The sequence below is a fragment of the Salvelinus namaycush genome, chromosome 19 (assembly GCF_016432855.1).
Source record: "Salvelinus namaycush isolate Seneca chromosome 19, SaNama_1.0, whole genome shotgun sequence".
Lineage (NCBI taxonomy): Eukaryota > Metazoa > Chordata > Actinopteri > Salmoniformes > Salmonidae > Salvelinus > Salvelinus namaycush.
The window spans coordinates 11,391,614-11,535,792 of record NC_052325.1 but is presented as its reverse complement, the minus strand read 5'-3'; the positions used below and the strand labels follow the sequence as shown (position 1 = coordinate 11,535,792).

Below are 144,179 nucleotides of genomic sequence, written 5' to 3'. Positions count from 1 at the left end.
TTTGGGCAGACTTGATGCAACATTTTGAACAGAAATGCAATGGTTCATTGGATCAGTCTAAAACGTTGCACATACACTGCTGCCATCTAGTGGCCAAAATCTAAATTGCGCCTTAACTGGAATAATACATTGTGGCCTTTCTCTTGCATTTCAAAGATGATTTAAAAAATAAAAAATAAAAATGTTTTTTTCTTTGTAATATCTTTTACCAGATCTAATGTGTTATATTCTCCTACATTAATTTCACACTTCCAAAAACGTCAAGTACATTTTCTCAGTGAATATAACAGATTAGAGGACTATTATTATGAACAAATTTCCTTGTAAAACGTAATGTAAAATTGCTTATAAAACTAATACTTTTTTATTTTAATGCTCAGAACAGTGGTTCGCGGACCATAGGTTGAAAACTACTTGGTGTGGACAGTACGGCTAACAACCCTAAGAATGTTTCTACAGCCCAGGAGAAGGCAGAGAGAGTGAGAGAGAGGGAGCAGCACTAACGAGAGCCTAATCTTCTGAATCCTGTGAAATCCAGCCTCTCTCAGACAATTACCCCATATTCACAGAAAATGACACAGTGAGAAAAACCTCCCTCCCCTCTCTGCTCAGCCTAATCATCAGATGTTTTTTCCATTGTTACTTTATTCTGTCCTATGCCCCTTATATCCCTTTTTTAATCCGTCTTTAATGAAACATAAATGCTTAAGAGTTTTACTTGAATCTAACGGATTGAGGTAAAGGGTGTTGGAATTGAAAGTATCAAATGGGCATTGATTCAAGCATCGAGGACGTGATAATGAGGATCCTAGACATTTAAGAAGCATTCCTATTCGGCAATTGCACTTCAAGTTTATCTGACCACTGTGTATAGGGTAGAATAGGTTCAGGAGCATCTCTCACATGCTCTTACTGCTTTTTCTCCCTGTAGCAAATTACATTGGAGCGGTTTCCTTGGAGACAAACAGTTCAACCCTGCATCCTAATATGCCATTGATGTCCTCCACAGGAGGACTGAAAAATGGCCATTTGACTGGCCTTCGGGGAGAGAGAGGAGTCTGACAGTGACACACGTTGCCGCAATAGGATTTGAAGAAATACAAAGCCAAAGTCTTTTAGCATGTCTATCACCTCTAAACCTATCTATTTTAAAGTGTGAAACACAAACCCTGTTCACTGGAACCTGTTGCACATTGTAAGGTTAGATGTCGTTTCCATTAGAAGTATTGTTCATGGTCCCCCCCATATCTCTCCCTCTCTTTCTCTCTCGCTCTCTCTTTCGCTCTCTCTGATAGACCATAGAAAGGGTTGAGCAGGTCCATTGCCATCACACCAGAGGAGGCTGCTGCGGGAAGGACGGCTCATAATAATGGCTGTAATGGCGCTAATGGAATGGCATCAAACACATGGAAACCATGTATTTGATGTCCACTGATTCCGCTCCAGCATTACCACGAGTCAGTCCTCCCCAATTAAGGTGCCGCCTCCTCTGCTTCACACTAATGAGATGTCAGAATGGGGGGGGCTACATGTCAGCGGACATCATATACATTCTTCAGGCGAAACCTGTCTGTGAAAATGTCTGTAAAATGTCATCAACTGACCCGCAGTGAGTCTATATTGCTCTGTCTCAATCAACAGCCATCTTAATTAAACATCTGTGAGAAAAAGAAAATATCCTCACACTCACCGCAGACAAGTTCTACTTGATATCGCTGACTCAAATCCAGCCAGGCATACCCACCTAGACACATTAGAAGAACAGGTGTTATTACAATGAGCTCAGATCTATATGCTAGCTGACAGTAGGTGTGGTTTCAATGCCTAAGTAGATGTGTGCCATTATTGATCAGTGACAGGGTGTTGTTCACACTGTGAAACTAAGAACAAGCTACTTCTTGTTAGTCTGAGTGAATGATGACCAGGATTGATTGATGGTTCATTACACAACAGGTGGGTCCAATCCTGAATCTTGATTGGTTAAAACTGCATTCCAACTGGTGTCTATTCCACAAGTTACCACTGGCTAAATCTATGTTGATAAAATGCCTATTTACTCTGTCCCCTCTGACTGCGCAATCCACTGTCTCATCAGCCCAGCCAGGCAATTTATTAACTTGATCTCCACTATAGAGGGCTAGCAGCTGGCGGTCATGTTGGAAGACCACCGCATTAATTCTTCTGACAACAACAGCCGAGTGGCTACCCCAAACTGCATGATAACAGTGCCTAAAACTATTTGATTCATCACCTCAGTCATTTTCTGTAGAGTATTTGGCTGCTCTAATAAGACAGGAAAGACAACGGGGAAAAAATATGTTTACAGATTCCCTGCAGTCATGAAACAACATCGATGACACCAAGATAAGACTCAAGAACATTCAGAAAAGCGAAGAAACTTTTGTTGCCCGTCAAGACCTGAACCCAGACAGTAACGGGTCTGCTATGATCATTTCATCACTTGTAAGTCAAGTCTGATCGATCTCGAGCTTAGTTTAGCTGTTATGCTATCCAAAATTAGCTAGCTAGATAGCTTGTAGTCTAGCAATTAGCATGTGTCGCATGAGTGTTGGTATTTGGTATTTTATTAGGATCCCCATTAGCTGCTACAAAAGCAGCAGCTACTCTTCCTGGGGTCCACACAAAACATGAAACATAATACAGAATTACATAATACAGAACATCATTAGACAAGAACAGCTCAAGGACTGAACTACATACATAAAAATAAAAAAAGGTGCATGTAGCCTACATATCAATGAGTTTAAAGGATTGCATGCCTCTATCATCACATTTGCAGACCAACTATTCGTAATGTGATGAGTAGATTAGATAGTGATAATTTAGGCTTTTAATAAGCACGTAGTGGCATAGGCTATATCAGAGACATTTCCTTTGCATGGGAAAAATGTAGCCTTTGATAAACATTTCATGCAATTCTACTACACTCTATATGACAGGAGAAATTACCAACATATTTTTTAATACGATGGTAGCCTAGGCCTGCTCTACTGACACTGACAACAGATCAATAAAAATAACCTTGTCTTGAATGCAACCATGTAATCTAGGCCTATGAAAAAGGGGTCCTGGCTAAAAGGGATCCAGCTATTGTCAAAGGTAATTTTTGTGCATTTTAGCTTGTTTGTCTGGGGCTACAACAAAAGTGTGCTGTTGGGGGTACTCAAGGACCGGATTTGGGAACCACTGCTTTAGGCCTATGGCTGCATTGATGTTGCATGCCACTATCAGCTGCAAAATGGGTTCACATGGCTGATATTCTGGAAAGAATAGTGACAATCAAATAAAACTAATTGGAGCACTTATGACTGAACAATTTGGTAATGTTCATTTGAGAATACAACACAGAAACAGACAAATTAGAGACAGATTCTCTTCCCCTCTTTATTGCAGGATTGTGAGCTGTGATTAATCACCATCAACACTAGTAAATATTGAATAATAGTTAAGTTAACAATTAAAACAAGTTTAAACACAACTTCAAATAATCAACACTGTAATATAAGTGTACAAGTATGCTAACTCAGATGTAAATTTAGACATTCTAGTAACAAGTAGGCTATTATTACTTAAACATAATTTCAGGTGAATAAATAAAAAAGTCAATACAGAAAGTGGCCAACCTCGCTCCACTGTTCCCTGATCTACTGGGTTAGCAGACTTATGTTTCAGCCTAGCAATAGCTTACTTTATTAACTAATTAGGTTTGATACATTGAATCAGATGTGTTAGTACTGGGCTGGAACAGAAGCCTGCACACCCAGCGGGGTTGGTCTGCTCCAGTAGTAATACGTTTATACATTGTGTGACTTTTAAACTGTATTTTTTGTTGACAAAATGTGCCAACATATAATCCATGGTATACAAGGATGTATTCTTATTCTCTTGGGACCTCTTCATCTGCAGACAGGGTTTAACGGCTCTCAGTATCTGAGGACAGAAAACATCACATAGAAATAGGCTGCATTATACATACTCAAGTTAGACAGCCCTGAATATTATGTTGCTATATCTCTCTGTACACAGTTTTTCTCACTAGGGACTAGTTTCATAAGAGAGTAGTTTCATAATGTCCTCCCACAAAGTTACCTGCCCTATCCAGAGTAGCCTACTCTCGCTTCTCTGACAGCTGGAACTGCTAGCTTATTATTTCACCCTCTTCCATGGCTGTTTGCTAGCTACCTATCGACCTAGCTAGCTAGTTACAAATGCATTTGGAGCTACTACGATAAATGCATCAACATAGTTAACTAGTTAATATGAAATGAGCATGCTGATGATATTAAATTATCGTAGCTAGCTAGGTACACAGTATGTAAAGTTAGCTAATAGGGCTAGGCGTCCCGCCAGCGGGACACCTATCGACAACTTCCGGTGAAATTGGAGGGCGCGCAATTCAAATAAATAATCATAAACGTTATGGATATTAAACATCTAGGTACACACAAGTGTCTTATATCACTTAAAAGCTTAAATTCTTGTAAATCCAACTGCATTGTCCGATTCACAATAGGCTTTACGGCAAAAGCATGCCATGCGATTATTTGAGGACGGCGACCCCACATCAAAATATTTCTCAACCAGCACAGGTTTCATAAATTCACAAATAGCGACTAAATATTTACTTACTCTTTGAAAATCTTCCTCTGATTTGCAATCCAAAGGGTCCCAGCTACAACATGTTGTCACGACCTGACCTTAGAGATCCTTTTTATGTCTCTATTTCGGTTTGGTCAGGGCGTGAGTTGGGGTGGGCATTCTATGTTTGTGTTTCTATGATTTTCTATTTCTATGTTTTGGCCGGGTATGGTTCTCAATCAGGGACAGCTGTCTATCATTGTCTCTGATTGGGAACCATACTTAGGTAGCTCTTTTTTCCACCTGTGTTTGTGGGAAGTTAACTTTTGTTTAAGGCACATAACCTGTAGCTTCACGGTTTGTTTTTGTAGTGTTTGTTTTGTTCGGCGTCATTTTTATCAAATAAAGAGAAAATGTACGCTGAGCACACTGCACCTTGGTCATCTTTCAACAGCCGTGACACATGTAGTGTTGTTTTGTTAGATACAATCCTTCTTTATATCCCAAAAAGTCAATTTAGTTGGCACCATCGATTTGCGTAATCCACTCTTTCAACATGCGGAGAAAGGAATCCGAAAAACTACACCTAAACTTTGTTTCAACAAGTCAAAATACATTTGTCACGCCCTGACCTGAGATATCTCTGTTTTCTTTATATTTTGGTTATGTCAGGGTGTGACTAGGGTGGATTACGCTAGTTTTTGTATTGTCTAGGGTTTTTGTATGTTTATGGTGGCCTGATATGGTTCCCAATCAGAGGCAGCTGTTTATCGTTGTCTCTGATTGGGGATCATGTTTCTGTAGCCATTTTCCCTTTGGTGTCTGTCGGTTCTTATTCTATGTTTAGTTGCCTGTCTGCACTATTCATATAGCTTCGTTTCGTTCGTTTAGTTGTTTTGTTTTGTTAGTTTGTTCAGTGTGCTTTCTTTAATAAAAGAAGAATACCACGCTGCACCTTGGTCCGATCTTTATGACGAACGTGACAACATTTCTATTTATTCCTCAGGTACCCTAAAATGTAATTAAACTATAATATTTCATACGGAAAGAATTGGAAAGCAAAATTAGCAGATGCGTGTCCTCTTCGTTGCGCACTCAAACACGGATTTCCAAACTGGTGTCGTACTAAAACACATATTTCTTCTTCATTATTCAAGTTACAAGCCTGAAACCTTGAACAAAGATTGTTGACATCTAGTGGAAGCCATAGGTATTGCAATCTTGGAGCTGGAATTGCATATGCCCCATAGCTTTCCATTGTAAGAGCATGGGCTCTCAAAAACAAAAGAATTCTGACTGGCTTTTCTTTGGATTGTCTCATACCATATCAATTGTGTTATAGTCTCATACATTACTTTAACATTTCCACAAACTTCAAAGTGGTTTCTATCCAATGGTACCAATTATATGCATATCCTGGCTTCTGGGCCTGAGTAACAGGCAGTCTACTTTGGGCACGTCAGTCAGGAGGAAATTGAGAAAAAAGGACCCTAGTCTGAAGAAGATCTAACTAGCGAACATTACGTTAGCAGCTCATTTGAGTTAGCCTGCACACTAAGTTTCTGTAGCAAGCTAGCTAATAATAGATCATTTTTCATCACTTTCATCATATACAGTACCAGTCAAAAGTTTGAACATACCTACTCACTCAAGGGCTTTTCTTTATTTTTACTATTTTCTACATTGTAGAATAAAATGATGAAATAACACATTTGGAATGATGTAGTATCCAAAAAAGTGTTAAACAAATCTAAATATATTTTATATTTGAGATTCTTCAAAGTAGCCACCCTTTGCCTTGATGACAGCTTTGCACACTCTTGGCATTCTCTCAACCAACTTCACCTGGAATGCTTTACCAACAGTCTTGAAGAACTTCCCACATATGCTGAGTACTTGTTAGCTGCTTTTCCTTGACTCTGCGGTCTAACTCATCCCAAACCATCTCAATTGGGTTGAGGTTGGGTGATTGTGGAGGCCAGGTCATCTGATGCAGCACTCCATCACTCTCCTTAGTCAAATCGCCCTTACACAGCCTAGAGGTGTGTTGGGTTATTGTCCTGTAAAAAACAAATGATAGTCCCACTAAGCGCAAATCACGGTGGGAACCACACATGCAGAGATCATCCTTTCTCAAATTTGGACTCATCAGACCAAAGGACAGATTTCCATCGGTCTAATGTCCATTGCTCGTGTTTCTTGGCCCAAGCAAGTCTCTTCTTCTTATTGGTGTCCTTTAGTAGTGGTTTCTTTGCAGGAATTCGACCATGAAGGCCTGATTCACACAGTCTCTGAACAGTTGATGTTGTGATGTGTCTGTTACTTGAACTCTGTGAAGCATTTATTTGGGCTGCAATTTCTGAGGCTGGTAACTCTAATGAACGTATCCTCTGTAGCAGAGGTAACTCTGGGTCTTTCTTTCCTGTGGCGGTCCTCATGAGAGCTAGTTTCATCATAGCGCTTGATGGTTTCTGCAACTGCACTTGAAGAAACTTTCAAAGTTCTTGAACTGTTGAAATGTTCCCGGATTGACTGAACTTCTTGTCTTAAAGTAATGATGGATTGTCGTTTTTCTTTGCTAATTTGAGTGGTTCTTGCCATAATATGTACTTGGTCTTTTACCAAATAGGGCTATCTTCTGTATACCACCCCTACAACAAAACTGATTGGCTCAAACGCATTAAGAAGGAAATAAATTGCACAAATTAACTTTTAACAAGGCACACCTGTCAATTAAAATGCATTCCAGGTGATTACCTCATGAAGATGGTTGAGAGTGTGCAAAGAGTATGCAAAGCTTTCTTCAAGCAAAAGGGTGGCTACTTTGAAGATGTCAAATATAAAATATACAGTATATAAGTAACCAACACTTTTTGATTACTACATGATTCCATATGTGTTATATTATAGTTGTGATGTGTTCACTTTGATTTTACAATGTAAAAAATAGTAAAAATAAAGAAAAACCCTTGAATTAGTAGGTGTGTCCAAACTTTTGACCGGTACTGTATGTACTTACTTGAATAGGTTCTCCCACTGCCTCTGTTTTCTGGGTCCTTAGAAAAACAAAATAATTGGAAATCTTCCTGAAATTTCAGGTTGTAGCAAAACGCAGCCAGCCAATCTGGAAGATTGGAGGACTTTCAACAGACTGAGTTTGTCTTCCAACATGGCGCTTGGTGCAGCTGCTAGGTGATTTGTGATGCAACTTCAAGCCCTCTTTAAAATCATCTAGATGTTATATCCCATTTCTTTTAGACTAGCATTTAACAGTGAAGATTTGTTTAAACCTTGCTGTCTGTCTCTCCAACATCTGCAACATTTGTTTCAATATTGAAATTCAGCTGTACCATAGTAATGAACTTGTCAGGAGTTATTTAGAATAAACGACTGGGTCATGTCCACAGATACAGAACAAAAATACTTAACTACTGGCAACCGCACCGTCAGTAACAAGTGAGTGTCCACTGGGCACACACTGGTTGAGTCAGCGTTGTTTCCACGTCATTTCAATGAGATTACGTTGTACCAATGTGGAATAGACATTGAATTGACATCTGTGTGTGGCTAGTTTGGCCTGCGCCAGTCAAAACTTTAATCTGTCATTTCTTTGCAAAGACGATGGAAAGGATAAGGTGCACAAGCAATGATTTTAGGGGATGTGAAAACCTTTTCCCGTCCAATTTTAAAAGCGTAATAGGAAACAGGCCCATTACCTGTCTGAGATGCCCAGAGTGTGTTCAGTTTGAGAGGATCATCCAGAGTCTGACCTTTATTTGGCTCTCCTGATAGCTACTACAATAGAAAGACAGAATAAAACATTTTAAAAACTCTGAAGAATTATACTGAACTTTTCATTTTATGAAGTAGACCAGTTTATAGATGAGACAAATGCGTTTTCTGTCAATGGCAGCTGCCTGTTCCTCCTCGTTTCAAATCATTCATGATTTAGTTAAAAGATAAACAACTTTAGTAATAATGTTTTACTTTTTCATCTATGCTATTATTCTGTGTGCAGATAGAGCCATTAGTTTCTGTGGAACATTATACGTTTTTGAACACAGTGTGAGTAAGGAATAGCGATGGAGAGTGAATGTCACTAGCAGTCTAGACTGTTTGTCAGAGCCAGCTACACTTTGTATTATCAAAGGTGGATCTTTCTAAGCTTTATTTCCGTAAACCAACTATTTTCTCTGTTTTTTTCCACTCATAAAATGTGATAAAAAAATGTATGTGAAATACAACTCACTAAAGCTGTGTTAAAGATTAAAACCGTCTATAGAGATCAGATGTATTTCTCTGCTTCTGTTTAAAATCTGCACTTTGATTTGATGTGTTTTCTGTCTGGTCACCACAAAGGGCCCAATGCTATGGAAATAATCCTCATTCATCCTCTCAGAGAAAGTGAGTGAGTGAGTGAGTGAGAGAGAGAGAGAGAGAGATCGCATTAATGAGAGCTCCTTTATAAAAAAAGATTACAGTTTTGAAACTACAGTAGAAGTGCTGTAACTGCAGTCGACTGTGGTATTTTGGACGCAGTAATTGCAGATTAACTGCAGTTATACTGCACTCTGTCTGCAATCTTTTTTAGTAAGGGATCACAGATATCCCTCCTCTCAAACGAGAAGACAGTGTATGGAGATGTGTAGATGACAGTGTATGGAGATGTTTAGAAGACAGTGTATGGAGATGTGTAGAAGACAGTGTATGGAGATGTGTAGAAGACCGTGTATGGCGATGTGTAGAAGACAGTGTAGAAGAGAGTGTATGGCGATGTGTAGAAGACAGTGTAGAAGACAGTGTATGGAGATGTTTAGAAGACAGTGTCTGGAGTTGTGTAGAAGACAGTGTATGGAGATGTTTAGAAGACAGTGTATGGAGATGTGTAGAAGACAGTGTATGGAGATGTGTAGAAGACCGTGTATGGCGATGTGTAGAAGACAGTGTAGAAGAGAGTGTATGGCGATGTGTAGAAGACAGTGTAGAAGACAGTGTATGGAGATGTTTAGAAGACAGTGTCTGGAGTTGTGTAGAAGACAGTGTATGGAGATGTGTAGAAGACCGTGTATGGCGATGTGTAGAAGAGAGTGTATGGAGATGTGTAGAAGACAGTGTATGGAGATGTTTAGAAGACAGTGTCTGGAGTTGTGTATGGAGATGTTTAGAAGACAGTGTCTGGAGTTGTGTAGAAGACAGTGTATGGAGATGTGTAGAAGACTGTGTATGGAGATGTGTAGAAGACAGTGTAGAAGACAGTGTCTGGAGTTGTGTAGAAGACAGTGTCTGGAGTTGTGTAGAAGACAGTGTATGGAGATGTTTAGAAGACAGTGTCTGGAGTTGTTTAGAAGACAGTGTATGGAGATGTGTAGAAGACAGTGTATGGAGATCTTTAGAAGACAGTGTATGGAGATCTTTAGAAGACAGTGTATGGAGATGTGTAGAAGACCGTGTATGGCGATGTGTAGAAGACAGTATAGAAGAGAGTGTATGGAGATGTGTAGAAGACAGTGTATGGAGATGTGTAGAAGAGAGTGTATGGCGATGTGTAGAAGACAGTGTATGGAGATGTGTAGAAGACAGTGTATGGAGATGTGTAGAAGACAGTGTATGGCAGTGGAGTCTCCTCAGATGAGGAAGGGGAGGACCATCCTCCTCAGTGAATTTCATAAAAATAAAAATAATGAAACATTTAAAAAGTAGATCAAACTTTTATTAAATATATTCACGTCACCAAATAAATGAATAAAACGCACTGCTTTGCAATGAAGGTATATTGTAGCCTCAATAGCACTCGGTAGGGTAGCACCATGGTGTAGCCGGAGGATAGCTAGTTTCTGTCCTGCTTTGGGTATATTGACTTCAATACAAACTTACAAAGTAATTATGACAACTTCTGGAGGACATCCTCCAACCTATTAGAGCTTTTGCAGCATTAAATTACTTTATCCACCCAAACAAAGGATCAGAGAATGAATCTAGTACTGAAAGCAAAATATACTGCTAGCTAGCACTGCAATTGATTTTATTTAACCTTTATTTAACTAGGCAAGTCAGTTCAGAACAAATTCATATTTACAATGATGGCAAACCCCGGCCAAACCGTAACCCGGACGATGCTGGGCCAATTGTGTGCCACCCTATGGGACTCCCAATCACGTCTGGTTGTGATACTGTCAGGGTTGTGTGCAGAGAAGTAGCGGAGTCAAGCGCAGGACACAGGTGTTGAGCGAAACCACAGCGTTTACTCAAAAATAAGCAAAAATTCCTCAATGGGAATATAACAAACACACAAGTACTAACAACCACTAACGAAACAATCACGGACAGAACAGAAATGAATGCCAGAGGGTTAAATGGGAACATGATAGGGGAATTGAAACCAGGTGTGTGTAATACAGACAAAACAAAACGAAACTGAAAAATGGATCGGTGGTGACTAGAAAGCCGGTGACGTCGACCGCCGAACACCACCCGAATAAGGGCCGACTTCGGCGGAAGTCGTGACAGATACAGCCTGGAATTGAGGGTCTGTAGTGATGCCTCTAGCACTGAGATGCAGTGCCTTAGACCACTGCGCCACTTGGGAACCACCCAAAAATGGGGTGAATAGTCGACTCAAAGAGAAAGACGGTAGTTGAACAGTTTTGAACAAATGAATTTCTTCATAAATGAAAGAGAAGCAAGACAGAGGGAGCTAGCTATATTTCTTTGTATTTTTTATTTTTTATTTCACTAGTTTAACTTACTCAAATACCCGGCTCAAACAGAGAGGGAAGCAATGTTAGTTAGCTGGCTATGGCTATCCAACACTGGAACTACTGTACTGTAGCGGGTTTACTAATGCGTTAGTTCTAGTAGGTATGTTGACTATGACATTAGCTAATATGGTGACAACGATGTAGACTTTGTGTAGAGGTTAGCGGTTATGATGTGAAGGTTTGGCTTGGAAAGGTTTTTTCACCTGGTCACAGACAGCTGATGTGTTGTGCAATGAAGAACACAAGCGAAGGGAAAGGGTGAGAGGAAGAGTGTGTAGATGCCAGAAGGAGTTAAACAACGGGGTGCAATCATTCCGCTGCTTCTGTTGAAAAACCTTTTGGTTTTCGTTTGTTCCGGAAGCAAACAGAACAAAACAGGGATAAACATACATGAATCTTGTCCAATAGAAATACTTGTTTGCAACTTTTGGACTAATGATTACACCCTAGATCAGCTAGATGCAGGCAAGAGTGTGCAAGGTGATACTGAATGTGTCAATGTCTGTCACCTTGATTACACAAATTTCTTTTCACCTGCGTTGTAAACTTTCATTCATAGGCTAGGTTGTCGCGACCTCCTGATGGGTATAAGAAACATTTGAGTATCATGTAGTAGCCTAAACCTATCGATGCTGCATCGAGCTGGGTGATTGAAATATGAATGACAATCCTCCAATATGCTGTAACAGAAATAAGGCCATGCTCATAAAAAAATGTAAAAATCGGCCTCCCTCATCTTAAACGGTGTATGGTGGTATATAAGAAGTAAGGAATTATGTTTTGCTCCCTCAGATCTTCAGCTCCCAAGACAGTAATGATCTGTGCATGTCCATTACCCCCATCAGCTCAGAGTAAAAGCTCAACGTGTCTGTCCAGAGTCACTGGTTAGACACAAGAGAACTCTGAAGCTGATCTCCCTACTACACAGAGAAATGCTATGCTAATCACAATACCCAGTTGGACAAGTGTAATTTCAGAACACCAACAAAATTTGACCCCCAATGACACACCATTGTATGGATTATGCACAATTGAAGACATATTTTAAAGGTGTATACAGACATTTCCTGTGCAGTGTGTAATGTGCCAAGCTGTTTTCCCTGCAGTTGCCCTAGGGGATCTCATAACCCACACTAAGCAGGGTTGTGATGCATGTTTGCCCATACTCTGTTGTAATTAATTCCAATCCTTTTGGCTTTCTTTCTCTTCCATTAATCTGCAAATTTAATTAAGGCCCCACGTGCTTTTGTGGTGCAGGGAGAGAGAGACCTACAGTATGGTGCAGGGAGAGAGAGCGAGAGACCTACAGTATGGTGCAGAGATACACCTACAGTATGGTGCAGGGAGAGAGATACACCTACAGTATGGTGCAGGGAGAGAGATACCTACAGTACGGTGCAGGGAGAGAGAGCGAGAGACCTACAGTATGGTGCAGGGAGAGAGAGAGAGACATACAGTATGGTGCAGGGAGAGAGAGACATACAGTATGGTGCAGGGAGAGAGAGACCTACAGTATGGTGCAAGGAGAGAGAGAGAGACATACAGTATGGTGCAGGGAGAGAGAGAGAGACATACAGTATGGTGCAGGTAGAGAGAGAGAGACATACAGTATGGTGCAGGGAGAGAGAGAGAGACATACAGTATGGTGCAGGGAGAGAGAGAGACATACAGTATGGTGCAAGGAGAGAGACATACAGTATGGTGCAAGGAGAGAGACCTACAGTATGGTGCAGGGAGAGAGAGAGAGAGACATACAGTATGGTGCAGGGAGAGAGACCTACAGTATGGTGCAAGGAAAGAGAGAGAGACATACAGTATGGTGCAGGGAGAGAGAGAGAGACATACAGTATTGTGCAGGGAGAGAGAGAGAGACATACAGTATGGTGCAAGGAGAGAGAGAGAGACATACAGTATGGTGCAGGGAGAGAGAGCGAGAGACCTACAGTATGGTGCAGGGAGAGAGAGACCTACAGTACGGTGCAGGGAGAGAGAGCTAGAGACCTACAGTATGGTGCAGGGAGAGAGAGACCTACAGTATGGTGCAGGGAGAGAGACCTACAGTATGGTGCAGGGAGAGAGAGCGAGAGACCTACAGTATGGTGCAGGGAGAGAGAGAGAGACATGCAGTATGGTGCAGGGAGAGAGAGCGAGAGACATGCAGTATGGTGCAGGGAGAGAGAGCGAGAGACATACAGTATGGTGCAGGGAGAGAGAGAGAGACATGCAGTATGGTGCAGGGAGAGAGAGACATACAGTATGGTGCAGGGAGAGAGAGAGAGACATACAGTATGGTGCAAGGAGAGAGAGAGAGACCTACAGTATGGTGCAGGGAGAGAGAGACCTACAGTATGGTGCAGGGAAAGAGAGAGACATACAGTATGGTGCAGGGAGAGAGAGAGACATACAGTATGGTGCAGGGAGAGAGAGAGAGACATACAGTATGGTGCAGGGAGAGAGAGAGAGACATACAGTATGGTGCAGGGAGAGAGAGAGAGACATACAGTATGGTGCAGGGAGAGAGAGGGAGACATACAGTATGGTGCAGGGAGAGAGAGGGAGACATACAGTATGGTGCAGGGAGAGAGAGAGAGACATACAGTATGGTGCAGGGAGAGAGAGAGAGACATACAGTATGGTGCAGGGAGAGAGAGAGACATACAGTATGGTGCAGGGAGAGAGAGAGAGACATACAGTATGGTGCAGGGAGAGAGAGAGAGACATACAGTATGGTGCAGGTAGAGAGAGAGAGACATACAGTATGGTGCAGGGAGAGAGAGAGAGACATACAGTATGGTGCAGGGAGAGAGAGAGACATACAGTATGGTGCAAGGAGAGAGACATACAGTATGGTGCAAGGAGAGAGACCTACAGTATGGTGCAGGGAGAGAGAGAGAGAGACATACAGTATGGTGCAGGGAGAGAGACCTACAGTATGGTGCAAGGAAAGAGAGAGAGACATACAGTATGGTGCAAGGAGAGAGACATACAGTATGGTGCAGGGATAGAGACAGTATGGTGCAAGGAGAGAGAGAGAGACATACAGTATGGTGCAGGGAGAGAGACCTACAGTATGGTGCAGGGAGAGAGAGAGAGACATACAGTATGGTGCAAGGAGAGAGAGAGACATACAGTATGGTGCAGGGAGAGAGAGAGAGACCTAAAGTATGGTGCAAGGAGAGAGAGAGAGACCTACATTATGGTGCAGGGAGAGAGAGAGACATACAGTATGGTGCAGGGAGAGAGAGAGAGACATACAGTATGGTGCAGGGAGAGAGAGAGAGACATACAGTATGGTGCAGGGAGAGAGAGAGAGACATACAGTATGGTGCAGGGAGAGAGAGGGAGACATACAGTATGGTGCAGGGAGAGAGAGAGAGACATACAGTATGGTGCAGGGAGAGAGAGAGAGACATACAGTATGGTGCAGGGAGAGAGAGAGAGACATACAGTATGGTGCAGGGGGAGAGAGAGAGACATACAGTATGGTGCAGGGAGAGAGAGAGAGAGACATACAGTATGGTGCAGGGAGAGAGAGAGAGAGACATACAGTATGGTGCAGGGAGAGAGAGAGAGACATACAGTATGGTGCAGGGAGAGAGAGACATACAGTATGGTGCAGGGAGAGAGAGAGAGACATACAGTATGGTGCAGGGAGAGAGAGAGACATACAGTATGGTGCAAGGAGAGAGACATACAGTATGGTGCAGGGAGAGAGAGAGAGACATACAGTATGGTGCAGGGAGAGAGAGAGACATACAGTATGGTGCAAGGAGAGAGACATACAGTATGGTGCAAGGAGAGAGAGAGAGACATACAGTATGGTGCAGGGAGAGAGACCTACAGTATGGTGCAGGGAGAGAGAGAGAGACATACAGTATGGTGCAGGGAGAGAGACCTACAGTATGGTGCAAGGAAAGAGAGAGAGACATACAGTATGGTGCAAGGAGAGAGAGAGAGACATACAGTATGGTGCAGGGATAGAGACAGTATGGTGCAAGGAGAGAGAGAGAGACATACAGTATGGTGCAGGGAGAGAGACCTACAGTATGGTGCAGGGAGAGAGAGAGAGAGACATACAGTATGGTGCAAGGAGAGAGAGAGACATACAGTATGGTGCAGGGAGAGAGAGAGAGACATACAGTATGGTGCAAGGAAAGAGAGAGAGACATACAGTATGGTGCAAGGAGAGAGAGAGACATACAGTATGGTGCAAGGAAAGAGAGAGAGACATACAGTATGGTGCAAGGAGAGAGAGAGAGACATACAGTATGGTGCAGGGATAGAGACATACAGTATGGTGCAGGGGGAGAGAGAGAGACATACAGTATGGTGCAAGGAGAGAGAGAGAGAGACATACAGTATGGTGCAAGGAAAGAGAGAGACATACAGTATGGTGCAAGGAGAGAGAGAGAGACATACAGTATGGTGCAGGGATAGACACAGTATGGTGCAAGGAGAGAGAGAGACATACAGTATGGTGCAAGGAAAGAGAGAGACATACAGTATGGTGCAAGGAGAGAGAGAGAGACATACAGTATGGTGCAGCGATAGACACAGTATGGTGCAAGGAGAGAGAGAGACATACAGTATGGTGCAGGGATAGAGACAGTATGGTGCAAGGAGAGAGAGAGAGAGACATACAGTATGGTGCAAGAAGAGAGAGAGAGACATACAGTATGGTGCAGGGATAGAGACATACAGTATGGTGCAGGGAGAGAGAGAGAGACATACAGTATGGTGCAAGGAGAGAGAGAGAGACATACAGTATGGTGCAAGGAGAGAGAGAGAGAGACATACAGTATGTTGCAGGGATAGACATACAGTATGGTGCAGTGAGAGAGAGAGAGACATACAGTATGGTGCAAGGAGAGAGAGAGACATACAGTATGGTGCAAGGAGAGAGAGAAAGACATACAGTATGGTGCAGGGAGAGAGAGAGAGAGAGACATACAGTATGGTGCAAGGAGAGAGAGAGACATACAGTATGGTGCAAGGAAAGAGAGAGAGACATACAGTATGGTGCAGGGAGAGAGAGATACATACAGTATGGTGCAGGGAGAGAGACCTACAGTATGGTGCAGGGAGAGAGAGAGACATACAGTATGGTGCAAGGAGAGAGAGAGAGACATACAGTATGGTGCAGGGAGAGAGAGAGACATACAGTATGGTGCAGGGAGAGAGAGAGAGAGAGAGACATACAGTATGGTGCAAGGAGAGAGACATACAGTATGGTGCAAGGAGAGAGAGAGAGACATACAGTATGGTGCAGGGAGAGAGACCTACAGTATGGTGCAGGGATAGAGACATACAGTATGGTGCAGGGAGAGAGAGACATACAGTATGGTGCAATGAGAGAGAGAGAGACATACAGTATGGTGCAGGGAGAGAGAGAGACATACAGTATGGTGCAAGGAGAGATAGAGAGACATACAGTATGGTGCAGGGAGAGAGACCTACAGTATGGTGCAGGGATAGAGACATACAGTATGGTGCAGGGAGAGAGAGAGAGACATACAGTATGGTGCAATGAGAGAGAGAGAGACATACAGTATGGTGCAGGGAGAGAGAGAGACATACAGTATGGTGCAAGGAGAGAGAGACATACAGTATGGTGCAGGGATAGAGAGAGAGACATACAGTATGGTGCAAGGAGAGAGAGAGAGACATACAGTATGGTGCAGGGATAGAGACATACAGTATGGTGCAGGGATAGAGACATACAGTATGGTGCAAGGAGAGGGAGATACATACAGTATGGTGCAGGGAGAGAGAGACCTACAGTACGGTGCAGGGAGAGAGAGACCTACAGTACGGTGCAGGGAGAGAGAGACATACAGTATGGTGCAGGGAGAGAGAGAGAGACATGCAGTATGGTGCAGGGAGAGAGAGAGAGACATACAGTATGGTGCAGGGAGAGAGAGAGAGAGACATACAGTATGGTGCAAGGAGAGAGAGAGAGAGACATACAGTATGGTGCAAGGAGAGAGAGAGACATACAGTATGGTGCAAGGAGAGAGAGAGAGACACAGTATGGTGCAAGGAAAGAGAGAGAGACATACAGTATGGTGCAGGGAGAGAGAGACCTACAGTAGGGTGCAAGGAGAGAGAGAGAGACATACAGTATGGTGCAGGGATAGAGACATACAGTATGGTGCAGGGAGAGAGAGAGAGACACAGTATGGTGCAAGGAGAGAGAGAGAGACATACAGTATGGTGCAAGGAGAGAGAGAGAGAGACATACAGTATGTTGCAGGGATAGACATACAGTATGGTGCAGAGAGAGAGAGAGAGACATACAGTATGGTGCAGGGAGAGAGAGAGAGACATACAGTATGGTGCAAGGAGAGAGAGAGACATACAGTATGGTGCAAGGAGAGAGAGAGACATACAGTATGGTGCAGTGAGAGAGAGAGAGAGAGACATACAGTATGGTGCAAGGAGAGAGAGAGACATACAGTATGGTGCAAGGAAAGAGAGAGAGACATACAGTATGGTGCAGGGAGAGAGAGATACATACAGTATGGTGCTGGGAGAGAGAGACCTACAGTATGGTGCAGGGAGAGAGAGAGACATACAGTATGGTGCAAGGAGAGAGAGAGAGACATACAGTATGGTGCAGGGAGAGAGAGAGACATACAGTATGGTGCAGGGAGAGAGAGAGAGACATACAGTATGGTGCAAGGAGAGAGACATACAGTATAGTGCAAGGAGAGAGAGAGAGACATACAGTATGGTGCAGGGAGAGAGACCTACAGTATGGTGCAGGGATAGAGACATACAGTATGGTGCAGGGAGAGAGAGAGAGACATACAGTATGGTGCAATGAGAGAGAGAGACATACAGTATGGTGCAGGGAGAGAGAGAGACATACAGTATGGTGCAAGGAGAGAGAGACATACAGTATGGTGCAGGGATAGAGAGAGACATACAGTATGGTGCAGGGATAGAGAGAGAGACATACAGTATGGTGCAAGGAGAGAGAGAGAGACATACAGTATGGTGCAGGGATAGAGACATACAGTATGGTGCAAGGAGAGGGAGATACATACAGTATGGTGCAGGGAGAGAGAGAGACCTACAGTACGGTGCAGGGAGAGAGAGAGGCATACAGTATGGTGCAGGGAGAGAGAGAGAGACATACAGTATGGTGCAGGGAGAGAGAGAGAGACATACAGTATGGTGCAGGGAGAGAGAGAGAGAGAGAGACATACAGTATGGTGCAAGGAGAGAGAGAGAGACATACAGTATGGTGCAGGGAGAGAGAGAGAGACATACAGTATGGTGCAAGGAGAGAGCGAGAGACACAGTATGGTGCAAGGAAAGAGAGAGAGACATACAGTATGGTGCAGGGAGAGAGAGACCTACAGTATGGTGCAAGGAGAGAGAGAGAGACATACAGTATGGTGCAGGGATAGAGACATACAGTATGGTGCAGGGAGAGAGAGAGACATACAGTATGGTGCAATGAGAGAGAGAGAGACATACAGTATGATGCAGGGAGAGAGAGAGACATACAGTATGGTGCAAGGAGAGAGAGACATACAGTATGGTGCAGGGATAGAGAGAGAGACATACAGTATGGTGCAAGGAGAGAGAGAGAGACATACAGTATGGTGCAGGGATAGAGACATACAGTATGGTGCAGGGATAGAGACATACAGTATGGTGCAAGGAGAGGGAGAGAGACATACAGTATGGTGCAAGGAGAGAGAGAGACATACAGTATGGTGCAGGGAGAGAGAGAGAGACATACAGTATGGTGCAAGGAAAGAGAGAGAGAGACATACAGTATGGTGCAAGGAAAGAGAGAGAGACATACAGTATGGTGCAAGGAGAGAGAGATACATACAGTATGGTGCAAGGAAAGAGAGAGAGAGACATACAGTATGGTGCAAGGAGAGAGAGAGAGACATACAGTATGGTGCAGGGGGAGAGAGAGAGACATACAGTATGGTGCAGGGGGAGAGAGAGAGACATACAGTATGGTGCAAGGAGAGAGAGAGAGAGACATACAGTATGGTGCAAGGAAAGAGAGAGACATACAGTATGGTGCAAGGAGAGAGAGAGAGACATACAGTATGGTGCAGGGATAGACACAGTATGGTGCAAGGAGAGAGAGAGACATACAGTATGGTGCAGGGATAGAGACAGTATGGTGCAAGGAGAGAGAGAGAGAGACATACAGTATGGTGCAAGAAGAGAGAGAGACATACAGTATGGTGCAGGGATAGAGACATACAGTATGGTGCAGGGAGAGAGAGAGAGACATACAGTATGGTGCAAGGAGAGAGAGAGAGACATACAGTATGGTGCAAGGAGAGAGAGAGAGAGACATACAGTATGTTGCAGGGATAGACATACAGTATGGTGCAGTGAGAGAGAGAGAGACATACAGTATGGTGCAAGGAGAGAGAGAGACATACAGTATGGTGCAAGGAGAGAGAGAAAGACATACAGTATGGTGCAGGGAGAGAGAGAGAGAGAGACATACAGTATGGTGCAAGGAGAGAGAGAGACATACAGTATGGTGCAAGGAAAGAGAGAGAGACATACAGTATGGTGCAGGGAGAGAGAGATACATACAGTATGGTGCAGGGAGAGAGACCTACAGTATGGTGCAGGGAGAGAGAGAGACATACAGTATGGTGCAAGGAGAGAGAGAGAGACATACAGTATGGTGCAGGGAGAGAGAGAGAGACATACAGTATGGTGCAGGGAGAGAGAGAGACATACAGTATGGTGCAGGGAGAGAGAGAGAGAGACATACAGTATGGTGCAAGGAGAGAGACATACAGTATGGTGCAAGGAGAGAGAGAGAGACATACAGTATGGTGCAGGGAGAGAGACCTACAGTATGGTGCAGGGATAGAGACATACAGTATGGTGCAGGGAGAGAGAGAGAGACATACAGTATGGTGCAATGAGAGAGAGAGAGACATACAGTATGGTGCAGGGAGAGAGAGAGACATACAGTATGGTGCAAGGAGAGATAGAGAGACATACAGTATGGTGCAGGGAGAGAGACCTACAGTATGGTGCAGGGATAGAGACATACAGTATGGTGCAGGGAGAGAGAGAGAGACATACAGTATGGTGCAATGAGAGAGAGAGAGACATACAGTATGGTGCAGGGAGAGAGAGAGACATACAGTATGGTGCAAGGAGAGAGAGACATACAGTATGGTGCAGGGATAGAGAGAGAGACATACAGTATGGTGCAAGGAGAGAGAGAGAGACATACAGTATGGTGCAGGGATAGAGACATACAGTATGGTGCAGGGATAGAGACATACAGTATGGTGCAAGGAGAGGGAGATACATACAGTATGGTGCAGGGAGAGAGAGACCTACAGTACGGTGCAGGGAGAGAGAGACCTACAGTACGGTGCAGGGAGAGAGAGACATACAGTATGGTGCAGGGAGAGAGAGAGAGACATGCAGTATGGTGCAGGGAGAGAGAGAGAGACATACAGTATGGTGCAGGGAGAGAGAGAGAGAGACATACAGTATGGTGCAGGGAGAGAGAGAGAGAGACATACAGTATGGTGCAAGGAGAGAGAGAGACATACAGTATGGTGCAAGGAGAGAGAGAGAGAGACACAGTATGGTGCAAGGAAAGAGAGAGAGACATACAGTATGGTGCAGGGAGAGAGAGACCTACAGTAGGGTGCAAGGAGAGAGAGAGAGACATACAGTATGGTGCAGGGAGAGAGAGAGAGACACAGTATGGTGCAAGGAGAGAGAGAGAGATACAGTATGGTGCAAGGAGAGAGAGAGAGAGACATACAGTATGTTGCAGGGATAGACATACAGTATGGTGCAGAGAGAGAGAGAGAGACATACAGTATGGTGCAGGGAGAGAGAGAGAGACATACAGTATGGTGCAAGGAGAGAGAGAGACATACAGTATGGTGCAAGGAGAGAGAGAGACATACAGTATGGTGCAGTGAGAGAGAGAGAGAGAGACATACAGTATGGTGCAAGGAGAGAGAGAGACATACAGTATGGTGCAAGGAAAGAGAGAGAGACATACAGTATGGTGCAGGGAGAGAGAGATACATACAGTATGGTGCTGGGAGAGAGAGACCTACAGTATGGTGCAGGGAGAGAGAGAGACATACAGTATGGTGCAAGGAGAGAGAGAGAGACATACAGTATGGTGCAGGGAGAGAGAGAGACATACAGTATGGTGCAGGGAGAGAGAGAGAGACATACAGTATGGTGCAAGGAGAGAGACATACAGTATAGTGCAAGGAGAGAGAGAGAGACATACAGTATGGTGCAGGGAGAGAGACCTACAGTATGGTGCAGGGATAGAGACATACAGTATGGTGCAGGGAGAGAGAGAGAGACATACAGTATGGTGCAATGAGAGAGAGAGAGACATACAGTATGGTGCAGGGAGAGAGAGAGACATACAGTATGGTGCAAGGAGAGAGAGACATACAGTATGGTGCAGGGATAGAGAGAGAGACATACAGTATGGTGCAAGGAGAGAGAGAGAGACATACAGTATGGTGCAGGGATAGAGACATACAGTATGGTGCAGGGATAGAGACATACAGTATGGTGCAAGGAGAGGGAGATACATACAGTATGGTGCAGGGAGAGAGAGACCTACAGTACGGTGCAGGGAGAGAGAGAGGCATACAGTATGGTGCAGGGAGAGAGAGAGAGACATACAGTATGGTGCAGGGAGAGAGAGAGAGACAGACAGTATGGTGCAGGGAGAGAGAGAGAGAGACATACAGTATGGTGCAAGGAGAGAGAGAGAGACATACAGTATGGTGCAAGGAGAGAGAGAGAGACATACAGTATGGTGCAGGGAGAGAGAGAGAGACATACAGTATGGTGCAAGGAGAGAGCGAGAGACACAGTATGGTGCAAGGAAAGAGAGAGAGACATACAGTATGGTGCAGGGAGAGAGAGACCTACAGTATGGTGCAAGGAGAGAGAGAGAGAGAGACATACAGTATGGTGCAGGGAGAGAGAGAGACATACAGTATGGTGCAATGAGAGAGAGAGAGACATACAGTATGGTGCAGGGAGAGAGAGAGACATACAGTGTGGTGCAAGGAGAGAGAGACATACAGTATGGTGCAGGGATAGAGAGAGAGACATACAGTATGGTGCAAGGAGAGAGAGAGAGACATACAGTATGGTGCAGGGATAGAGACATACAGTATGGTGCAGGGATAGAGACATACAGTATGGTGCAAGGAGAGGGAGAGAGACATACAGTATGGTGCAAGGAGAGAGAGAGAAACATACAGTATGTTGCAAGGAGAGATCGAGAGACCTACAGTATTGTGCAGGGATAGAGACATACAGTATGGTGCAAGGAGAGAGAGAGACATACAGTATGGTGCAGGGAGAGAGAGAGACATACAGTATGGTGCAATGAGAGAGAGAGAGACATACAGTATGGTGCAGGGAGAGAGAGAGACATACAGTATGGTGCAAGGAGAGAGAGACATACAGTATGGTGCAGGGATAGAGAGAGAGACATACAGTATGGTGCAAGGAGAGAGAGAGAGACATACAGTATGGTGCAGGGATAGAGACATACAGTATGGTGCAGGGATAGAGACATACAGTATGGTGCAAGGAGAGGGAGAGAGACATACAGTATGGTGCAAGGAGAGAGAGAGAAACATACAGTATGTTGCAAGGAGAGATCGAGAGACCTACAGTATTGTGCAGGGATAGAGACATACAGTATGGTGCAAGGAGAGAGAGAGACATACAGTATGGTGCAAGGAGAGAGAGAGAGACATACAGTATGGTGCAGGGAGAGAGAGAGACATACAGTATGGTGCAATGAGAGAGAGAGAGACATACAGTATGGTGCAGGGAGAGAGAGAGACATACAGTATGGTGCAAGGAGAGAGAGACATACAGTATGGTGCAGGGAGAGAGACCTACAGTATGGTGCAGGGATAGAGACATACAGTATGGTGCAGGGAGAGAGAGAGAGACATACAGTATGGTGCAATGAGAGAGAGAGAGACATACAGTATGGTGCAGGGAGAGAGAGAGACATACAGTATGGTGCAAGGAGAGAGAGACATACAGTATGGTGCAGGGATAGAGAGAGAGACATACAGTATGGTGCAAGGAGAGAGAGAGAGACATACAGTATGGTGCAGGGATAGAGACATACAGTATGGTGCAGGGATAGAGACATACAGTATGGTGCAAGGAGAGGGAGATACATACAGTATGGTGCAGGGAGAGAGAGACCTACAGTACGGTGCAGGGAGAGAGAGAGACATACAGTATGGTGCAGGGAGAGAGAGAGAGACATACAGTATGGTGCAGGGAGAGAGAGAGAGACATACAGTATGGTGCAGGGAGAGAGAGAGAGAGACATACAGTATGGTGCAGGGAGAGAGAGAGAGACATACAGTATGGTGCAAGGAGAGAGAGAGAGACATACAGTATGGTGCAGGGAGAGAGAGAGGGACATACAGTATGGTGCAAGGAGAGAGAGAGACATACAGTATGGTGCAGGGAGAGAGAGACCTACAGTATGGTGCAAGGAGAGAGAGAGAGACATAGTATGGTGCAGGGATAGAGACATACAGTATGGTGCAGGGAGAGAGAGAGAGACATACAGTATGGTGCAAGGAGAGAGAGAGAGACATACAGTATGGTGCAAGGAGAGAGAGAGAGAGACATACAGTATGTTGCAGGGATAGACATACAGTATGGTGCAGGGAGAGAGAGAGAGACATACAGTATGGTGGGCGGCCCAGATTGGGGACAGCTACCGGGACGTGATCCAGGAGCTCCACATGGGCCTGGACAAGATGAAGAGCCCCATCACCAAGCGTTGGAAACACCTGACGGGAACGCTCATCCTCGTCAACTGCCTGGATACGCTCCGGAGCTCAGCCTTCAGCCCCGCCTCTCAGGACGACTGTGCCATATAGACCAAACTGACCATAATCATCGTCATCATCACTCATAGGGTGCAGCTTGTCTCCTTCCCTTATATCTCCGCTAATTGGAAAGCAATTTATTTCCCACCCGTATAGATGCTAGATAGAAGAGGATGAACATTTGGACTGTTGATATAGACTCCGCCTCCTGCTGTCCTTCCTATGTCCATCACCATCCTATCCCCACCCCTGACCTGACCCCTAACCCCACCCCTGACCCTACCCTTGTGGATCATTTTTGCATATCTTCCTATGCTCCACAACCTTATTCCCTGTTTGTATTGAAGATTCTGAACAACAGCTGTCTGGTCCCTCTGAGTCCTGCTTCCTCCGAATCTGCCTTTAGTCCTCATGGGGGTGAGGGGCTGGACTGCTAGACTGGTCCCCCTCACCCCTAGGAGGACTAGACTCCCCCTCACCCCTAGGAGGACTAGACTCCCCCTCACCCCTAGGAGGACTAGACTCCCCCTCACCCCTAGGAGGACTAGACTCCCCCTCACCCCTAGGAGGACTAGACTCCCCCTCACCCCTAGGAGGACTAGACTCCCCCTCACCCCTAGGAGAACTAGACTCCCCCTCACCTCCAGGAGGACTAGACTCCCCCTCACCCCTAGGGGGACTAGACTCCCCCTCACCTCCAGGAGGATTAGACTCCCCCTCACCCCTAGGAGGACTAGACACTCCTCACCTCCAGGAGGACTAGACTCCCCCTCACCCCTAGGAGGACTAGACTCCCCCTCACCCCTAGGAGGACTAGACTCCCCCTCACCCCTAGGAGGACTAGACTCCCCCTCACCCCTAGGAGGACTAGACAGGGAGAGAGAGAGAGACATACAGTATGGTGCAAGGAGAGAGAGAGACATACAGTATGGTGAAAGGAGAGAAAGACATACAGTATGGTGCAGGGAGAGAGAGAGAGAGAGACATACAGTATGGTGCAAGGAGAGAGAGAGACATACAGTATGGTGCAAGGAAAGAGAGAGAGACATACAGTATGGTGCAGGGAGAGAGATACATACAGTATGGTGCAGGGAGAGAGAGACCTACAGTATGGTGCAGGGAGAGAGAGAGACATACAGTATGGTGCAAGGAGAGAGAGAGAGACATACAGTATGGTGCAGGGAGAGAGAGAGACATACAGTATGGTGCAGGGAGAGAGACATACAGTATGGTGCAAGGAGAGAGACATACAGTATGGTGCAAGGAGAGAGAGAGAGACATACAGTATGGTGCAGGGAGAGAGACCTACAGTATGGTGCAGGGATAGAGACATACAGTATGGTGCAGGGAGAGAGAGAGAGACATACAGTATGGTGCAATGAGAGAGAGAGAGACATACAGTATGGTGCAGGGAGAGAGAGAGACATACAGTATGGTGCAAGGAGAGAGAGACATACAGTATGGTGCAGGGATAGAGAGAGAGACATACAGTATGGTGCAAGGAGAGAGAGAGAGACATACAGTATGGTGCAGGGATAGAGACATACAGTATGGTGCAGGGATAGAGACATACAGTATGGTGCAAGGAGAGGGAGATACATACAGTATGGTGCAGGGAGAGAGAGACCTACAGTACGGTGCAGGGAGAGAGACATACAGTATGGTGCAGGGAGAGAGAGAGAGACATACAGTATGGTGCAGGGAGAGAGAGAGACATACAGTATGGTGCAGGGAGAGAGAGAGAGACATACAGTATGGTGCAGGGAGAGAGAGAGAGACATACAGTATGGTGCAGGGAGAGAGAGAGAGAGACATACAGTATGGTGCAAGGAGAGAGAGAGAGACATACAGTATGGTGCAAGGAGAGAGAGAGAGACATACAGTATGGTGCAGGGAGAGAGAGACCTACAGTACGGTGCAGGGAGAGAGACATACAGTATGGTGCAGGGAGAGAGAGAGAGACATACAGTATGGTGCAGGGAGAGAGAGAGAGACATACAGTATGGTGCAGGGAGAGAGAGAGAGAGACATACAGTATGGTGCAAGGAAAGAGAGAGAGACATACAGTATGGTGCAGGGAGAGAGACCTACAGTATGGTGCAAGGAGAGAGAGAGAGACATACAGTATGGTGCAGGGATAGAGACATACAGTATGGTGCAGGGAGAGAGAGAGAGACATACAGTATGGTGCAATGAGAGAGAGAGAGACATACAGTATGGTGCAGGGAGAGAGAGAGACATACAGTATGGTGCAGGGATAGAGACATACAGTATGGTGCAAGGAGAGAGAGAGAGACATACAGTATGGTGCAAGGAGAGATCGAGAGACATACAGTATGGTGCAAGGAGAGAGAGAGAGACATACAGTATGGTGCAAGGAGAGAGAGAGAGACATACAGTATGGTGCAAGGAGAGAGAGAGAGACATACAGTATGGTGCAAGGAGAGAGAGAGAGACATACAGTATGGTGCAAGGAGAGAGAGAGAGACATACAGTATGGTGCAAGGAGAGATCGAGAGACCTACAGTATTGTGCAGGGAGAGAGACACCTACAGTAGTGTGCAGGGAGAGAGACACCTACAGTATGGTGCAGGGAGAGAGAGACCTTTGGAACCGTTTTGCTGGAGCTGTAAACGGTTTGATGGTTGCTTTCAACATCAGACTTATGGAATGATGGGAATGCTTGGCAAAGCAGAAAGTTGGATAAACAAACAGGCTGCTGGAGGTCATCCAAAAATTCAACTCCTCCGTTCCATCCGTCTCCATCTATTCCTCCTCCTCTCTTTCATGGGTGTCTATCTCTCGCTGGTGTATTTCAACCTCTATTTCACTTCATCAGTATCAGCCAATTAATTGTTAGTGTCTCACCCCCATCTTACCTTTTTCTCCCTGTGTGCCAGTACATCTCCTCTCAACAGAACATGCTGTATTCTCTGGGATGTTGTTGGGTGGTCAGCACAAACATAACGCTGATTAGAAAACCAAACTTAACCTGTTCTATCTCTAATATTATTTCCACGCTTGTAAGGGAAAATGTAATTCAACACAGACAAATCTAACATGAATATAAATTATTGCTACTGTGGTAGGTAAGAAATCCGATCATTCAGCAATCAGCATAATGAATTGCGTAAAAATATTCACATTTTATTTATATTCTCCACAAAAGTATGCAGTCACAAAACAGATGTGAAATGTGTATGAACAACACATGTGAAATGTGTATGAACAACACATACAGGGGACAAAACATACCCAGAATCTTTAACAGTTGGCATTGTAACAGTGGTTGGATATTGAATGAGGCATATATGTAGTTATATGTAGAGTCATATTAACTGCTGACAAGCTTCGGTACAATATATTCACTAAGTCTAGTATATAAATAACTGCAGGCCATATGGTTTAATTTGAAAAGATAGTTAGAGAGGTGATAAAGCGGTGAGAGATGAATTTAAATGAAAGAACAAAGTTAATCTGTGAGTTATGCAGTTATTAACTCGGTCCTTAGAAATATGTTCACTAACAAAGTAGTTGAAATAAAACGGACTACAGTAGGAGGAAACAATAAGATAGCGCTTTCTTCTGAACAACTCCAAAGCTTTATAAATAAACACATTATATTTAGCTCGTTTGACACACGTGACAAGGCTAGAGAACAAGGATACCATTTAAAAAGTTTGTCTTAGCACTGGATCGAGTCCACAGTTATGAACGAAAGGTGTCAAAGTGTCTTTAAAAATGCTGTGCCATATTTAGAGTAAAAAAATACATACTATGCCAGACAATGAAGATTAAAATAGTCTTTGTGAATACTGAGACTGTAGCATTGTGTAGTTTGGCTGGTGGCTATACAAAGATGGGTGGTTGAGGACTAGCAGTCTAGTCCTCCTGGAGGTGAAGGGGAGTCTAGTCCTCCTAGAAGTGAGGGGGAGTCTAGTCCTCCTAGGGGTGAGGGGGAGTCTAGTCCTCCTAGGGGTGAGGGGGAGTCTAGTCCTCCTAGGGGTGAGGGGGAGTCTAGTCCTCCTAGGGGTGAGGGGGAGTCTAGTCCTCCTAGGGGTGAGGGGGAGTCTAGTCCTCCTAGGGGTGAGGGGGAGTCTAGTCCTCCTAGGGGTGAGGGGGAGTCTAGTCCTCCTAGGGGTGAGGGGGGGTCTAGTCCTCCTGGAGGTGAGGGGGAGTCTTCCTAGGGGTGAGGGGGAGTCTAGTCCTCCTAGGGGTGAGGGGGAGTCTAGTCCTCCTAGGGGTGAAGGGGAGTCTAGTCCTCCTAGGGGTGAGGGGGAGTCTAGTCCTCCTAGGGGTGAGGGGGAGTCTAGTCCTCCTGGAGGTGAGGAGTAGTCTAGTCCTCCTAGGGGTGAGGGGGAGTCTAATCCTCCTGGAGGTGAGGGGGAGTCTAGTCCTCCTAGGGGTGAGGGGGAGTCTAGTCCTCCTGGAGGTGAGGGGGAGTCTAGTCCTCCTAGGGGTGAGGGGGAGTCTAGTCCTCCTAGGGGTGAGGGGGAGTCTAGTCCTCCTAGGGGTGAGGGGGAGTCTAGTCCTCCTAGGGGTGAGGGGGAGTCTAGTCCTCCTAGGGGTGAGGGGGAGTCTAGTCCTCCTAGGGGTGAGGGGGAGTCTAGTCCTCCTGGAGGTGAGGAGTGTCTAGTCCTCCTAGGGGTGAGGGGGAGTCTAATCCTCCTGGAGGTGAGGGGGAGTCTAGTCCTCCTAGGGGTGAGCGGGAGTCTAGTCCTCCTAGGGGTGAGGGGGAGTCTAGTCCTCCTAGGGGTGAGGGGGAGTCTAGTCCTCCTAGGGGTGAGGGGGAGTCTAGTCCTCCTGGAGGTGAGGGGGAGTCTAGTCCTCCTGGAGGTGAGGGGGAGTCTAGTCCTCCTAGGGGTGAGGGGGAGTCTAGTCCTCCTAGGGGTGAGGGGGAGTCTAGTCCTCCTAGGGGTGAGGGGGAGTCTAGTCCTCCTAGGGGTGAGGGGGAGTCTAGTCCTCCTAGGGGTGAGGGGGAGTCTAGTCCTCCTGGAGGTGAGGAGTGTCTAGTCCTCCTAGGGGTGAGGGGGAGTCTAATCCTCCTGGAGGTGAGGGGGAGTCTAGTCCCCCTAGGGGTGAGGGGGAGTCTAGTCCTCTTGGAGGTGAGGGGGAGTCTAGTTCTCCTAGGGGTGAGGGGGAGTCTAGTCCTCCTAGGGGTGAGGGGGAGTCTAGTCCTCCTAGGGGTGAGGGGGAGTCTAGTCCTCCTAGGGGTGAGGGGGAGTCTAGTCCTCCTAGGGGTGAGGGGGAGTCTAGTCCTCCTAGGGGTGAGGGGGAGTCTAGTCCTCCTAGGGGTGAGGGGGACCAGTCTAGCAGTCCAGCCCCTCACCCCCATGAGGACTAAAGGCAGATTCGGAGGAAGCAGGACTCAGAGGGACCAGACAGCTGTTGTTCAGAATCTTCAATACAAACAGGGAATAAGGTTGTGGAGCATAGGAAGATATGCAAAAATGATCCACAAGGGTAGGGTCAGGGGTGGGGTTAGGGGTCAGGTCAGGGGTGGGGATAGGATGGTGATGGACATAGGAAGGACAGCAGGAGGCGGAGTCTATATCAACAGTCCAAATGTTCATCCTCTTCTATCTAGCATCTATACGGGTGGGAAATAAATTGCTTTCCAATTAGCGGAGATATAAGGGAAGGAGACAAGCTGCACCCTATGAGTGATGATGACGATGATTATGGTCAGTTTGGTCTATATGGCACAGTCGTCCTGAGAGGCGGGGCTGAAGGCTGAGCTCCAGAGCGTATCCAGGCAGTTGACGAGGATGAGCGTTCCCGTCAGGTGTTTCCAACGCTTGGTGATGGGGCTCTTCATCTTGTCCAGGCCCATGTGGAGCTCCTGGATCACGTCCCGGTAGCTGTCCCCAATCTGGGCCGCCCACGTCAATAGGAAGTCATAGGCTGGCTTCCACATGGCCTACACAGGGAGAAAGAGAGAGAGGTGGCGATTGAAGGGAGCATATTGAACTGACAATAGATCACATGGGAATTGCATGCTGTTTTCTGATGTTTCTATGGTAATAATTAAATAAACTCAGTGACCTTGTGATTAGATTGCCCGCCCTGAGATTGGAAGGTTGGGAGTTTGATTCTCGGCCACTTCATACCAAAGACTGTAAAAATGGGACTCAACGCGTCTCTGCTTGGCACTCAGCATTAAGGATATAGATTGTAAGGCCCTGTGATAGACTAGCGTCCTATCTGTCCAGGGGGTGTACTTGTACATCAAGCTGCCTCACGCTACATATCTGTCCAGGGGGTGTACTTGTACATCAAGCTGCCTCACGCTACAGAAACAAGAGATAGACTAGCGTCCTATCTGTCCAGGGGGTGTACTTGTACATCAAGCTGCCTCACGCTACATATCTGTCCAGGGGGTGTACTTGTACATCAAGCTGCCTCACGCTACAGAAACAGGAGATAGACTGGCATCCTATCTGTCCAGGGGGTGTACTTGTGCCTCACGCTACACAAACAGGAGATAGACTGGCGTCCTATCTGTCCAGGGGGTGTACTTGTACATCAAGCTGCCTCACGCTACAGAAACAGGAGATAGGCTCCTGCTCCTTTGAGCTGTTCTAGCTCGCACAAGCCAACGCTCGTGCAAGGTTATTTACTTACTATGGTCATATTGATGTTGTTGGCTTACCCACAGTGCAGCACAGGGAGAGATAAGGACAGAGGACAATGTGGGGTGGTAATTGAAGGGAACATATTGAAGTGACGGTGACAATAAAATCACATGGAACTGGCATGTTATGCTCCACCAGTTTAACAATGGTTATGTGGCTGACATTCACAGTATATCAATCCAAAAGTATGTAAAGCACAAAACGTATTTAACCATTTACAGTTCACAGGTCATGTAATTTCCAAAAGCTGTGTGTAGTATTTCAATAATGCCAGATCAGAAGCTAGCCTCACCTCATTGTCCACCACTCCGTTCCTGTCTCTGTGCGGTCCCTCGTATGCATCCAGCTGCAGACGGGACACTTTGGATAGCCTCTCAGCCAGTTCCCTCCACCGCCCAGCCACCTCCACCGCCGTGGTCAGCAGGACAAAGTCCATCACCAGCCTGGCCACCAGGCCCTGGCAGTCCATCTTCAGCAACGCCTGAGGGGGGAAGACAGAGACTGGTTAAAAAAGAAAAAATGAAAACACAAACTGTACATTCTTGCCAGTACAATTCCACGAGGAGAGCTGGTCAGGACAGGATAACATACAAAACACACAGGAACAAACACACACAAGAACACAAGATTAAGAGTTTTGTTTCTTGGCTATGCTTCCCATTGTTCCTAAATATCCTATTTTCCATAATCTCAACTGTGTCATTTCCCATAACCTCAAATCTGTGTAATTTTCCATAATCTCAGGTCTGTTATTTTTCAGATGTATTCCGGAGGGCCTGACGGGAACAGAGCCTCTACAGCGCTAAGCACCACCTCACCAGGAGGGCTACAGCATTCCAGAGCCATGCAGGCTCCAACTCTCTGGCTCCAGCTAGGTACAGTAGCTGGCTGTGCTGCTGGGCTGAGAGGAGGAGAGTGATTCCTGTTTGATTAACTCAGCGATAGGCAGGGGAGCAGACCAGGGGACTATGTGCCAGTATGGAGCACAGCAAACAGCAGGAAACCCATGCTGTTTTACACTAATTAAAATGGAGAGAGAGACATTTGACTGGCTAGCACTGTGTAAAATGGCCTGTTTCCAAGTGTGTACATGTAAATCAGAATATCTTTAATGATAAGAAGTAGAAAAGCAGTATTGAGAAGTCAGAACAAAAACAGAGTCTGACCAGTCGACTCTGGAATGGATATTTACACACGCTAATAGCCTCTAACACCTTGTCTATTGTCCTCATATCACGGCCCAGTTCAGCTCAGCAGGCAAACTACTCCAAACATGTATTTAGTAGGTTTATAACCTAGTACATATATATTTTTTTTTAAGTCTTAACAAGAAGTATAGACTATAAAGTTAATGGTGTCTATTCATACAATGATCAATAAAGGTCTAATATCAAATCAAACTTAAATTAAAACTATTTGAATTACATTTAAAACAGCAACACACTTAAAACAATAAAATGAACATGTGAACTTTCGTGTGCCTTAAAACTTCTTCTCAATAGGGGGTGCTGTTTGGACTTTGTAATAATTTCGTTCCCAAATTAAACTGCCTCGTACTCAATTCTTGCTCGTACAATATGCATATTATTATTACTATTGTATAGAAAACACTCTCTAGTTTCTAAAACCGTTTGAATTATATCTCTGAGTGAAACAGAACTCATTCTGCAGCACACTTCCTGTCATGAAGTGAGATTTCTGAAATCGAGGTCTCTGTTCTAGGGTCAGTTTATAAATTCCCATGTAAGCTATGGGGCTACATGCACTGCATACGCCTTCCCCTAGGTGTCAGTAAGCGGTGAGAATTTGAATGGAGTGGATTGCACCATCTGGGGCACTATAAAAGCTCTTGGAACGGAAGGTCCGACCTTTTCAACGGGGGGCCTGACGCAGGAGGGACATCACCATGGCGTCCTGAAAAGCTTTCGTTTTAGCAGTTCTATATCTCCGGCTCTGATTTAATTTGATTTTTGTCTTAAACTTCATAAGGTAGTTAATTTAAACCGACTTATAGCAGTTTATATCAGTTTATTGCGATTTTCTGGAATTTCTTTGTCACGCGCTATCACGAGTTGGACACCTCTCCGGCACATAGTTAGCGTTAGCTGCTAATTCTACAGGAGAAGAGGACATCTTTCAACCAAAAGACGATTGTTCTGGAGAAAGGACACCTTGCCCAAGATTCTGATGGAAGCTCGTCAAATAGTAAGAAGTCTTTATGCTGTTAATTCGTATTTATGTTGAAAAATGTTAAACAATAATTCCGCCATGAATTTCGGTGCGGTCTCGCTTTAGCGCACGCTGTATGTAGTAGTAACGTTAATTTTAAAAATCTAACACAGCGGTTGCATTAAGAACTAATGTATCTTTCATTTGCTGTCCAACCTGTATTTTTTTGTCAAGTTTATGATTAGTTATCGATTAGATTAGGTGCCTCTCCAAGATGGCGCCGGACAGATTGCTTGAAGTTTGCCTACTAATCACATTGTATAACCACGATTTGTGCCGCTACATATGCACATTTTCGAACAAACCCTATATGCATTGTGTAATATGATGTTACAGGACTGTCATCTGAAGAAGTTTATGAAGGTTAGTCAAAAATTATATATCTTTTGCTTGTTTGTTACGATCGCTAACCTTTGCTGCTGGTAAATGGCTTGTGTTTCTGGCTATTGTGGTAAGCTAATATAATGCTATATTGTGTTTTCGCTGTAAAACACTTAAAAAATCTGAAATATTGGCTGGATTCACAAGATCTTTGTCTTTCATTTGCTGTACGCTGTGTATTTTTCAGAAATGTTTTATGATGAGTATTTAGGTAATTCACGTTGCTCTCTGTAGTTATTCTAGTCGCTTTGGTGAGAGTTGTGATGGTGGCTGCAATGGTAAACTATGATTTATACCTGAAATATGCACATTTTTCTAACAAAACATATGCTATACAATAAATATGTTATCAGACTGTCATCTGATGAAGTTGTTTCTTGGTTAGTGGCTATTTATATATTTATTTGGTCGAATTTGTGATAGCTACCTATGCAGGAAAAAAATGGTGGAGTAAAAAAAGTGGTGTCTTTTGCTAACGTGGTTAGCTAATAGATTTACATATTGTGTCTTCCCTGTAAAACATTTTAAAAATCAGAAATGATGGCTGGATTCACAAGATGTGTATCTTTCATCTGGTGTCTTACACTTGTGATTTAATGATATTTAGATGCTAGTATTTACTTGTGACGCTATGCTAGGCTATGCTAGTCAGCTTTTTTACTGATGGGGGTGCTCCCGGATCCGGGATTGTGTGGAAGTAGAGGTTAATAACAAACTTGTATGCAATCTGTAAATATGAATAAAATTGTTCAAATTACGAGCCCAGTTGGTTTAGCCACAGAAAACGAAAGCAACCTTCCCGCTAGCCATGATTGGCTGAGATAATGAGTGGGCTGGACATGCTGAGAGATGAGTTTGGATTGGTCTGCCATATAGCATGCTTCTGTCTATTTGAGCTGGTCAGTATGTGTTGGTAATCCTGTCTAACGCTGCTTTTAAATGTTTTTTTATTGCGTAGTAAAACTGCATACGTGTTGCTTTCCACTTTCTGGACGACTGAGTTCAGTGGAATTCGAGTATGATAGCTGAGGAGATGGAGAAAACACCTGTCTCCGGATTACATCTTCAAACTAAGGGCAACCATGGCATCTGCGACTGGAGACGCATCCATCTATGAAAAGGGGTTTCATTTCAAGTTAAAGTGTACTGTTAGCCAACTAACATTAGCTAATTAGATGTCTTAACAAAAGACCCCACTATGCAAGTAACCATTTCGGGTGCGTTCGTAAATTCAGTCTGGCCAACTACTCCAATTTCAGAGCACTCTCGTCTGAGTGTGGCAGAGCGCAGAATAACTGAAGAATTTATGAACGCTCAACACCCGTTGAAAAAAGCTGAATTAAATTATTTCCAGCACCACAGTTACAGTCAGCAATGCTCTGGATAACATGAAACCAGCCTAACCAGCTCTGCTAGGGCAAGTAAAATGGTCAGAGTGGGGTGTTCTCTCATTTGTGTCTGGAAGTAGCTAGCAAGCTGGCCAATGTTAGCCAGTTAGCTTGGGTGCTTGACTGCCGTTGTGAGGTCAGAACGTTCGGATCAACCCTACTCATCGGCCAGAGCGTCCAGCGTGCTCTCTGAACGCTCCAAAAGCGTAACGCTCTGAATTTACGAACTGACAATCTGACAGCACAGTTGCAGTCACCAACGCTCTGGAAAACATAACAGCCTAACCAGCTCTGCTAGGGTGAGTAATGTTCAGTGAGCTGTTCTGTCTGGAAGTAGCTAGCAAGTTAGCTTGGGTGCTTGACTGCTATTTTTTTTAAAATTATTATTATGAACAAAACAAATACAAGAGTATATAAACCTAACAGACAGGGGTATTACATTTTGAGATACATTTTCAATTTGTCAAAGTTTTATGGTACGTATTGCTTTTTTGTTTTTACACTTACTGATCATTTCAAAAATAATATTTAAATTCTATGTGAAGAGGGGTTTGTTCTCTGCCCACTTAATTTTACGGATAAAGAATCTGCCATGAAAAATAAACAAATTAACAATGAAAGTTAAATCAGGGTCCATAAAATTTAGATCAAAATAAAACATAATATCAGTCTTTCAAACTAACATTAATAGTAGTTTATTTGAAAATAAAATCTAACTCACTTCAAAATCTTCTGACATAAGAACAGTCCCAAAATAAAAGGTTGAGTGCCTGAGTCACAAGCACAAAATACACATTTGATATCAATAGCTATTTTGAATCTGTTGATAATAAAGGTCTTTACAGGGGTGCTTGACTGCTGTTGTTAGTACAGAATGCTCGGATCAACCCTTAAAGAGATGGGTGGGGCTAAAGCTTAAGAGGGTGTGAATGATGCTGAATGGGTGTAGACAAAGAAGGGCTCTCCAGTAATAGTACCAAAACATTCAAAGACCATTTTCTCAAAAAGGAAGTTTACCAGTTTAATCAACTTTCAAAGCAAAATTACTTTTCCATTGTTCCTCAAATGCAGTGTATGATATACCATTTTGTAGCTCTGAGGCTACATTAGACCGACTTGAGCCGGTTGGTCACACATTGTACTATAGTCCAAAACGCATTTCTTCAAGTGGCTACGGAGGTGCATATTCGATGTGCAATACTGTTTTCCATACAACCTTGCAAAGTTCTCACATAACTGTTGCAAGTGGAAAAGAGCCAACTCGCTCCACTGTGATACATTGTGTACATAAGACGGTACAGGCGTAGACAACATAGGTCCAGCAATCATAACAGAGCGAGTAAGGAGTAAACGCATGTCACATTTTTACATTCATGTGCATTGAAATGAGAAAACCCTGATGAGATTTTAGCGAGCAGGTGGCCAACTTAAGCTGAATATTTCTTATCATTCCATCATCCAGCACACCAATATTCTCCCAGAGGGTCAAAACGTGTTTTGATGCCCAGAGTAAGATGATGCATAGAGTCCACTACAGCCATGTCCATGGGCATGAAATATGGCAATTTAAATAGCTCTGAGAATCTCAGTTTCAGTCTCTATTGTTTTCCTGTGTGCCTTGGTCTTTGCCTGTGTCCACATACTCTGTTGCATTTTGTGAACTTCATTCTGATGTTGCAGTACATGGTTGTCTGTCCACTGCATGATGGAGTAATCTGCTTTTTGTTTTACCCCAGTTCCATGGAAATGTCTGTAGGCATTTGTTGCAACCTGTGTGAGCGTGACATGGATCTGTGTTGTTGAGCAGATAAAAACACAGTGGTGAAATCCCAAGTAGACTACATGGAAGTTAAAAACATAACACTAAAGAAAAAAAAAGTTTCTAATAAAATGACATTGAAAATAAACAGGGGCCTGAAAGGCTTAGCAATAAAGTAGCCAACTGTATAAATTGTTATGAAATGTCACCGATGTACACTAGTTGTTAGTTGAAGAATAGGCTACTGGGAGACAAGATTATTAACGCTTTTACAGAGACGCAAAAAACTCTGTAATAATAAACACACACAAAACATCCTGCCAAAATAACTCCTGGGTCTGTTCTGGCTGCAATATAAATCATCTGGAAAGGTGGCTGTGTCTTTCCTCTGGAAAGGTGGCTGTGTCTTTCCTCTGGAAAGGTGGCTGTGTCTTTCCTCTGGAAAGGTGGCTGTGTCTTTCCTCTGGAAAGGTGGCTGTGTCTTTCCTCTGGAAAGGTGGCTGTGTCTTTCCTCTGGAAAGGTGGCTGTGTCTTTCCTCTGGAAAGGTGGCTGTGTCTTGCTGTTCAACTGTCCATTGAGTGAATTTATCATAGAACTTAGTTTTATAAAATGATGTTCATTATCGTATGCGGTCTTTCTCAAAAGTCTGCGGCAGTGATCTAGGTTTGAGATCTGCCTTGCGCTTTTACATGATTGCGACACAATCTATTTTTACAGCCAATCGTCAATAAATAATATGTGAGGCAGAGATACTTTATGTCGAATTACAGACACAGGCTTGGAGCTTGTGGATCTGTGCACCTAGAGCCAAAGATGGTGGATAAATGAAGATGTCTTACTCAGGTCTTTTACCATTGACAAAATGGTCACAGTTCCTGTCTACTTAAGGGGTGGCTCTCCCATAGACACCAATGCGATAGCAGCTGGGTCTGGTCTACTAGTATATGAACTAGAAAACATTTGCAGTCTCTGCTGGAGCAAGCATATACAGTCATTGGGAGTGACGCACTTGGTTCCCGGGTGGCGCAGCGGTCTAAGGCAAGGCATCTCAGTGCAAGAGGCGTCACTACAGTCCCTGGTTTGAATCCAGGCTGTATCACATCCGGCCATGATTGGGAGTCCCATATGGCGGCGCACAATTGGCCCAGCGTCGTCCGGGTTTGGCCGTCATTGTAAATAAGAATTTGCTCTTTACTGACTTGCCTAGTTAAAAAAAAAAAAAAAAAAACTTGTATCACAGTTTCCACTAGATGGAAACTAAAATGAATGAAAACAAACATTTGCTCTTTGGTCTCAATTGAAAGTTAGGTATAAGGTTAGTGGTGTGGTTAAGGTTTAAAATCTAATTTTATGAAGATAAATTGTAGAAATAGGTGGGGTTTATGGCTTTGTGACTGTGGTAACTAGCAACGCCAAGAGTTTCTGTACTTGTTTGAGTGGTAAGGCTGAAGCAATCTACAGCAGACGAAAGTCGAGGAGTGAAGTCGGGGGAGCTGCATCTGCTACAGCTGAAAGTCGGCCACTGATGTGGTTTTCCAACAGCAAGGCTCAATGCAATAAGGCAATGTTGCCATTTTTATGAAAGTATCACCCACACAAACTGTAAATATATGTGTACATTGTTCTATCAATTGGGGAGAGAGAGCCTCAAATATCACATTAATGTATACCTATCCACTGAATAGTTATAGAATGGCGGCAAAGATGCTTCCTGTTTCAGTCACGTCTTTGGTCCCGTTCGCGTGGGTTAAACACCCCCACTAATGATTCACTGTCTCAGCCTCCAGTATTTATGCTGCAGTAGTTTGTGTCGGGGGGCTAGGGTCAGTTGGTTATACCTGGAGTACTTCTCCTGTCTTATCCAGTGTCCTGTGTGAATTTAAGTATGCTCTCTCTAATTCTCTCGTTCTCTCTTTCTTTCTCTCTCTCTGAGAACCTGAGCCCTAGGACCATACGTCAGGACTACCGGGCATGATGACTCCTTGCTGTCCCCAGTCCGCCTGGCCTTGCTGCTATTCCAGTCTCAACTGTTCTGCCTGCGGTTACGGAACCCCTACCTGTCCCAGACCTGCTGTTTTTCAACTCTTAATGATCGGCTATGAAAAGCCAACTGAGATTTATTCCTGATTATTATTTGACCATGCTTGTCATTTATGAACATTTTGAAAATCTTGGCTCTCTCTAATTTTCTCCTTCTCTCTTTCTTTCTCTCGGAGGACCTGAGCCCTAGGACCATACGTCGGGACTACCGGGCGTGGTGACTCCTTGCTGTCCCCAGTCCGCCTGGCCTTGCTGCTATTCCAGTTTCAACTGTTCTGCCTGCGGTTATGGAACCGCCACCTGTCCCAGACCTGTTGTTTTTCAACTCTTAATGATCGGCTATGAAAAGCCAACTGAAAATTATTCATGATTATTATTTGACCATGCTTGTCACTTATGAACATTTTTGAACATCTTGGCATAGTTCTGTTATAATCTCCACCCGGCACAGCCAGAAGAGGACTGGCCACCCCTCATAGCCTGGTTCCTCTCTAGGTTTCTTCCTAGGTTTTGGCCTTTCTAGGGAGTTTTTCCTAGCCACCGTGCTTCTACACCTGCATTACTAGCTGTTTGGGGTTTTAGGCTGGGTTTCTGTACAGCACTTCGAGATATTAGCTGATGTACGAAGGGCTATATAAAATAAACTTGATTGATTGATTGATTGACAAATAGTGCCCCCCACAATGAAGGTGATGGCTTTAAGTTGCAGCTGGTGAGTAGCAACAGCCGAAAATCTACACATAGGCGCAAGTCGGACAATATCCCCATAATGCAACAGACTTTGAAAGACTTGACAAAAGAGATCTGCTCGAACGCAGACGCTGTTTCGATGGAACAGAAAGTGTAGCTTCATGAAACACAAGCACAAACTCATCAGCCAATCAAATGCATGGGAATTGAAGGGAAGGCGTAGTGGTTGAAAGGTAAATAATCCAATCAAACTAACAAAACCAGAAGTGAGGGCGTGACTGTTGAAAATGACCAGTCAAAAGAACGCGATTTGAAAACTGCCACAGGGTTTCTAAACTGTTTTTGGGCGTGTTTGAGTGGTAAGGCGAAAGTAGATGGAAGTCAACGATTGAAGTCGGGGGCAGTGATGCCAATCCACTTTTTTATATCATTCACATGATCAACATGTTCCAAGGAATTAATATCCTGATAAAGAAATATTAGATACAAGCCCAAGCTCTTCCTAACACTCACAAGACTTATTTAGTATTTTTGTGAGGTTCTCAAAATATAACTAGGTACAGTAGTGAATGCATAGGCTACGACAATGAGAACATATAGGTGTTTTTGCAGCATATGGGATATGCTTGGTTGTTTGCCATTACTTCATGTCCTTGTACCTTTACCTTGTATTATTTGTGATTGTGCAACATGGAATTGTAAGATGTGATTAAATGGTCCACAAAGATTCTTACTGAATGCAAATTGATTGCATGTCAGCGTCGCTACAGCATGCAGTGTATATTTCTTTAATTCACAACCTTTATATTGCTTGTCAGTAAGCATGTAAAGAACAGAATTTGATTCAATTTCATGAAGTGCACAACACTCACCGTACAGAACAGTATTAGACTATACAGTGGATAAAATTGAGATTTAGTGCCACTGATCTACACACAATACCCCACAATGTCAGTGGAATTTTGTTTTGAGAATTTTTTACAAATTAATAAAATTGTCTTGAGTCAATAAGTATTCAAAGCCTTTGTTATGACAAGCCTTAAAACGTCCAGGAATAAAAATTTGCTTAATAAGTCACATAATAAGTTGCATGGACTCACTGTTTGCAATAATATTAAAGTAATTTTTGAATGACTACCTCATCTCTGTACCCCACACATACAATAATTATCTATAAGGTCCCTCAGTCGAGCAGTGAATTTCAAGCACAGATTCAACCACAAAGACCAGGGAGGTTTTCTAATGCCTTGGAAAGAAGGGCACCTATTGGCAGATGGGTAAAAAAAAAAAGCAGACACTGAATTTCCCTTTGAGCATGGTGAAGTTATTAATTACGATTTGGATGGTGCATCAATACACGCAGTCACTACAAAGATACAGGCGTCCTTCCTAACTCAGTGGCCTGAGAGGAAAGAAATCGCTCAAGGATATCACCATGAGGCCAATAGTGATTTTAAAACAAAGTTTAATGGCTGTGATAGGAGAAAACTGAGGACGGATCAACAACATTGTAGTCACTCCAGAATTCTAACCTAAATGACAGAGTGAAAAGAAAGAAGTCTGTACAAAATAATATTCCTAAACATGCATCCTGTTTGCAATAAGGCACTAAAGAAATACTGAAAAAAAGTGTGGCAAAGATATGAACTTTTTGTACTCAATACAAAGCGTTATGTTTGGGTCAAATCCAACACGTCACTGAGTACTCTTCATATTTTCAAGCATGGTGGTGTGGTGGTTGCATCAAGTTATGGATATGCTCGTCATCGGCCAGGGCTTGGGAGTTTTTTTTTTAAACCCCAGAATAGAGCTAAGCACAGGCAAAATCCTAGAGGAAAATCTGGTTCAGTCTGCTTTCCAACAGACACTGGGCGACTTTTCAGCAGGACAATAACCTAAAACTTAAGGCCAAATATACACTGAAGTTGCTTACCAAGACAACATTGAACATTTCTGAGTGGCCTAGTTACAGTGTTGACTTAAAAATTGTCTTGAAAATCTATGGCAAGACTTGAAAATGGTCATCTAGCAATGATCAACATCCAACTTGACAGAGCTTGAAGAGTTGGGCAAATATTGCCCAAAACGATGGGCAAATAATGTACAATCCAGATGTGCAACGCTCTTAGAGACTTACCCAGAAAGCCTCAAAGCTGTAATTGCTACCAAAGGTGATTCTAACATGTATTGACTCAGGGGGTTGAATATTAATCTCAGTAAATGTTAGAAAATCTTTAGAAAATGTTTTTTTTCTTTCAATTTGACATTAGAGTATTTTGTAGTTAACATGATAATGTTACATGGATTTAATTGTAGGAGTAAAAAATTGCATGTTGCTGTTTTGACTAAAACAAGCTAATGTTAGCTGGCAAGCAAAGTTAGCCAACTATCCTTTGGTAGCTAGCTAGCTAACGTTCGCTATCCAATGTTGGTGGGAGAACAGATTGCTTGGTAGCTAGCTCACTAACCAAGTCTAGTAAAATACAGCAAAAGGAGAAAAGCGGCTATTGACATTTTATTTGTATTGTTTTGATACAATTAGTAAGTGGGAACGATGCATCATCAAACGAGGTAATGGATTTCCAACAACTCATGGCCATGCGGAATCAGATGCCAGACTACAACACGGTGGCTGATATGAACGAAAGGCTGACAAGTAACTCAACTATTCCAACAACAGAAGCAGAAGCTATAGCAGAGCACTCCTCCAGCGACTGCAACAGAACAGGAGTTTGTCGAGCAAGACGGAATGAGCTATCCACAAGTTCAATGTTTATCTTCATAACTTGCACTTTGATGGTAGCTAATGTTGAATATTTTAATCCTGTTAATTTGCTAATGATGTTATTTTCTGTTTTAATAGCAGGCAGCAAGGGATCTACACATTAATGCTGACTTGTAGGACAAATATAAGCCACAAGAAAAGTGACTACAAATGTCTATTTGTTTGACTTTGATAAAATATATACAGTACCAGTCAAAAGTTTGTACACACCTACTCATTCATGGGGTTTTCTTTGTTTTTACAATTTTTTACATTGTAGAATAATAGTGAAGACATTAACTATGAAATAACACATATAGAATCATGCACTAACCAAAAAAGTGTTAAACAAATCAAAATATATGTTATATTTGAGATTCTTCAAAGCAGCCACCCTTTGCCTTGATAACAGCTTTGCACACTCTTGGCAGTCTCTCAACCAGCTTCACCTGGAATGCTTTTCCAATAGTCTTGAAGGACTTCCCACATATGCTGAGCACTTGTTGGCTGCTTTTCCATGACTTTGCGGTCCAACTCATCCTAAACCATCGGGTGATTGTGGAGGTCAGGTCATCTGATGCAGCGCTCCATCACTCTCCTTCTTGGTCAAATAGCCCTTACACAGCCTGGAAGTGTGTTGGGTCATTGTCCTGTTGAAAAACAAATGATAGTCCCACTAAGCGCAAACCAGATGGGATGGCGTATCACTGCAGAATGCTGTGGTAGCCTTGCTGGTTAAGTGTTCCTTGAATTCTAAATAAATCACAGACAGTGTTACCAGGAAAGCACTGCACACCATCACACCACCTCCGCCATGCTTCACGGTAAGAACCACACATGCAGAGATCATCCGTTCACCTACTCTACGTCTCACAAAGACACGGCAGTTGGAACCAAACATCTCAAATTATGACTCATCAGACCAAAATCACAGATTTCCACGGGTCTAATGTCCATTGCTCATGTTTCTTGACCCAAGCAAGTCTCTTCTTCTTATTGGTCCTTTAGTAGTGGTTTCTTTGCAGCAATTCGACCATGAAGGCCTGATTCACAGTCTCCTCTGAACAGTTGATGTTGAAATGTGTCTGTTACTTCAACTCTGTGAAGCATTTATTTGGGATGCAATCTGAGACTGGTAACTCTAATGAACTTATCCTCTGCAGCAGAGGTAACTCTGGGTCTTCCTTTTCTGTGGTGGTCCTCATGAGAGCCAGTTTCATGTATAGCCCCCCACCTTGTCACAACACAACTGATTGGCTCAAACGCATTAAGGAAAGAAATTGAAAAAATTAACTTTTAACAAGGCACACCATAATTGAAATGCATTCCAGGTGACTACCTCATGAAGCTGGTGGAGAGAATGCCAAGAGTGTGCAAAGCTGTCATCAAGGCAAAGGGTGGCTACTTAGAAGAATCTCATATATAAAATATATTTGGATTTGTTTAACACTTTTTTGGTTACTACATGATTCCATGTGTGTTGTTTTATAGTTTTGATGTCTTCACTATTATTCTACAATGTAGAAAATAGTAAAAATAAAGAAAAACTCTGGAATGAGTAGGTGTGTCCAAACGTTTGACTGGTACTGTATAAATATATATTTTAAAAATGACATCCAACCAAGCAATCAGGTTGTTGTAGGATGGTTATCTTAAAAACCTCTACGAACCACCCATCCCGGATCCGGGATCATTCTCATCAGAAACGCTGACTAGCATAGCCTAGCCTAGCGCCACAGGGAATATAATATAATATAATTTCATGAAATCACAAGTCCAATACAGCAAATGAAAGATAAACATCTTGTGAATCCAGCCAACATGTCCGATTTTTTTTTTTTTTTTTACAGCGAAAACACAACATGTTAGCTCACCACAATAGCCCAACACACAACGCCATTTTTTCACCGCAAAGATAGCTTTCACAAAACCCACAAATAGAGATAAAATTAATCACTAACCTTTGAACAACTTCATCAGATGACAGTCTTATGACATCATGTTATACAATACATTTATGTTTTGTTCGAAAATGTGCATATTTATAGCTACAAATCGTGGTTTTACATTGGCGACATGGTCAGAAATGGCTCCAAAATGTTCGGAGAAATTTTAGAGAGTCACGTAATCTAACAGAAAAACTCATCATAAACTTTGCTGAAAAAGACATGTTGTACATATAATTAAAGATACACTGGTTCTTAATGCAACCGCTGTGTTAGATTTAAAAAAAAATACCTTTAGTAAAAAGCACAGCATGCTGAGACAGAGCTCAGCCATTCTCCGCCATGTTGGAGTCAACAGAGTCAACAAAAATACGAAATAACATCATAAATATTCCCTTACCTTTGATGAACTTTCATCAGAATGCAGTGCCAGGAATCCTAGTTCCACAATAAATCGTTGTTATGTTTTAGAATGTCCATTTCTTCTGTCGAATTAGCAACTTTGGCTAGCATGTGTAGCTCACGTGTCCATGAAGATTTGACGCAATGAACGAAAAATTCAAAAAGTGATAATAAAAGCCGAATAAACTGGTCAAACTCAGTTGAGAATCCATCTTTAGGATGTTTTTCTCATATATATCCAATAACGTCCCAGACGGAGCATTTCTTCGTGTCTACCTAACGCATTACAAAGATATGACATACCCAAGTGCGTAACCAAATACTGCCAATATGGCTGACCTGTCACTCCAAAGACTCTCATCCGGTCCCACATAAGGCTAGACACTTCATTCCACGTTCTACTGCCTGTTGACATCTAGTGGAAGGCGTATGAAGTGCATACAGATCCATAAATACAAGGCAATTGAATAGGCGATGCCTTTCACAGAGACCCATTTCAGAATTTTCACTTCCTGTTTGGAAGTTTGCCTGCCAAATGAGTTCTGTTTTACTCACAGATATAATTCAAACAGTTTTAGAAACTTCAGAGTGTTTTCTATCCAATAGTAATAATAATATGCATATCATATGATCTAGGACAGAGTACGAGGGCGTTTAAATTGGGCACAATTTTATCCAAAAGTGAAAAGGGCACCCCCTATTTCCAAGAGGTTTTAACATTGTCAAATATGTTACATGAAATAGTGGTGTGAATATTATGCAAACTTAATTTCATGTTTTTTCTTTGTCATGTCTCAGGAAGAACAATCTGCACAACACCCATGTACTGTCTGCTGTTCAGTCAGCTGAGGTTAAGGTACACAGACGGAAAGTGACGCATGGCAGAGTTTAAGTTGAAGGTGATTAAAAACATGGACTGACCTACATAGTTCTACATCTTACAACTTTCTCAATGATTTTGATGCATATAACCATTGATAATACACCACACTGACTCCTCAGATGTAAAATCGGTATTGAACTGAAAGAGAGGTTTAAGTCGTCGGACACCCCAGACAGAGCAAAGGAACGGGACATAAAAAAGGTGGCGTCGCCAGAGACAGGTTTAATTATAAAATGTAAACCAATCCATACATTTCCAATACAGTACTGAGTTTTGAAAAGTTCAGACTTGTTCCACAGACTTTAATGTGTGCTTTTTTGTTGTTGTTACATAATAACTTATTGTCTCCTGTAATGTCACAGACTCTCAGACGCTCTGCCGAAGAGAAGAGTATCCGGATGAATTTTTTATAACCTCCCACCCTGGCACTCCCCAGAGTTTTAGGACCTGATTGCATCAGCAGAACGGAAAAGGGCCAAGCAAGCTTTTGGGGAGAAAAAGCGCAGTCAGAACAAAAACCGGAGCAACCGTCCACGTCAAACGCAGCCCTACCCAGAACAACCGAATGTGCAATAGACCAAAGACTATTTTCACTGACTCTTCACACTTGCTCCTCAAGAGACTTATTGCACCGACTCCCACTCACTCACCCAGCCTTACATATACGCACTCACAGAACATCCTCTTCTTTATTACTTATATTATTTTAAATAAATTGTCTTGATATTATGTTTTTTTTTTTATATAAACGTGTATTGCACCGCTGAGAGCTTGTAATTTTTTTGTTATTTCATAACTTTTTTTTTGGAAGGGGGTTTGGGAATATATCATTTTTTACTTATATGTTTTATGTTATAAATGTTTTATATTTTTATTAGAGATGTAGTGTATATTATGACACCTACAAAAGACTGTCAAACCCCACATTTATTCAAATGTGTTTTTCCCTGCCAAGAAGATTCCTTTCGTTTGAAAGTTAAAAAACAATGTTTTATCCATTGTTGTTGTAATGATTTCTTTACAGTCAAGTTTTTTTCATCGTATTTTAAAGAACTTGTAGAAAATATTTAATCATTTGTTTGGAGCAATAACACGTATCATATCAGAGATAAAACACCTTAGTTCTTCCAACTGGCATGGGAGTGGCTAGAGTCTTCAGAGCTGTAAGGATAATTAGGAGTCTGAAACTATTTTGTGGCAGTGTAGTCAATGGCTTGTTTCTGTATATCTAATCTATTTGGAGTATCGCCCAGACCAACCAGTCACCCTTTAAAACCCTCAGTCTTGTCAAGTTGAGGTGAAAGCAAACTATGCCTGTGCTCATGTAATCTGAATATGTTTTCATGTAGCACAGCCTCAGGCAGAGAGAATCATAGGGCATGACTGAAGTGCAGCATGCAAAGTCATTCACCCAAGCACATATATGAACACATAACAAACGCATGTACACGCCAAAGACCCATCCTTTACTGATACTCAGCAATCACAGCACACATGGTTAAGCTTAGTGACTCTGATCCGTTCTCTGACTAGCAGACTCAGAGCTCCGCCAACTAAAGCTCTTATTTGTTCCACGGGCAGGAATACATGGAATGACAGGAAACGGGCAGGGTGGGGGGGGATGGGAGAGGAATGTGGTTGGTGGAGATGCTCTCTCTCTGTGTGTACAGAGACATAGACAGGTTACAGACAAGAGTATAAGATAGCGGGATGGATGCCTGGAGTTCCTGCTAACGGCTACCCATGAGTGCACAGTTTCAGCCCAGATCAGAGTTCAACAGCAGAGGGAGTTTTCACTTCCGCCCAGTCTACATTATATATACCCTTATCCAGAGAGAATAACAAGGACATTCAAAAGAAGGATTCTGTTCCCATCTGTGTGCATTTGTACAGGATAAGTAAGACCTGAGACAAGCACCTGCTTCCTCTCTGGATAACAGCAACAGGAAATTCCCTGCAGGAATCAAGGAGATTGCTTCCCAAGTCACCTTCAGCTAGGTCCTGACCCAGCCAGGAGTCCTGGTGCTCTGCTCACACCTGACCCAGCCAGGAGTCCTGGTGCTCTGCTCACACCTGACCCAGCCAGGAGTCCTGGTGCTCTGCTCACACCTGACCCAGCCAGGAGTCCTGGTGCTCTGCTCACACCTGACCCAGCCAGGAGTCCTGGTTCTCTGCTCACACCTGACCCAGCCAGGAGTCCTGGTGCTCTGCTCACACCTGACCCAGCCAGGAGTCCTGGTTCTCTGCTCACACCTGACCCAGCCAGGAGTCCTGGTTCTCTGCTCACACCTGACCCAGCCAGGAGTCCTGGTGCTAACAGACATACAATAATACTGCACATATAGAGCCAGTAAAGTTGACTTTGCACACAACACAAACAGTTTCAGTGTTGACATACACTGAGTGTACAAAGCATTAAGAACACCTGCTCTTTCCATTACAGACTGACCAGGTAAATCCAGGTGAAAGCTATGATTCCTTATTGATGTCACCTGTTAAATCCACTTCAAATCAGTATAGATGAAGGGGAGGAGAAAGGTAAAATAAGGATGTTAAAGCCTTGAGACAATTGAGACGGATTGTGTATGTGTGCCATGCAGAGTGTGAATGGGCAAGACAACATGTTTAAGTGTCTTTGAACAGGGTAATGTGGTAGGTGCCAGGCGCACCGGTTTGAGTGTATCAAGAACTGAAACACTTCTGGGTTTCCCGTGCATGAACAAAGGTCCACCACCCAAAGGACATCCAGCCAACTTGACACAACCGTGGGAAGCATTGGAGTCAGAAGAGAAAAACTGAGCACACTGCTGCTCATGCTCCAAGGTGATATTTATTTACAATGTTTCGACAACGTTTCGACCCATATCCCAGGTGGGGGTGGAAGGTCCTACATATAGGGCATTGGAGTCACCATGGCCCAGCATCTATGTGGAACGCGTGACACCTTATAGTCCATGCCCCGACGAATTGAGGTTGTTCTGAGGGCAAAATGGTGTGCAACTCAATATTAGGAAGGTGCTCCTAAAGTTTTGTATACTAAACTATTTGCTTGGGATGACAAACCCAAATAGTTAAGAGGGCCTTCATCTAATTTCCACCTGTGACTAAAAAGCTAACTGCCTGTGACTGATTAATTAAAGGAAGCTGTCAGGAACAATACTCCCCTTCACTGATAATGCTGCCAGCTCCAGTTTAATTGCAGGGTAATCCATGTCTGATCCCTCCCCTTCACTGTTAGTACTGCCTTAGTACTGCCATGTCCAGTCTACCTGCAGGGTAATGCGTGTCCCCTTCACTGTTAGTACTGCCATGTCCAGTCTACCTGCAGGGTAATGTGTGTCCCCTTCACTGTTAGTACTGCCTTAGTACTGCCATGTCCAGTCTACCTGCAGGGTAATGCGTGTCCCCTTCACTGTTAGTACTGCCTTAGTACTGCCATGTCCAGTCTACCTGCAGGGTAATGCGTGTCCCCTTCACTGTTAGTACTGCCTTAGTACTGCCATGTCCAGTCTACCTGCAGGGTAATGCGTGTCCCCTTCACTGTTAGTACTGCCTTAGTACTGCCATGTCCAGTCTACCTGCAGGGTAATGCGTGTCCCCTTCACTGTGACTTGTTGCTGAACTGTGAAGGCTGCTGCCCAGTATTACCAGTTTATGAGGGTAAGTGGAGATCCAGAAATGACAACTATTGACTAAGGGTTGGACATAGTCGTCAATATATCCATTGTTGAGGAGTGGATGTGGGGTGAAAGTTTATGAGCACAGAGCATAATGAATAGCTACATACTCAAAAGACAATATGTGACCGACCGGTTTGATTTGGTCTTATGTAGCAAAATTTGAAAGTGTTTTTTACCTTGGATAACAGGAGAGACTAGATGGTACACTACAGTTGAGGAACAATGGGAAAGTAATTCTGTTCTGTAACCTCACTTTTGAGAAAATGGCCCTTGAATTGTTTGGTACCTACTGGAGAGCTCTTCTTTGTCTACAACCATTCATTTTTTTTATTTTACCTTTATTTAACTAAGCAAGTCAGTTAAGAACAAATTCTTATTACAATGACGGCCTACCGGGGAACAGTGGGTTAACTGCCTTGTTCAGGGGCAGAACGACAGATTTTTACCTTGTCAGCTCGGGGATTCGATCCAGGAACCTTTCGGATTCTGGCCCAATGCTCTAACCACTAGGCTATCTGCCGCATTGTTCACACCCTCTTAAGCTTTAGCCCCACCCATCTTTTTAAGGATTCACATGTGAGGCCATGTGTTAAACATCCAAAGGCTGGTTTATACTATGGGTGTGTTTGGAAATTTAATATGGAGTGCCAGTGTGATCAGTGAGCGCTCTCTGGGCATTCGTAAACTCAGAGAGTTGTCAGATTGTCAGTTCATAAATTCAGAGTGTTTCGCTCTCGGAGCGTTCAGAGTGCACACTGGACGCTCTGGCCGAGGTGTAGGGTTGATACGAGTATTCTTACCAGAACAGCAGCAGTCAAGCACCCAAGCTAACTGGCTAACATTGGCTAGCTTGCTAGCTACTTCCAGACACAAATGAGAGAACAGCTCACTGACCATTTTACTCACCCTAGCAGAGCTGGTTAGGCTGTTTTCATGTCATCCAGAGCACAGCTGCAACTGTGCAGCTGGCAACAATTTAATTACTATTTTTTGCCAACGTTTACTGACACCTGCCATATTCAACGTGTGTTAAGCATTCGTAAATTTGTCAGTTATTCTGCACTCTGGCACTGTCAGACGAGCGAGAGTTCTCTGAAATTGGAGTAGATAGCCTGAGCGAATTTACCAGCTACATCTATCCACAGTTGTCACAGTGACATAATGAACATTCTATTGAAATGGTTACTTGTATAGTGGCCTTTTGTTTAGACATGTAGCTAGCTAGCTAAACAATGAACCATAATCCCAACTCATAACATCCCTACCCTGCATGAATCTGCTGGTAGATAACCAACCAGGTTCAACGTTAGCTAGCTAACAGGCTATAACTAGCAATGCAAATGGCTCTGAGATAAGAATAATATAACTACACAGATCATGCACTTAACGTTAGCTAGTGAGCCAGCCAGCCAGCTAACGTTAGCTAGCTAGCTCACAGTACACTAACTTGAAATGAAAACAAGTTTGACAAAATTAGAAACATGTAATATCTGAAAATGTTGCCAGCTAGACTATCTTACCCATATACTGTATATGGATGGAAGCTTCTCCCTCTCTGTCACGGATGCCATGGTTGCCCTTAGTTTGAAGATGTAATCCGGAGAGAGGTGTTTTATACGACAGCCGTCCATGTGATCTCCTTTTGCCTCCGTCTGCATTTTGCAAACAACCAGAATAATTTTCTACATCTCCTTAGCTATCATACTCGAATTCCACTGATTTCGAAACTCGGTCCTCCAGAAAGTGGAGAGCAATGCTTTTGCAGTTCTATGTGATATCTTTCAAAAAAGCCACGGGAAGATTGCTGTCTTTTTCTGTGGCTAAACCAACTAGATTCGTAATTTTACAAATGCATTCGTATTTTCAGATGGCATACATGTTTGTTATTAAGCGACATGAAAGTTCCAGAAGGCAAAAAAATAAAAAAAATAAAAATGGCCCTCCTGTGAAGTAGTGACACACGGCTATTTTCCTGAAAATGAAGTGTTACTACTGTTATAATGTGTGACACGCATCATGTATTTACATTGTCAAGAGTCGTGTGATAACATCTCGGCACTGGGACAGGATTCAAGGAAGTTTAAGCAAACATATCTTTCAAATTTTTATGGTATTTGAAGTCAATTTCTACTTAATAATTGTCCACCAATAGACAATGGGTTAAATCCATGCAGGGCATAATTGCCATTCACACAACTTCAGGCCACAGACCATCACAGATAGCTGAAGAGGAATTATACGCTGTGCTGTTATTCTCAAATGTCACTGAGGAATAAAGGATTGGTGTTTTGTGTGTGATGCGTGTGTGTCTGTGTGCGTGTGTCTGCATGTGTGTGTGTGAACGAGTGGTTTAGCGAAATTTCACAACGAATGTTTACACCAGCACAGCAGTCAGTACGCATACTCTGCACTGCATAAATCATCTCACTGAATGCAACTCCAGGCAGGCATATTTCTGAGAGGGGCGGGCGGGGCTTTACACAGTGTGATTCAGTCTTGGCTCGATTGTTTACTACTTGTAAACAAAGTGTATGAAAGCAAGATCTAAGGATAGCTCCGAGTGATCAATGGCAGGTTGAGAACTGAGGGAGTTCATTTGAGGAATGTGATGCTTCTTGAAGAATAGCGATCTCTCTCGTCTCTCTAGACTCCTCCTTATTCTCTAATCATCTCGAGGGCTCCCGAGTGGCGCAGCGTTCTAAGGCACTGCATCTCAGTGCTAGAGGCTTCACTATAAACACTGGTTCGATCCCGGGCTGTATCACAACCGGCCGTGATTGGGAGTCCCATAGGGCGGCGCACAATTGGCCCAGCGTTGTCCGGGGTAGGCCGTCATTGTAAATAAGAATCATGTACTGTGTATATCCGCTTTGTCAGACTCTCTACTTCCATCTTATCCACCTGTCTTCTATTTCGCTCTCCATTTCTGCTCCATCGTCCCATCTCAGACACTGACTCTGTATTTTAGTCACGCTCTCGTTCTTAGTTCTACTTTTCCCTTTCAACCTGTAGGCTCTCTTCATGTTGTCCTGTTTGAATACACATATCCAACTGAACACCTCCATACCCTCAACCAAAACAAGAGTCTGCTTAGCTGCGATTAGAGAATTCTGGGTTCTGATTGTGTCACTCCACCCCTCTGCATGAACCCCCTCCATTCTACCCAGACTGGCAGAAGAGTGAAAACAAACAAATGTCTCAAATCTCCAGAAAGAAACAGATATGGAGAGCTGTCAACTGCACCATCACAGTAGTTGGCCACACCTTACTGCTGAAGGAGGGAAGGAAGGAAGGGTGGGAGGGAAAACAGAAGAGCGTAGATCAGAAAGTGAAGAACAGAAGATGGAGTCTAGGGATGCTGGGAAAAAAGTGGGGGCTGTGTACAAAAATGGCAAAGCACAGAGCTAACCGCACATAATCATCCCGATGGCCGCTTCCAACTTTCAAAGTAGTCTTCCAGAAACAGATTGTTATTATTACTCCTGAGTACTACCAACTGCATGGGATCTCCCTCTCTGAAAATAATTCAAAGAGTAGAGTAGGGGTCTGCTACAGAGTTGGGAACAGAATCCCTCTCAGCACAGGACACAGTGGGGTGCCCACCTACGCGGTTTAGAACCTCTCCAGATTTTCCCTTTTTTCCCAAATCCTATTTGCAGAATGGAACGGGTGCAAAGGTGGCTCGGTCAGAGCCCACCCACACACACACACACACACACAAACACACACTCTCTCTATCTCTCTGGCCTCCAATTCATGACCCAACAACACCGGACAGACAGCACAGGGAGTGTTTCTGCATAATTGTCTAGTCCTAGCTAGGCTGAGGTAGGTTGTCTGGTAATAGCTGGGCTGAGGTAGAGGGGCTATCCAAGGGGGTAAAGGGGAGGTCAAGAGGACAGCAGGCGCCTCTTGGTCCATAACTGGCCCTTCTGTTTAGCCTGTTAACAATGAGACAGGAAACATCTGTGGGGCTGTGATCCTCCACAGAAACATAACCTGGCCCATGTCCATCATACACCACACTCCATGGTCATTACACACAGACCTCTAGTTATCAGAATGGGGTTGATACAAGCCCACATTATTGTTATGTGTAGGATCATCATTTGAGCCAGTTTGCTACAGCAGGAAAATGATCCTGCAGCAACAGGATTCTGTGAAATTAATTAAATTGACATTTTTGTAGAGGTTGATATTTTTCGTAAGAGAAAATCAAGTCAAATTTCAAAGTGGAAATTAAAGCCCTTTTAAAACACCAAATATACTACAAGTTTTAAGTTTCTCTCATTGATCAAATTAAGATCCTACATTTGTGAGAGTCTAGTAGACGCAATACACATAAAACACAAAATAGTGTGATTATTTTTGTCTCTCAGTCAGTGACAGGGCTGGCTGTTTGATGTTGCAGTGCAGAGCTCAGACATCACAGCTGAGGCTTGATTTCATACACAAAGAGTGAGCGAGAACATCCGTACATCTTATAGAGAATTGGGTTCTTTCTACATTGAACAAAAAATTTGAATGCAACCTGTAAAGTTTTGGTCCCATGTTTCATGAGCTGAAATAAAAGATCCCAGAAATGTTCCATACGCACTAAAAACATGTCTCTCAAGTTTTGGGCAGAATTGTTTTTAAATGCCTTTTAGTAAGCATTCCTCTTTCGCCAAGATAATCCATCCACCTGACAGGTGTGGTATATCAAGAAACTGATTAAACGGCTCGATCATTACACAGGTGCACCTTGTGCTGGGGACAATAAATGGCCACTCTAAAATGAGCAGTTTTGTCACACAACACAATGGAACAGATGTGTCAAGTTGAGGGAGCGTGCAATTGGCATGGTGACTGCAATAATGTCCACCAGAGCTGTTGCCAGATAATTGAATGTTAATTTCTCTACCATAAGCCACCTCCAACGTCATTTTAGAGAATTTGGCAGTAGGTCCAACCGGCCACACAACATGTAACCACGCCAGCCCTGGACCTCCACTTCTTCACCTGCAGGATCATCTGAGAACAGCCACCCAGACAGTTGATGAAACTGTGGGTTTGCACAACCAAAGAATTTCTGCACAAACTGTCAGAAACCGTATCCGGGAAGCTCATCTGCGTGCTCGTCGTCCTCACCAGGGTCTTAACCCGACTGCAGTTCGGCATCGTAACCGACTTTAGTGGGCAAATGCTGAACTTTGATAGCCACCGGCACGCTGGAGAAGTGTGCTTTTCACGGATGAATATCAGTTTCAAATGTACTGGGCAGATAGCATGCATGGCGTTGTGTGGGCGAGCGGTTTGCTGATGTCAACGTTGAGCGATGGCAGTGCGGCATAGGCAAGATGCAGTAGATGGTATAGCATACAGTATATACATATGAGATGAGTAATGTAGGATATGTAAACATTATTAAAGTGACGTTATTTAAACTGACTAGAGATATCTTAAGTCCATTGATTTAAGTGGCCAGAGATTTGAGTCAGTATGTTGGCAGCAGCCACTCTATGTAATTGATGGATGTTTAACAGTCTGATGGCCTTGAGATAGAAGCTGTTTTTCAGTCTCTCGGTCCCAGCTTTGATGCACCTGTACTGACCTCACCTTCTGGATGATAGCGGGGTGAACAGGCAGTGGCTCGGATGGTTTTTGTCCTTGATGATCTTTTTGTCCTTCCTGTGTCATCGGGTGCTGTAGGTGTCCTGGAGGGCAGGTAGTTTGCCTCCGGTGATGCATTGTGCAGACCGCACTACCCTCTGGAAAGCCTTGCGATTGAGGGCGGTGCTCTTGCCGTACCAGGCGGTGATACAGCCCGACAAGATGCTCTAAATTGTGCATCTGTAAAAGTTTGTGAGTGTTTTAGGCGACAAGCCAAATTTCTTCAGCCTCCTGAGGTTGAAGAGGCGCTGCTGAGCCTTCACCACGCTGTCTGTGTGGGTGGACCATTTCAGTTTGTCCATGATGTGTATGCCGAGGAACTTAAAACTTTCTACCCTCTCCACTACTGTCCCGTTGATGTGGATAGGGGGTGCTCCCTCTGCTGTTTCCTGAAGTCCACGATCACCTCCTTTATTTTGTTGACGTTGAGTGAGAGGTTATTTTCCTGACACCACACTCCGAGGGCCCTCACCTCCTCCCTGTAGGTCGTCTCGTCATTGTTGGTAATCAGGCCTACCACTGTAGTGTTGTCTGCAAACTTGATGATTGAGTTGGAAGTGTGCATGGCCACGCAGTCATGGGTGAACAGGGAGTACAGGAGAGGGCTGAGAAAGCACCCTTGTGGGGCCCCAGTGTTGAGGATCAGCGTGGTGGAGATGTTTTCTACTCTCACCATCTGGGGGCGGCCCATCAGAAAGTCCAGGACCCAGTTGCACAGGGCGGGGTCGAGACCCAGGGTTTCGAGCTTAATGATTGGAGGGTACTATGACGTTAAATGCTGAGCTGCAGTCAATGAACATCATTCTTACATAGGTATTCCTCGTGTCCAGATGGGATAGGGCAGTGTGATGGCGATTGCATCGTCAGTGGACCTATTGGGGCGGTAAGCAAATTGGAGTGGGTCTAGGTAGGGTGGAGGTGATATGATCCTTGACTAGTCTCTCAAAGCGCTTCATGATGATAGAAGTGAGTGCAACGGGGTGATAGTCATTTAGTTCAGTTACCTCAGCTTTCTTGGGAACGGGAACAGGAACAGGAACAATGGTGGCCATCTTGAAGCATGTGGGGACAGCAGACTGGGATAGGGATTGATTGAATATGTCCGTAAACACACCAGTCAGCTGGTCTGCAAATGCTCTGAGGACGCAGCTAGGGATGCCGTCTGAGCCGGCAGCCTTGAGAGGGTTAACAAGTTTAAATGTTTTACTCACGTTGGCCACGGAGAAGGAGAGCCCAGAGGCTTTGGTAGTGGGCCGTGTCAGTGGCACTGTATTGTCCTCAAAGCGAGCAAAGAAGTTGTTTAATTTGTCTGGGAGCAAGACGTCGATGTCTGCGACGGGGCTGGTTTTCTTTTTGTAATCCGTGATTGACTGTAGACCCTGCCACATACGTCTCGTCTTTGAGCCGTTGAATTGCGACTCTACTTTGTCTCTATACTGACTCTTTGCTTGTTTGATTGCCTTGCAGAGGGAATAGCTGCACTGTTTGTATTCGGTCATGTTTCCAGTCGCCTTGCCATGATTAAAAGCAGTGGTTTGCGCTTTCAGTTTTGCGTTAATGCTGCCATCAATCCACAGTTTCTGGTTAGGAAAGATTTTAATAGTCACACTTTGCATAGTATGTGTGCAATATGCGTCACATCAACGCTTGGTGGTCAGGCTCTTCTATTGATTTGACTATTTCAGCACTTGTGAGTCTAGACAATATTTTAATGCTAAGTTGTCCTCAGCATTCAGCCTCGGTCTACTAACTGTTTTTTTAAGATGCACAGCAACAGGATAATAATGACAAACAATTCCTTTAGAAGACACACTCTCTTGCGCTTTGCTTTGTCTGTCAGTTTTATGTAACCCCAAATACACTGAACAAAAATATATACGCACAGCAACAAGATTTTACTGATTTACAGTTCATAAAAGGAAATCCGTCAATTGAAATAAAGAAATTAGGCTCTAATCTATGGATTTCACATGATTGGGAATACAGATATGCATATGCTGTTCTAAAATACCTTAAAAAAAAGGCAGGGGTGTGGATTAGAAAACCAGTCAGTATCTGGTGTGAACACCATTTGCTTCATGCAGCACGACATCTCCTTCACATAGAGTTGATCAGGCTGTTAAATGTGGCCTGTGGAACGTGGTCCCACTCTTTAAATGCTGTGCGGAGTTGCTGATATTTGCGGGAATTGGAACACGATGTCGTACACGTCGATCCAGAGCATCCCAAACATGCTCAACGGATGACACGTATGAGTATGCAGGCCATGGAAGAACTGTGACATTTTCAGCTTCCAGGAATTGTGTACAGATCCTTGCGTCATGGGGCTGTGCGTTATCATGCTGAAACATGAGGTGATGGCGGTGGATGAATGGCACGACAATGGGCCTTAGGATCTCTCAACGGAAATCTGTGCATTAAAATTTCCATAGATTAAAAAGCAATTGTGTTCGTTGTCCGTAGCATATGCCTGCCCATACCATAACCCCACTGTTGATAAAACGTTTACTGGAGACAGGAGATCAAGTGGAGACATAGGACGAGGTGGATATTTGTATAATAAGGCCGTTTAATTACATGTAAAAATATCTTAGTACATCGTGCACACGGCCCCCTTCTGTCTGATTCGTATGGAATCGTCGGACAAGAGACCGCTCTTAACAGTACATACAGATTATATAGGCAACTAGCAAAGTAGGTTGATCTTGTCGTCTGGCCTTCCGATTGGTCGATCTGGGTCGTGGGTTGTCCTGTCCGGGCCTGATGTCGACATTCCATTGGCTCTTCCCACAGTCCTTTGTCTTGTGCTCCAACCTTGAGTTGTGTGTGTCTGTGGTTGTCATGGGGGAGAGGAGTTGTGTGTGTCGGTGGTTGTTGTCTAATGAGACCAGCATATGTCCAAGAAAAAGAGGGGGTGTGTGCATGTTGTGTCAAGTATAGCCAATGTTGAGAAGTTGTTAAAACAAGTTACCGATATCTAATACAATTTCTTACAAATCCCCCTCTTCACGTCTTATAGACGTGAATAAACTAGTTAAAATTTGTCAGAAGACAAATTTTGATTCCCCCTATTCACGTCTCACAAGAGACGTGACATAAAAGTATCTTAGTCCTCAAATAGATAGACAGGTCCAGCTTCCCCATCATCAAGCAATGGGAACATTTGGGCCCTTTCCTGACTAGGATCTATGGCTGCAGTGATAACACGGCTAGCAAGCGTCCGCGCACATGGAATGCAACAGCATCCACAAAGTACAAGAATGCCTGCAAAAACGGAAATAGATACTAGGATAGAGGAAACCAGCGTCTTATATTTACCAAAGGCATCCATCCATGAGTCCCACATAGAAGTGTCCACTCCAGAATGCTGTTTCATCTTACCATTAAGGGCACGAAGTCCCTCTAATGCTACAGTCAGACTCCCATCCGTAGCTGTGTTATTGGGAATGAAAGTACAACACTGCTCACCAAACATTGCACAGACCCCCCCGCGTTCAGCCAATAACATATCAACCGCGATTCTATTTTGAAATGCCATCAGGGATGTGGCTGCCAATTGTCCATGGACCGCCTCGAAGCCTTGTTGAGTCCAATTGCCCAGTTTCTGGACATTAAAATGAATGTAGTTAATTCTGTCCACATTTTTATTAACTGTACACCACCAGCAAAATGATGATTCAAAACCCGCGGCTACTTGGTCAACCAATTTATACTCATCTGGTACCCCCCTGGGGACGCCAATTGCATCAAGGTAAGTTGGGTCCCCAGCAAAGGGGCCCACCGTGCGCTTGGTCCTGATAGGCCAAATTTCAGGACCCAGGGCTTGTATACGGGTGAGGAGATCTTGGACGCCTATGGGGTAAACAGAGATGGGCAACAGAAGAGTTACAAGTGCACAGGTACCAGTGGCATTGTGGGGAAGTCTGTCCAACAGACTAGTTCCCCCACACCACCACCACACATCAGCTCTAGACACTGGTTTAAAGATTGCCGTGAGCATGTGAGTGTACGAGCACCAACTAACAGGGAGCTTACCCAACAATGTCCCTCCACCTGTCATGGTTATGCATGTGAAGTTAGCTCTAACCACACTGGAGGAGAATAACGGTTTCTTGACCACCGTGGTGACTACCGGATAAACAGCGTCCCACTGTGAACACTTTTTAGGTGGGTTGTCTTTGCCCATAAGGGGCATTAGACAGTCTCCGCTAATAGCGGCTGGGACTATGCGGAGCAATGGCCTAGCTCCCATACAAACGACGCAGCTTTGCAGGGTCATATTAGCTGCTTGTTCAGTCAATAGGAGCCAATTGTTAGAGAACCCTGAGATCCCGGTGGCAGTGAGAATGATATCATCAGGGGTGGTAGGAGTGGTGACCATATTAATAGGACCCCAATCACCTTTCCCCCTAGATGTTAAAACAGTAAACCGGTCAGAAATAGCAGAGGGCTGAGCCTGCTGTGTAATGCAGATTTTTAACGGCCAGTAGAGTAGATCCTTGCTAGACTCTACCTGTGGTGCTAGTATAAAATCCTGACAACCCGTCCCAGTACCTGGTCGGATAATTAGTGATAAACCCCAATTACGCAATTTAGTCCTAGTCAGTGACAATCTTTTCCGCCAGATAAGAACTGCTTGCCCTGCTGAATAACTGGACCAGTCAGGACCAGTCTCAGCGACCAGGCTCTCCCATGACCACTCCTGAAACCCCCCTTTTGTCATATACCAGTTAAATCTGGTGTACTCCAAAGCATGCCCTCCCAGGCCATTCCTAGCTTTTCCCAATAACCCCCAAGACAGTGTAATGGTGGTGGTCACATTAACGGGTACACATAAGGTGGTGCTTCTAACCTCTGTTGGAGTGCAGGGTTGGTCTGTGGTTGTAGTGCTACGTTTGTGTATGGCAGGACTGGTGAGATCGAGGGTAATGTTAGACGTGTCATTAGTGGTTGTAAGATGTGAGAGGGGTGGATGTGTGAGCTGTTGTATGAGCCATGTGAGAGTTCCTAGGGACACTCCAGTAATGATTATGAAAATAACAAACAAGGGACCTGAAATTCCCATTCTTTCCCAGGGAGTGAGATATCCCGGTCCTAGGTGAGTAGCCTTAGTTCGTGGAAACTGGGGCTGGCATCCCATTTTCACCAACTAAGGTTTGTTTGTTTGGAGTCGAATTGAGATTGGCCAAATCGGCCCTGACTTCAGTCAGAGTTCTGGAAGGAGTTGGGGCTGGTGTACAATGTGTAAGGTGATGCCAAGGTGCGCCCGATTTACCTTTGACCTGGACTGAGTGTGAAGTAACCTCCTTCACTTCGCACGGTCCAGTCCACCTGGGTTCTAGCCACTTTCTCTTGTGGACTTTCACCCTTACCCAGTCACCAACTTTTACCTTCAGTGATGCCGGATCTCCCGTCAGCTCCCCCTCCTGGACCTTGTGAATCTGTTTGGAGAGAGCTGCAGACAGTTCCGTCAGTTTTCTCACATATTCAGACATTACAATTTGTTGTACATCAAGGGCGGGCATATGACCTCCCTCCCTTGGTGGACCAGGCATGACTCTACCAGTCATTATCTCATGAGGAGAGAGATGGGTGCCTGCACCTGGCGAGGCTCTCATGGCCATCAATGCCAGGGGCAGGGCTTCAACCCACGTCAACTTCGAACCTGCACATACCTTAGCTATCTTAGCCTTAAGGGTCTGATTTGAGCGCTCCACGAGGCCCTGCGATTGGGGCTTGTACACTGACCCAAATTTGTGTACAATGCCAAATCTCTCCTCCACCTGTCTCAGGTGTTTATTACTGAAGTGGGATCCATTATCGGATCTGATTTGCCTGGGGACTCCATACCTTGGTATGAGTTCGGTTTGCAGCCACTTAATGACCGATTTTGCATCCTCCCTTGCTGTTGGTATTGCCTCCACCCATTTAGAGAGCCTGTCTACCATAACTAACAGGTACCTTTTTCCATTTGTCACATTGTCTTGCCCCATATCTGTGTAATCTATGCTGATGTCCTGAAAACAAGCATTTGGGACTGGGTATGAACCCATGGGCGTTTGATATGGTTTCTTTGGATTGTGGCTACCACAAATGCTACACTCGTCACAGAACAAATCTGTCATGTCTTTCATGTGGGGGTGCCACCAGATGTGGGACACCTTCTGTAAAGTCTTCAGTTTGCCTTCGTGTGTGGGCCCATGAGCTTCTCGTATTAGTTCTGGACAGAGGTTTGCAGGGGCCACTAGTCTGCCATCATGGCATCTCCACAGTTCATCAGGTCCTTTGGTGGCCCCTTTCTGTCCCCATACTGAGTGTTCATAGGGTCCTGCTGAAAACTGGAGTTCTTTTATGTGTTGCCCTGTGAGCTCAGTCCGAGCTGGTTGGATCTGAAGTATCATTTGTCTCGGGGTGTATCCACCAGCTTTCTTGGCTGCTTTGTCAGCTGCATCATTTCCCTCGCTGACTCTGTTTTTCAGTTGTTGATGTCCTTTACACTTCATGATGGCCACCTTCTTAGGTAGTGAGACTGATTTAATCAGTTTTTCCATCTGTGTCTTGTGTTTGATTGGCAGGTTTCCTGTGGTGGTGAAGTTGCGTCTAACCCATTGTGGTCCATCAGTATGGACTGCTCCATGAGCATACGCTGAGTCGGTGTAGATGTTTATAGTCTTTCCTTCAGCTCTTTCCAGAGCTTGTGTCAAACCTATGATTTCAGCTAACTGGGCTGATGCAGGTTGTGTGATGATGGCAGATTCCAAAGTCACATGTGATCTATCCGGGAGCTGCTGCACCACTGCGTATGCTGCTATGTTCCCTTCCTCTCCTCTATAGCAGCATCCATCTGTGTATAACCATAGGTCCGGGTTGATGAGTGGTTCGTTCCCCAGGTCAGGTCTCAGTTTCAGTTCCTGTGCAGCTCTTTCTGCACAGGAGTGGGGTAGACCTTCTTCAGCATTGAGTGCGTCTGCCATATTTTTGTCAGTGTTGACAAATGTGATGTGTGATTGTGTGCATTTATTCTGGATTTTCGTTTTTCTTTCAGCGCTGAACGTGAATTCTTTGCTCATCAGATATGCTGCAACCCCATGATGGGTGTGTATTTCCAATGGATGGCACATTACCAAGTGGGCTGTTTTTTCAATAGCTTTTGCCACTGCAGCTACATATCTGGAACATGTGGTTTGTCCTACTTCGATGTGGTCCAATTTGGAGGAGTGATACATCAACACTCTTCTCTCCCCCTCTTGTTTCTGAAAAAGGATGGATGATGTGAATCCTTCCTTTTCAGAAACATCCAGATGGAATTTGTTTTTGTAGTCAGGTGATGTCAATGCTGCTGCCACTGAGAGATCTGTTTTCAAGAGTGCAAAAGCCTTTGATGCTTCAGTGGTCCATGTCAATGACGAGTGTAAGTTCCTTGGTCCCGCCTCTCGCACTATTTCTCTCAGTGGCTCAGTTCTGGCAGTGTAGTCTGGGATGTGTGTTCGGCTGTACCCTGTCAAGCCAAGGAAAGACAACATTCCCGACACCGTGATGGGGCGTGGATGATGAAGTATAGAGTCTCTGTGGGTTTTGGAGAGTCCTGCTCCTTCTCCCGAGATTTCTCTGCCAAGGAAAAGGACAGTTCTGCGACAGGACTGGACTTTGCTCATTTTGACTTTGTATCCTTTGACGGCCAGGAAGTCCAGTAATGTTTTTGTCATCTGTAGGCAGAGATCAGAAGTGGGAGCCCCCAACAAAAGGTCATCTACATATTGGATCAGTATCACACCTTCTGGGATTTTCAACTCTGCCAGGTGTGTTTTAAGGATGTGATTGAAAATTCCGGGAGAACACCTGTAACCCTGTGGAAGAACAAAATAAGTGTACTGTTGATGTTCATACGTGAAAGCAAAGAGTGGCTGAGAGGCTTCATCAAGTGGGATGCTGAAGAAAGCATTAGCCAGATCCACCACCGTGAAGTATTGGTGTTTTGGAGACAGATTGCTCAGAGTGATGTGAGGGTCAGGGACAGGTAGGTCTATAGGTGCAGTAACGTCATTTACTGCTCGGAAGTCTTGAACCATCCGGTATGTTTCTCCTCCAGCTTTCAGCACTGGTAGGATCGGCGTGTTCCATGGAGATACAGTTCGATAGATAACCTGTGCTCTCAGTAACCCATCAATGGTCGGTTCGATCCCCATGATCTGTTCGGGTTTCAAACGGTATTGAGTTCGGTAGATAGGTATTTGATCTGGGTTCAGTAGAGTGATGGTGACTGGTTCCACCTGTAGTTGGCCCACATCAAAAGGGGTGTGAGTCCATATCCTTTCATCTATGGTGGAGATCAATGCTTTGGTAGATGGGTGGTCAGTGTATGGCTTACCATGGTGTCTTGGCAGAGTCAGTCGTTCTGGAAGACAGTGTTCTTCAGTGTCAACAGTCATGAACCTCCACATGTTTTCAGTGGTGGCCTTTTGTATCCCCAGTGTCTGGGTGGGTTCCCACTGAAGTTTGGATGCTCGTCTGATCATAGGGCCCAGGCTCCTTGCTTCAAAACCGTTTCCCACTGCCAATGTAACATGGGGAGCTGACTCCTCCCCTAGTAGGTACCAGGATTTCAAATGAGGTGGTAGGATGACTGGTGCTGCCACCCCCTCTTGTCCACACACAATGGTGCAACACCTGATGGATGGCGTTAGGTGCATCATGTTCTCATCCCAGTCATCAATGTATGTGTTCACGTCATTGTCTGTCACATTCAATGTACAGTGAATTTCAGCTTGTGGGGTCTTGTATGGGTGTAATGCATAGATCTGTGATTTCAGTTGATTAAACTTAAACTGGACCTCCGGGGTCCCAGGACCTGTCTCAATGCATTTTAGCCAATAGATTTCTTGTGTTGCTGACAACACAGGGGTTGGGATGATAGGTAACATCAGTACACTGACGGGATGATTTGGTGTTGAGGGAATAGGATCAATGGAGACCTCCACACCCTTCTCAGTGAGGTAAATTGAACATTTTAGTTTGCACAGTAGATCCCTTCCTAGGAGGTTGATTGGACAATTGGGACAGTATAGGAACTGATGCTTCAAATTGGAAGGGCCCCATGAGAAAAGCAATGGAATGGTCTTGTTTTGTGCTTCGGGTGTTCCTGATACCCCCACCACCTGTATTGTTTCCGAAGAGAGTGGTTGACGAGATCTTATGGCAGAATACGTGCATCCTGTATCTACCAAAAATTGGTGGGTCACTCCCTCCACCTCACACATGATAGTTGGTTCTGTGTGGAGTGGAAAATGTTGACCCCCATTCTCGTTCTGTGGTGGTGGGCAGCTTCAGGGCCATGGGGCATATTCATCTGACATGCCCTGGAAAGGAGGAGGTGGTTGCTGATTTGGGTCTGGGTTTGGGCGATTGTATGCAGGTTGCTGGGCTGCACGTGGTTGGTACATCATTGGCCTGACTCCCCCTCTCGGTCTAGGGGCGTATCCTCGTGCCCTGTTTGCCATCCACTGGTTTTGGGCCGCTGTCACTGGATATGGACACAGACGAGCCATATGTCCTGTCTGCTTACAATTGTAACAGTTCCCCCAGGGTCCAATGTTCCTTGGTTGTTGTCCCCATGTAGACGGATAGCCTGGTTGTGGTGGGTAATAGTATGGTTGTGCGGCCATCGGGACAGGTTGTTCCATCCCGGGTGCTGACAAGGGAGGTCCCTGTGGTGCCATGGGTAGTTGTTGTTGCTGTATCATTTGTGAAACCGTTTTTTCAATGATTTGTGATATGTCTTGTTGATCTTCAGCCACCATTTGTTTCTTGGGTTTTTCTCCTTTCTGGGCCTCTTTCAATTGTAGTTTCAAAAGTTGTACCTGTAGGGACTGGACTTGTGTTTCAGCCCCTCCCTTATCCTTATTGTATTGGGTGATGTGATGATGCACATGGGAATTGAACTGAGCCTGGGGAAGTGCCATTAACCCCACCGTGGCCCTAAGTTTAGTTCGGACCTCCATTGGAGCACCGCTCACCACCATCTCCTTCCACATGCTGACCGTGGTGCCAGTATGGTCATATGGTTCTTCATGAACAGTTCTCCATGTGGTCTTCGCTCTGTCGAGATAGGCTGCCGGTTGTTCCCCTGGATTGATGGTGAATGATGAAAGGGTTCCATGGTTTCGTTCTGTGGGATATGCCCTTCTCAACACTGCCCACAATTCCGCTCGGAAGTCTTCCTGGGCCAGTGCAGCCGGGGCTGTGGCAAGATCTGCATCTCTTATCAGAGCACTCATGGTGGTATGATCTGTTGCTCTAGCCAGAAGAGCCCTCATGTCACCTAGACAGAGCCGTAGGCCTGACGTCAGTGTTTGGAGTTGAAGGAGCCATGCAGAGGCACCCCCATGCAGGCTGGGTAATTGTTCCATCAAAATGGTAAGGTCTGTCATTTTCCAGGGTTGGTATTCTTCATGCCCTCCGTCCGGAGTGGGCCTCAACGGCATCTGCATCTCCGACCCTCCTCGTCCCCTATGTTTGGGATCCCAATCTGCCCTGGACGAGACACCCCTGCTGTTCTGTTCCCTGAGACGTACGGACTGTCTAATAGGTTCGACCAAATCCGTCACCTTCCCCATCATTACCCCTTTTATATGGTACGAGCCCTCTCCACGTTCAGCATCTTCTATCATAGATCTGGCCAGTGCCACTGACTCCCTGAGGTCTCGCTCCACCTCCTCTTCATCTTGTCCTGTTTTATTCTCACCTTCTTCGTCCTTGCTGTGGTTCCTTCTTAATGAGGCCCCAGAGGAACATTGTCCTGGTGACGACCATGACCCTTCAGAGACTATTTGACTATCCCCCTGTGTTCTGTTTCTGAACCAGTCTGGGTTTGGAGTGGAAGAAAACTGAATCAGCTCTCTGTCTTCTCTCTTCAAAGGGCCTGGTTGAGACCCACCACCCCGTCCTTGTGGGTAGGTTGGTAGAGACCCACCGTGTCCCTGTAGTGAGGCAGGGTTCGAACCCCCCCCCACGTCCCTGTGTGTATGCTCTATCCCTTTCCTCCCTTTCTCGATGATCAGGCCTCTCTTCACACACGAGTTGCCCTTCTTGGATCCCCAAAGTCATGCTTCCTTTTAGGTGTCCTTCATGCACCACAAACACCGGTGCCTGTACCACAGCAGGGGTCAAAAAAGGGTTTTGAGGGAGGTGGCTGAATGGATTTTGAGAATAGGGAGGTGGTGTTATTTTCTCTCCCTGTGGCAGTTCCGGGTATAGTTGGGTTGGGGCCGATGGGGCGACTGGTGGTAGGTGGGGCGTCATTATTGTTGGGCCTGCCCTCTTTGGTGTCAGATGGGGCTTCAGTGGCCACTCCCATCATGTCAGGTTTCCTGTAAGGGAGTGCTCTTCTAATTTCTTCAATTGCCCAAATTCCTATTTTCAGCTCAGCCTCTGCTCTTTCCCTATGCTTTGTTCCTTCCTTTTTAAATAAGTGACTCTTATTCTTTTCAACTTCACTTTCTATCTCTTCCTTTACTGCTTCCCCTAATTCTTTCTCCATAGTGAGGAGTTGCCCTTTTGATGGGGCCGCCCCACTAAGGTAACCTGCTTGCGTCCATTTTAGCCTCACTTTTTCCCAGATCTTTTTAATGGCCTTATATTGTATTCTCCCCCCTGCTCTGTCTTCCATTCTCTGATCTAAGTATTCATTGAATTTGTGTTTGGGGACGATGGTCGTGGCCATTTTGTCGTTAAGCTATGTCTGGGTCTATTAATATCTTTGTATACTTTAGCCCGTCACTGATCGAAACCAGCGAAGTGTCCTTGGCTCTAACACCGACCAAATCTCGTGTCTGACCCGCGTGCACAAAGAATTTTATTACCGTGTATTCGATGAATTATTTTTCGTTTTCCAACAATATTTCAGCTATATCCTTTTGGAACAAATACTAATATATCCACGCGCTCCTGATATAATGACAATTTTAGGTACTTATATTCAAAAATTATTATTGCTTTTTGCTTATTCAATGAATTAAATACTTTGGCAAAATATTTCAGAACTGTCCTTTTGGTACAATATACTAATGAATTCAAGCGCTCCTTATATAATTGGAATGACAATTATAGGATCTTTTATTCGAAAGTTATTATTGCTTTTAACTTTTTTCGATTAATTTGAACTTTTTCGATTAATTAAATACTTTGCCAAAACATTTCAGAAATTTCCTTTTGGGACAATATACTAGTATATTCTAGCGCTTCTAAAATAATTGTCAAATTAATTCTAACCCTTAAGGATTTACCAACAGCACGAGAGGGAAAAATCAGGTCAACTATATCAGCAGAAAATAGCTGCTTCACAGCAGCTCACAGATTCTGACTCGGCGGTCACTTTAACACAGCCTCAACTTAGCATATGGCTAATTAGTAGCAATCGGTCTCGTGGAACGTTCAATCCCCCACATTGCGCCAACACAACTTACACATACAATATCACATTAGATTCACGGTAACACCTAGCTAAATAGCTATTCTAAATTATGGATTCTTCACGGTAACCCCTAGCTGATCGACTGTCAGGTATGGCCCGACTATGTGAATCCTTATAAAGCTTATTCTTCACTGTACACCTACTCGATCAGCATACCGAGTAGTGCCAGACTATGTGAACAAGTCTTTGAATTATTATTATTTTTTTTTATTTTTTTTTATGGGTCCTCACGGTAACACTTAGCTAATTGCCAATCTAACTATTGCCCGACTATCTGGATCTCATAATTATGGATTCTTCACGGTAACCCCTAGCTGATCGACTGTCAGGTATGGCCCGACTATGTGAATCCTTATAAAGCTTATTCTTCACTGTACACCTACTCGATCAGCATACCGAGTAGTGCCAGACTATGTGAACAAGTCTTTGACCTATTAATACTTAGATATCTTTACACAATGCCTTAGATTCTAAACAATTCCACATAAATTTAGCAACAATTCACACTCACCACAGTACTTCTGATCATTGAATTTGGATATTGGCTATAATACAATATACAGATTTTGATTAAACAGGCATCTGCTTACCTTTTAATTTCGAGCTCTTTTGATCAGTTTCCTGGGTGAGTTGAATCGCGATTCTCCTTCGAACAGGTCACCTCTCCTTCTGGAATCTTTCTCCCACGTGTCTCCTGTCTGATCAATTTTCTATGGACCGAATTCAAAGATGTCTTTTACCATCCTCTGCTTACCAAGTTTTGTTGATAAAACGTTTACTGGAGACAGGAGATCAAGTGGAGACATAGGACGAGGTGGATATTTGTATAATAAGGCCGTTTAATTACATGTAAAAATATCTTAGTACATCGTGCACACGGCCCCCTTCTGTCTGATTCGTATGGAATCGTCGGACAAGAGACCGCTCTTAACAGTACATACAGATTATATAGGCAACTAGCAAAGTAGGTTGATCTTGTCGTCTGGCCTTCCGATTGGTCGATCTGGGTCGTGGGTTGTCCTGTCCGGGCCTGATGTCGACATTCCATTGGCTCTTCCCACAGTCCTTTGTCTTGTGCTCCAACCTTGAGTTGTGTGTGTCTGTGGTTGTCATGGGGGAGGGGAGTTGTGTGTGTCGGTGGTTGTTGTCTAATGAGACCAGCATATGTCCAAGAAAAAGAGGGGGTGTGTGCATGTTGTGTCAAGTATAGCCAATGTTGAGAAGTTGTTAAAACAAGTTACCGATATCTAATACAATTTCTTACACCACCATCCATATATTTATATGTACATATTCTTATTCATCCCTTTACATTTGTGTGTATAAGGTAGTTGTTGTGAATCTGTTAGATTACTTGTTAGATATTACTGCATTGTCGGAACTAGAAACACAAGCATTTCGCTACACTCGCATTAACATCTGCTAACCATGTGTATGTGACCAATAAAATTTGATTTGATTTTGATTTGAAGTGGTCATGTTGTACACCCAGGATGCATGTGAAGTTTAAACGCTTCCATAATGTTAGAATCTACAGGGGACTTTAATCTTACAACCTTGGGGGGGGGTTAACCTCTAACGAGCCTCAACCCCGGATCCGGGATCACCCCCCACCCCCCCCACACTGATTAGCATCGCTAGCATAGCGTCACAATTAAATAGTAGCATCTAAATATCATTAAATCACAAGTCCAAGCCACCTAATGAAAGATACAGATCTTGTGAATAAAGCCACCATTTCAGATTTTTAAAATGTTTTACAGGGAAGACACAATATGTAAATCTATTAGCTAACCACGTTAGCAAAGGACACGATTTTTTTACTCCCAACAGCTTTTTCCTGCGTCAGTAGCTATCACTAATTCGACTAGATAAAAATATATATAGCCACTAACCAAGAAACAACTTCATAATATGACAGTCTGATAACATATTTATGGTATAGCATAGTTTTTTTGGGGAAAAATGTGCATTTTTCAGGTATAAATCACAGTTCTACATTGCAGCTGCAATCTGAAATAGTGCTGACCCAGCCAGAACAATTACAGAGACCAACGTCATATAACGAATTACTCATCTTAAAACATTTCAGAAAAATACACAGCGTACAGATATTGAAAGCCCAACATCTGGTGAATCCAAACAATATTTCAGATTTATTAAATGTTTTATAACGAAAACAAAATGTAGCGCTAAATTAGCATAGCTATACAAGGCAGATTCGGCTAGGCGCCCACGGTCAGTTCACATGCACAACAGATATGATATAACATCGTAAATTGGGTCTTACTATGGCTGATCTTTCATCAGAATGTTGATCAAAGTGTCCTTTGTCAAGATGAGTCGTTGGTTCCGTTCAGAAATCTTCCTTTCCCACTCCATTTAGCACAGGTACCGGTCGAGTGGCACAGATCTCTCAAATGTAAATAAATTGTGACAACGGAACACCGCAAAACTCCCAAAAAAATTCAAATAATCTGATTAAACTATATTGAAAAAACATACATTACGATGATATGGTCACATGTATCAAACAAAATTCGACACGGAGATAGTTTTCATCCATAACGCCAGCAAAACAGTACACAATCGCAGCTCCAACTCGTGCGAATCAGCAAACCGGAAGTTGTCGGTCACGCCAAAGAAATAGGTCTTATTTCACGTCAGTACCAGATAAACAAAGAATTTCTCCTCTGACGTCTTCTTGACACCCAGAGGAAGGCGAATGAGGTGTGTTTCGGGTCATAGGGGGCACGACCATATATAGGCAGAGCTTTGAAGCCAGCATAACACATCTTGATTTTATGTTCTTGGTCATGGAAAGTGCTGTGAAATGACTTCTGTATCACTCAGAGACAAAATTGAAACGGTTTTAGAAACTAGAGATTGTTTTCTTTCCAATGGTATTATTTATATGCATGTAGTAAGAGCAATAATTGAATAAGAGGCAGTTTAATCTGTTGAGCAAATTATGCTAATGGGAAAATAGCACCCCCTGTATTCTCAAGAAGTTAATAAACTGATTTAGAAGCTTTGTCATTTCCTTCCAAAGTGGGAGTCTGTGATATAACAAATGCCATGGAGAAAGTAACACAAAACACTGTTAAAAAGCAGGGCACAAACAAGAACCCATACAGGGTTACAACACACACACACAATATGTAGTGATCACACACACATAGGACGTAGTGATTAAAATAAAGTAGCCATATCTAGGAAAACCAAAGTTCCAAAGGCTGGGCGTAATAATATATTGTATAAGAGGTCATATCAGAAGTTCTGTAGTGATTCTTATGTTGATGATGTAAAGAATATTTGCTAGTCTGTAGTGTGTAAGCAACCATACACTAGACTTGAAATATTTATTAAATTGCTTACTCCAGTTACTAATAAGTATGCAACCATTAAGAAAATGACTGTAAAAGCTTAAATCCCCTTGGATTGATGAGGAATTGAAAAATTGTATTGTGTAGAGAGATGAGGCAAAAGGCATGGCAAATAAGTCTGGCACAACTGACTGGAAAACGTGCTGCAAATTGAGAAATCATGTGACTAAACTCAATAAAAATTTAATGAAATTTAGGGCAAAAAAGCTAACTTGGCTCAATCATTCATTGAATCAGATGGCTCCTTCATCACAAAACCCACTGATATTTCAAACTACTTTATTATTTTTTCCATTGGCAAGATTAGCAAACTTGTAACAAACGCTGACACTACACATCAAGTATATATGACCAAATTATGAAAGACAAGCATTGTATTTTTGAATTCTGTAAAGTGAATGCGGAAGAGGTGAAAGAAATGGTTGTCTATCAACAAAATAGCAGACGATATTACCACTCCTATTTGCCATATCTTCAATTTAAGCCTACTAAAAAGTGTGTGCCCACAGGCCTGGAGGGAAGCAAAAGTCATTCCGCTACCTGAGAATAGTAAAGAACCCTTTACTGGATCCTAAATCCGACCAATCAGCCTGTTAGCAAACCTTAGTAAACTTTTGGAAAAAATGGTGTTTGACCAGATACAATGCTATTTTACAGTAAAAAAAAAAAAAAAACTGACTTTCAGCACGCTTATAGGGACGGACATTCAACAAGCACAGCACTTACACAAATGACTGATTGTATCATCAATTTCTCTCAGCCAAAGATTGTGGGGGTTGTTCTGTTAGACTTCAGTACAGCTTATGACATTATTGATCATAGTCTGCTGCTGGAAAAACTTGTGTTATGGCTTTACACCCCCTGCTATATTGTGGATAATGACTTAAATGTCTAACAGAACACAGAGGGGTGTTCTTTAATGGAAGCCTCACCAACATAATCCAGGTAGAATTAGGAATTCCCCAGGGCAGCTGTCTAGGCCCCTTACTTTTTTTCAATCTTTACTAACGACATGCCACTGGCTTTGAGTAAAGCCAGTGTGTCTGTGTTTGAGGATGACTCAACAATATACACATCAGCTACTACAGCAACTGAAATGACTGCAGCACTTAACAAAGAGCTGCAGTTATTTTCAGAATGGGTGGCAAGGAAAGTTAGTCCTAAATATTAGAAAATATAAAAGCATTGTATTTGGGACAAATCATTCACTAAACCCTAACCCACAACTAAATCTTGTAATAAATAATGTGGAAATGAGCAAGTTGAGGTGCCTAAACTGCTTGGAGTAACCCTGGATTGTAAACTGTCATGGTCAAAACATATTGATACAACAGTAGCTAAGATGGGGAGAAGTCTGTCCATAATAAAGCACTACTCTGCCTTCCTAACAACACTATCAACAAGACAGGTCCTGCAGGCCCTAGTTTTGTCGCACCTGGACTAATGTTCAGTCATGTGGTCACGTGCCACAAAGAGGGAAGTAGGAAAATTATATTTGGCTCAGAACAGGGCAGCACGGCTGGCCCTTAAAAGTACATGGGGAGTTAACATTAATGATATGCATCTCTCATGGCTCAAAGTGGAGGAGAGATTGACTTCATCACTACTTGTTTTTGTAAGAAGTGTTGACAAGCTAAATGTACCAAGCTGACAGTTTAAACTACTAGGAGGCACACAGTTCTACACAGAGCCATGGCTACATGGAACTCTATTCCACATTAGGTAACTGATTCAAACAGTAGAATTAGATACAATTATTATTACTTTTAAAACAGGTAAAAACATACCTTATGGAACAACAGGGACTGTGAAGAGACACACACACATACACATCTACACACACACGTACATTGTAATATTATTGTATGGTGGTATTATACATTTTGTATTGTAGATATGTAGTGGTGTAATAATGTTATATGATGTACTGTTTTAACTTTTGTTTTATATGTCATGTAAGTGCCTTAACGTGTTTGGACCCCAGGAAGAGTAGCTGCTGCCTTGGCAACAGCTAATGGGGATCCCTAATAAATACAAATACACGCACGCACGTGTGTCAAAAGCAGTGGCCGATTACATTTGTCTTGAGAAACATCCTGTTCAATACCCGTTAGGCTTGGGCGGTATCCAAATTTTCATACCATTCCTCTGCCATCCTGGGATTTATAGTATTACCGGCATAGCACACAATGGACTCACCAGCAGAGACTCGCCGATAGAACGCTATGGACTCACCAGCAGAGACTCGCCGATAGAACACTATGGACTCACCAGCAGAGACTCGCCGATAGAACACTATGGACTCACCAGCAGAGACTCGCCGATAGAACACTATGGACTCACCAGCAGAGACTCGCCGATAGAACACTATGGACTCACCAGCAGAGACTCGCCGATAGAACGCTATGGACTCACCAGCAGAGACTCGCCGATAGAACGCTATGGACTCACCAGCAGAGACTCGCCGATAGAACACTATGGACTCACCAGCAGAGACTCGCCGATAGAACGCTATGGACTCACCAGCAGAGACTCGCCGATAGAACGCTATGGACTCACCAGCAGAGACTCGCCGATAGAACGCTATGGACTCACCAGCTCCCACTTTCTCTTGTTGTGCTCTTTACAACAAACATGTGAATGGCTCAACTGTTCTGGGGAACTATGGTAAACTTCATAATGTAAAATAATGTGACCTGTGAAATGAAGATCACAATATGCTTTATCCCCTAACTTATTGTGCAATTTATCTGCAGGCATTAACTTAAAAAGTAGCTACAAATATTCCAATTTATTGAAACACTTCAAAGAAATAGTTCTGACGAAATTGACATTAGTGAAAAACCATCCCGTGGCTTTTTCCAAATACCCCAGTATACGGTATATAAGGTATACCGCCCAAGCCTAATACCTATGTTGACCCAGACTGCTGAGCTTTGTTGACTCATGGATATTGGAGAATAATTGACTGAGTGCAGGTTAAGCTGGGGTAGGTGTAACTCTGCCCAGTGCAGGGATCATATTGGATCAAGTACTTTTGTGTTGTATTACCCCTTTTGGCTAGCTACGAGAGAACGGCATGACTGACAGATGAGGGCCAAGCTCTGGGTAAAAGGAACTTATCTCCAAAAGCCCTGCTTCAAAAGAGCTTTACTCTTCCAGATGAAAGAGAAGTAATGTGGCATTCTTCTCAGTGGGTTGAATGAGAAAAAAAACTGCCACTGGATTCATTCGGAGTACAATGATTTGCAAACAAACAAAATCAGTCTCAATATTTGCACCACTATGAGGGTCATGACTAGTTTCTGACTAGTTTCTACTAGTTCTTTGCTGAGGTGTACAGTAGTCCACCACAGTTTCATCTGTTCGGGCAAGTATGTAGATGATAAAAATATGCAATTAATATATATTTTTGACTTCTGTCAATGTTGCAATGTATTGTTGCTGAAAGGATATCTGATGTGACAGAGTGGGGCATTCCAATCTTTCTGCTTAGCTTGCTTCAGGCTTTGTGTTTGTAATAAATAGCCCATCGTACCATCAACCCATTAGGCTTTTGGCAGGGCCCTTGAGGAGCTCTGTATTTCATTGCTAAAGTCTACAGTGAATCTGGGGGCTTATTCGGAAAAGCCTGGAGGATTGTAGCCTACTTACCAGAAAAATAATGGTCTGCTCAGCTCAATTATCAGGATAAACATCAGGGTGTTTTGGTTCAAATGTAGGTTAGACAAGACTCAAATAGAATATAATTAGTACTTTACTAACCTAGCTCTGAAAAATACATCCACAGCAAAACTCCAACAAAATCAGTCATGGGCAAATTAGTTAGATCACAAAAGCATATCATAGCTGGAGCCTTGCATGAAATATACATGCAAAATTAACTTCTTTGGGCTGCAAGCCCGAAGCCGGGCACAATATGACAACAGCCACTTCAAGTGGCTTCCAGTTGAAGCTCGCATCCGCTACAAGACCATGGTGCTTGCCTACGGAGCTGCGAGGGGAACTGCACCTCCGTACCTTCAGGCTCTGATCAGGCCCTACACCCAAACCAGGGCACTGCGTTCATCCACCTCTGGCCTGCTCGCCTCCCTACCTCTGAGGAAGTACAGTTCCCGCTCAGCCCAGTCAAAACTGTTCGCTGCTCTGGCACCCCAATGGTGGAACAAACTCCCTCACGACGCCAGGTCAGCGGAGTCAATCACCACCTTCCGGAGACACCTGAAACCCCACCTCTTTAAGGAATACCTAGGATAGGATGAAGTAATCCTTCTAACCCCCCCCCCCCCCCCCTTAAAAGAGTTAGATTCAAAATATATTTTTTAGAAATATTTAACTTTCACACATTAACAAGTCCAATACAGCAAATGAAAGATAAACATCTTGTGAATCCAGCCAACATGTCCGATTTTTAAAATGTTTTACAGCGAAAACACCACGTATATTTATGTTAGCTCACCACCAAATACAAAAAAGGACAGACATTTTTCACAGCACAGGTAGCATGCACAAAACCAACCTAACTAACCAAGAACCAACCAAACTAACCAAGAAACAACTTCATCAGATGACAGTCTTATAACATGTTATACAATAAATCTATGTTTTGTTCGAAAAATGTGCATATTTGAGGTATAAATCAGTTTTACATTGCAGCTACCATCACAGCTACCGTCACAAATAGCACCGAAGCAGCCAGAGTAATTACAGACACCAACGTGAAATACCTAAATACTCATCATAAAACATTTCTGAAAAATACATGGTGTACAGCAAATGAAAGACAAGGATCTTGTGAATCCAGCCAATATTTCCGATTTCTTAAGTGTTTTACAGCGAAAACACAATATAGCATTATATTAGCTTACCACAATAGCCAGAAACACAAGCCATTTACCAGCAGCAAAAGTTAGCGATCGTAACAAACCAGCAAAAGATATATAATTTTTGACTAACCTTGATAAGCTTCATCAGATGACAGTCCTATAACATCAGGTTATACATACACTTATGTTTTGTTCAAAAATGTGCATATTTAGAGCTGAAATCAGTGGTTATACATTGTGCTAACGTAGCTTCTTTTTCCCACAACGTCCGGATATTTTTCTGACACTCACATATTCTCACCAAATAACTATTCATAAACATTACTAAAAAATACATGTTGTATAGGAAATGATAGATACACTAGTTCTTAATGCAATCGCCGTGTTAGAATTCTAAAAATAACTTCATTACGACATGCAGTTTACGTTATGGCGAGAGCGTGCCCAAAATCTGGGCGCAAACTACTATTTCACATGTTCGACAGATATATGAAATAGCATCATAAAATGGGTCCTACTTTTGATGATCTTCCATCAGAATGTTGTACAAGGGGTCCTTTGTCCAGAACAATGGTTGTTTGGTTTTAGAATGTCCTCTTCTCCAGTCAATTAGCACGGAAAGCTAGCAAAGTGGCGCGAAGCTCTCCTTCGTGAACAAACGCAGACAAAGCAACACGCCTAACGTCCCGAAAAAATTTCAATAATCTAATAAAACTATATTGAAAAAACATACTTTACGATGATATTGTCACATTTATCAAATAAAATCAAAGCCGGAGATATTAGTCGTCTATAACGACAGCTTTACAGAAGGCAATACCAGGTCCCTTCTCGCACGTTCCAGAAAACAGGAAATTGGGGTCACGTCATGCCAAGAGCTTTTATTCGACCTCAGATCATGTTATACACTCCATTTCTTCTCTCACTGCCTGTTGACATCTAGTGGAAGGCGTATGAAGTGCATGTATACTAATAAATATCAAGCACATTTATAGGCAGGCCCTAGAACAGAGCATCGATTTCAGATTTTCCACTTCCTGTCTGGAAGTTTGCTGCAAAATGAGTTCTGTTTTACTCACAGATATAATTCAAACGGTTTTAGAAACTAGAGAGTGTTTTCTATCCAATAGTAATAATAATATGCATATTGTACGAGCAAGAATTGAGTACGAGGCCGTTTGAAATGGGCACCTTTTATCCAGGTTACTCAATACTGCCCCTGCAGCCCAAAGAGGTTAACAGAATGCACTAAACATATTTTCTCATACATGGTATTAAGGTAACCCCATAGGCATCACAGATTTCATTAAAACAAAGTTTAGTTCACTGGCCTGCTGCTAGGTATAGATTTAGCATGGGTACTGCAGTTTTGTGCTTTAGCAGTGATGTTCAATTGGTGGTCGCTATTATCAATATGCAGACTCATTATCCATCTTTTTTTTAATATAGAAAGTGTTTCTAATTAATTGGATTATGCTTCAACAGGCAATTACTACAGGCAATGCAGTTCCACTAACTCAGAAGGTAAAATGGGGGAGGCAGAGGGAGAAAATCTGAGGATTCTCTCTCTATTTGGGAGGAGTGGATATAGTCCCATGTCTAACACAGAGGAATCTTTCTCTATTTGAGAGGAGTGGGTATAGTCCCATGTCTAACACAGAGGAATCTCTCTCTATTTGGGAGGAGTGGGTAGAGTCCCATGTCTAACACAGAGGAATCTCTCTATTTGAGAGGAGTGGGTATAGTCCCATGTCTAACACAGAGGAATCTCTCTATTTGAGAGGAGTAGATATAGTCCCATGTCTAACACAGAGGAATCTCTCTATTTGAGAGGAGTAGGTATAGTCCCATGTCTAACACAGAGGAATCTCTCTATTTGGGAGGAGTAGATATAGTCCCATGATAATACCTGATAATTCCTTTCTTCCAGAACAATGAGAGAAACTCTGCATGCATTCAGATGCTTGAGCACAAAGGCTGTCATCTCCCTTTCAGAGGTGCACACAATCCCTTTTGATTTGCTTTGTATCTAAAAATACACTCTCAGCTCTCCGTCATATGACATGCAAATAAGTCAGGAAGAATTGTTTTCAGTGTCAGTGAAAACACTTAATTGGCGAGAGACGTAGGAGATGGTAATTCAATTCACAGCCACATACTAAGCTTCGGAAGACCACAATGGAGGCCCACCACGATGTATGACATGTAATATCTTGGGGGATACACACACAAGATGCTTCTCTTAAAATGGCTGCTCGTCTATGCATTTAAAAAAACTCTTGAAATACAACGGTGCAAAAAGCAACAACAGTTTTGTTATTGTTGTGTACACAAGAAAAGTGATTACCTACATTGGATTAACCTATTCAATTAATCCGAACAAGTAAAGATGCATGTACATTGATGGGTCCTGTGTGGCTCAGTTGGTAGAGCATGGCGTTTGCAAAGCCATGGTTGTGTGTTCAATTCCCATGGGGGACCAGGTAAAAAATTGTATGCACTCTACTGTACGTCGCTCTGGATAATAGTGTCTACTAGATGACTGACATGTAGATGACAACACAGTTGCTAACAAATATCCATCCTGCAAGTTTCAGTTCCCTTGTACCTTGGGCTAACTCAGTGGAGCCTCATAAGACTAACATCCTCTCAGTGGAAGGAAGTGGATTAACTTTTTCCATTTCCACTCTGCATAAGCACCAAATAACATTGTGTGAACTTGTTTACGCTGCGATATTTGCCATAAATAAACTAAAAGAGTGAATGTTAAGGTCTTTGGGAGTCATCCATCAGGAATTGTACATTCTATGAATGCAAGGCTGGAGGAGTTTGGTATAAGCATGCCACTTGTTTTGTGTACACTTTGGAATTCTGTAATAACATCAGTATTATTGGTTGCTACACCATCGCTTCCAAAGATCCATCCAATGAGGTACATCCTATTTGCCAAGATGTTCTATGTACATATGAAAAGGGAAAACGCACCAACTATTAATGCTGATTGTATCACATAATTAAAACGTGTACACCAAACAACTGAATTAAACAGGGCCCTGAGAAATTGGGCCTTTTATTCACCACCATGGACACATCTTTATATTAAGTTATTCTTCTCCACACTGAAGCTCCCCCCATGTCTATAAATGCTTGTAACTGGTGTTTACAACCCAACTTAAATTATAGCTTATGTTCCAGCTTACCTCTTTAAGTCCATGACTTCTAAGGGACTTAAAAAATGTTATTGAAAAATGTATTATGAGGTACAGAGAGTGAGGGAGGCTGAAGTTTTCTTGCACTTTAAGTATGTGAGAATTCTCAAATACCACACACAGAGTGCATCTAAAATTCAATGAAATTGACACGCAGATGACAACATTGATGATTATCAAATCAATATCACATCTCTTAGATGTTGTCAACACTTTGAAACATAAGGAGGGAAGGAAAGACTTCATATATCATTTTTTCTCAATATTGGTTTGTGTAGAAACGTACTGCAGGACCTGTTGTCAATTTTGCCAAAGGCAATCCTGGGCAATACTGAACGAAACTATTTTGAGACCAACATCTTTCCAGACAATAGTGTGAGAAAGGGAAACAGACAAAGGGTTGGGTTTACGGGAAAGTTTTGAAGTCAGGCCCAAACTAGCTGGTTTCTGGTCTAGTGGGGTGAGGCCACAGTGTTAAGAGTTTTGACACGTCAGGGTTACCAACAGGGACAGTGATGACTGACTAATGCAGATGTTTAAAATGCTTAACCCTAATTGTTCCTGGTAGTCGCTCTGGATAAGAGTGTCTGCTAAATGACTAAAATGTCAAAAGTAATGACACCAATAGTTATGTCTTGTGTGTGGCCTCCCATCTCAAACACATCTGAGGGGAAACAGTCTTGCATAATATCGATGTCACTGTTACAGCATGACATAAATCTCAGGTATCAAAGAGAACAGGGAGCAGAGTGATACTTTGAAAGGGGCAGTAGAGACTAGAGGTCGACCGATTAATCGGAATAGCCGATTAATTAGGGCCGATTTCAAGTTTTCATAGCAATCGGCATTTATGGACACAGATCATGGCCGATTACGTTGCACTCCACGAGGAGACTGCGTGGCAGGGTGACTACCTGTTATGCGAGTGGAGCAAGGAGCCACGGTAAGGTGCTAGCTAGCATTAAACATATCTTATAAAAACAATCAATCTTAACATAATCATTAGTTAACTACACATGGTTGATAATATTACTAGTTTATCTAGCTTGTCCTGCGTTGCAAATAATCAATGCGGTGCCTGTTAATTTATCATTGAATCACAGTCTACTTCGCCAAACGGGTGATATAACAAGCGCATTCGCGAAAAAAGCACTGTCGTTGCACCAATGTGTACCTAACCATAAACATCAACGCCTTTCTTAAAATCAATACACGAGTATATATTTTTATACCTGCATATTTAGTTAATATTGCCTGCTAACATAAAAAAAAATTAACTAGTGAAATTGTGTCACTTCTCTTGTGTTCTGTGCAAAAGAGTCAGGGTATATACAGCAGTTTAGGCCGCCTGGCTCATTGCGAACTGTGTGAAGACCATTTCTTCCTAACAAAGACAGCCAACTTCGCCAAATGGGGGATGATTTAACATAAGCACATTTGCGAAAAAAGCACAATCGTTGCACGAATGTACCTAACCATAAACATCAATGCCTTTCTTAAAATCAATACACAGAAGTATATATTTTTAAACTTGCATATTTAGTTAAAAGAAATGTATGTTAGCGGGCAATATTACACTAGAGATATTGTGTCACTTCTCTTGAGTTCATTGCTCACAGTCAGGGTATATGCAACAGTTTGGGCCGGCTGGCTCGTTGCGAACTAATTTGCCAGAATGTTACGTAATTATGACATAACATTGAAGGTTGTGCAATGTAACAGCAATATTTAGACTTAGGGATGCTACCCGTTAGATAAAATACGGAACGGTTCCGTATTTCACTGTAAGAATAAATGTTTTGTTTTCGAAATTATAGTTTCCGGATTTGACCATATTAATGAACTAAGGCTCCTATTTCTATGTGTTATTATATTATAATTAAGTCTATGATTTGATAGAGCTGTCTGACTGAGTGGTGGTAGGCTGCAGCATGTTCGTAAGCATTCATTCAAACAGCACTTTACTGCGTTTGCCAGGAGCTCGTCGCAATGCTTCAAGCATTGCGCTGTTTATGACTTCAAGCCTATCAACTCCCGAGATTAATAGATACTTTAGTATTGCCAGCCTAGAACATCCAATAGTCAAAGGTATATGAAATACAAATGGTATAGAGAGAAAAAGTCCTATAATAACTACAACCTAAAACTTCTTACCTGGGAATATTGAAGACTCATGTTAAAAGGAACCACCAGCTTTCATATGTTCTCATGTTCTGAGCAAGGAACTTAAACATTAGCGTTTTTACATGGCACATATTGCACTTCTACTTTCTTCTCCAACACTTTGTTTTTGCATTATTTAAACCAAATTGAACATGTTTCATTATTTATTTGAGACTAAATTGATTTTGTATAATATTAAGTTAAAATAAGTGTTAATTGTTCATTCAGTATTGTTGTAATTGTCAATATTACAAATATATATATATAAAAATTGTCCGCTTAATCGGTACTGGCTTTTTTTGGTCCTCCAATAATCGGTATCGGCGTTGAAAAATCTTAATCGGTCGACCTCTAGTAGAGACGTTTCTATGTATCTCTTCTTCAGTGTGTCTGTGAGTTTATCATGTTAAGTCACATAATAGTATTCACCACACCCTCTACAATGGTCAGAACACTGAATATGACTTCCAAAATCAACCAATGACAAATGTCAGGCACTTTTTCATAAACATAGTTTGACAGTACTGTTGTTTTCTGGTAGGTTTTGATTTACACAAGAAATGAAGACAGAGCATTGTCTAGGAAGGCTGAGCCCTCAGTTGGATTTACGAATGCAGCACATCTCTAACTCAATGTGATATACAAGAAAGAGATGGTTGGGGTTGGACTACGCCAAAATATTCTGCTGCTCTCCACAACTCCTTAGATGTCGATGCCCACACAGCACTTATTGACTGCACTCTCAACAGGATTAGCCCACTGGACCATAGCATCAAGCAGCTGTAAGTAGATAAGGGGCTGAAGCATGCACACTAGATGAAACAGACAAACAAAAAAGTTGCACACTAGACAAAACACACAAACAAAAAAGTTAATCACACATCAAAAAGACAGACAAAAGCACCCATTTCTGACTGAATAATAGTTGAAAGGAAATGCTAACTTACTGTCATGAGTTCCTTCTGGAAGGATTTCCTCGCCTTGCCCTCTGTATTATTGCAGTCCTCTTTCAGCTTCTCCAGAACAGACGCCACCCTCTCAGGCTCGCTGTCCAGCTCTGCACGGCAGAAGTGTGAGAGAGGTAGGTTAACGTAACCCAGGGCATCAGCAAACGCCCTCCAGCTTCCTACGTTCTCCATCAGTATAGTCCTCACAGAGGCATAGATGTACGTCAAGAACTTGCAGGGCTTCAGGATCTGATCCAGTAAGAGTGTAGTGGTTAGTTCAGCCCCACTGAAGTAAATGGGTTTTACTTTCCCCACCAACAGAACATTTTTTGCATGTACAAGCCCTGTTCTACCCTGATAGTAACAGATGTACCATTCCTTAGTCCACAACTGTCCCTTCAATTTGATTTTCTCTTCGCTCAGAAGGGCAAAGTAATCCCCCTTTTTGTACTCCAGTAAGTATTGGTTCTTGGTCTGACGGATGACTGTTTTGATCAACTTGCCAAACTTCAGGTTGCGGATTCGTCGGTCGTGGAACACAGGGTATTTGGTAGTGATGGCCAAAGGGGACAAGACAATTTTCCCTAGTTCCTTCTTCTTCAGGAAGCGCCTCTGCACAGATGTTTGTGGACCGGTCTTGGGTGGAGGTGTTGGAGTTTGAACACAAAACTGGGCGAGAATACAGTCTTGGTCATCCTTGACCTGGACGCGTAATGTGAAATCTGAGACATCATCAGCAGTGCGTGAGGCGATCACATAGACTATCCGGCTAACCTTTCCCAGTTTGACCTGGAAACCCCTAACCACCCTGGCCTGCTCACTGGCCTTTACCTCATAGTTGGCCATGTTGGAGTAAACACCAACCCGAAGGTCCTGGGGCCTTGCCAGGACAAACTGGTGCTTCCCCCAGAGCTGAAGAGCCACTGGAGGGGTGGCGTGGGCCTGCTTCCCTACTTCACTCACCAGTAATGTTTTTGGGGCACAGTCATGGCCGAAGATGGCCACCACAGCCTTAAAGGATGGGTGAATGTGCTTTGGACCATAGACACCCAGGGTGACCTTCTTCACCACGTTGTCCCAAACAGTGGTTTCTGGAGCAACTGACTGGGCCTGGGCCACAACAGACACATACATGCAGGGCTCAAGGTTATCCAGACAGACCTGGATGGTGTCCCCATACATATAGGCTTGGGGGATTGGTGTGTAGGGCCCCTCCTTGCAGTCACTCCTCACACATATGACCTTTGTCGTTTGCCTGCTCTCCTTCTTCACCAAAACGGACACCTTCATCTCAAGGGTGACTGTGGTTTTGGTCTCCATGTTGCCGAGCTTGATCTCCACCACAGGGCTTACGGTCGTTGTTCGGTCGTTGTTGAGCTCCAGCGGTGGATCCAGCAGGGCCTTCATGGAGATCTGCTGGGAGTCTCCAGGGGCCACATGGCCCTCCGGGATGTGGATGCTGATGCTGGTGTCCGGAAGCTGGACGGCCCCTCCAGAACTGTCTAAACGGCACACAATGTTGGTCTCCACTGGCTGTGTTTGTCCCCAGCCTGGGTTCTGACCCAAGGAGTCCAGGTCATGGCAGGACCTGGCTAGCTTGCGGTGATTGAGCCACGCCGCCCGGAAGTCCTCTCTGCTCTGGAACTGTTCAGGTGCAGGGGCTTTCAGGCCTCCAAAAAAACCTGAGGATGCCTGAGGGGCGTCATTCTGAGCTTGCAGGATTGAAAGTTCTGAGAGACTGTAGGATCGCTTGCTCCTGAAGAATGGGTTGTCCCTGCGTAACATCTGGCCCACTCCCAAACTGGGGCTGATGGGTTTCAGATCGAAAATGCCGCTGCCAAACCCGTTGATGTTGATGCTACTGCTGGTAGAGTTTGGTGGGACAGAGGGGGCTAGGTTGTCAAAAAGAAGAAGGTCCACTGACTTACTGTTCTCATTACTGTTCTGATCCAAAGAACCTTGAAGGGCCCCGTTGAGGAAAGGGTTAGTGGAGCTACGGCTAAGGTGCTGGTGATGGGGGGAAAAGGGGTTCCCGTTTTGGGGGGCAGTAGGTTTCAGCATCACCCCGGTCCAATCTCCAAGGAGGTCCAGCTCCTTGGCTCCCTCCTCAACAGAGCAGTCTCCTAGGCTGTCGATCATACCGCTGTCACTGAATGAGGAGTCCCGGTAATTGATGGGCTGGACGTATGTCGCAGGGATGTAACCCATCTCAGTGCTATTGTGGGCGTACCACCACTCTCCACCCGATGTGTCCAGCACAAAGAGATGTTCTCCCTTGGAGAACCTGAGGGTGGTGAAGCTGGAGGGACAGTAATCCTTAATAGCAACGACTTCCCTGGCAGTGCCGAAGGAGGCAGTGGCATCCAGTCTTAAGGCACTGGGAGAAGGCACTGGAAAAACAGAACATAAAAAAATAGGAAATCAGAGAATCAATATTACGACAAATATCTCAACATAAAGGTTTATCGTAGTCATGTGATGACAGTACATTTACACAAGCAAAACGTTTTTTTTACGCAGTTAATTAACACGTAATAATCAACCTCATAGCGTACCTTTGACATCTGTGAGACAGTTGGATTCAGACACTCCATCACTGAGGTCAATGAGTGTCCCCTCTGACTTGCAGCGCGGCAGTGCAATGTTGTTGTTTGTCGCTCTGATTCGATGGGCGGCCATTGTTGGTTATTTCCCTGCACACCCAACCTATGTGTTCATGCTGCTCTCCTGAGTTACGTTTTAGCCAAAGGCAGAGTTAGCCATCAACAGCCTTCCATGGTGTCTGGAGGAGAGAGAGAAAAAACTGGATTTAATTAGCTTTTAGCTACACTTGACAATTTCATTAAATGGGCCAGATGCATTCTGATTAGAAAAATAAATCAGACTTGCAACCTGCTCACTAATATAATCAAGAAGAACAAATAATGGATTACCAAATGCTGACAGGATGTAAATATCCCCTAGATATTTGCAAGGTTCACATGTGGCAGGAATTTGAATGTGGCAAGTGAAAGAAAAACACCCCTAGTCCCTAGTGTGTGTGTGCGTGTGTGAGAGTTGTGTCTGACCACGTAATTCCTGCACACACAAAGTTCTCTTCCTCGAGGTGGGTGGAGAGGACATTCAATGTGAGACTCCAAAGAATGCATGATCATTTCTTATAGAATGACAAAAAATATTATTGGACATTCGTGTGAAACTCTATAGACACTGAATTGTCTTAATCTCATCTCTCCTTGGTCTACAATCTTGAAATTCTACATTCTGTTAAACTCTACCAAAAAGACAGGTCGTCCTGAGAGTAGTTGCATGGTATACCAAAACGTATGTACTTTTTCCAATAATAGAACATGAACAACGGTTAGGTACTAGAATGTGTTACTTTCGGCACTTCTGTCAAATGAGTCTCACGTCGTCCACTGATTGAGAGAGGATGAAGTCCGTCTATCAGCACAACTCATGTCCCCTTATAGTGCTAGAGCACAGTGACTGCTCTAGCCTGTACTGAGGAACCACTGAACTCACTGGGAGTCTGGGCTGCATCATGTTAGATCAACCTCTCATACTGTCCTGAGGAACCACTGAACTCACTGGGAGTCTGGGCTGCGTCACCTCTTATTCTACACAGAACACAACTGAATAATGTAACAAGGCATATAGAAATGTTGAAACTTCATTACAAAACAAGCTATTTGATATGGAATTTTAGGACCCGTGTAGGAATCCCCAAAAATATTGAATTTGGCCTTTACTTCCTATAGCCCAGAGAAATGCATTGAATAACACATTCATGAATGACAAAAAATGTATCATAAGAAACACGGTTTGAAATGATTTGTCCCTATATCTAGGAGATACAAGAAAGTTCAGTAAATATAAAATATATATATAATATATATATATATATATTTATTTTTATTATACACACAAAAAAGTGAACACACTTCAAATTAGTGGATTTGGTTATTTCAGCCACACCCCTTGCTGACAGGTGTATAAAATCGAGCACAAAGCCATGCAATCTCCATAGACAAACATTGGCAGTAGAATGGCCTTACTGAAGAGCTCAGTAACTTTCAATGTGGCACCGTCATAGAATGCCACCTTTCCAACAAGTCAATTTGTCAAATTTCTGCCCTGCTAGAGCTGCCCTGGTCAACTGTAAGTGATGTTATTGTGAAGTGGAAACGTCTAGGAGCAACAACGGCGCAGCCGCGAAGTGGTAGGCCACACAAGCTCACTGAACGTGACTGCCGAGTGCTGAAGCGCGTAAAAATTATCTGTCCTTGGTTGCAACACTCACAACCGAGTTCCAAACTGCCCCTGGAAGCAAAGTCAGCACAATAACTGTTTGTCGGTAGCTTCACGAAATGGGTATTCATGGCCAAGCAGCCATACACAAGCCTAAGATCACCATGCGCAATGCCAAACGTCAGCTGGAGTGGTGTAACGCTTGCCGCCATTGGACTCTGGAGGGGTGGAAACACGTTCTGTGGAGTGATGAATGGTTTTTCATGGTTCGAGCTAGGCCCCTTAGTTCCAGTGAAGGAAAATCTTGACGCTACAGCATACAATGGCATTCTAGACAATTCTATGCTTCCAACTTTGTGGCAACAGTTTGGGGAAGGCCCTTTCCTGTTTCAGCATGACAATGCCCCCGTGCACAAAGCGAAGAAAAGGTTTGAAAAAACTTGACTGGCCCGCAGCAATGTTCCAACATCTAGTGGAAAGCCTTCCCAGAAGAGCGGAGGCTGTTATAACAGCAAAGGGGAAACCAATTCCATACTAATGCTCATGATTTTGGAATGAGATGTATATTTTTTTTTTTACATATACAGTTGAAGTCAGAAGTTTACATACACTTAGGTTGGTGTCATTAAAACTCGTTTTTCAACCAGTGCACAACTTTCTTGTTAACAAACTATAGTTTTGGCAAGTCGATTAGGACATCTTCTTTGTGCATGACACAAGTCATTTTTCCAACAATTGTTTACAGACAGATTATTTCACTTATAATTCACCGTATCACAATGCCAGTGGGTCAGAAGTTTACAAACACTAAGTCGACTGTGCCTTTACACAGCTTGGAAAATTCCAGAAAATGATGTCATGGCTTTAGAAGCTTCTGATAAGCTAATTGACATAATTTGAGTCAATTGGAGGTGTACCTGTGGATGTATTTAAAGGCCTACCTTCAAACTCAGTGCCTCTTTGCTTGACATCATGGGAAAATCAAAAGAAATCAGCCAAGAGCTCAGGAAAAAATTGTAGACCAAACGGGACCACGCAGCCGTCATACCACTCAGGAAGGAGACGCGTTCTGTCTCCTAGAGATGAACGAACTTTGGTGCGAAAAGTGCAAATCAAGCCCAGAACAACAGCAAAGGACCTTGTGAAGATGCTGGAGGAAACAGGTACAAAAGTATCTATATCCACAGTAAAACGAGTCCTATATCGACATAACCTGAAAGGCCACTCAGCAAGGAAGAAGTCACTGCTCCAAACCCGCCAGCAAAAAAAACGACTACGGTTTGCAACTGCACATGGGGACGAAGATCGTATTTTTTGGCCATAATGACCATCGTTACGTTTAGAGGAAAGAGGGGGAGGCTTGCAAGCCGAAGAACACCATCCGAAACCGTGAAGCACAGCGGTGGCAGCATCATGTTGTGGGGATGCTTTGTTGCAGGAGGGACTGGTGCACGTCACAAAATAGATGGCATCATGAGGGAGGAAAATTATGTGGATATATTGAAGCAACATCTCAAGACATCAGTCAGGAAGTTAAAGCTTGGTCGCATATGGGTCATCCAAATGGACCAAGACCCCAAGCGTACTTCCAATGTTGTGGCAAAATGGCTTAAGGACAACAAAGTCAAGGTATTGGAGTGGCCATCACAAAGCTCAAGCTCATAGAAAATTTGTGGGCAGAACTGAAAAAGTGTGTGTGAGCAAGGAGGCCTACAAACCTGACTCAGTTACACCAGCTCTGTCAGGAGGAATGGGCCAAAATTCACCCAACTTATTGTGAGAAGCTTGTGGAAGGCTACCCAAAACGTTTGACCCAAGTTAAACAATTTAAAGGCAATGCTACCAAATACTAATTGAGTGCATGTAAACTTCTGACCCACTGGGAATGTGATGAAAGAAATAAAAGCTGAAATAAATAATTATTTCTCCTATTATTCTGAAATTTCACATTCTTAAAACAAAGTGGGTATCCTAACTGATCTAAGACATGGAATTTTTACTAGGATTAAACATCAGGAATTGTGAAAAACTGATGTATTTGGCTAAGGTGTATGTAAACTTTCGACTTCAACTGTATTTAACGCTTTTTAGGGGTTGGCACAAAACTACCTTCATACGAGTCCCAAGACGTGTGTGTGGGTCGTAGAGCAAAACTGCAAACACCATCACGTTCGTGACAGTCATACTAGTTACTAGGTGAAACTGTTCGGACGCTACAGACGTTTTCGTGAGATGCAGAAGTGCGACATCGGTGGATTAAACTGACAGATTTTGATGGGGATTTTTTAAATTATGTTACTTCGATTGGGCGTCAGGGCCACACTCCACTTAAACATATTTTACCAAAAAATGTGTGTTTAGTGAGTCCACCAAATCAGCAGCAGTAGGGATGACAAGGGATGTTCTCTAGACAAGTGCGTGCATTGGAGCATTTTCCTGTCCTGCTAAGCATAGTGCCTTTTGTGAGTCAGGGAAAATGTATGGATTAAAAAGTACATTATTTTCTTTAGGAATGTAGTGAAGTAAAAGTAAAAGTTGTGAAAAATATAAATAGTAAAGTACAGATACCCCAGAAAACTACTTAAGTAGTACTTTAAAGTATTTGTACTTAACACCACTGCCTAGTACCGTAACCATAATGCAAAATATTTCAGATTTCAAAGCTGATGGTCACCAAAAACATTCTTTAACTTTGTCTCCCCTGCCTCACATCTCTTCCAGTCAAGATCCTCTTTGCTCAAGCCTGTGTATGTGAATGAGGTCATGGGTCTTAAAGAGACAGTGCAAATGATACAGAGCACACTATTATAAGTGCAAATGTTGTTGATCAGGGCCCAGTTTCCCAAAATCATCTTAAGGATAAATTCATCGTTAGAACCTTCGTACCAGCATTGTTAAATCTCCAAGTTTTTTCCAAAAACCATCCTTATTAACATTGCACTTTAAAACACTAAAACTCCTGCCTCAGACCACTTGTAGAACAGTTAAGTGCGTCAGTAGATGCATTTTGCCCTCCTGTCACTTTATACACACAAAAAAATCGTATCCGCATCTTTGTGACAGCCGACAACTTCAGACCAAAGTTGACTAAATATACAAAGTTGCCGATGTCGTTGCAATTGATACAAACAAGTGACGTATGAAAAGGTGCTTCAAATGAAAACCGAGATGATTAAAACAAACAGTAGGCTATAGGCCTACTTCAATCATATTGAAATACATTTCATGATCAATCAACTGAGTTCTATTTTGCTTCTTTTTTTCTTTATTTCACCTTTATTTAACCAGGTAGGCCAGTTGAGAACAAGTTATCATTTACAACTGCGACCTGGCCAAGATAAAGCAAAGCAGTGTGACAAAAACACAGAGTTCCACATGGAATAAACAAATGTACAGTCAATAACACAATAGAAAAGTCTATATACAGTGTGTGTGAATGAAGTCAGATTAGGCTATAGTAGCAAAATAATTACAATTTAGCAATTAAACACTGGAGTGATAGATGTGTAGAAGATGAATGTGCAAGTATAGATACTGGGGTGCAAGGCTACTGTAGGCTACTGTCTAACTTGTTTCTATATATTTCATGATCTGTATTCTAACATGTGCGTGCGGGAGCTGATCCGTCATCAGTATTGTGAAATAATTATAATGTTAAGGAAAGACTTGAATGGAGAAACGTGATTCGAAAGCAGCGCTCCCTTTCTTTCGATCCCATCAGTAATCGACACATGCTCGAATGATGCACTTAGCGACCGTTCTGTCTGCATGGTGTTGTAGGAATGATGCATCGTTAAAACACTCGTAAACCTTCGTTCCATTGCTATTGGGAAAACAGGCCTAGTACAAGAAAATAAGTCCCAAATGGAAGGGAAAAGGATTGTTTGTCATCTGTAGCCCCATGAAATTAGCCAAAACAAGTTCAATAACTCAATGCATGCACACACTCCTATTAAATATGCATTCACCTGTATTGTGAATTGGCGCAGGCTGCATCTTGATTTACACAGTTTATCAATATAGATTTACCATTACAATAAATTACAACCAAAATGTTATGCAGTTAGAATGGTAAGTCAAAACTAAGTAAAAATGATTCTATGATTGCATAATTGATTCATTAATGCATACATTCTCCCCCATTTTTTTTTTTTTACTACAAAGATCTGTCTGGATTAAATTCCACTGTGACCTGCTAATATGCCTTCTTTTGATGCTGTGGAATCGTTTTGGTATTGAGTATCGTGATAGTATTGAGTCAAAATTCTGGTATTGTGAGAATACAGAAAATGCAACCTGCTGTTTTCAACTCTCTAAAGACAGCAGGAGCGGTAGAGATTCTCTGAATGATCGGCTATGAAAAGTCAACTGACATTTACTTCTGAGGTGCTGACCTGTTGCACCCTCGACAACCACTGTGATTATTATTATTTGACCCTGCTGGTCATCTATGAACATTTGAACATCTTGGCCATGTTCTGTTATAATCTCCACCCGGCACAGCCAGAAGAGAACTGGCCACCCCTCATAGCCTGGTTCCTCTCTAGGTTTCTTCCTAGGTTCCGGCCTTTCTAGGTTGTTTTCCTAGCCATCGTGCTTCTACACCTGCATTGCTTGCTGTTTGGGGTTTTAGGCTGGGTTTCTGTACAGCACTTTGAGATATCAGCTGATGTAAGAAGGGCTTTATAAATAATTTGATTGATTTGATTGAACCAACAGCTTGCTATCTTTTTTGCAATTAAGTCATGTGACTTACAGTTAGTGGCCCAGTGTCGTCCGGGTTTGGCCGGGGTAGGCCGTCATTGTAAATAAAAAAATTGTTCTTAAAAAACGTCTTGTCAATATGGGGGCGCTGTCTCCACTTTGGAAAAAATCGTGCCCAAATTAAACTGCCTCGTACTCTATTCTAGATCGTACAATATGCATATTATTATTACTATTGGATAGAAAACACTCTCAAGTTTCTAAAACTGTTTGAATTATATCTGTGAGTAAAACAGAACTCATTTTGCAGCAAACTTCCAGACAGGAAGTGAAAAATCTGAAAACGATGCTCTGTTCCAGGGCCTGCCTATTGAATTGCCTTATATTTATGGATATGCATGCACTGCATACGCCTTCCACTAGATGTCAACAGGCAGTGGAAGGTGGAATGGGGTGTCTAGCTTGATCTGAGGTCGAACAAGAGCTCTTGGAATGACGTGTCCAGAATTTCCTTTCTCTACCTAGGCGCGGGAAGCACCTCCCTATTGTCTTATGATAAGCGTTCGGTATACGCGGCTAATATCTCCGGCTTTGTTTTTATTTGATACATATTAGAAAAACATCATAAAGTAGGTTTTTCCAACCGAGTTTCGTCAGTTTATTCAACGTTTAATGGGACTTTTGGAGTTTTCCGTTCTCTGCGTCGAGAGAAATTGGGAACGTCATCAACATTGGCTAGCCTTGTGGAGCAAATTCGACAGGAGAAAAGGACAAAACCAAACAACAATTTATTCTGGACAAAGGACTCCTTGTACAAGATTCTGATGGAAGCTCAGCAAAAGTAAGAACAATTTATGACGTTATTTTGTATTTCTGTGGAAAATGTTGAGTCCTATTATTCGCGTTTTGGCGGGTGCTGTCTCGCTATAACGTAAGCTGTTTGTTATGGTAAAGTTATTTTTTTAAATCTAACATGGCGGTTGCATTAAGAACTAGTGTATCTTTCATTTGCTGTCCAACATGTATTTTTTAGTAAAGTTTATGATGAGTTCTTTGGTCAGATTAGGTGAGTGTCCAAAATAGCTCCGGACAATTTGGTGAATCGATGCTACATATTCACAATGTATAACCACGGTTTGCAGCTCTAAATATGCACATTTTCGAACAAAACATAAATGTATTGTATAACATGTTATAAGACTGTCATATGATGAAGTTGTTTCTTGGTTAGTGACTAATTATATCTATATTTGGTCAGTTTTGTGATAGCTACCTATGCGGTAGAGACATGGTGAAAATATGCGGTTGAGTCTTTGGCTATTGTGGTTAGCTAATAGAAATACATATTGTGTTTTCGCTGTAAAACATTTTAAAAATCGGAAATGATGGCTGGATTCACAAGATGTTTATCTTTCATTTGCTGTATTGGACTTGTGATTTCATGAAAATTATATGATATGATATCCCTGTCGCGCTAGGCTATGCTAGTCAGCTTTTTTGATGAGGATGCTCCCGGATCCGGGATGGGTAGCAATGAAAGGTTAACTGACTTGCCTAGTTAAATAAAGATTAAATAAAAAATACAATTGTGCATTCATCTTAACTCTGGGATAGGGTCTAGTTTCCTGAATTTCCGCCTGACTGACATGCCCAAAGTAAACTGCCTGTTACTCAGGCCCAGAAGCCAGGATATGCATGTAATTGGTAGCATTGGATAGAAAACACTTAATTTTCTAAAACTGTTAAAATAATGTCTGAGACTATAACAGAATTGATATGACAGGCAAAAATCAGAAGAAAAACCAACCAGAATAGTTTTTTTGTTGAGGTCCCAGGCTCTTATAATGGAATGTTATTGTTCCTATGTAATTCTCCCAGATTGCAATTCCTATGGCTTCCACTAGATATCAACAGTCTTTATTCAAGGTATCGGGTTTGTTTTTTGAAAAACATGCAAGGATTTGGAGTTTTGGTGAGAAGAGCACCGGAACAATATCAGTCGTTCTGCGCGCGAAGGAGAGAGCGCGCACGTACTCATTTTGCTTTCCTATTGAACATACTACTTTCTGTATGAAATATTATAGTTTATTTACATTTTAGAGTACCTGAGGACTAAATAGAAACGTGGTTTGACTTGTTTGGACAAAGTTTAGCGGTAGCTTTTTGGACTCCTTTGTCTGCACGTTGAACGAGTGGATTACTGAAATCGATGGCGCCAACTAAACAGACTTTTTGGGATAACTTTTGATATAGGGGGCAGCATTTTCACTTTTGGATGAATTGCATGCCCATAGTGAACTGCCTCCTACTCTGTCCCAGATGTGAATATATGCATATAATTATTACTATTGGATATAAAACACTCTGAAGTTTCTAAAACTGTTTGAATGATGTCTGTGAGTATAACAGAACTCATATGGCAGGCAAAAACCTGAGAAAAAATCCAAACAGGAAGTGAGAATTCTGAGACTGGTCAACGTTCAACTCATCGCCTATTCAATTCCCTGTAAGATATGGATCTGTTTGCACTTCCTACGCCTTCCACTAGATGTCAACAGTCCGTAGAACGTGGAATGAAGCTTATGCTGTGTTGTGGGGCCGGATGAGAGGGGAATGAGTGGTCTGGCAGATTGCCAGTTCCTGGTCATGTGCTTTCCTCATGATATCGCCTTGCGTTCCATAACTTCTACAGACACGAAGGAATGCTCCAGTTGGAACGTTATTGGATATATATGATAACAACATCCTGAAGATTGATTCTCTACTTAGTTTGACCAGTTTATTCGACCTGTTAAATAACTTTTTGAAGTTTTCGTCCGAGTTCGCCTGCATCTGCGCGAGCGTTTGGACATGTGCACTAAACATGCTAGCAAAAGTAGCTACTTAGACATAAGTAATGGACATTATCGAACAAAACAACGATTTATTGTGGAACTATGGTTTCCTGGAAGTGCATTCTGATGAAGATGATCAAAGGTAAGGGAATATTTATGATGTAATTTCGTATTGCTGTTGACTCCAACATGGCGGAGAAATGTTGTTATTTTTGAGCGCCGTCTCAGATTATTGCATGGTGTGCTTTTTACGTAAAGTTTTTTTGAAATCTGACACAGCGGTTGCATTAAGAACAAGTGTATCTTTAATTCTATGTAAAACATGTATCTTTCATCAAAGTTTATGATGAGTATTTCTGTTATTTGACGTGGCTCTCTGCAATTTCTCCAGATATTTTGGAGGCATTTCTGAACATGGCGCCAATGTAAACCGAGATTTGTGGATATAAATATGCACATTATCGAACAAAACATAAATGTATTGTGTAACATGATGTCCTATGAGTGTCATCTGATGAAGATCATCAAAGGATAGTGATTAATTTTATCTCTATTTCTGCTTTTTGTGACTACTATCTTTTGCTGGGAAAATGGCTGTGTTTTTCTGTGGCTATGTACTGAGCTAACATAATCGTTTGGTGTGCTTTCGCCGTAAATCCTTTTTGGAATCAGACATGTTGGCTGGATTCACAACATGTGTAGCTTTAATTTGGTGTCTTTCATGTATTATTTTATGAAAGATTGATTTTAATAGAAATATATTTGAATTTGGCGCGCTAATTTTTTTTCTGGCTTTTGGCCAAGTGGGACGCTACCGTCCCACATATCCCAGAGAAGTTAAGAAGGATTTTATCTAACAAAACGACCATTCATGTTGTAGCTGGGACCCTTGGGATTGCAAACAGAGGAAGATCTTCAAAAGTAAGTGATTTATTTAATCGCTATTTGTGATTTTATGAAGCCTGTGCTGGTTGAAAAATATGATTATCTGGGGCGCCGTCCTCAGACAATCGCATGGTACGCTTTTGCCGTAAAGCCTATTGTAAATCGGACAACGCAGTTAGATTAACAAGAATATAAGCTTTTAAATTATATAAGATACTTATATGTTTATGAATGTTTAATATTATGGTTATTTATTTGAATTGTGCGCCCTCCAATTTCACCGGATGTTGTCGGCTGGTGTTCCGCTAGAGGGACGCCTATCCCTAAGAAGTTTAAGATACCTGGGTGGGATAACCACATGTCATAATAGTAAGTACACATTTTTCTCAAAGTAGCTTGGCAAAGTCAGAGCTAGTAGGAAAAAGTAAAGTGAGAGTGGTTTACCTCCTCTTGTCTTGGAAATATATCCTATTGATGTTAGTAGGGCCCTTTCGTTACACAATCTTTGAAATAGTATTACACCCTTGAGTCTGAACAGTTTATGAGATTTTGCTTCACTCAGTTTTTCTGTACTTTGAAATAAATCTAACCATCAAGGATATCTCAGTGAAAGGGATTTCTAGAATATGTATATTAGTTAAAAATACTATGTCAAGCTAATTTCCATATCCATTCCCTCTGAAACTTTTGATTGTTGATCATCCTTTGGAGAGGATGGTTCTGTACTAAGAGAGATGTGAAAAAAGACCTGGAAGAAGATATATTGGAGAGGAAATGGGATAGTTAAAGAACCATACTGAAACAGAATGATAAATGAAGTGCATATCCAAAAAGCTCAATTTGATTTCAAGTAAACATTTTGTCTGACAGACTCGGATCCTTCAGGAGGGGGAGTAGACAGCACTTTGAGCTGCAGCCCCAAAACAATGTGACTCTCGCTCAATCTTAAAACTATTTATTCTAGTCTACTTTTTAGAACATGCCTTTTTGCTCAAGACAACCTAAGTGAAAAAAGCCTTTTTATAATTCTTTGCCGCTTGTAACAAAAACAGACCAGGTGTTGCTACTCACTGAAAAGCCAGACCTCATCTCAGCTAGTCTCCGTTTTCTTTCCGCATATTTTGTGGATGACCCAAACGGCAAAACATCAAATCAACAGTCACATCTGCTGCCTCTCCCACACTCAAGGAGAGGTGGTTTGGGTAAAGTGCCAAAACTCCCATCTGCCTGCTCCCCTGTGCAGTCAGAAAAACTACACACAGTGGGTGTGGCATGTGACAAAATATAACATTTGAACTGTAATACGATTTCGGGGCATTGAGGACGGGGGTCTCAGATGTTTTAAAGAAATGAGCTACAGACGGTTATATCAGTCCGCTAATACAAGACTTGTTAAAGGCCCAGTGAACTATTTTAGAGAATATATTTTTGTTTACATTTTTTATAATTATTTTGTATTATAATATTTCTATTTTGCAGGGGGTGCTGTCAGTTTGTCATGGAAAGAGCAGGTGTTCATAATGTTTTGTACACAGTGTACTTTGTATTAGTGATGCACCGATATGACATTTTTGGCTGATATCGATATCCAACTTTTTCCTTGTCCCAAAAAAAAAACAATATCGATAACCGATATTTAAAATTTGAGCAGCCTTTCAAAGCATTCTAGTACAGTTAAATAGTTAACACACATACATGGACGCAGCGGTCTAAGGCACTGCATCTCAGTGCAAGAGGCATCACTACAGTCCCTGGTTCGAATCCAGGCTGTATCACATTCGGCCGTGATTGGGAGTCCCACAGGGCGGCGCACAATTGGCCCAGCGTCGTCAGGGTTTGGCCGGGGTAGGCCGTCATTGTAAATAAGAATTTGTTCTTAACTGACTTGCCAACCTCTTGAAGCTAGGGGGCAGAATTTGGAAAAATAACGTTCCCAATGTAAGCTGCCTATTTCTCAGGTCCAGATGCTAGAATATGCATATAATTGACAGAGTGGGATAGAAAACACTCTAAAGTTTCCAAAACTGTCAAAATATTGTCTGAGTACAACAGAACTGATTTTGCAGGCGAAAACCTGAGGAAATCCAACCCGGAAGTGCCTCTTATTTTGAAGAATCACTGTTCCATTGCCTGCCTTTCGTCCATTTAAAGGGATATCAACCAGATTCCTTTTCCTATGGCTTCCTCAGGGTGTGAACAGTCTTTAGACATAGTTTCAAGCTTTTATTCTGAAAAATGAGCGAGATTTATCAAAACGCGTCAGTGGCTAGCTGAATGTCCTTTAATTAGTTAATGCGCGCGAAAGTTGTAGCTCTACATTTTCTTTATCTCAGTTATTGAATAGTTTACCGTCCGGTTGAAATATTATCGATTATTTATGTTAAAAACAACCTGAGGATTGATTATTAAAAACATTTGACATGTTTCTACAAACTTTACGGATACTATTTGGAATTTTCGTCAACCCTTGATGACCTGCCTAAGGCTGTGGAATACTGAACATAACGCGCCAAACAAATGGAGGTTTTTTGATATAAAAATATTCTTTATCGAAGAAAAGGAACATTTATTGTGTAACTGGGAGTCTCGTGAGTGCAAACATCCGAAGTTCATCAAAGGTAAGCGATTCATTTTATTGCTTTTCTGACTTTCGTGACCAATCTACATTGCTGCTAGGTGTTTGTAATGTTTTCTCTAGTGATCGATAAACTCACACAAACGCTTGGATTGCTTTCGCTCTTAAGCATATTTTCAAAATCTGACATGACAGGTGGATTAACAACAAGCTAAGCTGTGTTTTGCTATATTGCACTTGTGATTTCATGAATATAAATATTTTTAGCAATTTATTTTATTTTTTTTAATTGGCGCTCTGCAATTCAGCGGTTGTTGATGAAAATGATCCCGCTAAAGGGATCCATGCGTCAAGAAGTTAATTAAAGGTCAAACACACACACACACACACACACAGACTAAAAAGTTATTTTGTTGGCATTTACATATGTCCCCATTACCAGTAAAACATAATCAAAACCTATTTATTTCACTTACTTGCTGTTCTGTTTCGTTGTTCATTTATTCAGTCGTTTCATTCCCAACCAGGATTTCTATGGAACGCCGTTTGGGTCTTTGCGTGTCAAAAAAGAGAGACGTGAATAACACTATATGACGTGTCAAATAAGCTTGTTGACTAATCAGGACCTGAATATGACTGCACGTCACGTAATAATTTAACCCGTTCATAATTTTACGTATTGATTACACCATCACTCGTATTTCATGTCTCAACGATTCATCGAGACGCATGTTATGATGCTGGTAAAGTTGTCTCACGCACTTACAGTGCTGGTCATAAAAAAGCTAGCTAGCTCAATGTTCTTCCCCAAAAACATAGCAAAAAGACAATCTGTTATAGTAGCTATAGTTAGCTAGCTAACTATATAGCTAGGTGTCATCATCTAAAATAACCTTCGAAATTAACACAGTTCTTATTTGATTAATGGTGGTCTGACCCATGTATGTGAAGCTAGCCACAATAGCGGACTTTGCGGTTAGCCTTCAAAATAAAATAATGTCATTGACAGTAATGCAAATTAATACAAATAGTATAATCATGCCATAATTGAATAGATCATGCTAAACGAGGTTGGAATGTTATATAAAATCAACAAAAAGACAATCATTTGTTAATTTGACAAAAATGAATGTGAATTGAGACACATTTATTGTCAACCCATGTGTATTGAACACTATTCCAGAGGAAAACAATACTGCGTGGATGTTTTGCAGTCTGATAACTCTTTTGAGGACGTTGTGAATCTTTTGAGGACGTTGTGAATCTTTTGAGGACGTTGTGAAACGCGGAATTGTAAACACATCATTCGTGGATGGTGCTTAATTGTTTGCAGACTTTTTTGTACAGCTTTGACAGCGCTACTGTTGGTAGGGTGGCGCTTGGCTTGCAAGTGCAAATTCATTACACACAACATTCTATAATAGAACGGTGTTGTTTGAAATGTCAAATTAAAAGCTTATTTCAAATCAAGTCCCATTTTAATAGTCACATGTGCCGAATACAACAGGTGTAGACCTTACAGTGAAATGCTTACGTACAAGCCACTAACCAACAATGCAGTTTAAAAAAAAATATATGATAAGAATAAGAAATAAAAGTAACAAGTAATTAAACAGCATCAGTAAAATAACAATAGCGAGACTATATACAGGGGGGTACCGGTACAGAGTCAATGTGCAGGGAGACACCGGTTAGTTGAGGTGATCAAATCAAAGTTTGTCACGTGCGCCCAATACAACAGGTGTAGACCTTACAGTGAAATGCTTACTTACCAACAGTGCAATTTTGAAGTAAAACATAGGCATTAGGTGAACAATAGATAAGGAAATAAAAAACAACAGTGAAAAGACAGTAAATAACAACAGTAGCAAGGCTATATACAGTAGCGAGGCAATATACAGGCACCAGTTAGTCGGGCTAATTGAGGTAGTATGTACATGAATGTATAGTTAAAGTGACTATGCATATATGATAAACAGAGAGTAGCAGCAGTGTAAAAGAGGGGTTGGGGGGGACGAAGACGCACAACGGAAATAGTCCTGGTAGCCATTTGATTAGGTGTTAAGGAGTCTTATGGCTTGGGGGTAGAAGCTGTTTAGAAGCCTCTTGGACCTAAACTTGGTGCTCCGGTACCGCATGCCGTGCATTAGCCGAGCGAAAACTCTATGACCAGGGTGGCTGGAGTCTTTGACAATTTTTAGGGCCTTCCTCTGACACCGCCTGGTATAGAGGTCCTGGATGGCAGGAAGCTTGGCCCCAGTGATGTACTGGGCCGTTCGCCAGTCGCGAAAGCCAACATCACCCACGACAGAGAACGGTTGATTGTCAAGGGCAATGAATACCATTATCTTGCCGTTAATGGATTTCACCTTTGTTGTCTCTCTGAAATGTTCTTACTCTTTCAAATGACTGCTTGACTTGTTGACTGCTCAATCCACACAGCAGGCATTGTGGGTTTGGTTAGGAATGCTGTGTTGCACGTGTAGCGCGACATTTTATGTGGCGTCATATTTCATGTATCTACGTTATATAGGTATGCACGTCAGATTTTACATCGGTTTTTCACATTGGCGTTAAAATAGACATCGGGCCGATACCGATGTTGGCATTTTTAGATAATATCGGCCGATTCCGATATGTTCACTGATATATCGTGCATCCCTACTTTGTATCCCTCATTTATCCCATTATTTTGGCAGTTACCTGTATCTCTCAACTCTTGGCCTATCTTTGAAACCAGATGTGGGTCAATGGAACCCAGCTCTGTCGACACATACCAACAAACTACTCTGAGCTTTTTTACATCCCATCTATAATTCAATAACCTCTTTAAGTTTTCATGGGAGAAATGTCTTATGAATCCACTGACATGTTTTTACTAAAGCATGAGTGATTCTAAGGGTGCTCCTCCAGGCTGTGAAAGAAGAGTATAATGAGGACTGCAGCGTTGTGGTGAAGATGAGCCCATTCTGTCCTACGACTGCCAACATACGCCTTTGATAAAGAGTTTGGGTGAATTTGATGGTCTGTATCAAATGCATGTGTCCATCTACTTTCACACTACCCCTGGGTGGTCTACAGTGCTTTGCAAAAGTATTCACTCCCTTGGCTTTTTTCCTATTTTGTTGCATTACAACCTGTAATTTAAATTGATTTTTATTTGGATTTCATGTAATGGACATACACAAAATAGTCCAAATTGGTGAAGTGAAATGGAAAAAATAACTTGTTTCACAAAATTAAAAAAAAGAAAAAAAAGAAAATATGTATTCACCCCCTTTACTATGAAACCCCTTTACTATGAAACCCCTAAATAAGATCTGGTGCAACCAATTACCTTCAGAAGTCACACAATTAGTTAAATAAAGTCCACCTGTGTGTAATCTAAGTGTCACATGATCTGTCACATGATCTCAGTATATATATATATATTCACCTGTTCTGAAAGGCCCCAGAGTCTGCCACACCACTAAGCAAGGGGCACCACCAAGCAAGCGGCACCATGAAGACCAAGGAGCTCTCCAAAACAGGTCAGGGACAAAGTTGTGGAGAAGTACAGATCAGGGTTGGGTCAAGGCATGTGGGAGACTCCCCAAACATATGGAAGAAGGTACTCTGGTCAGATGAGACTAAAATGTTGCTTTTTGGCCATCAAGGAAAACGCTATGTCTGGCACAAACCCAACACCTCTCATCATCCCGAGAACCCCATCCCCACAGTGAAGCATGGTGGTGGCAGCATCATGCTGTGGGGGTGTTTTTCCATCGGCAGAGACTGGGACACTGGTCAGAATTGAAGGAATGATGGATGGCCCTAAATACAGGGAAATTCTTGAGGGAAACCTGTTTCAGGCTTCCAGAGATTTGAGACTGGGACGGAGGTTCACCTTCCAGCAGGACAATGACCCTAAACATACTGCTAAAGCAACACTCGAGCGAAAGGTGCAAAAGGTGGCTCTACAAAGTATTGACTTTCAGCGGGTGAATAGTTAGGCACGCTCAAGTTCTGTTTTTTTGTCTTATTTCTTGTTTGTTTCACAATAAAATATATTTTTCATCTTCAAAGTGGTAATCAGGTTGTGTAAATCAAAAGACACAAACCCCCCAAAATACATTTTAATTCCAGGTTGTAAGGCAACAAAATAGGAAATGAAACTGAAATTAAACTGCCCTACTGCTCCTCATACTTATACTTTACCAGTACTGCCAGTCAACATTCTTAACTTCAAATGGCTGCCTTATAACACTGCCTGTCAAGATCTGTCTACAGCGTGTGTAGCCTGTTGTCTGTGTATGTGTTAGTGAGTTTAAGCCTAGGTTCAAAGGGAAGAGTGAGTGAGAGAGAAGAGTGGCAGGCAGCTAGATGGTGGCGGGTAACTCAACCGCAGCACCAGGAAGGCAGCGTAAGCCGATTAGCCTATCAAACTCTGATACAGCTCTGAGGATTAGCCTATCAAACTCTGATACAGCTCTGAGGCTATGACAGAACAGCCCAAATACTCTTTCCCTTTTTGCAAATATCCCCACAGAGGAAACGCACTGTGAATCTCATCCACACCACTCATTTTATCCAGTGACTTGGTTCCTGCTGTGTTCTGGGCCCCAGGGGAGCGCTGGTGCAAATAGATTGTATTACAGAGGAGCGGATGACGATGCTATGCCTGTCTTTTACTTCCAGGTCAGATACAGGTGCTCATATATTCCTCATCTGAGGTGTGACATGAGGAAATATGTCATCAAATACATCCTGCAAAAAACACAAAAGTCATCAATATGTCCACTGAAATGTAAATGAAATGGGCCCTGGTGCTGACATTATTCATACTGTAGGAATATCTACGCTCACAAAAACTATATGTGCATAAGAAAGTGAAAAGATAATTAAAGAATCCCTGTTGAATTGGCACCATATCAATCCAGCTCTCCTGCATAGCTAGGCTACTTTCTGTTATAATACTGAATCTGCTGAATGTGAAAATGGAAAAAGATACCAGCCCTACAGTTTATTAGAGGATTAGTGTGAAGAGGTCTTGAGAGGTCCAACTGAAATAGGGAAGAGAAGTGTGACACTGCTTTCACGTTTCAAAGGGATGGTGTGTCCAAAGGAAACAAAGTAAAACAATATCTACAAAGGATATTGTGTAATGTTTCCAACAGTCAAAACAACAATGACATCATTTCCAGCCATTTCCATCAAAACAAGTATGTCTTCAGGTATAAAGCTATTCTCAATTCCCCATCATCCTCCACACAGGATTTGGACTCAGACACCATGACTAACCCATTACAGTTTAAGCCGGGGGGGGGGGGGGGGGGGGGGGGGGGTCCTACTAAGCTATAAGGAAATGTTTTAAGGTCATACTAAGGAACATTTTGCTATTTGATTTAGAAATTAAAGGCCCTTGACATAGTCCCCCATCACCCTCCACACAGGATATAGACTCATATACCAAGGTGATGTGGTTAACGTTCCATGTAGAGCTATTCTTCTGTTGGAGGGTACATTCTGTTGGCTCATTGTTGGCTCCCTATTGACAGTGGCACTGCATCCCTGACAGATTGTGCTCCAAAAATGTTTACGGACAACAGATGGACAGAGCGGTCCAGTGATGAGATTTCACTTGTGCGTACCGCATTAGTAATACATACAGTTGAAGTCGAAAGATTACATAGCTCTTAGCCAAATACATTTTACATCTAATTCTAGTAGAAATTCAGTTAGGATCACCACTTTATTTTAAGAATGTGAAATGGCAGAACTAAGAAATAATTATTTATTTCAGCTTTTATTTCTTTCATCACATTCCCAGTGGGTCAGAAGATTACATACACTCAATTAGTATTCGGTAGCATTGTCTTTAAATTGTTAAACTTGGGTCAATGTTTTGGGTGCCTTACACAAGCTTCCCACAATAAGTTGGGTGAATTTTGGCCCATTCCTCCTGACAGAGCTGGTGTAAAAGTCAGGTTTGCTGCTGGTGACTCTCTGATCCACCTCTACGCAGACGACACCATTCTGTATACTTCTGGCCCTTCTTTGGACACCGTCTTAACTAACCTCCAGACGAGCTTCAATGCCATACAACTCTCCTTCCGTGGTCTCCAACTGCTCTTAAATGCAAGTAAAACTAAATACATTCTCTTCAACCGATCGCTGCCCGCCCAACATCACTACTCTGGATGATTCTGACTTAGAATATGTGGACAACTACAAATACCTAGGTGTCTGGTTAGACTGTAAACTCTCCTTCCAGACTCAAATTAGGCATCTCCAATCCAAAATTAAATCTAGAATCAGCTTCCTATTTCACAACAAAGCATCCTTCACTCATTCTGCCAAACATACCCTCGTAGAACTGACTATCCTACCGATCCTCGACGATGTCATTTATAAAATAGCCTCCAACACTCTACTCTAAAATTTGATGCAGTCTATCGCAGTGCCATCCATTTTGTCACCAAAGCCCCATATACCACCCACCATTGCAACCTGTATGCTCTCGTTGGCTGGCCCTCGCTTCATATTCGTCGCCAAACCCACTGGCTCCAGGTCATCTATATCTCTTTGCTAGGTAAAGCCCCGCCTTATCTCAGCTCACTGGTCACCATAGCAGCACCCACCCGTTGAACGTGCTCCTGCAGGTATATCTCACTGGTCACACCCAAAGCCAATTCTTCCTTCGGCCGCCTTTCCTTTCAGTTCTCTGCTGCCAATGACTGGAACAAATTGCAAAAATCACGGAAGCTGGAGACTCATATCTCCCTCACTAACTTTAAGCACCAGCTGTCAGAGCAGCTCATAGATCACTGCACCTGTACATAGCCCACCTGTAATTAGCCCATCCAACTACCTCATCCCCATACTGTTATCAATTTGATTTATGTTGCTCCATTGCACCCCAGTATCTCTACTTGTATACTCATCTTCTGCACATCTATCACACCAGTGTTTAATTGCGTTATTGTAATTATTTCGCCACTAAGGCCTATTTATTGCCTTACCTCCGTTATCCTACCTCATTTGCAAACACTGTATATAGACTTGTTCTATTGTAATATTGTCTATGTTTGTTTATTCCATGTGTAACTCTGTGTTGTTGTTTGTGTTGCACTGCTTTGCTTTATCTTGGCCAGGTCGCAGTTGTAAATGAGAACTTGTTCTCAACTAGCCTACCTGGTTAAATAAAAGGTGAAATAAAAACATTTAAAAAGTTTAGGCATTCTTGCTCACACACGCTTTTTCAGTTCTGCCTACACATTTTCTATAGGATTGAGGTCAGGGCTTTGTGATGGCCACTCCAATACATTGACTTTGTTGTCCTTAAGCCATTTTGCCACAACTTTGGAAGTATGCTTGGGGTCATTGTCCTTTTGGAAGACCCATTTGCGGCCAAGCTTGAACATCCTGATTGATGTCTTGAGATGTTGCATCAATATTCCCACATAATTTTCCTGCCTCATGATGCCATCTATTTCGTGAAGTGCACCAGTCGCTCCTGCAGCAAAGCACCTCCACAACATGATGCTGCCACCCCCATATATCACGGTTGGAAAGGTGTTCTTCGGCTTGCAAGCCTCCCCCTTTTACCTCCAAACATAACAATGGTCATTATGGCCAAACAGTTCTATTTTTGTTTCATCAGACCTGAGGACATTTCTCCAAAAAGTACGATCTTTTTCCCCATGTGCAAACCGTAGTCTGGCTTTTTTATGGTGGTTTTGGAGCAGTGGCTTTTCCTTGCTGAGCGGCCTTTCAGGTTATGTCGATATAGGACTCGTTTTACTGTGGATATAGATACTTTTGTACCTGTTTCCTCCAGCATCTTCACAGGGTTCTTTGCTGTTGTTCTGGGCTTGATTTGCACTTTTCGCACCAAAGTTCGTTCATCTCTAGGAGACTGAACGCGTCTCCTTCCTGAGCGGTATGACGGCTACGTGGTACCATGGTGTTTATAATTGCGTACTATTGTTTGTACAGATGAACGTGGTACCTTCAGGCATTTGTAAATTGCTCCCAAGGATGAACCAGACTTGTGGAGGTCCTCACATTTTTTTTTCTTCGCTGTTTTCTTTTGATTTTCCCATGATGTCAAGCAAAGAGGCAATGAGTTTGAAGGAAGGCCTTGAAATACATCCACAGGTTCACCTCCAATTGACTCAAATTATGTCAATTAGGCTATCAGAAGCTTCTAAAGCCATGACATCATTTTCTGGAATTTCCCAAGCTGTTTAAAGGCACAGTCAACATAGTGTATGTAAACTTCTGACCCACTGGAATTGTGATACAGTGAATTATAAGTGAAATAATCTGTGTGTAAACAAATGTTGTAAAAATGACTTGTGTCATGCACAAAGTAATGTCCTAACCGACTTGCCAAAACTATAGTTTGTTAACAAGAAATGTGTGGAGTGGTTGAGAAACGAGTTTAATGACTCCAACCTAAGTGTATGTAAACTTCCGACTCCAACTGTATGTCATACAGTATATTTTTTATGTAAAGTACTACCGTCGTTGTGGTGTTATTAATTCAACCTAAGGCTTGAGCTGCTGCTGTCCTGTTTTGGGAATGACCGTGCACATCAGACAAGTGTGGCACAGTGTTGGCTGGCCGAGGAGGTTACCAGACATCACTGGTCATCACAGCTGTAAAAGTGAGTGAGCGTGAGTAACAACTTCCAAACGCTAGTTTTAATATCATGAAAATGGACTGCCACTTTCTTGCTGTTGTACTGCAGATCACTGTGTAATGTAAAGTGTTCCACTCAACAGGAAGGGAACCTGTCTGTAGTTAGAGGAGTGGGGAACATTCTCAGAACATTATGGGGCAGTGTGTGTGTGTGTACAGGAAGAGAAACTGTCTGTAGTTAGAGGAGTGGGGAACATTCACAGAACATTATGGGGGAGTGTGTGTGTGTGTGTACAGGAAGAGACAAACGCTGAAAATTGTCATTACAATTGTAGTACATTTGTGTTCAAGGCCAAAGACACAGGACAGGCACAGTACAAGCTTGCACCCTGTGGTAAGAAAAAGGATATTGATAGCTTAGAGATTTGGGTTCATATTCTCTTTGGTATACAGTCCAGAGTAGGGATGGGCACGGTTATTTCAATATCTGAACAGACGTTAGTATTTGATTACTTGCGAGAGTATTCATTTAAAAAAATGTTCAAAAAACAGAGGCCTATTTAAATGAAAATGCTTCGCTTAAAATGTAATTATCTGTGTGACATACAAGGATAGACCATGACATTAGACATTTTAATAAAACAATCAGTTATGAGTGCGCCAGTGGTGGAAAAAGTACCCAACTGTCATACTTGAGTAAAAGTATAGATACCTTAATAGAAAGTTACTCAAGTAAAAGTGAAAGTCAGCCAGTAAAATACTACTTGAGTAAAAGTCTAAAAGTATTTGGTTTTAAATATACTTAAGTATTAAAAAATACAAGTATAAATATTTTAAAATTCCCTATATTAAGCAAAGCAGAAGGCACCATTTTCTTGTTTTTAAAATGTATGGATAGCCAGGGTCACACTCCAACACTCAGACATTATATACTGATAGCCCTGGGCACACTACAACACTCAGACATTATTACAGATAGCCCTGGGTACACTCCAACACTCAGACATTATTACAGATAGCCCTGGGTACACTCCAACACTCAGACATTATTACAGATAGCCCTGGGCACACTCCAACACTCAGACATTATTACAGATAGTCAGGGGCACACTCCAACACTCAGACATCATTACAGATAGCCCTGGGCACACTCCAACACTCAGACATTATTACAGATAGCCCTGGGCACACTCCAACACTCAGACATCATTACAGATAGTCAGGGGCACACTCCAACACTCAGACATTATTACAGATAGCCCTGGGCACACTCCAACACTCAGACATTATTACAGATAGCCCTGGGTACACTCCAACACTCAGACATTATTACAGATAGCCCTGGGTACACTCCAACACTCAGACATTATTACAGATAGCCCTGGGTACACTCCAACACTCAGACATTATTACAGATAGCCCTGGGCACACTCCAACACTCAGACATTATTACAGATAGCCCTGGGCACACTCCAACACTCAGACATTATTACAGATAGTCAGGGGCACACTCCAACACTCAGACATCATTACAGATAGCCCTGGGCACACTCCAACACTCAGACATTATTACAGATAGCCCTGGGCACACTCCAACACTCAGACATCATTACAGATAGTCAGGGGCACACTCCAACACTCAGACATTATTACAGATAGCCCTGGGCACACTCCAACACTCAGACATCATTACAGATAGCCCTGGGCACACTCCAACACTCAGACATCATTACAGATAGCCCTGGGCACACTCCAACACTCAGACATTATTACAGATAGCCCTGGGCACACTCCAACACTCAGACATCATTACAGATAGCCCTGGGCACACTCCAACACTCAGACATCATTACAGATAGCCCTGGGTACACTCCAACACTCAGACATTATTACAGATAGCCCTGGGCACACTCCCACACTCAGACATTATTACAGATAGCCAGGGGCACACTCCAACACTCAGACATTATTACAGATAGCCAGGGGCACACTCCAACACTCAGACATTATTACAGATAGCCAGGGGCACACTCCAACACTCAGACATTATTACAGATAGCCAGGGTCACACTCCAACACTCAGACATTATTACAGATAGCCAGGAGCACACTCCAACACTCAGACATTATTACAGATAGCCAGGAGCACACTCCAACACTCAGACATTATTTACAGATAGCCAGGGGCACACTCCAACACTCAGACATTATTACAGATAGCCAGGGTCACACTCCAACACTCAGACATTATTACAGATAGCCAGGGGCACACTCCAACACTCAGACATTATTTACAAAAGATGCAATTGTGTTTAGTGAGTCCGCCAGGCCAGAGGCAGTGTTCTCTTGATAAGTGCTTGAATTTGACAATTTTCCTGTCCTGCTAAGCATTCCAACTGTAAAGAGTACTTTTGGTTGTCAGGGAAAATGTATGGAGTAAAAAGTACAATATTTTCAGGAATGTAGTGAAGTAAAAGTTGTCAAAAAAGTACAGATACCCCGAAAACCTACTTAAGTAGTACTTTAAAGTATTGCTACTTAAGTACTTTACACCAGTGCCGGTAGCCTAAACACTTTTCACACTTATCTTGTTATTGTTAAAGCTTGTTTACATTGTCACTGCAATAGGTTAACTTGCGCTAGTCTAACAACAAGCTGTGTGCATCGCCTCTACTGAGTGGCGCAAACAAGCCCCCATTGAAGTAAAAAATAAATAAATAAACATGTCTTTAAAACATGCATTTCAACTATCCGGCTATCCGGAAAAAAATACTATGATATTGTTTGAATAGTGAAATAATTTCAAATTGTCCATCCCTAGTACATTGGAACAGAGGAGGTTCTTGCCTCTATGTCTAAGGAGGGCTGTTCATGAACAGGACATGCCTGAGACGCAGCAACAAGAAGGAAATGCCTTTGTGATGAGGGGCAGCCAGATCCCCCATGCGCCTCACTGTCTCCTCCCCAACATCCCCTGACTTCAACTGTGACTCAGCTTGACTGTGCATTGTTCTCAGCTCTTGCAAATTAAAAATAAACTGCAAGCCAATATTGAGAAGTTTTTTAAAAATCTATGGAATATGGCAAAAAAGTTGATAATATTAATAAGCTCACTTGTAATCCATTGTAACCAGTCTTCCTGAAACCTGATTATCTTTGGCTACCACAAATCTACTGAAAGCATGCAGTAAAGCAGGGTTCCCAACTGGTGGCCTGTGGGCCGAATTTGGCCTGCGCATGGTTTTATTTGGCCCCCCAAGTTCTCTGAGCAGAAAAAAAACAAAAACTGTAAAATGTTCATAGTTGGACATAAAAGAGAGTGTAAGACACCAGGAAATCACGTCCAATGGATTTAATTTAGGAAATCTGTTCCCAAGTATTTCCACACATAATAGAGAGATATACAGTGGGGAGAACAAGTATTTGATACACTGCCGATTTTACAGGTTTTCCTACTTACAAAGCATGTAGAGGTCTGTAGTTTTTAACATAGGTACACTTCAACTGTGAGAGACGGAATCTAAAACAAAAATCCAGAAAATCACATTGTATGATTTTTAAGTAATTAATTTGCATTTTGTTGCACAGCACTTTTCTACCAACTGAGGTACTTAAAGCCCTTTATATTGTAGGGGGAAACTCACCTCGTCCACCATCAATGTGTAGCACCCACTTGGGTGATTTTCACCCACTTGGGTGAAAATGTATGGAGTAAAAAGTACAATATTTTCAGGAATGTAGTGAAGTAAAAGTTGTCAAAAAAGTACAGATACCCCGAAAACCTACTTAAGTAGTACTTTAAAGTATTGCTACTTAAGTACTTTACACCAGTGCCGGTAGCCTAAACACTTTTCACACTTATCTTGTTATTGTTAAAGCTTGTTTACATTGTCACTGCAATAGGTTAACTTGCGCTAGTCTAACAACAAGCTACGTGCATCGCCTCTACTGAGTGGCGCAAACAAGTCAGGACACCCGTTAACGTCCCATCCGAAAGACGCCACCTTACGCAGAACAATGTTCCCAAATATAATCAAAATTGGTTTGAAAGTATTGTGTTTTACTCAAATAGTACATCTGTTCACGCTTCTTGCGGTCAATTTGCAGTGTAAAAATATATTATGTTCCGGCACCCCGACCATCCACTCAAGAAAAAGATGATGATTGAAAAAAAGACGCTGGAAGAGATGGCTGCCGTTTTACGTGCACTTAACCAATTGTGCTATTGTGTGTATTTTTTCAAGTTTTTGTACATAATGTTTCTGCCACCATCTCATGACCAAAAGAGCTTCTGGATATCAGCACAGCCTTTACTCACCTCGTACTGGACAAAGATTTTTTCTTTAACGAGTCGGGTGAGAAGGATCTACTTCAGACACCAGACAAGGCCCAAGTCCCCGTGATTCGCATGAGAAAGAGACAGAGATATCGGGGACGTAGGTTGGGGTGATGATTGATGATTGAAAGAAAGGCGCTGGAGGAGATGGCTGCCGCCCAGGCACGACTCCAACACCATCATTAAGTTGGCTGACAACACAACAGTGGTAGGCCTGATCACCGACAATGATGAGATAGCCTATAGGGAGGAGGCCAGAGACCTGGCCGACCTCTCCCTCAACGTGATCAAGACAAAGGAGATGATTGTGGACTACAGGAAAAGGAGGATGAGCACGCCCCCATTCTCATCGACAGAGCTGTAGTGGAGAAGGTTGAGAGCTTCAAGTTCCTTGGTGTCCACATCACCAACAAATTATCATGGTCCAAACACACCAAGTCGGTCGTGAAGAGGGCACGACAAAGCCTATTCCTCAGGAGACTGGAAAGATATGGCATGGGTCCTCAGATCCTCAAATGGTTCTACAGCTGCACCATCGAGAGCATACTGCCTGGTATGGAAACTGCTCGGCTGCCGAGGGTAGTGCGTATGGAGGGTAGTGCGTATGGCCCAGTACATCACTGGGGCCAAGCTTCCTGCCATCCAGGACCTCTACACCAGGCGGTGTCCGAGGAAGGCCCTAAAAATTGTCAAAGACTCCAGACACCCTAGTCATATTAGACAGTTCTCTGCTACCACACGGCAAGCAGTACCGGATCGCCAAGTCTAGGTCCAAAAGGCTTCTTAATAGCTTCTACCCCCAAGCCAGAAGACTCCTGAACAGCTAATCAAATGGCTACCAAGACTATTTGCATTGTGTGCCCCCCCCCCCACACATTTACGCTGCTGCTACTCTCTGGTTATCTATGTATAGTCACTTTCTCTACCTACATGTACATATTACCTTACCTAACTGATGCCCCCACACATTGACTCTGTACCGGTACCCCCTGTATATGGCCTCGCTACTGTTATTTTACTACTGCACTCTAACCATTTTTTTTTTTTTTTTTTTAACTTAACACTTATTTTTCTTAAAACTGCATTTTTGGTTCAGGGTTTGTCAGTAAGCATTTCACTGTAAGGTCACACCTGTTGTATTTGATTTGATCCCTGCACTAAAGAATAGGTGTTATCCCAGAGGTGAATGTTTCAGCAGCGGTCTAGACTCCTCGGTGTCGTTAGTTTTATAACCACCCTGTGGTCCTTATAGCCTGCAGATAAACGGTGGTCTAGGAGACCATACAACCTTCTACAAATTTAGCTCCAACATAATACAGAGACACTCTATTGACTATTGGCCGGTCAAAGATAATGTAATCAAAGACCAATGTTGACGGAGAACCATAACAGAAGCCTCACTGTGTACATTGACTGATTCTGATGACAGCATCAGATTCTAGATTCTTCAGTGACATCATCTGTCTCACATGGTACTAAGATTGGTTTACAGCCAGTGAGGAGATTTGAATGGGTTGGTAAACATTTGTCTAATAGCCCGACATTTCTATGCATGCAAACGTCTGTCTTGCAAATCACACATGGAAATACAATTTCCTTTCAACACTTTAACTGAAGATGCATTAAAACTATGTTGTGCTTGTGTATCACATTGCAAAGAGTCTAAAACTGGCATTATGCCTTATTAAATGGCTGTGGAAAACCTCTACTAGCTTTGGCTATCCCTCTCCACTTCATTCACTTGAAAGCTTTGAACATAAATATTTCATTGTAAATTGGCACAAGGGATGAAGTGAAAAGGAATCATTCTTTCGATAAAAAAAATAGGGTGTCTTCCAACTGTCAATGCAGGCTTTATAAAATCAGACATTTCAGTAGAATTCTCATCTCATCACATTGCTAGTCTCACCATGAAGTATGAGGAATGCCATGGTAACATTGGAATCCAAAGGGAAATGTAGCCTCTGGTTTCACTTTCTAATCTCTTTCTAAAAGACACTGCATGTTCCAGGTTATCAACAACACTGGTTGTACATTCGAGACTCAGAATTGGAACACCCAAAAGCCGACGGGCTAATGTTACACAAATAACGCCGACGGGTTAATGTTACACAAATAACGCCGAGGGGCTAATGTTACACAAATAACGCCGAGGGGCTAATGTTACACAAATAACGCCGACGGGTTAATGTTACACAAATAACGCCGACGGGTTAATGTTAAACAAATAACGCCGAGGGGTTAATGTTAAACAAATAACGCCGACGGGTTAATGTTACACAAATAACGCCGACGGGCTAATGTTACACAAATAAAGCCGACGGGCTAATGTTACACAAATAAAGCCGACGGGTTAATGTTAAACAAATAACGCCGACGGGCTAATGTTACACAAATAAAGCCGACGGGCTAATGTTACACAAATAAAGCCGACGGGCTAATGTTACACAAATAAAGCCGACGGGCTAATGTTACACAAATAACGCCGACGGGTTAATGTTACACAAATAACGCCGAGGGGTTAATGTTACACAAATAACGCCGACGGGCTAATGTTACACAAATAAAGCCGACGGGCTAATGTTACACAAATAACGCCGACGGGCTAATGTTACACAAATAACGCCGACGGGTTAATGTTACACAAATAACGCCGACGGGTTAATGTTACACAAATAACGCCGAGGGGTTAATGTTACACAAATAACGCCGACGGGCTAATGTTACACAAATAACGCCGAGGGGCTAATGTTACACAAATAACGCCGACGGGCTAATGTTACACAAATAACGCCGACGGGCTAATGTTACACAAATAACGCCGACGGGCTAATGTTACACAAATAAAGCCGACGGGCTAATGTTACACAAATAACGCCGACGGGTTAATGTTACACAAATAACGCCGACGGGTTAATGTTACACAAATAAAGCCGACGGGCTAATGTTACACAAATAAAGCCGACGGGCTAATGTTACACAAATAAAGCCGACGGGCTAATGTTACACAAATAACGCCGACGGGCTAATGTTACACAAATAAAGCCGACGGGCTAATGTTACACAAATAACGCCGACGGGTTAATGTTACACAAATAACGCCGACGGGTTAATGTTACACAAATAACGCCGACGGGCTAATGTTACACAAATAAAGCCGACGGGCTAATGTTACACAAATAAAGCCGACGGGCTAATGTTACACAAATAACGCCGACGGGTTAATGTTACACAAATAAAGCCGACGGGCTAATGTTACACAAATAAAGCCGACGGGCTAATGTTACACAAATAAAGCCGACGGGCTAATGTTACACAAATAAAGCCGACGGGCTAATGTTAAACAAATAACGCCGACGGGTTAATGTTACACAAATAACGCCGAGGGGCTAATGTTAAACAAATAACGCCGACGGGCTAATGTTACACAAATAACGCCGACGGGCTAATGTTACACAAATAAAGCCGACGGGCTAATGTTACACAAATAAAGCCGACGGGCTAATGTTACACAAATAAAGCCGACGGGCTAATGTTACACAAATAAAGCCGACGGGCTAATGTTACACAAATAAAGCCGACGGGCTAATGTTACACAAATAACGCCGACGGGCTAATGTTACACAAATAACGCCGACGGGCTAATGTTACACAAATAACGCCGACGGGCTAATGTTACACAAATAAAGCCGACGGGCTAATGTTACACAAATAACGCCGACGGGCTAATGTTACACAAATAACGCCGACGGGCTAATGTTAAACAAATAACGCCGACGGGCTAATGTTAAACAAATAACGCCGACGGGCTAATGTTACACAAATAACGCTGATGGGTTAATGTTACACAAATAACGCTGATGGGTTAATGTTACACAAATAAAGCTGATGGGCTAATGTTACACAAATAAAGCTGAGAGAAAAGTTGCCTAGGTAATCCAGTCAATACACCCCTGTGGAGATGGGCACTAGAAACATGGACACCATCAAACAGAAGCTACTAGAGGGATCGGCCTCCTCCATCTTAAGAAATCACTGTTGATTAGAACTGTTCAACACTTAGAGAATACAATCACTTACAACCCATGCTGAATGGAATGATACAGAATGACCCAACCAAACCTCTAGTATGAGTGACACTTGGCAATAAGTGGCTATTATCCATGAGTCAGACAGGGTCCCAGGGTGCCCCAGGGCCAACAAAGCTGCCCTGTCTGATTCCAATTGTGCCAGCGTGCCCTCTGTTGTAAAGGACGGTGTAACTAACCAGCTGGACCCAGCACTAATGTCCACAGGGAGAGTGAGGAGAGAGAGAGTGCGGAGAGGCACGTTCTCACTGTGGGAGCAGCTTAACTAGAATCACATGCACATTCACTCACACAATGAACTCCATTTAAATCATTTGTCACTCAAGAGGGAGCTCTGAAAGACGGAAAAATTTGTTATGCTTTGGCAGAGGCTTCGTATTATACAAGTGACCTGAGAAATAGCAGAAAGTAGGCAGAGGCTTTGGTATTATACAAGTGACCATTGGTGCGGCTGGCTTCCGGGTTAAGAGGGCGGGTATTAGGAAGTGCAGTTTGGCGGGTCCTGTTTTCGGAAGATGCATGACTCAACCTTCGCCTCCCGAGCCCGTTGAAAAATTGGGGAGAAAAAAAGGGAGTAAAAAAAATGTCAATAAAAAAAGACTGATCTCCATGTCACCCGTTAGTGCACTAAGACGCTGTGCCCCGGCTGACTACATAAAACATACAAGGACTAACCAAGTCCATGCATTATTCAATATGAACTTCAGTCCAAATAAAAGAGCAAGACTCTTCTCAGGCCCACAAACTGAAAAACATTTTAATTTATTAAAATAGATCACTGTGTTGTGCAAAAACATGGGTTAATGTTGCTCCAAGATATCAGTTATTTATTTTATACTGAACAAAAATCTAAAACGCAACAATTTCAATGATTTTACTGAGTATGAGGAAATCAGTCATTTGAAATGAATTAGGCCCTAATCTATGGATTTCACATGAGTGGGAATAAAGATAAGCATCTTTTGGTCAAAGATACCTTAAATGGGCCTCAGGATCTTGGCACAGTATTTCTGTGCATTACAATTGCCATCGATAAAATGCAATTGTGTTCATTTTCCGTAGTTTATGCCTGCCCATTCCATAACCCTACATGCCAACCATACACGTGGTTTGCGGTTGTGAGGTCGGTTGGACGTACAGCCAAAATCTCTAAAACGACGTTGAAGGCAGCTTATAGTAAAGAAATTATCATTAAATTCTCTGGCAATAGCTCTGGTGGACATTCCTGCAGTCAGCATGCCAATTGCACGCTCCCTCAAAACTTGAAACATCTGTGGCGTTGTGTGTTGTGGGAAAAACTGCACATTTTAGAGTGGCCTTTTATTGTCCCCTGCACAAGGTGCACCTGTGTAATGATCATGCTGTACAACCAACTTCTTTATATGTCACGCCTGTCAGGTGGATGGATAATCTTGGCAAAGGAGAAATGCTCACTAACAGGGATGTAAACAAAAGTGTGCACAAAATGAGAGAAATAAGCTTTTTGTGCATATGGAACATTTCTGGGATCTTACATTTCAGCCCATGAAACATGGGATCAACACTTTACATGCTGCGTTTATATTTTTGTTCACTGTATAAAGATGAATGAACAGCTGTGCAAAATACATTTGTAGAGATTTTGTACTAATTATGAAGCTTGAAGGTGACTGACAGTATGATCGGAAAAGACAAGCATTTGAGATTATATACCGTTCCGCAGGCAGATTTTAAGTACGCACTTTAAAGGCTAATTATTATACTCCCAGGTGTCTGAATAATTACGTAAATAAGGTATCTGTTTTTTGAGTTTGAATAAATTAGCAAAAATTCAAGAATTACTGTTTTTGCTTTGTCATTGTGTGTGTACATTGATGTTTTTTTTTACTTAATAATTTGTAATGCAGATAGGATAAAGCAAAGAAAACAGAATGAGGGAATCAGATTCATCCAAGCGGGCATATTTTTTCACCGGGTGAAAGTTGACTGAATTAATTCTGGAACTAGGGTGCCATTAAAATAACATGAAATTGATTAGAAATACAGTGCAGACATTGTTAATGATGTAAATGACTATTGTGGCTGGAAACGGCTGATTTTGTATGGAGTTCCTCTGTCCAGTGTCGGTCTTCTTTTGCCCATCTTAATCTTTAATTGGCCAGTCTGAGATATGGCTTTTCTTCGCAACTCTGCCTAGAAGGCCAGCATCCCGGAGTCGCCTCTTCACTGTTGACGTGGAGACTGGTGTTTTTGGGGTACTATTTAATGAAGCTGCCTGTTGAGGACTTGTGAAGCGTCTGTTTCTCAAACTAGACAAACTAATGCACTTGTTCACTTGCTCAGTTGTGCACCGGGGCCTCCCACTCCTATTCTGGTTAGAGCCAGTTTGTGCTGTTCTTTGAAGGGAGTAGCACACAGTAGAGGTCGATCGATTATGATTTTTCAACGCCGATACCGATTATTGGAGGACCAAAAAAAGGCGATGCCAATTAGTGGCCGATTTAAAAGAAATGTATTTGTAATAATGACAATTACAACAATACTGAATGAACACTTATTTTTACTTAATATAATACATCAATAAAATCAATTTAGCCTCAAATAAATTATGAAACATGTTCAATTTGGTTTAAATAATGCAAAAACAAAGTGTTTGTGAAGAAAGTAAAAGTGCAATATGTTCCATGTAAAAGAGCTAACGTTTAAGTTCCTTGCTCAGAACATGAGAACATATGAAAGCTGGTGGTTCCTTTTAACATGAGTCTTCAATATTCCCAGGTAAGAAGTTTTAGGTTGTAGTTGCTATAGGAATTATAGGACTATTTCTCTCTATACGATTTGTATTTCATATACCTTTGACTATTGGATGTTCTTATAGGCACTTTAGTATTGCCAGTGTAACAGTATAGCTTCCGTCCCTCTCCTCGTCCCTACCTGGGCTCGAACCAGGAACACGTCGACCACAGCCACCCTCGAAGCAGCGTTAACCATGCAGAGCAAAGGGAACAACCACTCACAAGTCTCAGAGCAAGTGACGTTTGAAACGCTATTAGCGCGCACCCCGCTAACTAGCTAGCCATTTCACATCGGTTACACCAGCCTAATCTCGGGAATTGATAGGCTTGAAGTCATGAACAGCTCAATGCTTGAAGCACAGCGAAGAGCTGCTGGCAAAACGCACGAAAGTGCTGTTTGAATGAATGCTTACGAGCCTGCTGGTGCCTACCATCGCTCAGTCAGACTGCTCCATCAAATCATAGACTTAAGTATAACATAATAACACACAGAAATATGAGTCTTAGGTCATTAATATGGTCGAATCCGGAAACTCTCATCTCGAAAACAAGACGTTTATTCTTTCAGTGAAATACAGGTAGGAGCGAGGAGAGGGAAGCTATACTGTTACACTGGCAATACTAAAGTACCTATAAGAACATCCAATAGTCAAGAAATAGTCCTATAATTCCTATAATAACTACAACCTAAAACTTCTTACCTGGGAATATTGAAGACTCATGTTAAAAGGAACCACCAGCTTTCAATAGTTCTCATGTTCTGAGCAAGGAACTTAAACGTTAGCTTTCTTACATGGCACATATTGCACTTTTACTTTCTTCTCCAACACTTTTTTTTTTGCATTATTTAAACCAAATTGAACATGTTTCATAATTTATTTGAGGCTAAATTGATTTTATTGATGTATTATATTAAGTTAAAATAAGTGTTCATTCACTATTGTTGTAATTGTTATTATTACAAATAAATAAAATAAAAATCGTCCGATTAATCAGCATCGGCTTTTTTTGGTCCTCCAATAATCGGTATCGGCGTTGAAAAATCATAATCGGTCGACCTCTACCAGACACTGACTGTTACTTTTGATTTTGACCCCCCTTTGTTCAGGGACACATTATTCAATTTCTGTTACTCACATGTCTGTGGAACTTGTTCAGTTTATGTCTCATTTGTTGAATCTTGTTATGCTCATACAAATATTTACACATGTTAAGTTTGCTGAAAATAAACACAGTTGACAGTGAGAGGATGTTTATTTTTTTGCTGAGTTTACATCGACCAAAGTGATGATGCTGAATGTGGCTGCTACGAAAGAACTGTGTGCGCACGCAGATGATTAGGGGTGTATTCATTCCCGCCGATTCTGTTGCAAAATGTTTCTTAAACGGAAGCAAACGGAATGAAACGGGGAGGGGCCTATATTAATTTGTCCAATAGAAACTCTAATTTTAACTGTTTGGACTAATGTTTACACACAAGATCAGCTCGATACAGGCAAGAGTATACAAGGCATTATTGAACGTGTCACCTTGATTACTCCAATTTATCTCTAGACCTGTTCACCTAAATTATAAACTTTCAGTTGTAGGCTAGGTTGTAGCAAGCACATGATGGGTATATGGCATATTCGAGTAGCCTTGAGCTGGGTGAATGGAATATGAATGACAGTTATCCAATATATTGTGATAGAAATAAGGCCATGATCATTAAAAAATCGTCCTTCCTAATCTTGATCGGCACCGACTGTCACTGCATAACATCAATGTTACGAATGCACCACTCTTAAAACATTTTAAATTGTTGTGTTCAGTAGGTGATGGAGAGTGGAGACAATTTCGACAATTTATGACTGCTATTACTCAAGGCAAAACTGTTTTTATAATTGGCAGCAAAACTTGTGTGGAGGCAGAGAGATATAGTGATTTATAGGGTGCATGACGTGGTAAGAAGAAACAATGTAGGTAGAGCTACAAATTAGCACCGCAAAGACAGAAAAACCCACCCACCTTTAGTCAGCTAAGTGGCTGCACTGCCCCTTCGGCTCGTAAAAATATCCAACCATTAAAATGACAATAGTTTCTATTAAAATAACATCACAACTACGGTCTCCATTCTGAATTTTGAAAAAAAAGTTATTCATAAATGAGCTAATGAGGTTCCTAAACTATGAGAACGCAACTACATCATGCAAACTGTTTTGTCGACGCGAGCACTTATGTTTGGATGAGAGCATAAGTTTAACATTTGAAAACATGGGAATAAGAACTTTTAAATCTTACCTCACCTAGTAAAAGTCCCTTAAATAAATCCTTTGGAATAAATGCATCAAACGGGCGTAGTTTTGCGAGTTCCGACTATCCAGTTGTAGTCCTTTGTGAGTCTTTGGCGATGGGAAGAGAGAGCGAGAGCAGGACCCTGCTGATGTCACCGCGAGGGAGGGGCATGGATCAGAGTAGTTTCATATGGATATGATGTAATTTTAGGAGTTTCAGATTACTTTTCACTGTACTGTAATGTCATTTTAAAAAATCTAATAGACTGGCCTACTACTCTCATTCTCATCATACCTCACTGTTTGAAAATACCACGTAAGAGATTTGTAAGATCAATAGGCATATAGTTCTCATAAACAGACCCGCTGGATGTCAAAATCAGATGTACGATGTACAGCAGGACTTTATCAGGAGCTAGAGCCTATCTATGACTGGTCTTGGTAATGGCTGGTTGCATTTTATTCTCAGTGAATCACACCATCCAACCAATATTCATGTATTTTATGCAAGAGAGGAGAAGAAACAGGTTCTTGGAAGTTTTAAGTAATTCCATTAGATAACATACTTGATTAGTTTGACTTATTTGTTTGCAGTGTAGGCTAGGATATTGTTTATTGCTAACCATTAGTAGCCCATTCTGGGTTTATGGGAAGGTGGGAGTGAGGATAGTAGGAAGGAAGGGTAGCCTACCCATGGCCGGATTACCGATCAGGCATGTATTTATATTTTTTTATTTCACCTTTATTTAACCAGGTAGGCTAATTGAGAGCAAGTTCTCATTTACAAGATAAAGCAAAGCAGTTCGACACATACAACAACACAGAGTTACACATGGAATAAACAAACATACAGTCAATAATATAGTAGAAAAAGTCTATATACAGTGTGTGCAAATGAGGTAAGATAAAAACATGCAGGGCCAAACCTGTGTCTGACAGACAAGGGAGGTTATAAAGCCTGTTGCTTCCCAGTCGAAACAGTTTGCGCATATACAGTATTATGACCACATTTTGTGACTTTTTTGTTCGTTTATGTGTTCGGCAGGGTTTTTTACCAGCTGTTTGCACACACCACATTTTTTTCTTAAGGCAAGTCGAAGTTCGATGGCCGAAGTCTACTCACCTTCATCGGTGATTGGTCAACAGTACTACTCCCAGTAAGAGTGGGAAATCTGAGCTGTGTTAGGATATGATAACAACGATGCTCCCAAGTAAAAACAGCCAATAACTGCTATAAGCAAGTATTCCTATTAAGAATACATTTATAAATACAGATGATCTAAAATAGTGAGCTGTAAAAACATGGTTTGCTATATTTTCTTGTAATATCACATTTCCTTATTAAGAATCCTAATTGGAAAAATAAGGAGAGGAACTATGGACAGGATTCTTCAATTAAGTGTTTGTTGTCATTCAACGAGAGACGACTAGTTTTCATGCAGCTTTTTTCACTTGAGAAATACTGCAACAAACATCTTAGCTGGATGTAAAATTTTGCGACTAAGACCTCCTTGGCAAAAACATAAAAATGAATTGCAGATTTCTTGATTTCTCTTAGAGAGGAAGTGTACTGGCTGTGTTGTTGCTATGGTGTCTCAAGAGGGACAAACCAGTAATACTACCTTTTTTTCTCATTTTGAAAGTGAAGGCCTTTTTGGGAGTATGCAAGCACAGACATTCGCTTATGCCTAGGAGCAAACAGAACCTATTTGCAGACGCCTCAGGCTGCAGTTTGGCAAAATAGGCTTATCTGACCATATGCAAATGGTGTTTGCAAAACCAATGTGACATGTAGGTTAATGAACTAGACATTAGCAGCATACAATAACATATAATAAGAATTGCTAAAAATTGCAGGACGTAACATATCATACAAAATGGACGACGTAGTACACAATTGGATGACACGTGTTACACATTTGGATAACGTAGTACACAAAAAAAAATGTTTTTGGCTCGTGAGCACCACTTTCAAAACTAGTGGCTGAAATTATAATAACGTTTTAAAAAATCTGGGTCGGTTGATAGATAACGAGTTAGGGATGTGTTGAGTAATTGGCTTTGGGAGCCAGTGTCTAATCAACCAGAGAGTGGGACCTGGCTGCTTATCTGACTCCACATCCTGAGTGACAGAACTGCTATTTAAACATACAACAGCAGCAGGCATGCGCCAGCAATGAAACTGAGCTCACAGAACAAAGACAGGAAGACACCTGATGCAGCCTGTGTAAAGTCTGAGGCATAGATATATACTTATTCTATTTCTACGGACTGAAAGCCCAATTCAATCAAAATTCAATTCAATGGAAGCGTTTCTGGGTGGCACAACTGTCTTCCTTGGCAGAGAGAGTGTGGTATTCAAGTTGATATCCAGTTGATCTTAGTCCTGTTTCACATAGTGATTGTTGCATTTCAGATTAAAATATTGTCAGTTGTGTGATTGATCTAATAGAAGTTGTGTGATTGATGAGCTAATGAATCCGTTATACAGATACAACTTACACTATTATGGGCAATTCACTGTACTTGTGGATGTGACATAAAAACTTGAAAACATCACATGCCTCAGACCATAAGCAACTGGAGTAAAAGCCTCATGACTAGCAAAGCCGTAAGCAATGCCTATTTAAACAATAAGGCCTGAGGAGGTGTGGTATGTGGCCAATATACCACGGCTAAGGGCTGTTCTTATGTACGACGCATTGCGAGTGCCTGGACACAGCCCTTAGCCGTGGTATATTGGCCATATACCACAAACCCCCGAGGTGCCTTATTGCTATTATAAACTGGTTACCAATATAATTAAAGCAGTAAAAATAAATGTTTTGTCATACCAGTGGTTTATGGTCTGATATACCACGACTGTCAGCCAATCAGTATTCAGAGCTCGAACCATCCAGTTTTGTCACACCCTGACGTTAGATACCTCTGTTTTTCTATATATTTTGGTTAGGTCAGGGTGTGACTAGGGTGGGTACGCTAGTTTGTATGTCTAGGGTTTTTGTATGTCTAGGGGTGTTGTCATCTAGGTGTATTGTATATCTATGTTGGCATGATATGGTTCCCAATCAGAGACAGCTGTTTATCGTTGTCTCTGATTGGGGATCATATTTAGGTAGCCATTTCCCTTTTGTGTTTGTGGGATCTTGTTCTATGTTTAGTTGCCTGTCTGCACTATTCGTATAGCGGTTCGTTCGTTGTTCTTTATTGTTTTTGTTTAGTGAGTTTCTCTTTATTAAAAGTATGTGAAACTCTATGCACGCTGCGCCTTGGTCTCATCATTACGACGATCGTGACAAGTTTATATTTATAAATATAATACATATCTACTTCTGTCTTGTGACCCTTGCAAGGAGGTGGAACTGCTCAGGGGCAATATGTGCATGGGCAGAATTACACAGCGCAGTGGGGAGCACATGTTCTGTCATGTCCTCAAAGCTGGTTTGTGGTTTTGCTTATGTTGGAGCATAAACTGTGAGTGTCATCACTCATGTCTAAGTGTTGGACTCAGTTTTCGGTATCGGTTCTTGTCCTGCGAGTAAACGTCTACAGGTTAAAGGATTGTTTGTGTGAAATTGGTAAATTGTCGAATGACAGTCCATCCATACTGTAGTATATTTAATAGCACATTTCATAGCTGAATTTGAGGATATAAAACAACAAAAAAAGACAGAGTGGTGAATGGTAACTATCAAAACTGTAAACATGGCCATTTAAAAAAAACTCATTACATCTGGCATAACCTAAGAGAGGGAAACTACTGTACCACGTCTGGAAGAAAAGGTGGAAGCAGCCACACAAAGAACAGGAACACCAACCTCTCCACAGCCATTGATAAGCAACACACATTGTGCTTTTCTCCACTTCCTGTTTTACTCTAATTAAATTAGGTCATTAACAAGGTACTGTAGAATAAAATATAGCCACACACGCACACACGCACACACATACATACACACACACAATACCTACCTTTAGAACTGAGTGCTGCGGTGTAAATAATTCTACAACCTCCAAAAGTTTCTGTATGGCTGCGTTTAGACAGGCAGCCCAAATCGGATCTTTTTTTTCATGATGAATGGTCTTTTGACTAATCAGAAAAGCGCTGAAAAAGAGCTGATGTGAAAAGATCTGATGTGATTGGTCATAGACCAATTAGTGGAAAAATGATCAAGAATCGGGATGCCTTTTTAAACACAGCCTTAGTCTCCTCTCGCCTAAGTAGTATGCGAGACAGCGGACATGCTTTAACGCAGATAATATTGGGACACTTTTCAAAATGGTAATAAAAGGAGTTATCGCTTCGCAATAAAAAAAAGGCCTGCCTTGAGTGAAATGTTGAAAAACAACATTAAATATTGATTGAGGAATCCCCAAGGCTTTGCTTGCCCCCTATGAGGCAAGGAGAGAGTCAACACTTAAGAGTCCCGATCATTCACTTCTCCTCACACAGTATGGAGTTGTAGGGGTGCTCTGGAGTTGTAGGTGTGCTCTGGAGTTGTAGGGGTGCTCTGGAGTTGTAGATGAGCTCTGGAGTTGTAGATGAGCTCTGGAGTTGTAGGGGTGCTCTGGAGTTGTAGATGAGCTCTGGAGTTGTAGATGAGCTCTGGAGTTGTAGAGGTGCTCTGGAGTTGTAGGGGTGCTCTGGAGTTGTAGGGGTGCTCTGGAGTTGTAGATGAGCTCTGGAGTTGTAGAGGTGCTCTGGAGTTGTAGAGGTGCTCTGGAGTTGTAGGGGTGCTCTGGAGTTTATTGCCCAATGGCTGAATATCATCTCCAAATTAATGTATCACATACCTAAAGCTCCCCCCTCTGTATCGTTCTCTCTCTCCCCCACCCCTTCTCTCTCTTTCTCACTCTCCCGCTTTCTCTTTCTCTCTATTGCTCTCTCTCTATCTATACATATATACAGTGCCTTCTGAAAGTATTCAGACCCCTTGACTTTTTCCACATTTTGTTACGTTACAGCCTTATTCTAAAATTGATTACATAGTTTTTTCCCCCTCGTCAATCTGAACAAAATACCCCATAATGACAAAGCAAAAACAGGTTTTTATAATTTTTTGCGAATTTATACAAAAATAAATAATAATAATATACATTTACAGAAGTATTCAGACCCTTTACTCAGTACCCTGTTGAAGCACCATTGGCAGCAATTACAGCATCGATTCTTCTTGGGTATGATGCTACAAGCTTGGCACACCTGTATTTGGGGAGTTTCTCCCATTCTTCTCTGCAGATCCTTTTAATCTCTGTCAGTTTGGATGGAGAGCGTCGCTGCACAGCTATTTTCAGGTGTCTCCAGAGATGATTGATCGGGTTCAAGTCCGGGCTCTGGCTGGGCCACTCGAGGACATTCAGAGACTGTGTGCTTAGGGTCATTGTCCGGTTGGAAGTTGAGCCTTCGCCCCAGTCTGAGGACCTGAGCGCTCTGGAGCAGGTTTTCATCAAGGATCTTCCTGTACTTTGCACCGTTCAGCTTTGCCTCGATCCTGACTAGTCTCCCGGTCCCTGCCACTGAAAAACATCCCCGCAGCATGATGCTGTCACCACCATGCTTCACCATAGGGATGGTGCCAGGTTTCCTCCAGACGTGACGCTTGGCATTCAGACCAAAGAGTTAAATCTTGGTTTCATCAGACCAGACAATCTTGTTTCTCATGGTCTGAGAGTCTTTAGGTTCCTTTTTGGCAAACTCCAATTGGTGGAGTGCTGCAGAGATGGTTGTACTTCTGGAAGGTTCTCCCATCTCCAAATACGAACTCTAGAGCTCTGTCTGAGTGACCATCGGGTTCTTGGTCACCTCCCTGACCAAAGCCCTCTCCCCTGACTGCTGATTTTGGCCGGGCGGCCAGCTCTAGGAAGAGTCTTGGTAGTTCCAAATTTCTTCCATTTAGGAATGATGGAGGCCACTGTGTTATTGGGGACCTTCAATGCTGCAGACATTTTTTGGTACCCTTCCTCAGATCTGTGCCTCGACACAATGCTGTCTTGGAGCTATACGGACAATTCCTTCAACTCATTGCTTGGTTTTTGCTCCGACATGCATTGCCAACTGTGGGGACTTATATAGACAGGTGTGTGCCTTTACAAATCATGTCCAATCAAGTTGTAGAAACATCTCAAGGATGATCAATGGAAACAGGATGCACCTGAGCTCAATTTCTAATCTCAGAGCAAAGGGTCTGAATACTTATGTAAATAAGGTATTTCTGTTTCTATTTTTACAAGTCTGGTTCATCCTTGGGAGCAATTTCCAAACGCCTGAAGGTACCACGTTCATCTGTACAAAACAATAGTACGCAAGTATAAACACCATGGGACCATGCAGCCGTCATACAGCTCAGGAAGGAGACACGTTCTGTCTCCTAGAGATGAACGTACTTTGGTGCGAAAAGTGCAAATCAATCCCAGAACAACAGCAAAGGCCCTTGTGAAGAGGCTGGAGGAAACGGGTAAAAAAGTATCTATAGCCACAGTAAAACGAGTCCTATATCGACATAACCTGAAAGGCCGCTCAGCAAGGAAGATGCCACTGCTCCAAAACCGCCATAAAAAAAACAGACTACGATTTGCAACTGCACATGGGGACAAAGATCATACTTTTTGGAGAAATGTCCTCTGGTCTGATGAAACAAAAATAGAACTGTTTGGCCATACTGACCATTGTTATGTTTGGAGGAAAAAGGGGGAGGCTTGCACGTCAAATAACACCATCCCAACCGTGAAGCACGGGGGTGGCAGCATCATGTTGTGGAGGTGCTTTGCTGCAGGAGGGACTGGTGCACTTCACGAAATAGATGGCATCATGAGGTAGGAAAATTATGTGGGAATATTGAAAAAACATCTCAAGACATCAGTCAGGAAGTTAAAGCTTGGCCGCAAATGGGTCTTCCAAATGGACAATGACCCCAAGCATACTTCCAAAGTTGTGGCAAAATGGCTTAAGGACAACAAAGTCAAGGTATTGGAATGGCCATCACAGAGCCCTCAATCCTATAGAAAATTTGTGTGCAGAACTGGAAAAGCAAAGCATGTGCGAGCAAGGAGGCCTACAAACCTGACGCAGTTACAGCTCTTTAAGGAGGAATGGGCCAAAATTCACCCACCTTATTGTGGGAAGCTTGTGGAAGGCTACCCAAAACATTTGACCCAAGTTAAACAATTTAAAGGCAATGCTACCGATTACTAATTGAGTGTATGTAAACTTCTGACCCACTGGGAATGTGATGAAAGAAATAAAAGCTGAAATAAATAATTCTCTCTACTATTATTCTGATATTTCACATTCTTAAAATAGAGTGGTGATCCTAAATGACCTAAAACAGGGCATTTTTTACGAGGATTAAATGTCAGGGATTGTGAAAAACTGAGTTTAGATGTATTTGGCTAAGGTGTTTGTAAACTTCCGACTTCACCTGTATTTTTACGTATATATCAATCTCTCTTTCTTCAACTCCCTCGCTCTATCCCCTAGTTTGTGTTCTTGTAATCCCTCAAATTTGCTGTGTTTCCATGGCTGTGTTTTCATGGGGAGGTGTGGGCAGGAGGGGGACAGGGGGAGCAAGTTCCTGACTTGTGGTGGCTATTCAGCAACCTGGGGGTAGAAGCTATTGGCCAGTCTGTTCGTTTTAGCCATTATGCTCCAGTACTGTCTGCGTCTGAGTGATGGAAGTGGGGAGAAGAGGGTGTGATGCAGCCCGACAGTATGCTCTCGATGGTGCTCGAATAGAACACTAAGGGCCCTCGGGGACAGGCTGAATTTCTTCAACCTTCTGATGTTAAAGAGTTGCTGTCGTGCCTTCTTCACCACGATGTCCATGTAGTTTGACCATTTCAGCTCCGAGATGTGTATGCCAAAGAACTTGATGTTTTTGACTGTCTCCACGGTGGCCCAGTTGATGAGGATGGGGGCATGCCCAGCCTGGTTCCTCCTGAAGACCACAATCAGCTCCTTTGTCTTGCTGACATTGAGGGAGAGGTTGTTTACCTGGCATTACACCGTCAGAAGTGTCTACCTCCTCCTTGTAGGCTGTCTCGTCATTTTTAGTGATCAGGGTACTACTGTCGTGTTGGCAGTGAATTTGATAATGGAGTTCGAGAGGTGGAACTGCGTTGGAGCCGTCAAATCGTTGAGCAGCTGCTCTTGCGATCATTGTCACAAAGTCGCATCCGCCCCACTCGCGTTAGAAGTTCAGAATGAGAAAGTGTAGGCTATATAGAAATGATTACACTCAAATTGAAAATCACTAAACAAAATAATGAGGATATATATAATCCTAATGGCGGTGTAGATTACATCTCACATTCCATTGTTCGGACTTGTAAACAAGGCTTCATGGGATGTATCTTTATGCAACAATGGCAATTCCCGCTTTAAGTTGAATGCCAGGAGACACTTGTGGATTTGACAGCTCAAACAAAGTTCAAACTCTGACACTACGAAAACAATCGCTATGTGGATGTTGGCTAAAGCGAACCTAATTGAATCGAGCCCTTTGTCTCAGCATGAATACAAAAAAATATATTCAAAAAGATGAGGAAGTCCTCAGCAGCATGATCCAAACATCCACAGACCAGCAGCAGTGCAGGCTGGTGGGAGGAGCTATAGGATGATGGGCTAGTTGTAATAGCTGGAATGGAATTCTTCACCTGTGGGATCATCTGAGACCAGACACCCGGACAGCTGATGAAGCTGAGGAGTATTTCTGTCTGTAATAAATCTCTTTTTGTGGCGAAAAACTCATTCTGATTGATTGGCCCTGGCTCCCCAGTAGGCGGTCCTATGTCCTCCCAGGCCCACCCATGGCTGTGCCTCTGTCCAGTCATTTGAAATCCATAGATTAGGGCCTAATTCATTTATGTCAAATGACTGATTTCCTTATATGAACTGTAACTCAGTAAAATCTTTGAAATTGTTGCATGGTGCGTTTATATGTGTTCAGTATGTGAAGTCAGACTTTTCTTTTTTCTACTAAATATCCACACACTTTGCTCCATTGCAATTTCAATGAAATTGGTCGAAGAGTATAAAGTGGGATATCATGAATATAAAAAGGCAAAAACACATTTAGATGACATTCAGTGTTGGACAAGTGGGAATACAGAGGACGGAGAAACATCAAACCTCACCTTCAGGAGTTAGAGAAAAATAATGGTCCAATTCTATAAACAGATAGATGAAAAATACTAAACAAAAACAAAAAACTAATGTAATGACAGCAAAAACCACAGAGGATAAAATGTATTTGTTTTCATATTACATTTGAAAAATGAAAAGATAATGGCCTTTTTAATTGACTTTTTAAGTAACTGTAAAATAGAGGAAGTGTAATAAGAATTTCAGTCAGCTGCTTTTACATTTACGTTAACCCTTTTCTGTCAATCCTCTGGGATCTATGCGCTGTACTTCAATGACAAATGTGGAAGTGCCACAGATACAGTATGTAATGGAGGTATTACTGTCAAATACCACAGAGGACAGTGAGGACGAAAGTGTGTAACCACGTTTTTAAATTGCAGATAAACTACACTTTCATATATTAATGGTATACAATGCGTTCTGAAAGTATTCAGACCCCTTGACTTTTTTCAAATGTTGTTACGTTACAGCCTTCTTCTAAAATGGATGAACTGTTGTTGTTTTCTCATCAATCTACACACAATACCCCATAATGACAAAGCAAAACTGTTTTTTAGAAATGTTTCCTGTCTCGGATCTCTATGGACAATTCCTTCGACCTCATAGCTTGGTTTTTGCTCTGACATGCACTGTCAACTGTGGGACCTTATATAAACAGGTGTGTACCTTTCCAAATCATGTCCGATCAATTGGATTTACCACAGGTGGACTCCAATCAAGTTGTAGCAACATCTCAAGAGTGATCGGTGGAAACAGAATGCACCTGAGCTCAATTTCAAGTCTCATAGCAAAGGGTCTGAATACTTATGTAAATAAGTGTTTTTATTTTTAATCCATTTGCAAAAACGTTATAAAAAATTATGAAAACCTGTTTTTGCTTTGTCATTATGGGGTATTGTGTTTAGATTGATGAGAAAAAATTATATTTTATACATTTTAGAATAAGGCTGTAACGTAACAAAATGTGGAAAAAGTCAAGGGGTCTGAATACTTTGCAAATGCACTGTACTTGATCACACTATATTACAAAAAGCATCACAATACATTACATAATACATATCAATACATTACATAATACAGCACAGCACAATACATTACATAATATATCACACTGCATTACATAATACATCACAATACAATACATAATGCATCACAATACATTACATAATGCGTCACAATATATTACATGATACATCACAAGACATTACATAATGTACACTGCTCAAAAAAATTAAGGGAACACTTAAACAACACAATGTAACTCCAAGTCAATCACACTTCTGTGAAATCAAACTGTCCACTTAGGAAGCAACACTGATTGACAATAAATTTCACATGCTGTTGTGCAAATGGAATAGACAAAAGGTGGAAATTATAGGCAATTAGCAAGACACCCCCAATAAAGGAGTGGTTCTGCAGGTGGTGACCACAGACCACTTCTCAGTTCCTATGCTTCCTGGCTGATGTTTTGGTCACTTTTGAATGCTGGCGGTGCTTTCACTCTAGTGGTAGTATGAGACGGAGTCTACAACCCACACAAGTGGCTCAGGTAGTGCAGCTCATCCAGGATGGCACATCAATGCGAGCTGTGGCAAGAAGGTTTGCTGTGTCTGTCAGCGTAGTGTCCAGAGCACCAGGAGACAGGCCAGTACATCAGGAGACGTGGAGGAGGCCGTAGGAGGGCAACAACCCAGCAGCAGGACCGCTACCTCCGCCTTTGTGCAAGGAGGAGCACTGCCAGAGCCCTGCAAAATGACCTCCAGCAGGCCACAAATGTGCATGTGTCTGCTCAAACGGTCAGAAACAGACTCCATGAGGGTGGTATGAGGGCCCGACGTCCACAGGTGGGGGTTGTGCTTACAGCTCAACACCGTGCAGGACGTTTGGCATTTGCCAGAGAACACCAAGATTGGCAAATTCGCCACTGGCGCCCTGTGCTCTTCACATATGAAAGCAGGTTCACACGCACATGTGACAGACGTGACAGAGTCTGGAGACGCCGTGGAGAACGTTCTGCTGCCTGCAACATCCTCCAGCATGACCGATTTGGCGGTGGGTCAGTCATGGTGTGGGGTGGCATTTTTTGGGGGGGCCGCACAGCCCTCCATGTGCTCGCCAGAGGTAGCCTGACTGCCATTAGGTACCGAGATGAGATCCTCAGACCCCTTGTGAGACCATATGCTGGTGCGGTTGGCCCTGGGTTCATCCTAATGCAAGACAATGCTGGACCTCATGTGGCTGGAGTGTGTCAGCAGTTCCTGCAAGAGGAAGGCATTGATGTTCCCCAGACCTGAATCCAATTGAGCACATCTGGGACATCATGTCTCGCTCCATCCACCAACGCCACGTTGCACCACAGACTGTCCAGGAGTTGGCGGATGCTTTAGTCCAGGTCTGGGAGGAGATCCCTCAGGAGACCATCCGCCACCTCATCAGGAGCATGCCCAGGCGTTGTAGGGAGGTCATACAGGCACGTGGAGGCCACACACACTACTGAGACTCATTTTGACTTGTTCTAAGGACATTACATCAAAGTTGGATCAGCCTGTAGTGTGGTTTTCCACTTTAATTTTGAGTGTGACTCCAAATCCAGACCTCCATGCGTTGATAAATTTGATTTCCATTGATAATTTTTGTGTGATTTTGTTGTCAACACATTCAACTATGTAAAGGATGTGTTATTTTAGTGTTCCCTTAATTTTTTTGAGCAGTGTATATAAATACATTACATAATACATCACAATACATTACATAATGCATCACAATACATTACATGATACATCACAAGACATTACATAATGCATATCAATACATTACATAATACATCACAATACATTACATAATGCATCACAATACATTACATAATACATCACAATACATTACATACTGTAATACATCACAATACATTACATAATGCATCACAATACATTACATAATGCATCACAATACATTACATAATTCATCACAAAACATTACATAATGCATCGTAATACATTACATAATACATCACAATACATTACATGATACATTACAATACATGACATAATGCATATCAATACATTACATAATACAGCACAATACATTACATAGTAGATCACAATACATTACATAATACATCACAATACATTACATAATGCATCACAATACATTACATAATGAAACACAATACATTACATAATGCATCACAATACATTACATAATGCATCGTAATACATTACATAATACATCACAATACATTACATGATACATTACAATACATGACATAATGCATATCAATACATTACATAATACAGCACAATACATTGCATAATACAGCACAATACATTACGTAGTACATCACAATACATTACGTAATACATCACAATACATTACATACTGTAAAACATCACAATACATTACATAATACATCACAATACATTACATACTGTAATACAGCACAATACATTACATAGTACATCACAATACATTACATAGTACATCACAATACATTACAAAATACATCACAATACATTACATACTGTAATACATCACAATACATTACATAATGCATCACAATACATTACATAATACACCACAATACATCACGTAATACATCACAATACATTATATAGTACATCACAATACATTACATCACAATACATTACATAATACATCACAATACATTACATAATATGTCATAATAATGTCGCTCTTGCTGCTGGTGACTCTCTGATCCACCTCTACGCAGACGACACCATTCTGTATACTTCTGACCCTTCCTTGGACACTGTGTTAACAACCCTCCAGACAAGCTTCAATGCCATACAACTCTCCTTCCGTGGCCTCCAACTGCTCTTAAATACAAGTAAAACTAAATGCATGCTCTTCAACCGATCGCTGCCTGCACTTGCCCGCCCGCCCAGCATCACTACTATGGACGGTTCAACTACAAATACCTAGGTGTCTGGTTAGACTGTAAACTATCCTTCCAGACTCACATAAAACATCTCCAATCCAAAGTTAAATCTAGAATTTCGCAACAAAGCATCCTTCACACATGCTGCCAAACATACCCTCATAAAACTGACCATCTTACTGATCCTCGACTTCGGCGATGTCATTTACAAAATAGCCTCTAACACCCTACTCAACAAATTGGATGCAGTCTATCACAGTGCCATCCGTTTTGTCACCAAAGCCCCATATACTACCCACCACTGCGACCTGTACGCTCTCGTTGGCTGGCCCTCGCTTCATACTTGTCGCCAAACCCACTGGCTCCAGGTCATCTACAAGACCCTGCTAGGTAAAGTCCCGCCTTAACTCCTTCTCGCTGGTCACCATAGCAGCACCCACCCATAGCACGCGTTCTAGCAGGTATATCTCACTTGTCACCCCCAAAGCCAATTCCTCCTTTGGCCGCCTCTCCTTCCAGTTCTCTGCTGCCATTGACTGGAACGAACTACAAAAATCTCTGAAACTGGAAACACTTATCTCCCTCACTAGCTTTAAGCACCAGCTGTCAGAGCAGCTCACAGATCACTGCACCTGTACATAGCCCATCTATAAATAGCCCAAACAACTACCCCTTCCCCTACTGTATTTATTTATTTATTTAGCTCCTTTGCACCCCAGTATTTCTACTTTGCACACTCATCTACTGTCAAATCTACCATTCGTGTTTTAATTGCTATATTGTATTTACTTCGCCACCATGGCCTATTTATTGCCTTTACCTCCCTTATCTCACCTCATTTGTTCACATTGTATATAGACTTATTTTTCTACTGTATTATTGACTGTATGTTTGTTTTACTCCATGTGTAACTCTGTGTTGTTATATGTGTCGAACTGCTTTGCTTTATCTTGGCCAGGTCGCAGTTGTAAATGAGAACTTGTTCTCAACTAGCCTACCTGGTTAAATGAAGGTGAATTTTTTTTTCTTGTTTAAATACATCACAATACATTACAGAGTACGTCACAATACATTTCAAGGAAATTCTGACAGCTGGATGTTAACTCTGCAAGGGAATAATCATCAGATCAGCGTTTGCCCAAGATAGTTCAATCTCATCCTGCAGTAAAAGCAAACATATAAACTTGCCCTCCTCTTTATCCATCACTGTCCATTACTCGACACCAGTCCCATAGCAGTCTGTTCATGTTGTGGATATATAAGACACTCACTGAGTGGTGATATGAGAAATCTCCGCACTCGCAGCAAGGCCAAAATCATTGAAATTCTGATCACAGGACCATGTCTCTCAGGAAATTGGAGTTCAAGCGCTCTCACAGGAGATGGGAAGAGCTCAAACTTCTCACGTCACCAGGAGCCTCGTAGGCTGGGGATCTGTTCAGGGACCTCTTTGACAAGGAGACACCCTTAAACACACACACAGACACACACACAGACACACACACACACACACACACACACACACACACACACACACACACACACACACACACACACACACACACACACACACACACACACACACACACACACACACACACACACACACGTGCAGTACTCCGTTTTAGAAGAAAAACATATTGATGTGTTAGTACATTAAAAAGAACAGTCATGTATTATTTTCACTATAAACACTTAGTTTACCCTGTAGAGTTTTAGACGGTTTGATAAAAACGGAAGAGCTAATGGTATTCACAGTAATCTGCAAACAAGTGAGCGGCATTAGGACTATTTTCTGAATGCTTTTGAAAGAAAAGGTTAGAGATGTGTGGGAAGGTCAAAGAGGTATTTTTTTTGTTTATCCTCGTGATAAATTGTTAAAGTAGATAATGCGTGCTTCATTTGTTTCCTGTTGCTAAATGGGTTCACTTCCTGAATACCAAATCAATGCACTATTAAATAAAAGTAGTCCTGAAAAATAGGAAAGTGGTAACAAGGGCAATAATCTGGATAAGCTACCTATTTACAGAGCTCGTCTTCAAAGGTCATTAATAACAGTAAATCAAACAAACATCCATACATACTGCAGCTTATGTCTGGTCATGTAAAATAACACACAAACTATTACAATAACTAAACAAGAATGGAATCTCAGCCTTTGGACACAAGGGCATTCCAACTTAACTCCACTCCTCGATGCTCTCTCTGACCCAATTTGGAAACAAGGGCACTCCAACTTAAGTCCACTCCTCGATGCTCTCTCTGACCCGATTTGGAAACAAGGGCATTCCAACTTAGGTCCACTCCTCGATGCTCTCTCTGACCCGATTTGGAAACAAGGGTCTTTTTAGAGGAAACATGCTAGCCCACGAGGCCAAATAAGCTGTGACAACTACCTCCTCAGCTGTTGCTATGGACACGGGAGACAAGGGGCTAACTGCGTCAATATTCAGCCTATGGCTTGATGTCGGTTACACTAAGGCTGGATGTGACTTCGACGCTGTGACATTTCCTTTTGACAGTTTCTGACAATAGAAGTTCCCAGGCCCAGGCCAGACCCCACCTTGCTGAGAAGTCAAATCATTTGAATGCTTTGAACTGCTTGTCTTCATCCTCCCTTCTCTTCAGAGGGAATAGATCACAGAGTATAAGTCAACAGCATGGTAAAGGTTACAGTCCTTAACGCACCTCTAGACATTTAGGGAAGATTCAGAACAAGAAAACAGAATGGTAGCTGTAACACTGAAGCCTCTGATTCAAGTCTTTGAGCATTTGGACCTTCTGGATCTGGGCTCTAAAATGAATTTTAAAGTAGTGTATTCCAACAACATGTCATACTGAATCCCAGCCAGGCAGAGCACAGCAGGCCAATATGCTCCCAGCCAGGCAAAGAAACGACCCAACCAACACAATAACAACAACAGAGCTATCCCACCGTGCATGGTGACAGTGACTGCTTAGTGTAACTGGAGAGTCAGATTGGTGGCCAGGATAGAGGTTTATGAAAGGTGGATGCCACGACCAGGCACAGACCATGAGGAATAGACAGGAATGAAGTGGTAGAGTAGAACTGGGATGATAAACCGAAAATGATCGACACCGAACAAACCGACCACTTATCGTGGACAGTTTGCTGATATTGTTCATTACCATAAACAATCTATAGGGCCCTATGAAATTAATGAAATAAGTTTGCTATGGTTGATCGTTAATGTGACAATTGATAGCTACAACATTCAAAGTAGTAGTAGTTGTTTTAAGGGTATTATACAAAAATGTTATAAACGTATCATTCAGTTTATTGTTATCGTGAAAATTCTGTCAATTTATCGCCTCGGTCCTGTTCTTTCGACAGCCGTGACACTGTTGGGTTGGCATTGTCTTACTCGTATCCATCCTTTGAGTTAGTGGCATGTTTGCTGGCTAGGGTTGAGTTAAATGCCCTGAGAGAATTATAGGTCCTAATTGTAAGGAGCTTGACCAGGCTGCAGAGGGTGTTTCTCCCCACTGTTTGATTCTGACCCCTGGGACCCAGAAAGGGAGAGACTAAATGATTCCCTTAGACTTGTTGTGGTGGATTCTGCTGAGTGGTTGTTTGTCCATTAAACTAACACAAGAGTGAAGGGCCTTTTATAGCCAGATAAATAACACGGAATGGCCTAAGTGAGCTTATTGTAGACTAGCGTAAAACCAAGGCAAAAATCAACAGGCTCATTAGCCTGCTCTTGTGATTGTCTGTGTAGACATTTCTCCATCATTCTTTCAGTCCGACTTCTCTCTGTGATCTTAGTAATACTAATTGTTCCTCAAAAGTAAGAAGATATACCAAGTGACTTTATTTTATTACAATTGTTTTTCAGGGGGTAGATCAGTTTTAATATTGCAGATTGTGGCTTCCATCAATGTAATTGTCTGCATCATTTCCAATCCCCCATATATTTTTTTGTAAATATATATGTATATATGAATATATATATTTTCCTTTATTTTCCCCTAACCCTACCATCCCTCTCCTTATTGGAGTAAACTAATGGACAACAACTCTTAGGCTTCTACTTCCAGCTTATACTTATTATATACATTTTACGGACAAGGTATATTTTACAATAGTTATCTTTTGTTTGTTTTTAGTCCCATCCTTCAGCTCCACTTAACCCCTCCTATCTATCTCTGAAGACCATCAAGTATTAATTTATATTTGCCATGTATTTTAAAACTGTGCTGTGATGTTTCACAAAAGTTCTGAACCTTTCTATTTTCATAGACTCTACAGTGCCTTGCAAAAGTATTCACCCCCTTGGCGTTTTTCCTATTTTGTTGCATTACAACCTGTAATTTAAATTGATTTTTATTTGGATTTCTTGTAATGGACATACACAAAGTAGTACAAATTGGTGAAGTGAAATGAAAAAAATGACTTGTTTCACAAAATTCTAAAAAATAAAAAATGGAAAAGTGGTGCCTGCATATGTATTCACCCCCTTTACTATGAAGCCCCTAAATAATATCTGGTGCAACCAATTACCTTCAGAAGTCAAATAATTAGTTAAATAAAGTCCACCTGTGTCCAATCTAAGTGTCACATGATCTGTCACATGATCTCAGTATATATACACCTGTACTGAAAAGCCCCAGAGTCTACAATACCACTACGCAAGGGGCACCACCAAGCAAGCTGCACCATGAAGAACAAGGAGCTCTCCAAATAGGTCAGGGACAAAGTTGTGGAGAAGTACAGATCAGGGTTGGGTTATAAAAAATATCAGAAACTTTGAACATCCCACTGAGCACCATTAAATCCATTATTAAAGAATGGAAAGAATATGGCACCCCAACAAACCTGCCAAGAGAGCCGCCCACCAAAACTCACGGACCAGGCAAGGACGGCATTCATCAGAGAGGCAACAAAGAGACCAAAGATAATCCTGAAGGAGCTGCAAAGCTCCACAGCGGAGATTGGAGTATCTGTCCATAGGACCATTTTATGCCGTTCACTCCAAAGAGCTGGGCTTTACGGAAGAGTGGCCAGACAATATCCATTGCTTAAAGAAAAAAATGAGCATATGGAAGAAGGTACTCTGGTCAGATGAGACTAAAATTTCGCTTTTTGGCCATCAAGGAAAACACTATGTCTGGGGCAAAGCCAACACCTCTCATCACCCCGAGAACCCCATCCCCACAGTGAAACATGGTAGTGGCAGGTAGTGTGTGGGGGTGTTTTTCATCGGCAGTGACTGGGAAGCTGGTCAGAATTGAAGGAATGGTGGATGGCGCTAAATACAGGGAAATTCTTGAGGGAAACCTGTTTCAGTGTTCCAGAGATTTGAGACTGAGACGGAGGTTCACCTTGACCCTAAGCCTACTGCTAAAGCAACACTCGAGTGGTTTAAGGGAAAACATTTAAATGTATTGGAAAGGCCTAGTCAAAACACAGACCACAATCCAATTGAGAATCTGTGGTATGAATTAAAGATTGCTGTACACCAGCGGTACCCATCCATCTTGAAGGAGCTGGAGCAGTTTAGCCTTGAAGAATGGGCAAAAATCCCAGTGGCTAGATGAGCCATGCTTATAGCCATATACTCCAAGAGACTTGCAGCTGTAATTGCTGCAAAAAGTACTTCTACAAAGTATTGACTTTGGGGGGTGAATAGTTATGCACACTCAACCTTTTAGTTTTTTTGTCTTATTTCTTGTCTGTTTCACAATATAAAATATTTTGCGTCTTCAAAATGATAGGCATGTTGTGTAAATAAAATGATACAAACAAAATAGGAAAAATGCCAAGGGGGTGAATACTTTCACAAGCCACTGTACATATTGTAAATTAAAGATAAATATTTTTGCTAAGATTATTATTATAATATTAATCGATTGACTATGACTTTTCAAATCACCCAGGAGTACTGGGGCGGCAGGGTAGCCTAGTGGTTAGAGCGTTGGTCTAGTAACTGAAAGGTTGCAAGTTCAAATCCCCGAGCTGACAAGGTACAAATCTGTCGTTCTGCCCCTGAACAAGGCAGTTAACCCACTGTTCCTAGGCTGTCATTGTAAAAAATAAGAATTTGTTCTTAACTGACTTGTCCAATTTGTAAGTCGCTCTGGATAAGAGCGTCTGCTAAATGACTTAAATGTAAATGTAATGTACTATTTGCAGAGGTAAATTTTGAAATTCGTCAGCCATTCCTCTGTGACATAAAACAAGCTACACATGGACAGTACCAAAACAAATTATCTAATGATTCCATCTCTTCACAGCTAAATCTGCAGAGCTGGGATGGTTGTATCCCACATATATATAACATTATATTGTTTGCAAGAATTTTTATCATAATTTCAATAGAAAAACTCTATGTTTTGAATCCAGCGTTGTTTTCTGTATCAGTTCATAAACCATGTACCAAAGGAATCGGTACATGGAAACTCTCTTCCCAACTATTTTGAGATCTATATGGCACAGCTGTCAATTTTCTGGTCGTTAAATTAAAATGGTATACTTTTTTTATTTCTCACAACTTTCTTTAGACAAGTTCCGTGTGACTTTATTACATTTAAGTGGATTTTCTCATCCTATCTACAGCTGGTGTCACTGTAGATTGCATACTGTATTCTCTCTCAATATCTCAGACAGAAAATTGCATTTTGCAATATAAAATGGAAAGCAATAACCGTTTGTTATTTCACATCCATGCACAAACACAAAATATTTATATATCTATTTGAGTAATCTCAAATATCAAACAGTCTCACAAGTATATCTTCTTTGGATAAATTGTCTTCATTTGAAATAACAACCCACGAACAGATTTGTGTTACTTTGCATGATTGGCAGTAATTTAGCAGCTGAATGGATTGAAATGCAAAGAAAGCCTTCAGTGATGGACTTTGAGATATTATGCACAAGTCATTTGTCTCACAAAATTCAGATACATTGAAGGGGTTACTCAGTGATTTCCCTTGTTTGCTTCAGTCTTAATCTTAGAGACAACATTCAATACCCTGTCTGTCTGCCAGAGTGTTGTGAGGATTCCAGTCATTCCATTCAACATCCTTCCTCAGACAACACCATACTTACCTGATCAGTTATCTTCTCTCCTGTCAACTGGGAGACAAGGCTACGCTGAATGTCTTGGCGTCTAATCTGAGTGTTTCTGTTGTTGTTGTTGGCATTTCTAGAGTGTGAATCCAAATAGTATGGTGGCCAATAAAAGGTTTAAATGAACCTGATGCAAAAATCTGTGGCCTGCCCTCACATCGAATGTTGTTGTTATGAAAGGATATCCTGTTAGTATTGTACCCTGTGAAGTGGATTAACCGCTGATTGTGTGTTTTACAGATGGTAGTGCCAAGTTGTGCCGAGTTGTATCAGTGTCAAACTCTCCTTAAAGTCACTGATCTGGATCATCCTGTAATTCAAATGCAGCAAGCAGCAATAGAATCAAGGAAGTGAAGGACCACCAGCACACTTTAAGATCTACTACCCTCTAGTGGTAATCTTGGATGGTACACTATTTAGTCAAAGAAGCCCTTGAATAAAAATCTATGGTATGACCATCTTTAGGGACCTCTGGTGTTGAGAAAAGATATTACACCAACTTCTGCAAAAGTTAGTTAATCTGTTAACCGAAAGGTAGACTACTTATATAAAACCTATATACATTTGCATTTGGTTGGATTGGATTTGGTTGGATGTACAAATCTATGAAAAACTTTCCTAGATAAATCAGGATGCTTTCTTCAATTTTTCATTTATTGACATTTTTAAGATTTCATGCAGGGCTAGTTCAAATGCAAATTGTAAAAATACCCCCATATTTAATTATATATCTGACTCGAAACCAGCAGAGTTAATTATGTAATGTTGTGCGAATTAATGGAAACACCTTGACCACTCTCTGAGATGCAAAGTAGAGCTGTGAAACATGCTGGATGCGAGCCAACCAGGATGTGGTTACAGCGATACGGAGCATGATGATTAAACATGCAGGCTGAAGTAGAGTAAGATAAATAATTCAGATACCAGACTAACACAATTCTAATCAGGATGCCATTAAAACAACTGCTAAGGTGAGGGGGGAAAAAAGGTCATTTGATATCTTAAAACCCTTGATTACCAATTCAATGAATCTTGTCTGTGTGTTATGCATGTTTAGCCTATATGAACCAGTAAATGAACCAGATGTCAGCTAATGAATGGTTATAGCATTATGTGTGATATTAAGCAATTAGGCCCGAGGGGGTGTGGAATATGGCCAATATACTACAGCTAAGGGCTGTTCTTATGCACGACGCAACACGGAGTGCCAGGATACAGCCCTTAGCCGTGGTATAATGACCAAAGACAACAAACCCTAGGTGCCTTATTGCTATTATAAACTGGTTACCAAACGTAATTAGAACATTAAACAAGTAGTTTTGCGTCATACACGTTGTATACTGTCTGATATACCACGTCTTTCAGCCAATCAGCATCTGGGGCTCGAATGACCTGGTTTATTTGAAAAGAAATCTTTATACATGTATTAATAATGCATTATACAGTACATGGTTGGTTCATAGAAAGGATTCCAAAGACTCTTTTTCCCATGCATCTCATTCTTCCTCTTTTTAATTATAATGGAGTTCACTGCCCAAGTAACTGCAAAGACTGACGGACAACTGCAGCACCTACTTTGTCTTCAGAAAGTATTCACACCCCTTGACTTTTTCCACATTTTGTTGTGTTACAGGCTGAATTTAAAATTGTTTAAATATACATTTTTTTTACTGGCCTACACACAATACCCCATAATGTCAAAGTGAATGAAACATTTTTTTTCTTCAATTGATCAATTAATTAAAAATGAAAAGCTGACATGTCTTGAGTCTATAAGTATTAAATTCCTTTGTTATGGCAAGCCTAAATAAGTATGGAGTTAAAATGTGTTTAACAAGTCACATAATAAGTTGCATGAACTCACTCTTTGTGCAATAATTGTGTTTAACATGATGGGTAAAATTAATAAAAGCAAACATTGAATATCCATTTGAGCATTGTGAAGTTCTTAGTTACTGTACACTTAGGATGGTGTATCAATACACCCAGTCACTACAAAGATACAGGTGTTCTTCCTAACTCAGTGGCCGGAGAGGAAGGAAACCGGTCAGGGATTTCACCATGAGGCCAATGGTTACAAAGTTAATGGCTGTGATAGGAGAAAACTGAGGATGGATCAACAACATTGCAGTTACTCCACAATACAAACCTAAATGACAGAGAGAAAAGAAGGAACCCTGTACAGACTAAAACATATTCCAAAACATCCATCCTGTTTGCAACAAGGCTTTAAAGTAAAATTGCTAAAAGTGTGGCAAAGCATTTCACATTTCATTTAACTGTTACAGTTAAAGTCGGAAGTTTACATACACCTTAACCAGATACATTTAAACTCAGTTTTTCACAATTCCTGACATTTAATCCTAGTAAAAATTCACTGTCTTATGTCAGTTAGGATCATCACTTTATTTAAGAATGTGAAATGTCAGAATAATAGTAGAGAGAATTATTTATTTTAGCTTTTATTTATTTCATCACATTCCCAGTGGGTCAGAAGTTTACATACACTCAATTAGTATTTAGTAGCATTGTCTTTAAATTGTTTAAGTTAGGTCAAACGTTTTGGGTAGCCTTCCACAAGCTTCCCACAATAATTTGGGTGAATTTTGGCCCATTCCTCCTGACAGAGCTGGTGTAACTGAGTCAGGTTTGTAGACCTTCTTGCTCGCACACACTTTTTCAGTTCTGCCCACAAATTTTCTATAGGATGGAGGTCAGGGCTTTGTGATGGCCACTCCAGTACCTTGCTTTGTTGTTCTTAAGCCATTTTGCCACACCTTTGGAAGTATACTTGGGGTCATTGTCCATTTGGAAGACCCATTTGCGACCAAGCTTGATCTTCCTGACTGATGTCTTGAGATGTTGCTACAATATATCAACATTATTTTCCTGCCTCATGGTGCCATCTATTTTGTGTCCCTACTACAGCAAAGCACCCCGACAACATGATGCTGCCACCCCCGTGCTTCACGGTTGGGATGGTGTTCTTCGGCTTGCTAGCCTCCCCCTTTTTCCTCCAAACATAATGGTGGTCATTATGGCCAAACAGTTCTATTTTTGTTTCATCAGACCAGAGGACATTTCTCCAAAAAGTACGATCTTTGTCCCCATGTGCAGTTGCAAACCGTAGTCTGGCTTTTTTATGGTGGTTTTGGAGCAGTGGCTTTTCCTTGCTGAGCAGCCTTTGAGGTTATGTCGACATAGGACTCGTTTTACTGTGGATATAGATACTTTGTACCTGTTTCCTCCAGCATCGTCACAAGGTCCTTTGCTGTTGTTCTGGGATTGATTTTCACTTTTCGCACCAAAGTACATTCATCTCTAGGAGACATAATGTGTCTCCTTCCTGAGTGGTATGACGGCTGCGTGGTCCCATGGTGTTTATACTTGCGTACTATTGTTTGTACAGATGAACGTGGTACCTTCAGGCGTTTGGAAATTGCATTTTCTGGAATTTTCCAAGCTGTTTAAAGGCACAGTCAACTTAGTGTATGTAAACTTCTGACCCACTGGAAATGTGATACTGTGAATTTAAGTGAAATAATCTGTCTGTAAACAATTGTTGGAAAAATTACTGTGTCATGCACAAAGTAGATGTCCTAACAGACTTGCCAAAACTATAGTTTGTTAACAAGACATGTGTGGAGTGGTTGAAAAATTAGTTTTAATGACTCCAACCTAAGTTCAAGTAAACTTCTGATTCCAACTTAATGTTTTGGGAAAATCCAATCCATTACACCACTCTCCCTAGTATCACTCTCCCTATTTTCAAGCATAGGCATCATCATGTTGTTTGTATGCTTGCAATCGTTAAGGACTGGGTAGTTTTTCAGGATAAAAAAAATCTATGGAATCGAGCTAAGCACAGTCTAAATCCTACAGGAAAACCTTGATCAGTCTGCTTTCCACCAGACGCTGGGAGATTAATTCACTTTTCAGCAGGTCAATAACCTTAAACACAAGGTAAAACCTACGCTGGTGTTGCTTACCAAGTTGACAGTGAATGTTCCTGAGTGGCTGAGTTAAAGTTTTGACTTAAATCTACTTGAAAATCTATGGTAAGACCTGAAAATAGTTGTCTAGCAATGATCAACAACCAATTTGACAGAGCTTGAATTATTTTATTAATGCGCAAATGGGGCACAATTCAGGTTTGGAAAGCTCTTAGAGACTTACCCAGAAAGACTCACAGCTGTAATCATTGCCAAGTGTTGATCTAAAAAGTATTGACTCAGGGGTGTGAATACTTACACTACCGTTCAAAAGTTTGGGGTCACTTAGAAATGTCCTTGTTTTTTAAAGAATAGAAATAAAATTGTCCATTAAAATATCAAATTTATCAGAAATACAGCGTAGACTGTGGCAGACCAGGGGGTTTGGTCGAGACTTTTACACAGATCAGACACGGACAGAGTATGATTAGCTCGGTTTCAAGGGTGTTTATATAAATAATAAATCAAAAGGATAGGTCTCCCCCATAAGACCCTCTCCGGGATACCATCTTCTGGACTCCGGGTCTTGCTGTAAAAAACTGAACTCCCTCCTTTTAGCTCGGTCACTGTCTCCAACTATACAGAAGTCACCTTTCTTCCCCCAGTCCCTCTCCTTGTGTGCTGCCCTCCTGGCAGCTTTATGGGACTCGTACAGCTGGTGAGCAATCAGCCCTTGATTACCCACCAACCACAATCAGCCCCAATTAGTCCTGGCTGGAGAGCCCGTCGAGACCTGGCACGTCCAGCAGAGGGAGCCATCGCCTCGTGATGTAGACTCCATCTGCCACCATGGCCTCGACGAGTCTCCCCCTGGTGGCTGACCTGCTGTACACCACAAGACATTGTTAATGTTTTAAACTGAGCAAGAGGACAAGTACAGTTGAGGACTTGTGAGGCATCTGTTTCTCAAACTAGACACTCTAATGTACTTGTCCTCTTTCTCAATTGTGCACCGGGGCCTCCCACTCCTCTTTCTATTCTAGTTAGAGCCAGTTTGTGCGGTTCTGTGAAGAGAGT

General features: G+C 42.4%; 1 protein-coding gene across 1 annotated transcript; it reads right to left on the bottom strand.

Moving 5' to 3' along the window:
• Positions 1 to 27,367: 27,367 nt before the first annotated feature.
• Positions 27,368 to 119,140, bottom strand: LOC120064140 (SH3 domain-binding protein 4). The gene is made up of 5 exons (XM_039014507.1): positions 119,050 to 119,140; positions 84,247 to 84,473; positions 81,692 to 84,081; positions 31,169 to 31,357; positions 27,368 to 30,161 (listed from the first exon to the last, which is right to left on the bottom strand). Exons 2-5 carry the CDS (start codon positions 84,368 to 84,370, stop codon positions 29,937 to 29,939), a joined length of 2,928 nt encoding a protein of 975 aa, XP_038870435.1. The 5' UTR covers positions 84,371 to 84,473; positions 119,050 to 119,140; the 3' UTR covers positions 27,368 to 29,936.
• Positions 119,141 to 144,179: the final 25,039 nt, after the last annotated feature.

What these genes read in the sequence shown, in the direction of transcription:
- LOC120064140 (XM_039014507.1), bottom strand. Translation starts at nt 84,370, where the DNA reads ATGGCCGCCCATCGAATCAGAGCGACAAACAACAACATTGCACTGCCG. An exon ending in TCCAGAAGGAACTCATGACA is followed by an intron (nt 31,358 to 81,691) that starts GTAAGTTAGCAT and finishes TTCCCCCCTCAG; the next exon opens with GCGTTGCTGAAGATGGACTG. An exon ending in ACGGAGTGGTGGACAATGAG is followed by an intron (nt 30,162 to 31,168) that starts GTGAGGCTAGCT and finishes CTCCCTGTGTAG; the next exon opens with GCCATGTGGAAGCCAGCCTA.